Source organism: Taudactylus pleione, unplaced genomic scaffold (assembly GCF_031769625.1).
Source record: "Taudactylus pleione unplaced genomic scaffold, aTauple2 ptg001575l, whole genome shotgun sequence".
NCBI lineage: Eukaryota > Metazoa > Chordata > Amphibia > Anura > Myobatrachidae > Taudactylus > Taudactylus pleione.
The window spans coordinates 638,383-782,561 of NW_028285972.1; the positions used below are offsets into that span (position 1 = coordinate 638,383).

The 144,179-nt window shown below is 43.5% G+C and overlaps 1 protein-coding gene across 1 annotated transcript; it reads right to left on the minus strand.

Annotated features, from left to right (window-relative positions):
- Positions 1-1,134: 1,134 nt before the first annotated feature.
- LOC148442277 (claudin-16-like) lies at positions 1,135-78,553 on the minus strand. The gene is made up of 5 exons (XM_088464093.1): positions 78,461-78,553; positions 58,849-58,984; positions 58,597-58,761; positions 58,307-58,371; positions 1,135-1,329 (listed from the first exon to the last, which is right to left on the minus strand). The coding sequence occupies exons 1-5, from the start codon at positions 78,551-78,553 to the stop codon at positions 1,135-1,137; spliced, it is 654 nt and encodes a 217-aa protein (XP_088320219.1).
- Positions 78,554-144,179: the final 65,626 nt, after the last annotated feature.

Below are 144,179 nucleotides of genomic sequence, written 5' to 3' on the forward strand. Positions count from 1 at the left end.
GTATGAGTCCCTATTGGCTCCGGGGATATGGTTGCTAGGCCATAACCACACCCTATTTAGCTTTCCAAAGGATCATGGGGGCTGTTTCTCACAGTTCAGCGTTATTGCTGGAACCAGAATATGGCAGCTTAGAGATTTTGTTCATAAGAGTGGTGAGTTATTCTACCTAAAATCTAAACTGTGAATGTTAGATTTGTTCAACTTAATAGATCTATCCTCTATTGAGCTTGTTAAAAAGAGCATGTGGTTTAGACAAGATTACTATTATACATATTTAGAATATTTGGGCATATATACCTTTTTTATATAATTGTACTGTATTTAAATTTTTTGTCTTTTTACATTGACACTCATCTTGAAAAAGATGCGGCAGTGCTTCGAAACGCGTAGAAAGAAAGGAGTGTCTCACATTGGTTTTATGGAAGCCTGAACACATGATTTACTGAATATACCCGGGTTTCATCTTCAGTATTTCATCCACATGGTACGACTACTGATAACCTTTGTTTTTACTTATTAATACATTTTATTTTAGAATTGATATTACAATTTGGTGCATTTTTTTCTATTATTCCATACTATCAGAGGTGTTTGGAATCACCCACCCCCACTTCCCATTGGCTGATTATTGGGAATCAAAGAAACCTTTATGTGCCTTGCACCAACTTGTTTGAAGTAAGCTTTCATGTAAGAACCCACAACACCTTTTGTTCTTCACAAATTCGGTGTCTGGATTTGGATCTTGGAAGTATGATCTCTTGGACTGTTTTCACCACTTTCCTTTAAACAACCACAGTGGGAATTTTTAAAGTGTTAACAAAAAAATACCACAATAGTGTAATATTGTTGTTTCTTATTTACATATATGAATGGTCCCGTTGTTGAAGAAAACAGATGTTATCCTCAACCGTTGTTGAACAATTTGGAGCGCAAGTGAGTTTGTTAACCTTCTTTGTATTTTTTATATTTATACAGGTTTGGTGACTTATTTTTGTAGCATCTTTGCTGCTCTGGAGTGTAGCGCCATTGGTTTAGATACAGATTTGTATACTTCTATCTTGCTTGTGCCATCCAATCTGATGCTAGCCACCATGTTGGATCCCACGCATAACCTGACAGCAGAGAGATGCAGAGTCACAGGTAAGTCTTCGCATTGTTGAAGGTTCTACATTGAGAAACTTGGCTGGGTTTTGTCTTCACAATGACTCCTCTTCTGCAGTTTAAACGCATGAGTAGTAAAGCTGAGACACAGGTACATCCAGCTGAGGCTGCAGCAAACCAGTACGAGTATCCAAGCTCATATGTAATTCCTGGGACTGCCAGAACCACCTGTTAACCAAAAAGAAATATTATAATATATAAATACATATATATATATATATATAACAGCACAAAAACAGGCACTCCACCAGATAAGTGTTTAAATATAACTTGCCTTGGTGCCCTCCCCAGAGATGCAGACTCACCAAACCATATAAACAAGCAAACGGTGGCACTCAAAGGACTCAAATGAAAGATACAGACTAGGTTATTGACTCCAATGTTTCAATCTCCTTTAAACTCCCCATCGCCAGATAAATGTCTTCCCACTCCCAGTGTAATGTAAAACCAATAGACCATAACTAACAATACTGAAATAACGATACTGAGACTTGCTTAAGGGGAAAGGAAGGTCAGCTTTATTTATTTAACCAAGTTAAACTATTATTAAGTAACTAATTAAACTAGAAGAGTATTAAACACTAAATATTCTAAGAAGAAGGAAAAGACAGATTAAGAATGGTGACACCGAAAGAACGGCCCCACAATGCAAGATCCACCAACTGTCACTCCATACTCCACCCCTTTCAAAATGGGAGGCGACCAGCCAGCCCATTACCACACCCAAGGTATCCACCTCCAACCCCAATGACACAACATGAAGCCCACCTGGAACGATGGTACCGCTGACCCCAGTAGGGAAGAATCAGCCTAAGCCATGAATTGGAGGGGAGAGCACCTCAAGTTCCATAGACAGATGGCGACTGCAACTGTTCTTTCCCGCCAAACACCAAAGCTGACACCAAGTTATTAAACAAAAAACAGGGAGGGAGGGCGAGGAACAAATCGAACAGAAAGATATCCCTAAAATGGCTGCTACAGAACTCTCACTGAAATGGCCCTAAAACCCCACCTCCTGCACTCCTCTTATAGGCTAACCCAATACACCCCATCCCATAACACCACCTCCTACCAAAGACATTAACCCTCTCTAATTCGTAGTCAGGTGTTTAATTTTACTCCCTGCATATGAAATGCACTTCGTCCTAATTATTGGAGATTTTCCTCAGGTACCGACATAATCCAAACAAACAACCAATATATAAAGAAAAAAACAGCAATATACAGATGGGCCCAGCTAGTTTGTTGCTCCATACTCCATGTAGCGCGCCATGCATCTTGCGCCACATAGTATGCCTTGAGTTGCGCCACACAGAATGTTTCATAATGGAACATAGCGTAGCACTGAAAAAAGCCATAATGTGTAACACAACTTTTTGTCCACCAGGTGTCACTTTTCCTAAACTACACAGCGCATGCATCAGATTTCCAATGCATTTTCTGTATTACCGCCCATTGATTGGATGGAGTCTCATACTGTAGTAATGCGCATGCCCAGTGGAGCCGGTCGGGAGTCACACACAGTGCATCCCAGACCTAGATACTATAGTGATTTCATGACTTAGAAACTAGTAATGGGGTCTGAGTGAAAGAGGGGTCTCTGGATTACAAACTGTGCGTTTTAAGCCACACACTTGCGGCACTGTCGGCACGTCGGCGCTGTGGTGGCTGCCAGCTCAGGGAGTTACACATGGGATCTCCGGTGCATGCCCAGTGGAGCCTCTCCTACTAGTCGCGCTATGCTGTGGTGTATGGAGTCTCATAGTACTCCGCATGCCCAGTGGAGCCAATCAGAACTTGACTCCCAGTTTCTCAAGAAAGTGGGCATGAAGAAACTGGGATTCAAGTCCCGGAGGAATGCGTTAAGGCTTTTGCTGCTACATCAGACAGATCTTCTTGGACGACTAATACTGTCCCTCTTGAAAGGATTTACACCCCCGCAACACTGTCTCACCTAGACTGCTACACGGGAGCTCTTCATTGCTATATACTTGGATACAGAAGCACAGTGGCTGCCGATCACTGAAACGCTGACACAGACGCGGGTGCCTGCTCTTACAGCCCGGGAGTCTGTAGCGAAGAGATTATCATCAAGGGCCGACCAAGGCTGAGGTGAGCCACAGGACCGGACTGGTAATATTCCACGGCACCCTCAATTTGTCTCTGACTCCAGCAATACTTGTTCCACTTCATTCTCCTGCAGCCTATCTTTGAGGTGTAACCATTCAAGCATCACTTCATATATTGGAATTGACATTCCCAAAAAACATAAGTTATTAGGTGAGAACATCTATTTGCAGGGATTTTGTTACTTTCAATTGTGTATATACACTACCTGGAAAGACCTACTTCAGAGGGATTTTTATGATTAAACAAGGAGACACCTTTGTTTTGATTAGATCTGCAGCCTGCACATTTCATTGTGCTTTTTACTACACTCTTATTATATTGAATTGATACATTGTGGGTTATATTTGTCCATTGCAATATACTATATGTGATACAATAAATTTTTATTTTTTGTCAACCTCCGGCATGCATCTGTGATCAGAGTGCCCCGTCCACAACGCTGCCTTGGATCACCATCGCAACCATCGAACACAATGGTTGCTGCCTTAGCTAAGCTGCGTAAGCCTGTTTCCAGGAACGCAGTAATCAGCCTGCAACTCAGGGGACACTGAGAGACCATGATCGTAGGGCCTGTACTGCACATGCACAGATCAGGTCCTGCGCATGTGAAGACACCAATCGTGTGGCGGCTCTAGAGGGGGGCTGCAGCACAGTCCAAAATTCAAATAGGGGAACTACACCAATTGCCAGTGAGTCACAGCTGGCGATGTTTGACAGTGTTTGGAAGGACAGTCAATGTGGCTCCCTGTATTTGAATTTTAGATTGTTCTGCAGCCCCATCTCTGAAGCCGCCACTGCACTCCACCATCGGACATCTATGTAGATCATCAGGTTCACGACCAGGCCCAGGCATAGAGTTAGAAGCAAAGTGTCATGATCCTGACAAATTTTTCCCATATTCTATTAGTTTCTCCTATGTTTTACCTCTGCTCTGTTTGTCCCAGATGACGCAGAGGTCCACCTGTACTACACATCGCAAGCAGCTGTCTCCAAAACTCAGTATGGGTGCAGCAATGTTGGATTCTGTCACCTGACTCTCCTCCATTACTCAGAGTGCTGCTCCAAGACCAGCTGATCGCAGCAACCAATCCCTGGGGTACCACCCCTATAAAGTCAATTTCCTGACTGGCCCACATTATCAGTACAATGTCGCTTCTGCTGAAGTTACAGCTCTGTGCTGAGCTCCCAAGTACTCTGTATCTGAATGGTTCCAGTCCGAATCATTCCAGTTCCAAGTCTGGAGTACTAGATGGAATTGGAAACTTGATAACCAGTCTAGTTTTACCACAGAGACTTGTTCATATCTACCTCCATCGGTCCCAGCTGATATCTCCAATCATCGGTCCCAGCCGAGATCTCCAATCATCGGTCCCAAACCGATCCAGTTCTTCAATTCATCATCATCATCAGCCTCTAACTGATCCAGTACTTCAATTCATTAACATCAGTTTCAACCTGATTGTCTCCAAACATCAGTTCCATTCCAATTGTCTCCAAACGGTTCCAATCTGATCCTGCTTCATCAACTCCATATCATCGATTCTACAACATCGGTTCCAATCCAATCCTGCTTCATCAATTCCATATCATCAATTCTACTACATTGCTTCCTATCCGATTCTACCACTACATGTCCAATTCAATTTACCATCTAATAAAGTTGTTCCCTACTGTCCTCTCCTTTGGACTCCTCACCTTCAGCAGTTCAACTGCCTCCAATCTTTCCTATTTGCATGAGAAAGTCCTGGCACAAGTCACCTAGATTCAAACACACCTCCCTAGGTTCCACTTCAGCCTGCCATGCCTGTTCCAACCAACTCCAACCCTCAGGCGTGACACAAGGCAGCAAAACAAATAAAGACCATGTTGCAGCTTGGTAAAGACTATGGCCCTCATTCAGAGCCGCACGCAAGCGGGCGCACGTACGTTAGGCGTACGTACAAAAATATTTAAATTCAATGGCTCGCTCGTATTTTCGTTCGCATCTAAAATTCCTCCCTAAACTCTGACGACCCCTCCTCTAACTAACGAGCGTACGAAATAGCGAGCGTACATCCCCGAAATGGCTTGAAAGGAACGCACGCACAAGTATAAACAGGAAGTGGCCTTGTCAGATGTCGATTACCTGCTCCTTTATTCTGCCTACCTCCATCAATCGTATCATGCCAATCAATGTATCAATTAGCTTAATTGTTTGTTTTTTTTCAACACAATGCAAGAAACTTTACTCTTGTCTGTGTTTGTGTTTACCCGCAGAATACGTACGGATGAAACATTCGCTTTTATTGTTCAAAAAACATGTGAACCACAATTAAACAATTGTACTATTGCTGTGGATCCCCGCATATTTCCCTGGGTTCATTTCTTTATTTAAATTTGCTTACGCATGTCACTGCATCAAGCCTATCCTAACTCTCCAGAGATTTTTGGCCCTGTCGAACACATGTCTCATACACTAACCAATAAAATTGCTCCTGTTAATTTCCAAAATACATTAGCCAATCAGAAAATTTTTACACACTTTATCAAAAATGATTTTTAAGAAAAACACCATTGCCATCATGAGAGCCTCCGTATTCACCAGGCGTGAGCTGCTGGTGCTTACGGAGGTCATGGATCGCCGGATCACCAGCCAGCCAGAACCCATGACCAACCGGCAGAAGCGCTCCGCGTATGCGGAGGTACGGTCCCGCCTGCGGTCCTTCGGATCACGCCGCAACATCGGGCAGCTGGAGCGCAGGTGGTCCGACCTGCAACGGCGAACGCCCCGCTTGCTGGCATGCTTTCGCATGCAGATCCTGGCAAGTAAGTGTTATGTATTGTGGTTTTAATGTTTGTGTTTGTGGGGCAAACTGCGTGTGCATGTTTTCCTGTCTGTTCTATTTATTATTTGTACTCATATCTGCGTGTGCATGTTTTCCTGTCTGTTCTATTTATTATTTGTACTCATATCTGCGTGTGCATGTTTTCCTGTCTGTTCTATTTATTATTTGTACTCATATCTGCGTGTGCATGTTTTCCTGTCTGTTCTATTTATTATTTGTACTCATATCTGCGTCTGCATGTTTTCCTGTCTGTTCTATTTATTATTTGTACTCATATCTGCGTCTGCATGTTTTCCTGTCTGTTCTATTTATTATTTGTACTCATATCTGCGTCTGCATGTTTTCCTGTCTGTTCTATTTATTATTTGTACTCATATCTGCGTCTGCATGTTTTCCTGTCTGTTCTATTTATTATTTGTACTCATATCTGCGTCTGCATGTTTTCCCTCTTTTTCTGAATTTTTAATTCTACTGCTATTTTTTTTGGTTTTATTTATTCTTTCTTTTTTTTTTTTTGTTTGTTTGCCCGGATTTGTCCATAAACTAAACGCAATTTATTTGACATATTTTAGGGGGACAGCCAAGACTCCGCCGTCAACGTCGGCGTTCCCGCCCACTCTCCCCAACCCCCAGCCAACACTCCACCCCAAATCTTTCCCCTATTCCCCACTCCTCCCCATCCTTCCCAGACCCTCTCCCGGAAATGTCGGGCCTCCTTCCCCTCCGTCCCACTTCCCCCTCTCCTCCACCCACCCCTCTTCCAATTACCCCCTCCCCGGAGTCCAGCATAACTCCGCCCCATTCTTTGGGGAATGACGGATCCTCCGAGGAGGATCATGGAGGTTTTGCCGGAGCTCCCGATTTGTTTCCCGGTATGTTTTTTATTATTTTTTTTTAAAGCACAAACTGTTTGTATGTAATCATGTGTCGTGCCTTTCTTCGTGTTTTTGTGGCTTGACTTTTGTTGATTGTGAAGGTTTGCCTTTACCTCTTCCTGGTGATTTAAGCATACACATATCATACCTGTGGGAATTTGTACCTAGGCCTTGTATTTTTGCCAGCCCACCCTTTTTATTTATGTTTTTGGGTTTAGGAGTGATTTGTTTTTTTTTTAATGTTTTTCTGTGGAGTCCCTATTGTTGTATTAACCCACACACTTTTCTCACCCACAGAGGAACAGAGGCGTTGGCAAGAGGTGGCGGATGTTGTGGGTCAGATGCGCCACCATGTAATTGGCCTTCTGGTGGCCCTCGACCGGCTGTCTGGCCTCCTTCGGCATTAGTTTTTTTTTTTTTGTTCTATTTGCCCAAAAAAATTTTAAATACAAATATACGTTGTGGCTCATTTTTAAAAACCAAAACCAAGATAGTTTAGCCTGACATAAGTTCCTGCAAGGATTTCCCTTTTTTAAAAGTTAGATTGTGTTTTGTCTTTGTATGTCAAACAGACACCAGAAACACATAACAGTAACAATGTAATTTCCCTTTTTGGGTGTAGTGTCAATTTCAGATTTCTACATTTTCCAGGTTCCTACTTGGTGCGCAAGCTGCTTAGGCCAATCTTACAAATCCCAAGGTTGGGCCAGGCTTCCTTTTGGTGTGGATTGGAAAGCTGAAAACATATTTCAGTTTTGCTCAACTGGCGTCAGTACTGGTTTACCCCTTAGTCAAATGTAACTTGTGTTAACCTGGTTACACTTGCTGTTAACGTCCCAAAAAAGGAAGACCATTTCACTCTTCAAACATTTATTCACCACATAACAGAGAAAACAAAGTGGTCACTCCCAAAAAAAATACACAGTGATAAATTCAATTACAACACATACCAAGAAATAATTAAATAAAAACACAAAATCAAGAACTGGTTGACGAAGGACCATGCCAACATGATTCCACAAACATGGTGTTGCGATATGGGTTCCAGAATATATGCCCAAAAGGACCAGATCCAGGTTTGGTAAGGGTAGCAGGAAGCAGTGAGCGTTGGAGTGCCAAAGATTATGTGAACAAACAGAAGATGGTGAGAAAATTAAAAATAAATTAGATGTTCGCCAAAAAAAACAAACACATTAGGTATAAACACTGGAGTTTTGAACAAACTTACCTAAAAAATCTGGCCACCACATCATCGCGTATGGCCCCCCCACATACTGACCTTCGACCAACCTCGGGGGGGCCATCCTCAGGTAAGGCATCCTCTGGCTGCATTGGGACACCACTCCTTATGGCAATGTTGTGAAATATCCCACACAGGACCACAATTTTCGACACCATATCCGGCACATACATGAGCTCGCCACCAGAGCGGTGGAGGCATCTGAATCGGCCTTTTAAAAGGCCGATACAGCGCTCCACCACTTGCCTGGTGGCTGTAAGTGCGGAATTATACGCACTTTGTGGCCCTGGTGTGGGAGCCAAATAAGGAGTGAGCAGCCAGGACATGCAAGGGTATCCACTGTCTCCTGTGAACAAAAATAGACCACATCAGGAACACTGTGTATCAAGCTTAACATTGTTATGTACTAAAGGTCTCCACTTACCCAGAAGCCACGCATCACCAGCTTGTAGGTTGGTTAATTTCTGCCATATCCCTGATTGCCGGATGACGAAGGAGTCATGAGCACTTCCGGGTAATTTAGCATTCAGGGACAGGATCTGGAGGGAGGCATCACATACCACCATTACATTCAGGGAGTGATAGTGTTTCCTGTTTCTAAATATTGCCTCCAGCCGTGCTGGAGGCTGAAGTGGTATGTGAGTACCATCCACAACCCCTATGATGTGTGGGAAGCCAGCTATTTGGTAAAAATTGGCCTTGGCCACACTAAGGGCACCCATATCCAAAGGCATTTTAATAAAATGATGGAGGTGCTTGAAAAGTGCCTCCATCACTGCCCTCAGGATCCGGGAAAAGGAGGATTGGGAGATGCCCGCCACTATTCCCACCGTTGTTTGAAATGATCCTGAGGCACAGAAATGTAACACCGCCATAAATTGCGTCAGTGGTGGTATTGCTGTTGGACTGTCAATTTGCCGCTCAAGATCACTTTCTATTAATGAGAGAGTGTCTATGATGATTTTGGGAGGTAGACGGTAGCGTCTTAAAACCTCATCATCGGGCATTCCAAAAAGGGTGACACGTGTTCGAAATATCTGGGGCCTTGCATGCCTACGATGCCTACGCCTGGGACGAGTTTGAGGTTGGTCGTCTTCTGGGAGCAGGGCCAGAACAATTCGCCCCAGATCTACCTGAAATTCAAAGTTTACAATGTAAGGCTTTTGACCCACCCCAAAAGTAAGAAACAACAACTTAGCTTTCTGATACCATCCATAGCTGCTTACATGCCGGGGTATTGTCATGATACGTATAAACTGTAAAAAAGCCAACAATGAGACTTCAAAAATTTAGAGGGTGTTTTTTTTGTTTAAAAATTGTTGCAAGCCAACAAAGAAAATAGCGGGAAAACACATTTGGCCATCGATGAAAACTACATTGCACACCGTACGTCAAATAGGGATCAAATGGACCCAAAAAATGGAAAAGGGAAAAGCAAAACTGGATTATATGATGAATAAGCCGTCAAAAATGCGGTAAATAATTCGCAAATGCAAGTCACTACACCAACAGTCAAAAATGCGGTAAATTATTCGCAAATGCAAGTCACTACACCAACAGTCAAAAATGCGGTAATTCATTCGCAAATGCAAGGCGCTACACCAACAGTCAAAAATGCGGTCATTAATTCGCAAATGCAAGTCACTACACCAACAGTCAAAAATGCGGTAAATTATTTGCAAATGCAAGTCACTACACCAACAGTCAAAAATGCGGTAAATTATTCGCAAATGCAAGTCACTACACCAACAGTCAAAAATGCGGTAAATTATTCGCAAATGCAAGTCACTACACCAACAGTCAAAAATGCGGTAAATTATTCGCAAATGCAAGTCACTACACCAACAGTCAAAAATGCGGTAATTCATTCGCAAATTCAAGGCGCTACACCAACAGTCAAAAATACCGTAATTCATTCGCAAATGCAAGGCGCTACACCAACAGTCAAAAATGCCGTAATTCATTCGCAAATGCAAGACAAAAAATGGACTTACCCAACTCGAATATATAAGATTTCCTCAAAAAACTTCTTTGGGTCCAAAAACAAAAAAAAACTAAAAAAGATGAAATGAGTGTTAAACAAATTAACTAACCACAAAACAGAAGAATACACCAATTGGCCACAAATTTGAATGCACAAAACTTACCAAATCAGGAAAGGATGTTGAAAAAAATGCGAACGGAAAAACCAAAGAAATGTAGCAAAAACAAACAAAAAAACAACTCTCCAAAATCCTCCAAACGCAACCAACCAACCAAATCCAAACCACTTAACCGACAACACTCCAACAACCCCACCTCGAATCCACACACACCAAGCCATAAATAGTGTTTATTTTCCCGCACAAATTAAGGATGAATCATAGGGACGCACAATCAATGATGCGGCCGCAAACTAACGACGCATGTATAAATACGTCACGAAATCACATAGAATTTCTGGATGATTTCATGCTGGAAGCAGAGACATGGCTTCAAACCAGGGAAACAATGGTCAAAATTGCGGCGGTAAGGCCTTCATGCATTTTGTGTCAATGAGTATTTTAAAACATAATATTGTGCAAGTTGTGAAGTGGCTAAATCTGCATATTTACCCAAATAGGTGAGGAGGATGACATGGAAGAGACTGCTGGCCCCAGTCAACCCGCCAAAGCTGCAAAAAAAAAAGGCAGCCACATTTCACAAGCAAGGAGATGGAGGTTTTGATCTAGAAGTGCGTTGACATCCTGCCCCAGGCAGCCAGGAATATGAGCCAAAGCCAGAAGTGGAGAATGTGGGAGGAGGTCGCCGTTGCTGTCAATAGGGTGGGTGATTATGTCCGTCTAGCCCGGGATGTCAAACGGCGGTAAGTAAACACTTTCCCATCCTATAAACAAACCCCATTGTAAAAAAAAGGATAATGGTTCCAAATTCATTCCACAGATGGGCAGACTTCAAATATCGTCTCAAACAAAAACTTGCCGACAGGGCTAGGCATGCAAGGGGGACAGGTGGGGGTCCCACCCCTGTGTCATTGGAGTTGACAGACTTAGAAGAGATGGCACAGGGGTGTGTGCAGGCTGTGGAGGTGTTTGGCGTGTCCAACATGGATACGGACATGCCAGACTTTGCGGCTCCTCATGTTGGCCAAGGTAAGTCTTGTGATGTCACCAACTCAGAAATGCTATTGTGCCAATATGTAGATTCTAATGTGACTCTTTTCTCCAATTTCCTAACAGAGACAGAGGCGGATGAGTCTGCTCCAGAGGGGAGCCTTGGCCGCAGAATTTCTGCTGACTCTGCAGGGGAGGAACCAGTACATCCGGCTGAGGACCCTGCAGAAGCCAGTCCAGGGCGTGCCCCCTCGCAGGCAGTGGGCCTCCTCACAGAACTCAATTTTAAATCGGATTGCCATACGGAGATTCTGCAGAGGATGGACGCCAGTCTGATACGGGTGGCTGAGGCCCTGGAGCAAAATGCTGCGGCCAACGTGACCATTGCTCAGGCCCTGGCGGAAAATACCAGGGCCAACATCCGCATCGCCGATGCCCTGGAGCAGCTCGTTCGCCAGCACATGGTGGAGCCGACCTCCCTTCCTGCCGGAACATCCAGATCCTCCACCTCTGGCACAACATCAGGCAATCCTCCAAATGTGCCTAGCCCTGTGCCTAGTCCAGAGGCCACAACATCTGCCTCTGGACAGGCCAGCCCGATGGCATCCCGGACCCGGTCTGGCGCCCACCCTCACCCAGCCAAACGGGCGAGAAAACGGTGACAGCAATGGCGACTTTTCCCACTTTCCTTCTGTGCTTGGCTCATATTCCTTTCTGGTCAAAACTTCCCTCTCCTTTCTTGTGAAATGTTTTTAAATTTTGTATTTACACTTATGTTAGTAGTTATGTTTTTTTTTTTTTTGGATCAAATATCTTGGCCACAAAAAAAGGCAATACAATATTAGGCCAATTTGTTTGTGTGTAAACAATAAATTAAAAACAAAACACTGACATTGTATTGTGACATTATTGTACAAATGGGTTACATTTAATCCTGGCCTTAAACGCAAAAACTGACCCTCTTTTAAAAAAAAAAGGCCTCTTTAAGGAACGTTTAAAAAAACACATAGCGATGCAAATTCCACAGTAAACCAAAAAAAAGGGGAGCTAATTAAAAGATGATGACATTATTGTTACAATAGGCCATAACCACCAAATTGTGGCCAAAATAAAAGCCCAAAAATGTACGCTAATTGATTATGTAATCATGACATTAGCAGCTCTGATTTCCACCTGCGTACGCTTTTGTGCTATCCCAATAAACTGCTTTCCAAACACATACCAAGCCGGATTTCAATCCAACACTAATTACTTTACTGACCAGCCGCGATTAATCGCTGCACCATCGTGGAGTCCCGGGACGGAGGAGAAGGCCATCGCCAATGTGGTCGAGTAATCCTGACCCTAAGCTGTGCGAGCATTTTGAAGGGAAAGCGGATGTTTCAGTGACGTATGAGACGGTCCGAACACATTTGACGTTCGCATCTGCTAATGTATGTACGCCCCAAAAACGCCTCGCCACGCCTGCGTTTTTTCATCTCCACCCCCGTCAACACCCCAAAACGCCCTGTTCTGTCAATCACATTTGACATGTCACTTCCTGTACGCTATTTTAGGAACGAGAGAAAAAAAGCTCGCAATCTGCCGTACGCACATGCGCGGTGTAACACCGACGCATGCGCGGTTAGTCAACATCGGAACGCAACGAGCGTACTGTTGTTAATGTGCGGCTCTGAATGAGGGCCTATGTTGCACTGCAAGGAGGAAAAACGTAAAACAGACACACTGATTTAGAGTTGGGAAGTGGTGTGTCCTATGGCTGAAATTTTGTTATGTTGACAATTATTTACAAACTAATTTTGAGCATCTAAGTTCCTATTTCCATTATAAAATATAAATTTATAAACATACAAAAACATGACAAGTGAAAGATTGATATTGGTCTTGACCTGCAAATTGTTTTATACAAATAAACCTAATTTAAAAAGGGGTTGACAGTTTTTTTTAACACCTATGTAGGACTTAGGGGGACATAAAAATCAGCTTAATTTGAAAACCACTGAATTAATTCTCTGAATTGATTTTCTTTTTGGATACATAGGTTCTGACTCTGAGTTGCACGCAATGCAGATGTTTACGGAGTGGAGCTATTTTATGTTAATGCGCATGCGCAAAAATGCATTACACTCTGTGTACGCATAGAGGTGCAGTTGAAATTGAGATGTACGTTATCGTAAATGTATTGGAAATGTGCTGGACACTACTGGACAGTGACTGGGAGGTGAAAGGCAGGTGGCTAAGTGGACTCAAGGAGATGGTCCTTCCAGGGCCAGATTAACAATGGGGAAGGTGGAGCTGCAGCTCCAGCCACCCCTATGAAAACAGGCTCACAGGACTAGGTACCAGCAGTGTCACTGTGCCCACCTATCACCCGCTCTGTTGCCGACTCCTAACCCAACTTGCTGCCAGACTCCACAGTGTCACAATCCAGGGCTCTTTGTGTGTGCGTGTGCATGAAATACTCAAAATAAGGTTAATACAGCTGTCAGGTGTACTGAAATAATAATAATTTATTAAACAATATACTCAAGAATGCAGAAATTGTCACGTTAGAACAATGCAGATGGATATCACTGGGTTCGGAATGGAACTATTAACGGAGTTTATGAACACAGGTAAACTGGCAGGACTGGATGGAACCGGACTGGATATGCAAAAGTAAATACAGAAGTCCAAGGTAGCAATGCACTGCACAAATAGATCCTGACATGAAGCAAAATGTGGTAATTGCTGATAGCAACAAAGTCCAGAGTAACTTATATACAATTAACAAGTCCAGATAAGTTGGTGCAATGTAATGTAATACTGATAAAAAAAATAAAAAGTCCAGAGTAACTTATATACAGATAAACTAAGTCCAGGTAGGTTGGTGCAATGTAATGATAATGGGCCTGATTCAGACCCACTCGCGAGCGGCTGTCCGATGGTCTGCACTGCGCATGCGCACGACGAAAGGAGCTCCGTCGTGCGCATGCGCGAGACGCGACGAGCGAAGGACTTTTCTTTGCTCGCAGTGTCTGATCAAAGGGGGCGTGCTGTCGATGTTGATTGACAGCACGCCGCCTTTGGTGGGCGTGCCGGGGGCGTGCCTCCCGGACGGAGGCATTCCCAAGGGAACGTCTACCGTCAGAAGCTGGCCCCACTGACATCACTAGTGATGTCAGTGGGAGTGATTTTGGCTCTGATAGAGCCAAAATCACTCCGGGCCTTGCGGTTGAGAAACTCAACCGCAGGCTTCGGCTCGCAGTGGCGATGGTCGCGATGGTCAAGACCATCGCGACCATCATCCTGCACGCTCGTATATGCTGTGGGTGGTGACCCACAGCTATACGAGCGTCCAGGAGGACGCTCCATATTAATGGAGGTGGGCCCTGATTCAGAGCGAGCGCTCTGGTCAGAGCGTCCGGCTCTGAATCAGGGCCAATGTTGTCCAGGATAACTTACACAGGTGCAGAAGAAAACGTGGTTTGAAGTGAGCTAAGGTCCAAGCTAGAAACTAGCAAAGGATATCTGGGAACCTGGAGCACAGTCACAGAGGTAGACTAGATGACCTGGCACTGATTGCTTAGTTCTGAGGGCATATAAAACTAGTTCCCAGGTGCAACTCACAGCTGCTTGATTAGGCAATCAGGTCTGCAATCAAAGACTAGCCAGGGAGGAATGGGCTAGACAGGCCTAGGCAAAGAGCGACACCAGAGGTAGGGAGGGGGAACTACACAGGTCGTGACACAGGCAATTGGTGTGTGGAAGAGGGGGGGAAGAGTAGGGCCAGTGTGCACAAGCACAAACCCTAATAATGATTGGCATCTTGTCACGTAGGACCGTGCTGCTTCGCTGTTCTCGGCGCTCTGCTCGCTGCACTGTATGTAGGTGTCACACATACAGCAGACACAGCTGCGCCATCGTCCATTGTCTGAGAAGGACTCAGCTGCGGCTGCCATGAAATGCTGACTTGGAAGCTACTGTCTGAGGTTCTACAGGAAATAGTGACAGGCAGCTGAGAAGCTCAGAGACAGCTGCCACCCAGCCACTTCAATTTTTGTGTTTTGAACTTGGCATACAGTATGACAGGTGGCTGGGATGCAGTCAGAGGATGCTCCCCCGCAATTCTGTAATAAGTACAATCAGAGTGGCCGGGCAGCATCTTCTGCCTGTCTCCCAGGCACCTTGCACAGTCCCAGTGTCACCACATGGGCATTTAGGTACAGTAGTGTCATGGCTATTCTGCTAGCTTGCAGTGCCGCTGCTCGTTTCTGATTGGCGAATAGCTCTAGCCATCCACCAATCACAGGGGTGTGAAATCTCCACACTGAAGCTATACACAAATCACAGTGCAGGAAGCAGCAGCGCTTTGGTGAGAGACAATAGGATCAACTGGTGAGTAATCTAATTGTTGTCATTATTGTGCTTGACTCAAAAGTTTGAAGAAGAATGGCAGGTGAGGTGATTATTATGTTGCACAAGTTACCTTTAGACAATAAAATCCAATTTAGTAGATGGAAATCAGACTTTTGCAATGCACTATTGACTCTGTGGGATGAGATTCTTTCCTCAATTCCCAGTGTCTTTGATGGGGAGATTTGGGGGGTGGTTGTACAGCCTCAGCATATTAAGTTGATGCATTACCTGTCATGATAAAAACAGCAGAATACTGAGCCTTCTATAGCCTACATTATTATTCACCATTTCCCAGGCATTTTCACACGGAATGTAGCCACAGGCAGGTGTGTTTTCCCTGCCATGGTCACATCCCATGTGACTGCAGGGTCTGCTTCTCCCCCAGCCATCTCCTCAGACTCACTGAGTCAGAGGAAGTCATTTTCTCCCTTGGAGGAGCTGAGCTGTGATGTTACTGTTCAGTTTGATCACGGACATCCAGGGCCGGATTAATAATGGGGCTGATGGAGCTACAGCTCCAGGCCCCCAATCAAAATAGGCCCACCAACAGCTGTGCTCCTGCTATTGACAGGAAAACAATATTTCCTGCTACAGCAGCCTGCGCTACGGCCATCCGAGGCCCAGCCCCCAACAGATGCGACCAGCACCCCCTCCTGGCCGCGTCATCAGGTGGATGAAAGACTTTCACCGTCGGCATACATTAGAGACATGGCGGTGCAGTGGAAGGCTTCACTAGCCCTCCCTCCCTGCGCCACATATGCAATCACGTGGCGCCTCTACTGCACCATGTGACATCGTGATGTCACATGGTGCAGCCCTGCCATCACTGCCGCACAGCGCACCCTGAAGGAAGTGAGGCAGCAGCAGCCTGAGGCATCTCCGTGAAGGCGGCCCTGCATGGTGACTAATACTGACTCCTGAGGTGAGGAGTCAGTCCTGCTGGCTGCCAGCCTGACTGCTGTCTGCTGTGCGATAAGGTAAGTCATGAATAATGCACTGCAGATATATATAAAAATGAAAATCATAAATGGTCTCTGTGTGTGTATATATATATATATATATATATATATATATATATACACAGAGATATGTGTATATATATATATATATATATATATTAGGGATGTGCAGGCTCGGATAGGTTCGAGTTTGCACGTGGAGTTCGGATTTTTCCCTCCAAAAAAACGGAACTCAGAACGAGGCAAAACGTCATCTTACATGGACGAACATCATCATTCCTGGACAAAAGACCAGGAATGATGATGTTCGTCCATGTAAGATGACGTTTTGCCTCGTTCTGAGTTCCGTTTTTTTGGAGGGAAAAATCCGAACTCCACGTGCAAACTCGAACCTATCCGAGCCTGCACATCCCTAATATATATATATAATATATACTCATATAGCCATACTTTACATACAAATATAAATTCATAAATATATTCACATATATACACACATTATTATTGTAATTCCTACACCGTTCAACTGATTTGGATGTAATTAACCTCAAATTAAATATGAAAGTCTGCAGTTAAAGCACATCTTGTTTGTTTCATTTCAAAGCCATTGTGGTGGTGAATAGAGGCCACAATATGAAAATTCTGTCAATGTCCCAATATTTATGCACCTGACTGTGTATATATATATATATATATATATATATAATGCACACTCACCCCCTTCTTCCAGAGAAGATTCCAGGACTTGCACTCCACCACTCCACCACAAAAAAATGGGTTTTATCCAATATAAAGATTACATAATACAGGCAAATAGAGAGGCCTGTATTATGTAACCTTTATATTGGATAAAATAATTTTTTTTTGTGGTGGATTGCAAGTCCTGGAATCTTCTCTGGAAGAAGGGGGTGAGTGTGCATTATTACTATACATATGGACCCTGCACCTGCCACTGCCACCTGAAGAGAGTGCATTCTCTCATTAAACTGGCATATCTATGTGGGCAAGGCAGAACGCCAGTTTAAGAAGAGAATGGTGCAGCATCGGGCTGCCATCAGAGCTGCACTCTCTTCAGGTGGCAGCGACCATTTGCCCTATTGAAACAGCATTGCCACTGTACGCTATAAGATCATTGATTATGTTCCAGATTCCATAAGAGGAGGAAATAGGTCCAAAAAGTTGTTGCAGCTTGAAACATCTTGGATTTTCCATTTGGACACTCTTGCTCCTTGTGGTCTAAATGAATCCCTAGGTCTGAGTTGTTATCTATAGTTTTATTTGTAGGTGTGTATCACTGTATGTTTGTCTTGATTTAACTGTAGTTTGCTAATAGTTTTTCATTGTCAGTAATTTACCAGCGTACATTAGTTGTGTAATATTTGTAGTGTATAGCACAGGTGATTTAAGCATATGTTCGCTGGATGACTACATTTATTAAGATAACCGTCTATGTGCCCTACCACATAGGGTTGAGTTCTTCGTTTTTTATCCCCCTCAATATGTGTATTTATAATTTTTTTTAGACTCTGGCACAAACCAGCATGTATGCGTATAACAACCGAGTGGTACATTGAGTCAGACATTGAAATCAATATTTATGCGGTTTGTTATCAAGCAATAAGATTTTGCTTCATTTTTTGATAATACATTTAGGGGTCTATTTACTAAGCAGTGTTAGGAGACAAAGTAAAAAGTGATAAGGTGCCAGCCAATCAGCTCCCAACTATCATTTTTCAAACACAGCCTGTGAGATGGCAGTTAGTGGCTGATTGGCTGGCACCTTATCACTTTTCACTTTGTCTCCTAACACTGTTTAATAAATAGACCCCATAGTACCTATTCAGGTACAGCTATGATCAGTTATGCTACTATTAGTTATGGTTTTTGTTTTATCCACATACCGATAGTCTCATTCTGTTATATTGAAACTGTTGGTCACATCCAGTAATTATGATGTGACTAAAGGGGCCTATCCATTAGTAGATAAATTTGAATGATGAACGATTTATCGTTCAGTCGTTCAATTTATCTGCTAATGGATAGGCTCTGACCGATCAAAATGCGCACTCCTACGGCCGACAAATTTGGTCTTTTGTCTCTCCAACATGTTGGTCAATTATCGCTTATCGCTGACAGATATTAGAAATATCTGTCAGTTTATAAGCGGTAAACGATGAACAATATTTTTAATGAACATGAATAGAAGCAGAAAAAAAATCCACTCCCAGAATGATGTCATGTAATATCATTCGTCGTTTGCAAAAATCTGTCATGTAGATGACAGATATCTGTCAGAGAAGCCCCAGGAGTTTTCAAGGGATATATCTTTTGTCTTTCATCTTACAGAAAGTACTGCTAATGGATAGGCCACCTTAAGTGTTAACTATTTGAGATAATGTTTATTGTTTATATAAGATTTGACATTTTATATTCAAATATTTATTTTGTATATATACATCTATTTTCAGTTTCTAGTATACGATAGCTATTGACACCATTTAGATTAGTTTTTTTTTCACTTACACTATTAGGCATATTGGATTTTTGTTACATGTATTGTTTGTGTTTTGGGAAGCCTGGCTATTGCAGGATATTTAAGCATTTTCTTGTTTCAGTAATTTACTATATTTTATTCATTTAGACTTGATACTCATAGGCTGGAGTTGCGGGTGCCCCAGTAGTGTATCCTTATACTAGCACTATATGTAGTATTCACTTTTTATATTTCAGATAGGGGTGTGCACCGGCCACTTTTCGTGTTTTGGTTTTGGATCTGGATCTTTCTTCGTGTTTTGGATCTGGATTGGTTTTGCCAAAACCACCCTTCCGTGTTTTGGGTTCTGGGTTTTGTGTTTTGGATCTGGATTTTTTTTAAAAAAAGCATAAAAAACAGCTAAAATCACAGAATTTGTAGGTTTTTCTGCTCCTATGCTATTATTAACCTCAATAACCTTAATTTCCACTCATTTCCAGTCTATTCTGAACACCTCACACCTCACAATAGTGTTTTTATGTCCAAAAGGTTGCACCGAGGTAGCTGGATGACTATGCTAAGCGACACGAGTGGGCGGCACAAACACGTGACCCATCTAGGAGTGACACTGCAGTGGCAGACAGGATGGCAGTTAGAAAAACTAGGCCCCAAACTGTACATAATGCAAAGAAAAAAAAGAGGTGCAAGATGGAATTGTCCTTGGGCCCTCCCACCCACCCTTATGTTGTATAAACAGGACATGCACACTTTAACAAATCAATCATTTCAGCGCCAGGGTCTGCCACACAACTGTGGCTGAAATGATTGGTTCGTTTGGGCCCCCACAAAACAAGCTGGCAATTAATGTGTCCCTGCACAAACTGGCTCTATGGAGGCAAGATGTCATCCTCATCCTCCTCATCCACCGATTCCTCACCCTCTTCAGTGTGTACATCCTCATCCTCACAAAGTATTAACTCGTCCCCACTTGAATCCACCACCACAGGTCCCTCTGTACCTTCTGGAGGCTGGTCTCCCTGGAAGAGCTGATAATTCATTTTGATGAACATCATCTTCTCCACATTCTGTGGAAGCAACCTCCTACGCCTTTCGCTGACAAGGTTCCCGGCTGCACTAAACACTCTTTCGGAGTACACACTGGAGGGGGGGCAACTCAGGTAAAATAGAGCCAGTTTGTACAGGGGCCTCCAAATTGCCTCTTTTTCCTGCCAGTACAGGTATGGACTGTCTGACATGCCTACTTGGATGCTGTCACCGATGTAACCCTCCACCATTCTGTCAATGGTGACAGTATCATATGCAGTGACAGTAGACATGTCAGAAATTGTTGCCAGGTCCTTCAGTCCAGACCAGATGTCCAAACTTGGTCCTGCCTGCCCTGCATCACCGCCAGCGGGTTGCTTAGGATACCTAAGTTTTTTCCTGGCAGCCCCAGTTGCGGGAGAAAATGAAGAAGGAGCCGTTGACGTGTCACGTTCCGCTTCAGCTGACAGGGTGTTCACCAGCAAGTCTTTGCACCTCTGCAGGCTTGTGTCGGCCGGAAAGAGAGACACCACATAGGCTTTAAACCTAGGATCGAGCACGGTGGCCAAAATGTAGTGGTCTGATTTCAACAGATTGACCACCCTGGAATCCTGGCAAAGCGAATGAAGGGCTTCATCCACAAGTCCCACATACCGAGCGGAATCGCTCCGTCTTAGCTCCTCCTTCACTTTCTCCAGCTGCTTCTGCAAAAGCCTGATGAGCGGAATGACCTGACTCAAGCTGGCAGTGTCTGAACTGACTTCATGTGTGGCAAGTTCGAAGGGCTGGAGAACCTTGCACAACACGGAAATCATTCTCCACTGCGCTTGAGTCAGGTGCATACCCCCTCCTTTGCCTATGTCATAGGTGGATGTATAGGCTTGTATGGCCTTTTGCTGCTCCATCCTCTGAAGCATATAGAGGGTTGAGTTCCACCGCGTCACAACCTCTTGCTTCAGGTGATGGCGGGGCAGGTTCAAGAGTGTTTGCTGGCGCTTCAGTCTTCGGCACGCAGTCGCTGAATGGCGAAAGTGGCCAGAAATTTTTCGGGCCACCCAAAGCGTCTCCTGCACGCCCCTGTTGCTTTTCAGAAAATTCTGCACCACCAAGTTTATTGTGTGAGCAAAACATGGGACGTGCTGGAATTTGCCCAGATGTAATGCCCGCACAATATTGGTGGCGTTGTCAGATATCACAAATCCCAGGAGAGTCTAAGTGGGGTAAGCCACTGGGCGATGATTTCCCTCAGTTTCTCTAAGAGGTTGTCGGCGGTGTGCCTCTTACTGAAACCGGTGATACACAGCGTAGCCTGCCTTGTAACGAGCTGGCGTTTCTGAGATGCTGCTACTGGTGACGCTGCTGCTGTTGCTGCGTAAGGTGATACATCTACCCAGTGGGCTGTCACAGTCATATAGTCCTTAGTCTGCCCTGTTCCACTTGTCCACATGTCCGTGGTTAAGTGGACATTGTGTACAACGGCATTTTTCAGGACACTGAGGACACTTTTTCTGACGTTTCTGTACAGTCTCGGTATCACCTGCCTAGTGAAGTGGAATCTAGATGGGATTTGGAACCGGGGACACACTACCTCCATCAGTTGTCTAAATCCCACTGCACTAATGGCGGATACCGGACGCACGTCTAACACCAACATAGCAGTCAAGGCCTCAGTTATACGTTTTGCTTCAGGATGACTGCTGTCGTACTTCATCCTCCTCGCTAAGGACTGTTGGAGGGTCAATTGTTTAGTAAAAGTAGTGGTGTTCCTACTTCCTCTTTGGGATGATGAACGACTCCCAGTGGCAGCAGTAGGCGTAGCAATGCAGGATCCTCCGGAGGAATCCCGGATAGGAGAGTCAGTCATGCCAGTGACATGGCCTGCAGGACTACTTCCGATCCTGACTAAGGAGGAAATTGACGAGGAGGGAGTTGACGGTGTGGTTTGCAGGCGCTTGGATACAACAGGACAATGGGATTTAGGTGTCCCTGGACTGCTTACGGTCTTAGCCAAAGTTTCTGAACTTAACAGTAACTTTTTATGAACGCGCTGCAGGTGCCGTATAAGGGAGGATGTTCCTAGGTGGTTGACGTCCCTACCCCTACTTATTTCACCTTTACATATGGTACATATGGCAAGACAGTTGTTGTCCGGATTTGGATAGAAATATTGCCAGACCAAAGAGGTGGAATGTTTGGTCTTCTGCCCAGGCATGACCGTGATGGGCTTTTTCATCCCACGGACAACAACTGTCTGCCCCGGAGCTTGATTTAAACAAACCACATCACCATCAGAATCCTCCTCGCCAACTTCCTCCTCAGCGCCAGCTACACCAGTATCCTCATCCTGTTGTACTTCAACAGTGACATCTTCAATTTGCATATCAGCAAGTGGACTGTGGGTGCTCCTTTCAGCACTTGCAGGGGGCGTGCAAATGGTGGAAAGAGCCACCTCTTCCCGTCCAGTGCTGGGAAGGACAGGCATCGCAACCACCACCACACTTGGACTCTCCTTGGGGATTTGTGATATCTTCTTAGAAAGCACAGTTCTTCGCTGTGCTTTTGCCAGCTTAACTTTTGATTTTTTTAGTGGGAGGAGGGCTTCCATCGTCATGTGAAGCTGAACCACTAGTCATGAACATACTAGGGATCGACCTTAGCCGTTCCTTGCCACTCCGTGTCGTAAATGGCATATTGGCAAGTTTACGTTTCTCTTCAGCTGATTTAAATGTCTTTTTCAAGGTCATTTTCCTGAACTTTGCCATTTGGGATTGTATGTGCCCTCTACTATGACATTGGGCATCGGCCTTGGCAGACGACGTTAATGGCATGTTATCGTCTATGTCATGACTAGTGGCAGCAGCTTCAGCACTAGGAGGAAGTGGTTCTTGATCTTTCTCTATTTTATTTTTATCGGAGAAAGTTTGGTCCTCCATTTATGTTATATCGATTTGATATATACGTGCGGCTAAACACAGAAAATAATTTTTTTTTTTTTTTGGACTGGAGTGTACTTTGGGGGTTACAGCACCCTTTAACGGTCAAGCCAGCCGGCCCTTTACTTATGACACAGGCGCACGCTTGGCACTACTTTGTTGATGCACGTGCGGCTACTGCGCACACAATTCACAAACACAGAAAATAATTATTTTTTTTGTTTGGACTGAGAGTGTACTTTGGGGGTTACAGCACCCTTTAACGGTCAAGCCAGCTGGCCCTTTACTTATGACACAGGCGCACGCTTGGCACTACTTTGTTGATGCACGTGCGGCTACTGCGCACACAATTCACAAACACAGAAAATAATTTTTTTTTTGGTTTGGACTGGAGTGTACTTTCGGGGGTTACAGCACCCTTAACGGTCTAGCCAGCCGGCCCTTTACTTATGACACAGGCGCACGCTTGGCACTACTTTGTTGATGCACGTGCGGCTACTGCACACACAATTCACAAACACAGAAAATAATTTTTTTTTTGGTTTGGACTGGAGTGTACTTTGGGGGTTACAGCACCCTTTAACGGTCAAGCCAGCTGGCCCTTTACTTATGACACAGGCGCACGCTTGGCACTACTTTGTTGATGCACGTGCGGCTACTGCGCACACAATTCACAAACACAGAAAATAATTTTTTTTTTGGTTTGGACTGGAGTGTACTTTCGGGGGTTACAGCACCCTTTAACGGTCAAGCCAGCCGGCCCTTTACTTATGACACAGGCGCACGCTTGGCACTACTTTGTTGATGCACGTGCGGCTACTGCGCACACAATTCACAAACACAGAAAATATATTATTTTTTTAGCACTTGGGTGGAGCACCCCTGATGGACAGAGCACCCCCTGGACAACACTACAGCACCCCTTTAGGAATGGGACACTGCACAGGACTTTGGAGTGGACACAGCCCCTATGGAGAACTGACTGCACAACACAGTCCAGCCAGCCCCTATGGACTTTGAAGTAGTGGACACAGCCCCTATTAACAACAGCAGCACAGCACAACACAGCCAGCCCCTATGGACTTTGAAGTAGTGGACAACAGCAGCACTACACTACACTACACAGCCCTAACTCCCACCCTCCCTCTTCACTGTCCACAGCCGAGTGAGAAAATGGCGCCGACGCGGGTACCTTATATAGGATCCAAAACCCGCGAGACTCGGAAGGCGGGATGATGACGTTTTGCCTCGATTTCAGATCAGAGTCAGACGGGAAAAGTCGAGCCTGACTCGGATCGGGGGGGTTCGGATTTCAGAAATCCGAACCCGCTCACCCCTAATTTCAGATACATATGATTTATGTACACATAAAACTTTGCTGGTGTTTTTTGCACACAATGAGGTTTTTATCAGATATATGAGCTTGTTATGAGGTATTTCACTTTTTGTTTTGTTCTGTTTACTTATGTCTGTACTTTCACTATGGTTGTATAGCGTTGCCATGGCTTCAGTCCCAGCACTATGCATGTTTTGTCATCCTGTACGTCTGGCGGGGTCACGTGGCCGTCAGGCGCATGCTGAGATTACTCTCGAGTTCTGGGACCCGGTGTGGCGCAGAGGCTGGGAGAAAATTAACACGTCCGGTGGGGTGAGTTATATAAGTGTGTTTTTTGTTAATGTTATTTATCTATGACATCCTGATGAAGGGGCATGTGGCCCCGAAACGTTGATGAGATGAATGAATAAATAAAGCACAGCACTGCTTCACCTTTTCTGCAAGTTCTCTGAGTGCCGCCTCTTTCGTGTCTATATGGTGGGGACGCTGTTCCCTGTAAAAGGAGGGCACCTGAGCAAGCATTTCATCTGATACACAAGTGAGTGCCGGATCATTGTTGGAGATTATATATATATATATATATATATATATATTCAAATGCGTCCTACACTCTCATCAACTATGGGACAATGTTGGGGTGCTTCCAGTGGCTTAAAGGCCACATAAATATATGTACACACTTCTGTTAAGGGTTTACAGTGTCCTGGAGCAAAATTCGGGGCTACTTAGGTTGTATACAACATAATATTTACCATGCTAAATATCCACACTGAACCATTCAGGACGCCGCTTCACTGCAGGGTCCCATTCATATTATTTGTTTACAGTTCACTTGTGGTGCGGACGCTCTGTGACACAGACCTGCCTGATTTCAATGCGCTCTGCCCCTTTTGGTGGCAACCCACTAAAACAGCCTGCTGGGTGCCATCCTCACCAGTGGGCAACAGTGTCATGCCAGTGGGAAAAATAGCGGTGTTACGGTCAACACCGGTGAATGGATGCTGGGCGCCCCATATGGTCTTAATCCGTCACTGTGTCCATTTCCCATAAACATTGTGCCAATGTGGGCCACTACAATTAAATAATCCTGGTGGTCCCCATATACCCCAGTCCGCCAATGTTCATAACCATAACAAAAAAGAATTAAAGCATTTTATAAATAAAAATTGTTGCATTTTGTTAATAATCCATAGTTTATGGGGTTTTTTGCACATATTCAGTGGTCAATAATATAACAGGTGGTGTTTGCTTCATATAAGCAAAGAGGGGAAAGATATTGAGGTGGTTGAAGATAGACGTCCATGGTGCTAAGCCATGGCACAGACCACACCCACTTTATAGACCACAGCACATAATAGGCCCTTCATAAAGGTCAGCTCCAGGCCCATGTGGACCTTAATCTGGTACTGCGGACATCATCTGTCCCTTGAGCGCCTCGGAATGTCTTGTCATCGGCATTCAGGAGCAGGGGGCACGAAAGTACCCCTCTGTGAGCATTATATCACAATCTGTGCACCCAGAGCGTTCTACAGAGCACGTTCTGATGCTTCCTGCTCAGAAGGGACGGATCTACCCCCTCTGTGCTGCATAGCCCATGCTGCGCTGCACCCTGCATACAATAAGCAGGGGGTGGGTGAGAGGTTGGTGGAGGCGGGGAGAGCATATAGAACTATCTATGATCACTGAGATGGGGTAACTGCCCACATAGGAGAACTTCTTTACAGTGCTGATCACACCCTGCGTCGGCATATAATAGGCCCTTCATAAATTTCAGCTCCAGGCCCACATGGACATTTATCTGCCACTGGGTCCTTTTTATGGGCATGTTATGGGAATGTCAAAGGGGTGGCTGCATGAGAGTGCAACCCAGAATCTGGCCTATAGTTTTACTTACAAATTTATGAGATTGCCAGGCTCCTGGTTTACTCCTAGCTTTTGGAAACTTTTATTTATATTGGCTATTTGGAATGTTAATATTTTTGAAATTGTACCTTTTGGAGTCAACCTGGTGCTCTGTGGCAGGCATATAGACAATTTAGTGTTGTTTGAATTGGAGATGCAGGGGTAAATTTACTAACGTGAGTGCTTAGAAGTGGAGATGTTGCCCATAGCAACCACTCATATTCTAGCTAATATCTTCTAGAAGGTGCTAGTTAAATGTTTAGTAGAATCTGATTGGTTGGGCAGCATCTCCATTTCTAAAAACTCTCACTTTAGTAAATATACCCCGCACAGTCCATTTCTCTTTTTTGTATTACAGCAATTCTAATCCTTATAATTTACAATTCAAAACACTTCCTGGACCTCACCCTCAATATCAGAGGATCAGAGTGGTCTCCTGCTACAAGATTAGAATTTATATGTTGGTATCGCAGGAAAACAAACTGTATCTTTAATATTAGGCATTTATATCCTGATGAGTTAAATAAGAAAATATAATAGGAAAATAGTTTTTGGTGGTAGGGATGGCATGGAAGTAAGTTATGTTAGGTTCCTTTCACAGGTACAGCTAAGGCGTAGATCTGATTAATGAATTTTGGTGATTCGTTTTCCAATTTATTTTATATTTTATAATGCAATAAGTTATTATTGGAGTGAAACTTTAAAATATATGGTATTTACTGACGATATTAGTTTTAAAACCGAAAAATTATAAAAAATACTTTAAAGAAAAATATTTATGTCTGCATATCTGTACACATATCTAGTTAAGAGATGGACAATTTTGGAGATACTATGGGGCCCAATAATCACAATGCGGATTGTGATAATGGAAATTTTGAAGATGGCGGGAAAGCTCTATCCCAGCAAATCACCTCTGCATGCTTATTCATTGCCGCATCCAGCTCTTGCAATTACCAGTCTGCGTATGTGCCCAAGTTGTACTGTGCATGCATCGTAGAACGAATTTAGACACAGAAGGGTAAATTTACAAAAGTGAGAGTTTTTAGAAGTGGAGATGTTGCCCATAGCAACCAATCAGATTCTAGCTATTATCTTCTAGAAAGTGCTAGTCAAATGTTAAGTAGAATCTGATTGGTTGCTATGGGCAACATCTCCAGAGAGTGGGCATTCCTGGGGCTAACAAGGGGGTGACTAGCCATAAGGGGGGGCGGCATGTCACACGTGTGTTGCTTTTGTTGCATATGCGTCTACATATGCTTCCAATGGGCTTTGTGCAATGTTCTATCTATATATATATATATATATTAAAAAAAATATTTGAATGCTGGACAGCCAGCACTCAGGCGACTGGAAAACACCTGATGCAATAGCACATACAAGGATATGTAGAAAGCATGGCATGTTTTTTCTACCTTCTATACAGTTTTAGGGCCTCATTTATTAACGAGTTTTATCACCAGAACAAGTGATAAATTTCACTGTGTATGATAAATGGTGCTCCAGCCAATCAGCTCCCAACTGTCAACTGTATGGGAGCAAATGGACGATTGTCATTTTGCGCCCATACATTGCCAGGTTTTCATTCCAACCAGCCAGATTGGACAGATATCTGACAGAAAATTATATAGTGGATGGCCAGCTTAATCCAAAATATTTTTTGGGCAGAAGCCCGTCGTCAGGGATTAACATACATATCACAAAGAGTACTTTTATGTAGCCAAGAACTCCCTCCCACATCCAATTAATTGTGTGCACTTGTGAAGGGTAATCAATGTCATTCACCTGCAAGCAATTAAATGCAAGCTTGTAACATCCACTGATAACCCAGACATTAAAATAAAAAGCTGTTATGTAAGTGAAATACTATTATAATATATATCTTAATTCACTGATACATAAAATATACCATAAATAGTGTTATATACATATACATGTAATTAAAAACAATTTGTAGCAACATGTTCAAACACTGTAAATATAAACTCCACACACAATTTTTGCTTCTTATATCCAAAATTGGGATATTTAACCTTTATCTTACCCTCTAAAACCTGAGTTGTTACATTCTATGTTTGTACTATCATATCAGGTATTTAAATAACCCTTTCACTATTATTTTTAGAGAAAACAATATACGCCTAAAGTTTCATTTAAGCAAGTATAAACTCCACACATAATTTTTGCCAATTTCAACCAAATTAGTTTTTTAACCCTTATCTTACCATCTAGGACCTAAATTATTTAATTCTATGTTTGCAATATCATATCTGGTATTTAGGGTACTTAGATAAGGCTAAAGCTGGCCACACATCTAAAGATTATCTGTCCAACCAGCCAACTAGTTGATTGGTTGGAATGAAAATCTGGTAAGGAATACAATCAGCAATTTGCTCCCAAACACTGGAAAATGGACCAAAACTGTTATTTAAACAAATAGTTTAGATCAAACATTTAACAAACTTGTCTGAACGTCCATTTTCATCTGTTTTTTGGCATTTAGGCGCAAATTGCTGATCATCATTTACTCCCATACGTTACCAGATTTTCATTCCAACCAATCAACAAGTTGGCTGGTTGGATGTAAGTTGGTCTACTATTATTTTTAAAGGAAACAATGCAGGCCTAAGGTTTCATTTGAGCCTTTTGGTGACAATGTATCCAGTCTGTGTATCTACCTGCTCTCTAATTGAAGCAGGCGCTTACCTCTATTGCCTCCTCTCCTAGATTGGGGTACTTGATCAATAATTTTTGACCGTATACTAGATACATTATGGCTTGCCTCCATACAGTGTTTAGCCACTGGTTGTTCTGCCACTCCTTTTTGGAAGGCTGCCCTAATCGCTGTGCGATGATATGCCATTCTTTCTTTAAATTGGCACTCTATCTTGCCCACATAGTATTTACCACATGGGCAAGACAGAGCATATACCACAAATTGCGATGTACATGTTAAAGGGTATTTTATTAAGAATTTTTTACCAGTGTAAGGGTGGCTAATAGTGTTCCCTGGAATAAGCAAGCGACAGGTCATAAAACCTGCACAGCGGTAACAACCAGGTTTTTTGGTCAAAAAGTGTTCACCAATTGTAGGTTTGTTCAGGTCAGTAATATCATATTTGACCATTAAATCTTTTAAATTTATTCCTCTCTTGTAGGCTGTCATTACTCATGTATTGTTTAATAATGGCAGATCTCTATTACTTTCGACTATAGGCCATAGTTGTTTAACCTTTTTATTGATGTTATTTTTACTTTAGACCTAAAGGTATCGCTGCGAGGCATCTGCATTACCTTTTGTTTAAGCTTTTTCAAGTGGGGTGTTTTATAACCCCACTCTTGAAATTTAGTAACCATTACATCAAGGGCCTCTTCCGCCTTTGATGGATCACTGGTTACTCGTTTAAAAATCAGCATTTGGGAATATGGTAGTCCATGGCGGCCGTAAAGCCAATGGATGAAAGCTGTCATTAGTTAATATTTTGTTTCTATCGGTGTCAATTGTGAATAAAGATGTCTTTAAATGGCCTTCTTTTAGTTGTATACGTATATCTAAAAATTAACTTTATTCGTACTGATATTATAAGTCAATTTTGCAACACTCTGTGATGCATTATGTATATCCAAGACTTCCCTTAATTTCTCTTTCTCTTCACTTCCTGTCCACAATATCAGCAGATCCATGGGCAGAAGTATGGGAGACCATGGAGGCACCTGCCATCGGGCTCCAGCACTGAAGGGGCATCTCCATCACCCACAATATATTCACCCCATTTAGGGCTGTAAATATGGGGGATAGGGGGGCACTAAATGATAACTTGCCTCCGGGCATCTGGGATGAACTTACGCCACTGAGCAGATCATCAATAAATCTTAAATATAGCAACACATCCTGTTTACTATCCACTTGGAACAATAAAGATTGCTCAACCTGTCACATGAAAGCGTTCGTATATGATGGGGCCACATTGGACCCCATCGCACAGCCGCGTCTCTGTCGGTAAAACCTGCCATCAAATTTAAAGTAATTTCTTGTAAGGACCAGTTTGAACAAATCCAAAAAGAAAGATGCTGGAGGGCCCTTGTATACTGCATCATCCAGTTGTTTGACCGCATCAATACCTTCTGTGCAGTATACAGGCTTACTATATCAGCGCTACACAAAATTGTGTGAGCCGGTATTACACCCAATCCTTCTAATCTTTTTAATAGGTCTGTTGTATCTCTTAGATCAGGGCTGGGGAACCTTTTTTCTGCCGAGGGCCATTTTCATATATATAACATTATTCGTGGACCTGGTGCAGGCCACGCCCCTCCGTGTACAGTCAGACGGGGGCTAGGCCATTATCGCCAGTGATTACAGCAATGCCCAGATCATCCTGAGGATGCTTCAGGGAGCTGTAAGGGCAGCGGTGTGACTAGCTGAAGCGTCCTAATAGTGCTCCAGGTTGCACTGCTGCATAGATTCTGTCTGCAGGGTGCCAATCTAGGCACTCTGCTAGCCAGATGAGGCTAGCAGAAAAAAGCTCAGAGGGCCAGACAAAATGGTTCCGGGGGCCTTATACGGCCCCTGGGCCTGAGGTTCCCCATCCCTATCTTAGATAATATGCTGTTTTCTGCATGGGTTAAGCACTGCAACTAAATACACTGATATAGGTTGGTATAGTGAACCCCTGGCAGAAATAATCGGTCTGCCAGGGGGATCACTGATACTTTTTTGTATTTTTGGGACCGTATAAAAGATTGAAATGATTGGGAACTTAACTGTTAAAGCATCTTTTCACTTCATAGAAATACACTGATTATCTACAGCACTGGACAGTAATAAATCCAATTAATTTTTAAACTTTACTATAGGATCACATGACAAAGGTTCATAAACAACTGCATCCTGCAACTGTCGATTGCATTAATTTACATAAGCATCTAATTGCTGAATAACCACCGCTCCCCCCTTATCAGCATTTGTGATGACAATGTCAGTCCATTTTTGCAGATCATTGAGTACTTGTTATTCATCTCTATTTAAATTATGCTGCTTATACTGAGCAAGTGAATTCTCAGCACCTGCTTCATACATTAGATGTGAAAATGTCCTTATAGACACATTGCTGGAACTCGGGTTGAAGCAGGATTTTTCCTGTAGCTTTTTTAATTGTTTAGGATCGGAATTGCCTCAGATGTCAAGGGCACAGTCTGTTCCAAATTCTTACCAAAAAACTCTGTTTCATTGAACGATTGAATTTAAATGTATCTATTTGCCACGGAAGTGGATCATGAACAGAGGTGGGTACAAATGAAAGTCCCTTTGATAACACTTATGCTGGCCATACACGCTACAATTATCGGGGCGATCCGCCTGATATCAGCGGATCGCCCCGATAATTGTAGCGTGTGTGAGGACGACCGAGGGTTAAATATTGCTCGGTCAGGCATGCCGGATTGTCCAGCATGCCCGTCCGATGCGATATTTCCCGTTAAACTGTCGGCTGCATCGGGCAGTGTATACCCAGCCGCGGCAGACAGACAGACATTTCCTGTGTTCCTTCCTACGGAAGGAACAGGGAAATGTCTCCTCCCCCAGGGGCGGAGCGCAGATGTCTACTGAATACACTGTGAGAGAAATCTCAAAGTGTATGCCGGCGACATCTGCGGCTGGCAGCCTGCCGGATAAAATGTCTGTCGGTCTGACAGGCATTTTATCTGGCCGTGTATGCCCAGCATTAGTTCTCATATTGTGTTAGTGGAGTATTGGACAAATTGAAAAAGAATTCTCATAACGGCGGGCTCAGCTCTTTTTTCCTCTGCCTCGTGTTTTGCTGCCCTCTCACTGTGCACCTATTGGAGATTTTTTTGTTGGTCGCCCTTGTTGCAACCCCTAAAGGGTAACTTTGTGATGGAGTAGTGGAGAGTTGTGTATCAGTTTCACTCATTGATGTGCTGGAGTCATTGCGATCAGAAAAGCGGGATCTAAATCTGCGGCTCCTGTATAAAGGTTGTAGTTGCTTTGTGGCTTTGATGTACTTAGCCAAGGATATACATTATTTTGGTCATAATCCAATTGAACTTTACATTTTTTTCTCTTTTGAATTTCATTAATTTCTTTTTATAATGTTCTATCTCTGTAGACAGTTTTTCCATCCAATTGGTGTTGGTATCCTGTGTTAATTTATTTTTATGTAGTTGTTCAAATTCCTCCAGCTTGGCTTTGGTCTAATGTAGTTCTTTAGTTGATTCTTCAATAACTAATAGAAGCAGGTCCATTGAACATTTATATTTACATTCAATGTTGTTTGAACATGTTGCTACAAATTGTTTCAAATTGTTTTTAATTAAATGTATGTATGTATGGAACACTATGGTATTTCTTATGTATCGGTGAATTAAGATATATATTATTTAGGGATGAGCGGGTTCGGATATCTGAAATCCGAACCCCCCCGAGCCCCCCCGATCCGAGTCGGGAACCGAGTCCGGCTCGGGTTTTCCCGCCTGACTCGGAACTGAAATCGGGTCAAAACATCATCATCCCGCCTTCTGGATCTCGCGGGTTTTGGATTCTATAAAAGGTCCCCGCGTCGGCGCCATTTCTCACTCCGGCTGTGGACAGTGAAAAGAGAGGGTGGGAGCTAGGGCTGGCTGGGCTGTGTTGTGCTGCTGTTGTCCATAGTGGCTGTGTCCACTCAGTCCATAGGGCCCAACTGGGCTGTGTTGTGCTGCTGTTGTCCATAGGGGCTGGCTGGGCTGTGTTGTGCAGTCAGTTGTCCATAGGGGCTGTGTCCACTCCAAAGTCTATAGGGGCTGGCTGGACTGTGTTGTGCAGTGTCCCATAAGGCTGTAGTCCTAAAGTGGTGCTGTAGTGTTGTCCAGGGGGTGATCTGTCTATCAGGGGTGCTCCCCCAAAGTGCACTCCAAAAAAAATAATAATAATTTCTGTGTTTGTGAATTGTGTGCGCAGTAGCCGCACGTGCATCAACAAAGTAGTGCCAAGCGTGTGCCTGTGTCATAAATCAAGGGCCGGTTGGCTTGTCCGTTAAAGGGTGCTGTATCCCCCAAAGTGCACTCCAAAAACAATATAGATTTTTTTTTGTGAATTGTGTGCGCAGTAGCCGCACGTGCATCAACAAAGTAGCGCCAAGCGTGCGCCTGTGTCATAAGTAAAGGGCCGGCTGGCTTGTCTGTTAAAGGGTGCTGTAACCCCCAAAGTGCACTCCAAAAAAAATAAAAAATTATTTTCTGTGTTTGTGAATTGTGTGCACTGTGGCTGCACGTGCATCAACAAAGGAGCAGCGCCAAGCATGCGCCTGTGTCCCATAAGTAAAGGGCTGGCTGGCTCATCTCTTAAAGGGTGGTGTAACCCCCAAAGTGCACTCCAACAAAAATAAAAAATAATTTTCTGTGTTTGTGAATTGTGTGCGCTGTAGCCGCATGTGCATCAACAAAGTAGCGCCAAGCATACGCCTGTGTCATAAATCAAGGGCCGGCTGGCTCATCTGTTAAAGGGTGCTGTAACCCCCAAAGTGCACTCCAAAAAAAATTTTAAATTCTTCTTTTCTGTGTTTCTGTGCGCCTTAGCCGCACGTATATATCAATCTATATAACATAAATGGAGGACCAAACTTTGTCCCCTAAAAATAAAATAGGGAAAGATCAAGAACCACTTCCTCCTAGTGCTGAAGCTGCTGCCACTAGTCATGACATAGCCCAATGTCATAGTAGAGGGCATAGAAAATCCCAAATGACAATGTTCAGGAAAATTACCTTAAAAAAACATTTAAATCATCTGAGGAGAAACGTAAACTTGCCAATATGCCATTTACAACACGGAGTGGCAAGGAACGGCTAAGGTCTTTCCCTATGTTCATGACTAGTGGTTCAGCTTCACATGACGATGGAAGCCCTCCTCTGGGTAACAAAAATCAAACGAGTTAAGCTGGCAAAAGCACAGCGAAGAACTGTGCGTTCTAAGAAGATATCACAAATCCGCAAGGAGAGTCCAAGTGTGGTGGCGGTTGCGATGCCTGACCTTCCCAGCACTGGACGGGAAGAGGTGGCTCTTTCCACCATTTGCACGCCCTCTGCAAGTGAAATATTTACTGATATACAAATTGAAGATGTCACTGTTGAAGTACAACAGGATGAGGATACTGGTGTAGCTGGCGCCGAGGAGGAAGTTGACCAGGAGGATTCTGATGGTGATGTGGTTTGTTTAAATCAGGCTCCGGGGGAGACAGTTGTTGAAAAAGCCCATCATGGTCATGCCTGGGCAGAAGACCAAACATTCCACCTCTTTGGTCTGGCAATATTTATATCCAAATCCGGACAACAACTGTCTTGTCATATGTACCATATATAAAGGTGAAATAAGTAGGGGTAGGGACGTTAACCACCTAGGAACATCCTCCCTTATACGTCACCTGCAGCGCGTTCATAAAAAGTTACTGTTAAGTTCAGAAACTTTAGCTAAGACCGTAAGCAGTCCAGGGACACCTAAATCCCTTTGTCCTGTTGTATCCAAGCACCTGCAAACCACACCGTCAACTCCCTCCTCGTATATTTCCTCCTTAGTCAGGATTGGAAGTAGTCCTGCAGGCCATGTCACTGGCATGACTGACTCTCCAATCCGGGATTCCTCCGGAGGATCCTGCATTGCTACACCTACTGCTGCTGCTGTTGTTGCTGGGAGTCGTTCATCATCCCAGAGAGGAAGTAGGAACACCACTACTTTTACTAAACAATTGACCCTCCAACAGTCCTTAGCGAGGAGAATGAAGTACGACAGCAGTCATCCTGAAGCAAAATGTATATCTGAGGCCTTGACTGCTATGTTGATGTTAGATGTGCGTCCGGTATCCCCCATTAGTGCAGTGGGATTTAGACAATTGATGGAGGTAGTGTGTCCCCGGTTCCAAATCCCATCTAGATTCCACTTCACTAGGCAGGCAATACCGAGACTGTACAGAAACGTCAGAAAGTGTCCTCAGTGTCCTGAAAAATGCGGTTGTACCCAATGTCCACTTAACCACGGACATGTGGACCAAGTGGAGCAGGGCAGACTAAGGACTATATGACTGTGACAGCCCACTGGGTAGATGTATCACCTTATGCAGCAACAACAGCAGTGTCACCAGTAGCAGCATCTCAGAAACGCCAGCTCGTTCCAAGGCAGGCTACGCTGTGTATCATCAGTTTCAGTAAGAGGCACACGGCCGACAACCTCTTAGAGAAACTGAGGGAAATCATCGCCCAGTGGCTTACTCCACTTAGACTCTCCTGGGGATTTGTGATATCTGAAAAATGCCACCAATATTGTGCGGGCATTACATCTGGGCAAATTGTAGCACGTCCCATGTTTTGCTCACACAATAAATTTGGTGGTGCAGAATTTTCTGAAAAGCGACAGGGGCGTGCAGGAGACGCTTTGGGTGGCCCGAAAAATTTCTGCCCATTTTCTCCATTCAGCGACTGCGTGCCGAAGACTGGAACGCCAGCAAACACTGTTGAACCTGCCCCGCCATCACCTGAAGCAAGAGGTTGTGACGCGGTGGAACTCAACCCTCTATATGCTTCAGAGTATGGAGGAGCAGCAAAAAGGCCATTCAAGCCTATACATCCACCTATGACATAGGCAAAGGAGGGGGTATGCACCTGATTCAAGTGCAGTGGAGAATGATTTCCGTGTTGTGCAAGGTTCTCCAGCCCTTCGAACTTGCCACACGTGAAGTCAGTTCAGACACTGCCAGCTTAAGTCAGGTCATTCCCCTCATCAGGCTTTTGCAGAAGCAGCTGGAGAAAGTGAAGGAGGAGCTAAGATGGAGCGATTCCGCTCGGTATGTGGGACTTGTGGATGAAGCCCTTCATTCGCTTTGCCAGGATTCCAGGGTGGTCAATCTGTTGAAATAAGACCACTACATTTTGGCCACCGTGCTCGATCCTAGGTTTAAAGCCTATGTGGTGTCTCTCTTTCCGGCCGACACAACCCTGCAGAGGTGCAAAGACCTGCTAGTGAAAACACTGTCAGCTGAAGCGGAACGTGACACGTCAAAAGCTCCTTCTTCATTTTCTCCCGCAACTGGGGCTGCCAGGAAACAACTTAGGTATCCTAAGCAACCCGCTGGCGGTGATGCAGGGCAGGCAGCACCAAGTTTGGACATATGGTCCTGGCAACAATTTCTGACATGTCTACTGTCACTGCATTTGATACTGTCACCATTGACAGAAGGGTGGAGGATTACATCGGTGACAGCATCCAAGTAGGCATGACAATTTGTCAGCAATTTGGAGGCCCCTGTACAAACTGGCTCTATTTTACATGAGTTGCCCCCCTTCCAGTGTGTACTCCGAAAGAGTGTTCAGTGCAGCCGGGAACCTTGTCAGCGAAAGGCGTAGGAGTTTGCTTCCACAAAATGTGGAGAAGATAATGTTCATAAATATGTATTATCAACTCTTCCAGGGAGACCAGCCTCCAGAACGTACAGAGGGACCTGTGGTGGTGGATTCCAGCGGGGAAGAATTAATACTCTGTGAGGATGAGAATGTACACAACACTGAAGAGGGTGAGGAATCGGTGGATGAGAACGACATCTTGCCTCCATAGAGCCAGTTTGTGCAGGGACAGATTAATTGCCAGCTTGTTTTGTGGTGGCCCAAACGAACCAATCATTTCAGCCACAGTCGTGTGGCAGACCCTGGCGCTGAAATGATTGGTTTGTTAAAGTTGCATGTCCTGTTTATACAACATAAGGGTGGGTGAGAGGGTCCAAGGACAATTCCATCTTGCACCTCTTTTTTTTCTTTGCATTATGTACTGTTTGCGGCCTAGTTTTTCCTGTTTGTGCCGCCCACTCGTGTCGCTAGGCATAGTCATCCAGCTACCTCGGTGCAACCTTTTGGACATAAAAACACTATTGTGAGGTGTGAGGTGTCTAGAATACACTGGAAATGAGTGGAAATTAATGTTATTGAGGTTAATAATAGCATAGGAGCAGAAAAACCCTCAAATTCAGTGATTTCAGTTGTTTTTATGCTTTTTTTCAAAAAAATACAGATCCAAAACCCAGAACCCAAAACACGGAAGGGTGGTTTTGGCAAAACCAATCCAGATCCAAAACACAAAGAAAGATCCAGATCCAAAACACGAAAAGTGGCCTATGCACACCCCTAATATTATTATGGTATTTCAGTTATATAACAGCTTTTTATTTTAATGTCTGGGTTATCAGTGGATGTTACAAGCTTGCATTTAATTGCTTGCAGGTGAATGACATTGATTACCGTTCACAAGTGCACACAATTAATTGTATGTTGGAGGGAGTTCTTTGCTCAGTGGTTTCCAAACTGTGCGCTGTGGCACCCGGGGGTGCCTCAGGACACTTGCAGGGGTGCCTTAGGTTGGTGGCCCAGCACTAAATCAAATTATTTATGGTCAATATAATATAAATATGTGGACAAACAGAAGCTCAAACCTGTCCACCACCACATAGCTGAACATAAGGATGACAGGTAAGCACAATTTATTTAACTTTACTACTTTACTGCATTTTTTTCTGAATTTCTCAATAACAAACGTTTGGCTTAGAGGTGCCGTGAAAACAATGCAAATACTCTAGGGTGCCGTGATTCAAAAAAGTTTGGGAACCTCTGTCTTGGCTACATAAAAGTACTCTTTGTGAGAGTGTGTTAATCCCTGATGATGGGCTTCTGCCTGAAACATATGTTGGATTACAAATAAATACTGGTGACTTCATTCCTGGAGCTGCTGATATCTGCCAGGGACTTGGGTGACCGTTGAAATTTCATGCTTGCTGTTTTAAACATTAAATGTATGTGGATATTTACACAAATAAAGAGTGTGTTTTACCTTATTACTGAGTACACTCTCCTGTATCCATGTATTTCAGAATATATATATATATTTATATATATCTCTCATATAGTCCGGCAATCCTTAAAAATGGATTAATTAGCTGGTTGCCTGCACATGATCAATCACACATATTCCTCATAGATGTGGCACTCTAGGCAAATGAACACATTGCAGTCGTGGCTGTAATATCAACGTTTCAATGCCTATATTTCTGGCATTTTCATCAGGACTTACAAACATAGTACAAGTGTCTTACTTTACATATGATCACCAAGTGAACAGACTGCCTCGCCGGAGCGGGATCACACACCCGCTCGACGTCGCATAATACTGATGTCATCACGTCACGTCTCAAACGTTACTGTGTACCATCACCATGGGAACATGAGTTGCTAACATTAGCATAAAAAAAGACACATTGAAGTGGGATCAAAACATAAAAGAGCAAGGCTAAAGGTGGGCGAGGGCTGAATAGGCCTGAGACTAGATAAGAGTCCTGATATGTGTGTGATTGGCTAAGATTAGGAATCTGTTACTAGGGAGTTTTTGTAATTTAAGTATTTATTGCTATTGGTTGTTGTTGGTCCTATAGCAGAGTTAGGGGGAGGAGTTAATTGGTGTATATATTGCGTTTTTTCCATTAGACTCCATCTTTTTTGCTGACTGGAAGGCTGAGTAGACTGTATTGTTTTAAGTTCACCTCAGAAGCATTTTCACCTTCTCTTGCTTTAACCTGTTATTTTTCTTCTATCTGTTATTTTGTTTCTATCCCCCTTTTTTCCTTTCATACTCATACCCTCCCCCTCTTTTTTTCCTGTTTTCAACCCCTACCCCCACATCCTCTCACCACATCATCCCCCCACCTTCCACTGTCCATTTATACTCCAAGTGCTCATTGCACTATGCCCCATCCCAAGATGTTCGCTCCCCCCCCGGCATTTAGCGGAGGCTTCTTGCCCCCTTACATCACCTACCTTGTGTAGGCAACGGAGAGCAGTGGCCGTGGTCACGGTCTCTCAGTCACACCACGAACGTGGTTCTGTCTGAATCTCAGATGAATTATATGATTCAAAAATGTATCAGCAGAGGCTATGATCCCAAACATCTAGCTAATGTTAAGCAACAGGTACTGAATTTGGATAGGAATACTTTGTTGACACAGAAGAACCTACCTAAGAAAAGTACAGCGATGATACCTTGGGTTAACAATTATAATCAGTACAGTAGCCACATTAATAAAGTATCCAAAAAACTATGACCTATCATTCAAACTGATCCTGAACTTAAATTGCAAGATATACGAGTTATGTCTTGCTACAAAAGAGGACGTAGTATTCATGACATATTCGTAAAGACCGACAGATCTAGTCTTGATCCCAGGGCGGATAGAGTTGGCATTGGCAAGTTAGGCTGCATTAGATGTACTTGCACCACCTGTAGATATCTCATCTTAGGGGATATCTTTCATCACCCTCTCAGGACGTAAATATTTGATTTGCCATAAACTCACATGTAATTCTTCAGATAAGATGCCCCTGTGGCCTATCGTATATAGGCAAAATTGAAAGGTTATTCAGAGAAAAGATGGCAGCTCACAGAAGTGCCATAAGATCAGCCATAAGCAGGCCCGGACTGCGACTAAAAATAGGCCCTGGCATTTAGAGAACATACAGGACCACATCGGCGTCAGTGTCCGACGCCTGGCATAGACTCCTCCCCTTTGCATTCCTGACTCCTCCCACTTATGCTGCCCATCCACTAGAAGACAGGCAAAGGACTGCACGATTATGACATTGTAATCGTGCAGTCGTTTGTCAGTCTGTGCTGTGCTTACACTGAACGTTCAGTCAGTGTAGGCACATCAATCATCTGCAAACATGCTCAACCTGACATTATCGTCAGGTTGTCCAGCATTTTTGCCCGATGATAGATGTCTAAAATGACCAGCGGGAGCGTGAGCATCGCTGGTCGCTTTAGACATTTTAGTGAACGATTTGCAAATGATTAATGAACGATAATGATATAGTTATCGTTCAATCGCTCAATTTAATCGCCTAGTGGATGGGCAGCATTAGTCTATGCTCTTACGCATATAATTAATATTAGAACAACATACAAGTATACATCATGCTCTGTATTGAAATACACAAAACAGAGCTCATCCTGCAGAGGATTCAAACATGTGCCATAGTCAGACAGTTGGTATTTGTTGGTTCTGTTAGGTAAAGCTGGCACTTCATTGGTGTAGGTCACACACAAATAATGGAAGGCATTTTCCCAAATGACCAAGCCCTAGCTTAGCAGTTGTAGAGGATTAGATAGCGTTCGCTGTAGGAATTTTTTAGGGCAGGGGTGCTGAACAGAATGGACACATCTGTGCACACCAAAGCAGAGCCATAACTACACATTTTGGTGCTATGTGTACATAAAGAGCATTGGTGCCCCCCTCCACACCTTCAGGAGGGGAAGAGCTTGCCATAGGCACACTTTGAAAATAAACAGGGTGTTGTCTTGCTGGGAAAGAGCATGACCACACAATAGTACCCCCAATTCAAATTATGCCACACAGTAATGCTCCTTAGTCAAATATACCACACAGTAGTGCCCCCTACACATTATGCCACACACCGTAATGACCCTTACACATTATGCCATACACCATAATGGCCATTACACACATAGGCAAATCTAGACATTTGGTAATGGGCGGTTCCAGCAGGGCTCCCAAGACACTGGGCAGGCCCAGGTATGGTGGGAGTGCATGACTACATGGGAGGGCATGGCAACTCCCTCTCATTTCATGATTATAGTGTTAGCTGCTGTGAAGCAGAGATGTGAGTTAAGTTGTGTGTGGTTGCTGCATATTGTAGACATTGGTTACACCTGTACTCCCATGCGCCTAATGAGACTTGGATACTTTGTACCAATCCTCCTGGGTCCCAGTTCCAACCCATCATCAGAACTTTTGTTACCTTGACCAGAGCCATAAATAAATATGTATATACACACACACATACTCTGATCACTGTTAGGGGGCCCCACAAGTTTGTTGCCCAGGGGCCCCCACAGACCTTAATCCGGCCCTGGGCACAGGGCACCAAAAAGTCTAGTTACGGCTCTGGTCAATATATAATATAGATCATGCTCTCCCAATGAAATGTTATAGCAGCTTTCTTTTTTTGGTCAGGAAACTGGCCAATACAAGATAAATAAATATAGTAAAGAAGCGCTTGAGATGCAAATAAAGTAAATTAATTAATTAACAATGTATTAAATGGCACTGTAATGTTACTGCTTTAATATCAGCAACAGATTATGAACAAAGTAAATGTAAACAAAATTCTGGTGTGTTAAATAGTACTGTAATGGGATGTTTTAATACCAGCAATGATGAAACACTGACAGACAAACACTCAATACATAAATCATATACAGATGTTTGTAGCGCTTTCTGTGAATATTAGTAAGTCCTGAAAAGGGCTTCCCCGTCACTGCCATGGCAATGGACAAGGTAAAATGGTCTGACCCTACCTTTCCCTGTAAAGAATCCTGCTCCCTGTGGGGCCGGCTAGATACAGGCTGCTGCTGCTAGATCCGCTGTCTCCGTCTGCCGCTTGTAGTTAATGCTCGCGGAGATGCGTCCTTCTGCACTGCCTGATTGCTGATTGCCGCCCTCGGTAGGAGAGTGTGATCTTCGCGCTCACTAGATAGTGACGTCAGTGGGGGGTCCGTAACACCAACGCGTTTCATCCCATAGGACTTTTTCAAGGTGTCTCCATGTAGCACTCCTTGTCCTTTTATCCCTACAAAGTCTTGTTGATTGGCTAATTGATTGTGTCAATCAAAACTTTTACCCGCATAATCTTCTACAGGGTTTGGGATAGAGGGCTGAGTGATTGACTTTGGTGTAAAATTAAACTGCGAAATCATAAAATATTTTATTTAAATCGAATGATAAAAAATTATTAGATGAAGTATGAAAAATAATGAAATATAAAATTGAATAAATTTATGAATAAAATATAATTAAAAATATGAATATAAATATATATATGTATAAATATATATATAAAAACAATATGAATGTACTCAAAGTCACAAATTGCTAACAATCAAACATCTATAATAGGTTATCAGCAGAATGTGTCAAAGTGTTTCATTTTTTGCTGGGTTACATTACAATGTTTCCAGATTGTAACATATATTAAGATGCTGCATGCTCTATATTTATGGTTTGGTTATGTTCTAGCTAATAATAGTATGTAGAAGAAATAAAGGTGATCTATATATAGTTATGTATGTCATAATTTAAGAAAAGCTCCTAAATCGAAATCTATGTTAAGTCCTTTGGGGTGTAAGGTCCCAATTTGATAAATCCACTCCGTTTCTGATCTTGAGATTTTTTTCCACGTATTGACCTCCTCTCCAATCTCTTTCAACCTTTCTGATTGCCATAAATTTCATTCCCTGTGGATTCTTATGATGGTTGGTCAAAAAGTGGTTGGAAACACTATGTGTGGTTAGGCCTTAGAAGGTTGACTGCAACAATTATCTTCTGTCCTCGAGCAATCACCATCCAAAATGGATCAGCAACATCCCAGGAGGACAGTTCCAAAGAATCAAAAGAAATTGTACAGATGACGAAGTTTTAAAAAAACAGAGTACACTCTTTAAAAGAAGATTCCTCGAAAGGGATTATCCAGAGAAAATGATTGACAATGGCCTTAAGAAAGTGGAAAATTTGAGAAGGGAGGATCTTCTAACCTACAAGAACAGAAAAGAACAGAGCCCGCCCAAGACCCTCTTCATTACCCAATACAACAGCCACACCAAGAGTTTGGAAACAAGCTTCAGAAAGCATTGGCACGTATTAGATTTAGACCCTGAGTTGAAAAACATAGTGACCACCAAACCTAGAATTGTTTACAAGAAAGCTATAACCTTACAAAACCTACTGACTGCAAGCTGTATACCTCCAGTCGGATCTAAACTTCCAAAGAAACAAAAGGGTTTCAATCATTGTTTGAATTGTAAGGCGTGTAAAGAAACAGGCAAGAATTCCACAAAACCTATTCTTGACTTTTGTTCAAATACAAACAATAAAAAATTCTACATCAAACAGAACTCAAGCTGCCACACAGAGGGTGTGGTTTACTTACTGGAGTGTCCATGTGGCCTACAATAGGTAGGCCGCATGATAAGAAAACTGTAAACAAGGATTGGGGAACATGTATACAATATACAAAAAGGCCTTAACCACACATAGTGTTTCCAACCACTTTTTGACCAACCATCATAAGAATCCACAGGGAATTAAATTTATGGCAATCAGAAAGGTTGAAAGAGACTGGAGAGGAGGTCAATACGTGGAAAAAATCTCAAGATCAGAAAAGGAGTGGATTTATCAAATTGGGTCCTTACACCCCAAAGGACTTAACATAGATTTCGATTTAGGAGCTTTTCTTAAATTATGACATACATAACTATATATAGATCACCTTTATTTCTTCTACACACTATTATTTGCTAGAACATACCAAACCATAAATATAGAGCATGCATCATCTTAATATATGTTACAATCTAGAAACATTGTAATGTAACCCAGCAATAAATGAAACACTTTGACACATTCTGCTGATAACCTATTATAGATGTTTGATTGTCAGCAATTTGTGACTTTGAGTACATTCATATTATTTATATATATATATATATATATATATATATATATATATATTTTCTATTCATATTTTTAATTATATTTTATTCATAAATTTATTCAATTTTATATTCCATTATTTTTCATACTTCATCTAATTATTTTTTATCATTCGATTTAAATAAAATATTTTATGATCTCGCAGTTTAATTTTACACCAAAGTCAATCACTCAGCCCTCTATCCCAAACCCGGGAGAAGATTATGCGGGTAAAAATAAGTTTTGATTGACACAATCAATCAGCCAATCAACTAGACTTTGTAGGGATAAAAGGACAAGGAGTGCTACATGGAGACACCTTGAAAAAGTCCTACGGGCAAGGCCGATGCAAGGCGTCACGGCGCCCTAGGCAAACTTCTTAGCCTACTGCCCCTCACCCCGAGTTTTGAAAAAAAATTCTTACTGCTTCTGGCTGGCATGGCTGCAGTCCAGATACACGGATGTCTGATGCCAAACGCTGTCCTTAATCCACTGCTGCAGTAAGATTTCTAGGTGGAGGTGTGGGGAGACTACATGTTAGGACAAAGTGGAAGACAGCAGTAAGAAGACACTTAACCCATCACTTGGTCACTCAGCTGAATTGTACTGGAAGCCCCATGTGGAACTTCCCGGTGCAGATTCAATGAAAATTAAAAGTACTTTTAAAAAAAAAGGAAAACATGCTTTATTTTACTAATAACGCATTGTTTTCCTACCTCACTGATCTGCTTAATGTTACTTAATAGGTATCCATCTATCTACATATGTGCTATAATATATATATATATATATATATATATATACACGTAACAAGTGCGGTGCTCAGGGATTGACAAAATAAATGTAGAATAAAGCAGATATATATCAGGGAACACCCACAGATTATGGGCACTGAAACATTGTATATGCCGAATTCTACTTTATTTTGTCAAGCCGTCAGTGCTGTACTTGTGGTGTCTATACATGGTTTTGGTCTGTGAGGGCACTGGGCGCAGAATACTGTGTGAAGTGGTTGTGCTGGACGTTTTAGTCCGACAGGTCTGGCACGCACAGTAAAAATACAATACAGTACTTTGCCCAGTACCCTCACATGAAGATAATATATTCCAATAGGAGGTGCGGCACTCGTGGCTTGATAATATTGCGAATATTAATAAAGCACTAAAACATACATCTGCGTTGTGGATCATTTACCGCAGACCACGAGTACCGCACCTCTTGCTGGAATATATTATATATAAAACAAAGTCCAAAATCCCAACTGAACATTGATATATTCCCTTCTACAAAACAACCCCACACACCATTACACTATCCCCAAATAAATTAAACATACCCCAATAGAAAATTAGTACACAACCCCATAATGGTAACACACCCCACACTCCACACAATATTATTATACAACCCACCCCCTTAAGTTAACATTAATAGACCCCCAAATAATAATAATTTACTGTATACCCATCCCCCATATACTGTAACACTAAAAAGCTCCCATCCCCCAGATACTTACCTGTCATTGCAGGAGGTTCTGGTCTCTTCATTAATAGATATTGATGGCTGGAGAGGATTCATCAAAGGTCGATGAATGGGTGGACCCTCGGAAGGGGGCGGAGCCTCTGGAGGGCTGGGAGAAGTTACTGCTTGAAAGCAGCACATTGGTGGCTGTTCCTGGTGGCTGGTGCAGAGGAGGGAACAGCCACCATGCACTGCAGTGCAGACTGGGAAGGGGGCGGGGCTGGGGCCGGTCAGGCACTACTGCTGCTGCTGGCTCAGGGTGCTCTGCAGTGCATAGACATGTCAGACGTCTGACATGTCTGCACTGCAGTCACTCACAGCCAGACACCTGCCGGTAAGTGTGGTCACTCAGGTGCCGGCGCTCTAGGCAGCTGTCTAAAGCTGCCTAGTGGTAGCGCTGGCCCTGCCTACAGGATGAAACACGTTGGTGTTACGGACCCCCCACTGACGTCACTGTCTAGTGAGCGCGAAGATCACACTCTCCTATTGAGGGCAGCAATCAGCAATCAGGCAGTGCAGAATGACGCGTCTCCGCGAGCATTCACTACAAGCGGCAAACGGAGACAGTGGATCTAGCAGCAGCAGCCTGTATCTACCCGGCCCCACAGGGAGCAGGATTCTTCACAGGGAAAGGTAGGGTCAGACCATTTTACCTTGCTCATTGTCACGGCAGTGACGGGGAAGCCCTTTTCAGGACTTACTAAAATTCACAGAAAGCGCTACAAACTCGGCATGCCAGATCAACTAGTATGCCCGTCCGATGCGATATTCTGTAAGTTAAATGTTGGCCAAATTGGACAGTGTATGCCCAACCACGGCCAATTGACAGACATTTCCCCTTTTCCTTCACTGTGAAGGAACAGGGAAATGTATCCTCCTCAGTGGCGGAGCGCAGATATCTCGCAGTCACTGTAGAGATGTACTAAGCTCTGGGAAGTAATAAATTGGAAAGTGATAAACTACCAGCCAATCAGCTCCTAACTGTCACGTTACGGGCTATGTTTGAAAAATGACAGTTAGGAGCTGATTGGTTGGTGGGTTATCACTCTCCACTTTATCCCTATTTAGAGCTTAGTACATCTGCCCCACAGTGTATGCCCACAATATCTGTTGGGTGTCAGGCTGCCAGATAAAATGTCTGTCGGTCTGTCAGGCATTTTATCTGGCAGTGTATGCCCAGCATTAGGAATGAAGTGACTGCATCAGCGATATCTTCACTCCTATTTCGGGACTCCTGCGCACTCCTGGTCTGCTGACTACTCAGCGGCCATTGCTGGGGAGGATTCCGGGCTAACGCTATCTTCAGATGATGTAAGCTGCAGGAGCCAAACCGTTGAATGCTTCATATTGCGGAGCTTGGTAAATCTAATAACTTTGCAGCCCCCAACATAAATGGACCAAACACACTATATGGGGGTACATAGAGAATAATCAGAGACTTTACATCGACGTTTCAGTCTGGTACATGAAAGTTTGTCAAGGTAACCACATAAGTGGACCAAACACACTATGTGATATAATACAATAAATGAATACTGCATGAAGACTGGTGAGTGTACCTCTGGGTATTACACATATATATATATATATATATATATACATATATATATATACACACACACACACTGGTGGCCAAAATTGCTGACACATTTAGAAATATGAATGTTTATCAACTTCGAATGCTTATAAAAACTGTTTCACTTCACGCAGTGCAATGGTTCATATATCAAATGAAAGGAAATGTAATGCTGAATTCAACACAATAAACAGAGGTCAAATATTTGCATTACAAGGGAAGTTATGCCGTGAAAACAACACTTAGGGTGAAAATCCCTGTGTACTTATGATGTTACTGTCCTATCAGTATTTCGTTGGGTATCCTTTATTTTTCAAGACCACAGCACAGCGACGTGATCCAGGATTGTGGTGTTAAGTGAAAATGGTCTTTCGTATGCAGCAATAGCGAGACAAATTGGTGGGAATGTGACAACATCAGGAGTACGAAAGTTTTGTTTACACTATCACGAAACACAATCTATACAAAACAGAAGGAAAAGGTGCACAACAGCTGTTTATGATAGGAGAATAAAATTAATTTGCATCAGGGACAGATGGATGTAATCTGTGGCCATTAGCAGTAAACTGAGTGCAACTGGTGTTTTTGTCAGTGCAAGAACAGAACGGAGAAGACTAACGGAGGTTGGCCTAAAAGGTAGGATTCCCCGAAAAAAGCCATTGCTGAATAAAAAGCAGAAGCAGAAACGAATACAGTGGGCAAAAGAATACATTGCATGGACAGAAGGTCAGTGGAAACAAGTGATATGGAGTGACGAAACTAAGATATCGATATTTGGTAGTGATGGGAGAAAATGTGTGAGACGTCGCATCGGGGAAGAGGTACATCCAGATTTTATTCAAGCGACAACAAAGAATCCTACAAGTGTTATGATCTTGGCATGTATGACAGCAGATCCTGTAGGCTGCCTTTATATCATAGATGGCACATTGAACAGCAGAAAGTACATTGACACCATGCTGCAACCAAAACTTCTACCTTCTATCGGGGATCTTTTTCCAGATAACGCCCCATTTTTTTTCCAGCAGGATTCAGCTCCCTGCCACACTGCACGGACATGCAAAAAGGGGTTCACGGAGAATGACATACAGGTGCTGGGATGGCCAGGAAACAGCCCAGACCTGAACACCATAGGACATTTGTGGTTCTGTTTGAAAAAACTGGTACATCTGAGGCGTCCATCCAATAAAAGACAATTAATTGAGGCTATAATTGTCTCATGGCACCACATAATAAAGAAGGAAGAGCTCCAAACACTGGTTGGCTCAATGACACATCGATGTGCTGCGGTCTTGAAAAATAAAGGATACCCAACGAAATACTGATAGAACAGTAACATCATAAGTACACAGGGATTTTCACCCTAAGTGTTGATTTCACTGCATAACATCCCTTGTAATGCAAACATTTGACCTCCTGTATATTGTGTTGAATTCAGCATTAAATTTCCTTTCATTTGATATATGAATCATTGCACTGCGTGAAGTGTAACAGTTTTTATAAACATTCGAAGTTGAAAAACATTCAAATTTCAAAAAGTGTCCGCAATTTTGGCCACCACTGTATATATGTATTTATGTATGTATGGGTTCAGTACAGCCTCTGGTTCATATCCTGACTCCGGAAGGCCGACTATTGAAAATCCAGGCGCCATGGTATCCTAACAACTTCTTTCCCCAGTACCTAACCCGCCCCCTAGTGCAGTGATTTTCAACCTTTTTCAACTCGAGGCATACTACACAAGATTTTAAAACACCATCCAGCGATACAGCGTGCGTGACCAATGAAAAAATACACACACACTGGTCTCCTCAAGAATAAAACTCACTACATTGGCCTCCTCAGGAATAAAACTCACTACATTGGCCTCCTCAAGAATAAAACTCACTACATTGGCCTCCTCAGGAATAAAACACATTACAGTACAAGTGCGCTGAGCTGACCGCCGCGGCACACTTGACAACCGTTCACAGCACACTAGTGTGCCACGGCACAGTGGTTAAAAAACACTGCCCTAGTGCCTAACCCTAGTCCCTAACAACCTATCTTCGGGATTCCGGCGGTGCATACTGAACTTATCCATACTAATAAAATTATATATAATGTATGGATAAGTGAGGTTTACACAGCTTTAAATATTGGTCCGTATAGATTAATGTGTGTTATTTAAGAGAACAACCAAATCAAACTTTCCCACAGGACGAAGGCAGATGGTCCATCATTTGATTTTACACTAAAGGCGCACATCCACTAGGCGATATTAATGAGCGATTGCACGATTACGACATCGTAATCATGCAATCGCTCATTAATCGTGCACAAATCGTGCACTATAATGTCGGAAACGACCAGCGATGCGCGCTCCAGCTGCTCGTTTCCGACATCAATCATCACCCGAACATGCAGGTCAATCTGCCGATAATGACAGATTGACCATGTTCGGGGATGAGGGAGGGTGCCTACACTGAATGATCTATCGTTCAGTGTAGGCTCTGCAGGGATGGGGAATGATGGTACGATTACGATGTTGTAATCGTACTGTCCTTCCCTAGTCGCCTAGTGGATGAGTGGCTTTACAGCAAAGCATTTCTAATAGGGTGGGTGTAATTAAAAAAAAGTCCATTATTGTTCAGCTTTCAGTGGACCATAACCTAATTTGTGATTACATCGTCTATAGCTGAGGGCCTTAAAATCTGAAAGTAAAGTCACGTACTCACTGGACGATATGAACAATAATAATGTTATCGTTCATCGCCTTCATTACCGTCCAGTGTGTATGCAAGATATCATTAACAATGCGCACTACTACAGATAATTAACAATGTCTGTCATTGCCTGAACATGCAGGGCAACTTGACGATATCGTCAGGTTGTGCATGTTCTGGGATGGGAAGGGTAGCCTCACTGAACGATATCGTTAACGATATCATTCAGTGTGTGTCCTCAATTTCGTTAATGACACCTGCGGGGGGAAGGGGGGGCACCCGTGGGGGGGAGGGGCTGTTGTGATGGTGGGGCACCGCGGTGGGTTCTCTTGTGATCGCAGGGGAGGGGAGTTGGTGCTCTTGTGATCGCGGGAGGGGGCACCTGTGATCATGTGCAGAGCGCAGAGGAGCAGTAGCTCCGCCTCCAGTCGACCATTCTTTAAAACCACTAGAGCCCAACTCTGCCTCTTGCCATTTTTTTACATTTGCACTACGTGGTGGCGGCCATTTTGGGGGGGATTTTTCTATGTGGTGTGGAGAGAGACATACTCGCCGGGCATCTCAGCAGCTGGACCGGCCCATCTTGGCATCAGCCCTTCTGGCATTTGCCAGAACTGCCAGATGGCCAGTCCGGCCCTGGCCATAAGCACTGATAGTAGTGAACAGCCAGTGGCGAGACACTTTGCCAATGCCCGCCACCCTCTATCAGCCCTTAAATACAGTGCATCCGGAAAGTATTCACAGCGCTTAATTTCCACATTTTTTATGTAACAGCCTTATTCCAAAATGCGGTAACAATGTGGGTAATACGTGTGCTCCTATGTAGGATGGGATGGGGTGGTGGGCTGTAGGTGGGGGATGGAGGGGGGATAAAGATGTGGTGGTGTGTAGGTGGGTGGTTGCAAAAAAGAAAGAAATATTGACAAGTGTTGTGGGATCCAAACCTATTTATTGGGTAGACATTGTGGGTGAGGGTATTTGTCACCGTATATCCCGCGGTGGGTTGACCCTTTTAGGGGGCTCCTTTGGCATGCAGTCCTTTCTCCTGCACATTCCCCTGCTGGACCTTTGGTCAAACAGACTTGTGGCAACCTGGGTGTGGCAATGTTATTGTAGCCAGGAGTTCTTGTAGTTGGTGGCATCCCACACTGTTTTGGGGATATCTTCACCTACCGGTAGGTGAAGATTCCCAATACCAGACCCAGGCTCACCCTATAGTACTGATACTGACACAACACATCTTTTAGCATACACAAGCGAAGAAGACCCAGACGACTCACACTACAAGAATCTAGCCTGGCTTTCACTTGAACAAGGCTGGATCAACACTACAAGAGGGAATCACACTACAGGTAATACACTTATAACCATCAACCCCGGACCCACCCTCCTGGCAGCCACGACAACACAACCAAGCACATCCTCCAACCACAACTCTGAACAATGGGTTGCCCATTTTTTAGACCTAGAGGCAGGCAACCGGACCTGCCAACCACCACCAGAACACTCCACACAAACACCAACAAGGCACAAAAGGAAACTAAACCAAAGATACGAGGATGCAGAGGGGGTGACAAACTGAAACAACACAAAACCACAAAAAAAAGTCAGTACAACACCGTCCTCCACAGGCATATTTAACCTCAGTGACCAGAGACTATCCAACAATGATGTACACAGTTTCATCAGACGACTCACACTGAAAAAATACGTAACATCACAACCAGCAACAAAATCTCCGATGGCAGGAGAAGTAGACAAATATAAACACTCCACAATCAAACCTCCCTCAGAATTCTACCAGAGCCATCTAAAAGGCCACCTAGTCCACACATTTGAGACACTAGATATGGGATGATATCAACAAAATACCCACACACAAAAAGAACAACATACAAAACCTGAATCAGAAAGAACAGGCAGCCCTGCAAAAACTACAAAAAACAGCAATATCATCATCAAGCCAGCTGATAAAGGAGGAGGACTAGTCATTTTGAACAAAACAGACTACATTATAGAAACACAACGACTACTCTCAGACACACACATGTATGAAACACTCAAACGGGATCCAACACATACCTTCAACCATGAACTACACAACATTCTCAAAACAGGACTAACCACGGGCATTCTGACCACAAAGGAATTCGAATTCATACACAACCCACACCCAGTGATCCCGGTTTTTGACTACCTCCCCAAAATAAATAACACCAGCAATCCTCCAGCGAGAACCATAATATCCAGTATTAACTCCATGACAGCGAACCTTTACCAGTACATAGATCATTTCTTACAACCCTATATAAAACAACAATCTTACATACAAGACACAACTCATATAGTAAACATCCTTGAAGGGATCACGTGTGGTGATGACTACTGGCTAGTGACAAGTGACGTAACATCATTATACACACTGATTGACCACACACAAGGAGTAGATAGTATCAAACATTTCTTAGAGACCCGACATCAGACCCAACACAAGCCCAATTCATCCTTAAAGGAATAGACTACATTCTGATGCATGACTGTTTTAACAATGACTTTTACAGACAAAAAACAGGGACCACAATGGGGACCAGATTTGCCCCCAGTTATGCCAACCTGTTTATGAGTAGATGGGAGGAGGAACATATCTGGTCAGGGCACAACTGGGGGAAGAATCTGGTCCTGTGGGCAAGGTACATTGACTACATCATCTGCATTTGGAAAGGACCTCACAACACCCTCATGGACTTTTTGACTTACATTAACGACAATGACAGGCATCTCCAATTCACCACACATCACAGCAAGACAGACGTTAACTTTCTTGACTTACAGAATTTCATCGACAAGCAACAAATACATACAAAGACATTCCATAGGCAAGTTGACGTTAACAGTTTCATACTCTCCAACAGTGGTCATCACCTCAATTGGTTGCACAAAATACTGACAGGACAGTTTAAACGGATCCATCGCAACTACACTAAGCTCACCGACTATTACAAACAGGGAGAAAGAATGAAACAACAATTCATAGAAAAAAAATGGCAGTACAACACTACAGACTACACTTAACAAGGCACAGAAGAAAGAGCTCCATTACTTCAATACTAGGAGAGAAAACGAGAACCACATATACAGCATACCATTCATCACACAGTTTAACACTAGTGCCACCAGGATTAAACAAATAGTAAGAAAACATTGGAACCTGCTCCTCAAGGACAAGACATTAGCTACTATACTGCCATTACAACCCAAGGTGATCTACAGGAAGGTGCCTAAAATCAAAACCAATTTAGTTCTAAACCACATACCTCCAACCACAGCAAGACAAACCACCATAGACAAACAGCCCCTTAAAAAAGGATTCTACCACTGTGGCATGTGCAGTAACTGCCGCGCCCTAGGACACAGAAGCACCAGACCAACCACCACATTCTCCACACACACAGGCAACAACTACAACATCCAAGAGCACATATCATGCAACACCAGCCATGTGATATATTTAATAGAATGCCCTTGCAAACAACAGCATATAGGACGCACTTAAAACATGAATAGCTACACACATCAGGGGAATCAGAAATAAGGCAGACACCCACAATGTCTCTATACATTTCCAAGATAAACATAACAGCTGCACCATGGGCATGACATTCACAGGCATAAAATCAGTATCAAAAACTGTATCAAAGAGACTCAACAAGGAAGAACTCAAATGGATCTTCACAATGCAAACATTCACACCACATGGTCTCAATACTGAAAATAAAATAAAATCGGTCATTTCAAAATAGTATTACTCTTCAATGCTAATCCAGGACATCCTAACATATGTCACCTGTAATAACACACATATCAAACACTGGGATTTTACCACCGAATGAATAGAACTACTAACACTCCAACACACCCTGGTAATCAGTCCAACAACATACACACAGCTTACACACAACACACACCATACACCCACCTCTTACGTACAACCACTCCCCATGACACCCACACTGAATAGACAACCACAAACCCACTTTCCTATTAAACTCACACCCCTCACTACCCACCCCTCCCTTTAGACCATGACCCCCCAGTTTCCACCCCCTTTTTTTCAGCGAATGACATGCCCCGCACCTCAAGCCCTAAATATAAGCACACATTTCACATCCCATCACACACAACATCACCCATCAGACCACCTCCCAAACCCCCCATTTTGTTCCTGACAAGATACCAACATATGACTTGGAAGCATCCAATAGCCCCTATCCAAAACATTTTACTGTGCACACCCATTCATCATGACCCCGAGCACCACACACAGATATTTACTGGAACACCGCACACATATGGCAAGCGCATGCATACACACTTACCAATCTACATACACAGTCAACGACAACAGATGCATCAGACACCAACACAGTATTTTCCTTCCCTTTGGGACAAGAGATAGAAGCTGACACTAGGATATTCACTACAACACACTAAACAAACAATGCTACAATGCAATACACACCACATCTGGACGTACCCCTGAGCTTACACATGCAACCATGGCAACACCCACCAACGCCCACTCCCCACATCATTGGACACCCCCACCATGTAACCGACTAGGACACACACCCCCTAAGACCCGGACGCACATGCCTCCATAGCAACACGGCACCACGTCACAGTCCACACACGCCCTCAAACATACAAGCCATCATGGCAACACTCACCTACGAATTAGTCCCATCCCATTGGACACACCCACCATGTGACCTACTAGGACACACACCCCATGAGCTCCAGATATACGTGTCACCATAGCAATGCATTATCATGTCACAGCCCACACACACCCCGTATTTATCATCATCACTTAGACATTAGAGTACTTTACGCATCCATCCTGGCCTCACCCAATCCGATGCGTGATCCCACAGACATGCAACACACACAAACAAAGGCAGAGCTACAGCTGTAAACATTCTATGGTCAATCCCATGTGACAAGAAAAGTCATGGGACTCTTCGCAGGCCACACCCACGTTTGTCACGTCAGGATCCAGTTACCATTCCCACACAGACACAGGATTGGCTAATCGGTCACATGTGATCGCACACACACCTGGAAGTCCCCTATAAGACACAGCAATCCCAACACTGCAGTAACTCCTTGATAAAGGCCCGACGGCCGAAACGCGTTGGTGACCACCACAACCAGCACCCAAGCTTATCTACAACTTGGAATACTGCTTCCAAGTCCAGAAGCAGATCACTTACAACCCATCACATCAACTACTGCTCCCCACCGCAGACCAATCTTCACCTACCGGTAGGTAAGCATATCCCAAAAACAGTGCGGGACGCCGCCAATTGCAAGAACTCCTGGCTACAATAACATTGCACAAGTCTGTTTGACCAAAGGTCCAGCAAGGGAACGTGTAGGAGTAAGGACTGCATGCCAAAGGAGCCCCCTAAAAGAGTCAACCCACCCCCCAACCGCAGGATATATGGAGACAAATACCCCCACCCACAATATTTGAACCCACCAACGGAACGACCTAGGGAAGCACCGTGTCTACCCAATAAATAGGTTTGGATCCCACACCACTTGTCAGTATTTCTTTCTTTTTTGCAACCACCCACCTACACACCACCACATCTTCCTCCCGCACCCCCCCTTTCCACACTCTCCATCGCCCACCACCCCATCCCATCCTACATAGGAGCGCACGTATTACCCACATGGTTACTGTATCAATCCAGCATGTTTCGGTACTCCTGCCATACGTTGCAGCACCCCACCCCAGACACCTCCCTACCACCCCCTTTCCCCGACACATAGGACCCTGGCCCATCACCACAACTAGAAGCGCGGCCCACCCCTATAAAGTTATTCCAAAATGGAATAAATTAATTTTTGTCCTCAAAATTCTACACACAATACCCCATAATAACAACGTGTAAAGTTTTTTTGGAGATTTTTGCAAATTTAATTAAAAAAAAAAACTAAGAAATCACATGTACATAAGTATTCACAGCCTTTGTTCAATACTTTGTTGCACCTTAGGCAGCAATTACAGCCTCAAGTCTTTTTGAATATGATGCCACAAGCTTGGCACACCTTTCTTTGGGCAGTTTTGCAAATTCCTCTTTGCAGGCACCTCTCAATCCAGGATGTCTCTGTACATTGCTGCATTCACCTTTCACTCTATCCTGACTAGTCTCCCAGTTCCTGCCGCTGAAAAACAGCATGATGCTGGCACCACCATGCTTGGTTTTCTCCAAACATAATGCCTGACATTGACGCCAAAGAGTTCCAATCTTTGTCTCATCAGACCAGAGCATTTTGTTTCTCATGGTCTGGGAGTCCTTCAGGTGCATTTTGGCAAACTCCAGTCAGACTGCCATGTGCTTTTTACTAAGGAGTGGCTTCCGTCTGGCCACTCTACCATACAGGCCCGATTGGTGGATTGCTGCAGAGGTGGTTGTCCTTCTGGAAGGTTCTCCTCTATCCACAGAGGAATTCTGTAGCTCTGACAGAGTGACCATTGGGTTCTTGGACACCTCCCTGACTAGGGCCCTTCTGCCACGATCGCTCAATTTAGATGGACGGCCAACTCTAGGAAGAGTCCTGGTGGCTCCGAACTTCTTCCATTTAGCACAGTGCTCATTGGGACCTTCAAAGCAGCAGATATTTTTCTGTACCCTTACCCAGATTTGTGCCTCGAGACAATCCTGTCTCGGAGGTCTACAGACTATCCCTTGGACTTCATGCTTGGTTTGTGCTCTGACATGCACTGTCAAGTGTGGGACCTTATATAGACAGGTCTATGCCTTTCAAAATCATGTCCAATCAACTGAATTTACCACAGGTGGACTCCAATTAAACTGAAGGGACATCTCAAGGATGATCAGTGGAAACAGCATGCACCTGAGCTCAATTTTGAGCTTCATGGCAAAAGCTGTGAATAGGGAAGATAAAAACGAGCGCTCATGCTAAATAAGGGATCTAAATATGTTAAAAAGAAAAACAGAATAAAAGAAAGAAAAAGGGGACAAAAAGAAGACAACATAAACATAGACACCACTGAAACCATATATAATGTTTAGGCTCTTTTAAAAGATATGTAAGGCAGGTCCAGGCAAACATGCAGTGGTATGGTAGTCCAAAGCAAGCGAACTTAACTGTTCCTACCTGAGTCTTCGGCTTCCAGTGCGGCCAGCATGTCCTCGCTCTGCCTATGCTGCATGGGAAGCCACACAATATGTTTGTGGGGTAGCGGCAGCCAGGAATGACATCAGAGGGTCTGTGACGATCGTGACGGCTTGGTCCGCTGATGCTACGCTTTCCTTCCACCACTTTGTTTGTAAATCCAACGTGTTTCGTACCTGCCTAGGTACTCTTTCAAGGATAGTCTCTTACTCATAGAATCCTTCCTTATATAGGGCAAACTTGTTGTAGCGTACTGGGAGGATGAGTCTCCTCCCTCCTCCACTTGTCTTGGATGCGCCTGGCTGTGAATACTTATGTACATGTGATTTCTTAGTTGTTGTTTTTTTTTTTTTTTTTTTATTAAATTTGCAAAAATCTCAAACAAACTTTTACACATTGTCATTATTGGGGCATTGTGTATAGAATTTTGAGGACAAAAATTAATTTATTCCATTTTTGAATAAGGTTCTAGCATAACAAAATGTGGAAAAAGTGAAGCACTGTGAATACTTTCCGGATGCACTGTATAGAATGATTGACTGCATCACTCCTTCTATTAGGGGGGTGATAGGTCCTGTAAGTTGATGCAGTGTGAGGCCCGCTGGATTCAGCAATTGGGCACCATGGCACCAAGAGGATTCAATGAACAGCTGGGCCTGGGAGCGTTTATGTGATTCTGTATGGTATTTCCATATATGAACTTCTGACATCCTTGATTGTTCTATATAATTAGTACTCACCGCTTGACCTATCCCGTTTTTGAGTAGTTATAAATATGTTTAGTCTTAAAATGTGGAATCTGTTTAGTGGTCTGACATTGTTAGGTGTCACATTTTTTGTATCCATTATGTGTATATATCATTACCCTTGCTCTTTTATGTTTTGATCCCATTTCAATGTATCTTTTTTTGGGCTAGTGTTAGCAACTCATGTTCCCATGGTGATGGTACAACGTTTGAGGCATGACGCAATGACGTAACTATTATGCGCCGTCGGGCGGGCGGGTGTGTGGTTCCACTCTGGCAAGGCAGTCTGTTCACATGGTGATCATATGTAAGGTAATACTATGTTTGTACAGCCTGATGAAAATGCCAGAAATATAGGCATTGAAAACGTTGATATTATAGCCACGACCGCAATGTGTTTAATTACGTGGAGTGCCGCATCTATGAGGAATATATATATATATATATATATATTCCCTTTCTGCAGTCGTTTTTCACATTAAGGATAGATAATGTGCTTCCTGTATTGTTTACAATATTGCAAACACCTTTCAAGTTTCAGAATTAGTGCTTTGGCTGCTTACTAATAATGTGGATACATGTATAAGTAGAGGCTGATAAAACTGATTACCTACCTCTGTCCTGTATTTTAGAGCAGTATCTATAGCATACCACAAGACTGCAACAGCACCAGAGACACCTGCCGAGAGAGGTAAAGTATTTGTATATAAAAATAAGAGTATATTTTAGACCAGTATTATGGGATGGATTTGGAATTAAGGCTAACACACTAAGCAATATTACTGTACATGGATCTTGCATTTGTGTCCTTAGTAACTAGGGGTGCTTCTTTCCATTATGTGCTTGCACATAAGAAGTAGAGAATAGGTACACCATCATTTTTATTGTTTACTAGAGAACATACCTCCAAAAAGCAGCATTACGCCAGCAGCTCTGGAGAACCTCAGCTTGTGGTGATCAACGCTGCTGACAATTGTTATGCATTTCATTCCCATAATCAGAACTGGTACTGCAGCAATGCTGAGAACTCCATTCACAATGACCAAGGCACGGGTAACCACTAAGGTCACTGTCATAAAGGTAGAAAGAGATGACCAAAACTAAAAGTGAACTTTAGATCACAAAATGTTCTTACTATGATCCACTGTGTACTCACCTGGATGTTCACCAAGATAGGAGACAGGGATATCACAGGTCCAAATATTGGCCATATTATCATATACGCACTCACTCCACAAGCCACGGCATCGAGAACTCAACCCTACGGATGAGTAAGGATCCTTTGCATCTTGCTAGTTATCAAAAGGAAAGCTTTGTTTTGTCAATGTGGTACATTTTTGCAAATATGGTTCCCTTTCATAGATTTTAAAGAACCACAAGTTCTAAGGTACATTTTGTTGTTCAATATCCTGTGAAATATAACCTGTATATTATATAAATATAATCTGTATCTCATCTCTACCCATTGCACAGGGCTTTAATTAGAAGCTCTGCTAGGTTATTCTATAGTATGGGGCCCCTAACCCACTAGCACTGAGTTAAATCCCAGTGACACCAGGTGAAATAGTTTGAAATGCGATGGTTAATGTGAGATTTGTGGGCCATAGAGCTAAGGGCCACAGAGGAAGGATTGCTGGGCTACCTTTTTCCACCACAGCTGCAGTCTTTTAAGTACATTCGGTTAGCAAGCATAATGATGCATATAGTAATTTTCCCTGCTTTGAAAATGATGAAACAATCCTGTTTTAGCAAAGGGCAGTGACTAACAAATGGATGTCACGTCAATGGCCAGAAAAATGAGGTTGCTGTCCAAGGAGGCACATAGCAACTCAACAGCTCTGTCAGGAAAAGGCAGCCAGGAATCGCTGAATGCTTATGCAGCAGTGGGTAAGTACAGTTCTGATCTAAGGGCCTGATTTAGCAGCGATCGCAAATGCAACTACACACGCAGATTGAGCGATGTTTGCGATTGCACATGCGTAAAAGCCGCACTGTGCATGCGCTGCGATCATGCACAGAGGAATCCATAGCGGAGTGAGCGACAAGCCATGAGCATTTGGGGGTAGTGACGTGACAGTGGTCGGAGAAACGCAGATGTGTCTGTCCGTTTGAACACCGCTGCATGGACGTGCAAAAATTTGCCACTGCAATTTCATACGCAGCTTGTGTACTAGTGCGTGCAACGAGACCTGCAGTTTCTGTGTCTGGTCAGACCTGCTGTAAATGTGCGTGACGGGCCGATGCACTTTGATGGAACAAATGTTTACGCATGAGTGCGAGGTTGGACGGATGTGAGAAGCAGTGGGCGTCTCTATGCCGGCTGAGCTGTGACAGGTATTAGCATATTTTTGCAGCTGCATTCGCATTTGCAGCTGCGATCCATACTGAATCACACCCTAAGTCCCCTAAACATTACAATTTTATAAAAATGATTGAAAAGTGGAGTAGCCCATTAATTTATGTTATTACACAATGCATTTCATATATGTACTTTGATGGCAATTTACCTTTAAAATTGTTCTTTTCTGACTGAGCCAAACTGTGTTCAAAAAGGAGATTATATCTCAGTTGGACGTCTGACATTTACACTGCATTAACCAACATAATCATTCCCGGTACTGAATTAATATTATACTGACTGCTACAACTGAGATCCAAGCTAGATTTACCAGTTACCGTAATGCGCACAATATCAGCACTGCTATCACATATGAGTATCTAATACATCTCAAATATACAGTGGTGTGACAGTTCATTGGGACAAAGCTTGCTTTTTATGTTTTTATTATTGTTTATATTCTTTGTTACTGCTCTTCTAGCAGTTCTTCCAATTTATAAAAGTTTGCACTCAGGGGCGAATTGGCTATATGGTTACCAGGAATGTTCTCTCTGGTCCGTGACCTGCTGGGGCTTCCTGGAGGCTATTTTTTTTTAGTCACTGTCTTTAATGAAAGTTCATGCAAATCTGGAGCTACCTTGGCTGTCTGGACTTACTGGAAATTATAAATTTTCCCCCTGGGTTGAGTCACCAAATTGGTCAGACATAAGGGACATGTAAATTGATCTAGAAAAACTGCATTCAATATTTCACACAGTGATTTGTAAAGTTGTAAGGAAAATGGTAAATGGCTAAGCATTACAACAATAGGGGTTAAAAATATGCCAGTCTTCCTGCAGGGGTTAATCAAGTAATGGCTCCCATTATAATGAGAAATAAATATCAAACCTGCAATAAAACTCACACTGAGGCAACATTAACACCATATTTTGTACTGTAATGGGCTATTAGTTCTATGTTAGACTAAACTATTTCTAATTTTAACTTTATTTGGGACGCTTTCTGTATTGTGTGTCGGTCAATAGGTTGCTCTATATTGCATAGCATCACTAGGATGCTCTTAAGCTGGGTACACACGTAAAGATTTTCTGTCCAACCATCCAACTAGTTGATTGGTTGGAATGAAAATCTGGTAATGTATAGGAGTAACTGATGATCAGCAATTTGCTCCTAAATGCCAGAGAACAGATGAAAATGGTTGTCAGACAAGTTTTAACAAATTGTTTAGATCAAACATTTAACAAACAACAGTTTTTGTCCATTTTCTGGCGTTTGGGAGCAAATTGCTGATTGTCATTTCACTTTCATACCTTACCAGATTTTCATTCCAACCAATCAGCAATTTGCTCCCAAACGCCAGAAAATGGAGAAAAACTGTTGTTTGTTAAATGTTTGATCTAAACAATTTGTTCAAACTTGTCTGGCTCTGTATAGAGTTGATTTGGTTCTGCCAAAAAGTACTCACTTTCATAATTTGTGCTAAGGCCACTTTACGTTACCATTCAGTGCTACACTGCTGAGTACACCACCAGCTGCTAAACCTATTTGTAAGTTCTGGAATGCTTTATCTAGACAAGCAAAACTGCTGGAGATATCCCTGATGAACACCATTGCTCTGGGCCAGTGCCCTCTACCAGAAATATTATTAGATGATTATTATTACATTAAAGGAGCAGATTTTTTATTATTATTATTATTATTATTATTATTATCCTTTATTTATATGGTGCCACAAGGTTCCGCAGATCCTTGCAAAGTACATAAATGAGCAAACAAGAAAATAGAAACTCATGCTGGGTACATACTAGACCAGTATTTCCCCAACTGGGAGCCGTGGCACCCTGGGGTGCAGCAAGACACTTGCAGGGGTGCCACGGGTCAGTGGTTCACTACCAAATAAAACTATTTATAGTCAATGTGATAGGCAAAACCAGCACTGTGGCTGCAAATCATAAAATACGTAGACAAGCAAATGCAAAATCCTGTCCACCACCACAGAACGGAATTTATAGATGACAGATAAGCACAATTTACTTAAATTAGTAATTTTGCTGAATTTCTCAATAAGAAACTTTTGGCCTAAGGGGGCTTGAAAACAATGCTGATACTCTAGGGTGCTGCGACTCAAAGTTTGGGAACCACTGCACTAGACGATATGTCATCCAATCCGGTGGATCGGACTGACATATCCCCACTATGTCGCTGACAATGCGCGCTTACGCGGGTCTTCAGCAACATCCTCCATTGGCCCTACATGCAGGGCCGACAGGGAATGTCGTTAGCAAGTGTGAATGAACTTTGCGATACCGGCTCCCCCGCTGGGTCCCATAGCTGCCGATGTCGGGCTGGGTACACATCGTCTAGTATGGACCCAGTCTTACAGTACAAAAAAATGCAGGACAAGGACATGGTTTGTACACATTGCTGCATTAGCAATCAAAACACTCAAAATAAGCAGCAGGGGTGTATCTAGGGGTCAGAGTGCCCCTGTAAAAATAAGGGACAAGCCCCCCCACAATTATATTACATTATTACTACACAATTTAATGTATAAAGTGTCATATAGCCCACTAGGGAAAATAGTGCCTTTAATATTGCAATTAATAAAAAACACACATCCTAGAGACAGCCAAGGTTACAGAGAGTTTTCTGGCCTGGGGATACTGGAAGTTATACGTTGCGCTGCAGTGCAGGCGCATTGTCAGAACTTTGGACAGTCAGCTCGGAGACCCGGCAGTGCGTCCAATCATGGTGTGCAGCACTCGCTATTCAGTCATTTCACGTCTTCCATTCTGGGATCAACATAATCATTGTTGATCCCATGTACACATCCCGATAAGTAAGTAAACATTCCATCCCATAAAGCCCATAATTAGCAATAATATTTAATAAGTAACCCTTCTCCCCACCTTAAATCAATAGACATTGCTACTATACCTCATCATTAAATGAATAGTTCCCACCTACTGTTAAATGATTTACCTCACCACATCAATAAATTATTAACCCTCATCACACTAATACATAACCAAGTCCTCCATCCACTTACATTCATTTACTAAACCACAAAATAATAATAAAATGAATAGCTCAGTCCCCTCCCTTATTACATTAAATGGTTCACCCCCACTACACTAATAAATTAATAGACCAGCGCCATTACTTTAAAAGGTTTCCTCTCCTCATCCCCTCCACACTTAAGCTGGCCACACACTAGACCAACTTACATCCAACCATCTAACTAGTTGACTGGTTGGAATGAAAACCTGGTAAGGTATGAAAGCAAGTGACAATCAGCAATTTCCTCCCAAACAACGGAAAATGGACAAAAACTGTTGTTTGAACAAATTGTTTAGATCAAACATTTAACAAACTTATCTGACCGACCATTTACATCTGTTTTCTGGCATTTAGGAGCAAATTGCTGATCATCAGTTACTCCCATACATTACCAGATTTTCATTCCAACCAGTCAACTAGTTGGTTGGTTGGATGAAAGTTGGTCTAGTGTGTGGCCAGCTTTACCTTCTTTAATCCTGTTCAAGTCTTAAGGGGCACATCCACTAGACGATCTATTCCCTGTCCAATCTCTAAACGATTTTCCCTTGATATTTTCTCTTGAAATTTTATCTTTCAGTCTGAACGATTTGCAAACGATTTGCAAACTATCTTTAATAGATCAAGTGAAATTGACCTGCATGTTCAGTCGACTGACGAGACGATCAAACGACCAGCGGGAGCGCGCGTCGTTGATCGTTAACGACCAAACACTGCATGATTTATAAACGATTTTTAAATGATTGAACAATAACGATGTCATTATCGTTCAATCTCCTGCTAAAATCGTGTAGTGGATGCCCCCCTTTACACAGTGACATCATGATGTCAGCAGGGAGCCTGGATGTTCCTGGCTCTAGCCTCCATAGAAGACAGACAGCTAAGGACGGCTGGCTGGCTGCTGCAGTGGATGACTGACCTTTGATGTGGGACGGCCGGCGCTACTGTCATTAAACTCCGCAGCCGCCATTGTTAAGAAATCAGCATCGAGTCTAAAGCTGGCCACACATCTAAAGATTATCTGTCCAACCAGCCAACTACAGTAGTTGATTGATTGGAATGAAAATCTGGTAACGTATGGGAGTAAATGATGATCAGCAATTTGCTTCTAAATCCCAGACCCCCTCCTTACAGTCAGACTGTCACTGATGGAAGCCCTGCACCTTGGCTGACATAATGCTGCGATTCACGGGAGTGTATGGGTAGGGGGCGGGGCCAGGGTATAGTTTGTAATAATCTAGTTCTATATGGAATAGAAATAGATGTATGGTTTTCGTTTTCTGAAGATTTCCAATAAGGCCAGATGTAGCCTTATGGCATTATGGGTGGCAAACAGGTAAAGCTGAGAATTTTTAAATTTTACTTCATGTAAATGAGCCAAGAGTTGAGGATAAATAATGTAGGGTCTGGCACTACATTCAGCTCTGTAACACATAGCTACAGAAGATGTGAGTAGTGGATAAAGGTGCCCCAGTTATGCCCCAGGGTCAGGATAATAATGTGACAATACACAAGATGAATCTTTAGATCAAAAGACCAGTTTTATATTAATAAAACATGTCATGAACACTCATAACAATATGGAAATATGCAAATTTTGTTTAAAGTTACATAAATTAAGATCGAAATAGCCCCTGTCATATGCAAGAAATGCATTAAAAGACATCTAAAAACAGAAGGTATTCTCATAACTACTGTAGTGGATATCAACCAGCATTAGAACACAGAACAAAACAATCCTAGCAATTATGAAGAACTGTTGTATCCCTAGCCAGGCACCAGAGGTATCACAAACTTTCCAAATTTATTATGATTACATTTTTCAGTGAAAAATATAGAGTAAACACTGTGGGCCTGATTCAGAGCCGGACGCTATTTGCGCTCGCTCGTTCAGAAAAAGGGGGTGGCTATTTAAATTAACCATTCGCTCTTTGCGGTCTGTTGACGCCTCTATGTCTGAACGAGCGAACGAAACATGCGCTCACTATTTTGGAAAAAACACCCCCTGGCCGCTCGCATCCTACGTCATCTCCGCTATTTATTTGATTAATCGAGTACATCGAAAGGGGTATGAACTGCTCGCAGTGCTTGTGGTTGGATTTTCCTACCGCAATCATGCGAGCAGTTCAGGCTAAAAGACAACCAAGTGACGTGGTCGATGACGCTGCTTTGTTAATTATGCACACCCCTAAAATGCCCGTTTAGACCGTTTGGCACGCCTGCATTTGGATCTCCACTCCCCGTTTTCAAGCACCTTCCCCTGTTACCACCCACAAACGCCTCATCCTGTCACTCAAATTAGCAGGCATTCGCTATTTTGCGAGCACACGATTTCTGACCGCACTGACTGGTTCGCACATGCGTACGAAAACCCATACGCATGCGCAGATGTGCGAACATCGCTCGGAGCGAACGAGCGGCCGCTTACGAGCGGCTCTGAATCAGGCCCTGTGGCACCTATAAAGTAAAATGCAATACTTCAAATAAAAATATTGAATGACTTTAACCTCTGTGAGCAGGCAGATTGCTCTAGATAGATATAGCTATAGCTGTAGATATAAATGTGGATATAGCTGTATATATAGCTAAAGGCTACTGTATATCTACAGATATAGCTTTATCTACAGCAGCTGTACAGCTATATCTATGGGATGTCTATGTTGCATAAACATATTTAAGCCTGTAGGCATTATGGGGTTAATCATAAATATATGTAGATAGCAGAGAACATCTATCAGCGCTTATTAAAGTGATGGAAACTCTTCTATGGCCACAATTAACAGAGCCAAAAAGGACTCGTCATGGCAGCCGAGTGTTGCTCACAGGTGCAGTAAGGGTGGCTGAGCTTGCCACTTTGCCATACCATTGTGAAGTAGGGATGAGCGGTTCGGATTCCACAGAATCCGAACCGCTCCAACCATAGGGGATCCAAGTCCAGCGTTCAGGTGTTCCCCACCTGACTTGGATCCCCCTTCGAGGCTGAGTCGCAGCCCCCTGACGTCGGATCCTCGCGAGAGAATCCGACATCAGGGCTACACAAGTGTAGGGCAGAACGCAGTTAGAGTGGTCTGCCCTACACTGTAACAAATACACTGCCATGCTGGCGGCAGTGTGTTTGTTATAGCAACCAATGTGAGTCAGACACTCTTATTGGCTGCTGCGTAAAAGGAGGCCGCGTGCGCACTGGCCGGCCATTGACCCGCTTGCGAGCGCATAGGGCTTGCGAGCGGGTCTGAATCTGGCCCCATGTCCGCTATGCTGCCGAGAGTCAGTTTCCAGCAGTGTTGTGTACATGATGTAGTATGCTGTGACCTTGCCGGTCAGTGGAGAGTCCAGAGGCAAGGTAAGGAGTATAGTAGTCACTGCGTGAGGCCGTAGAAATTTAATATATGGGGCTCCCACAACTTAGTTGCTCCGGGGTCCCCACAAGTCTTAATCCAGCCCTGGAGAGGACTAACTGACTGCAGCAGCAGCCTCTCTCCCTAGTCCAGCACACAGCGTGACAACAGCAGTCAGTCCTCTCTCTCTCTGCCCAAACTTAACAGTTGCGACTGAGGCTGCCAGACGGAGCGCCTCCAACAGGCCCAAGTAAATAGACCCACTCCCCCTCCCTCCCCCATTGGCACCCCCGGCTCCAGGAAAATGGCCTTAGGAACAGACGCCGGAGCTATATTCTCTGATGAGCTGAGATGCCAGTGTCCATCTTCTCCAATGATTAGTACTCTCTATCATTCCACTTACCAAGCCCCTCTAATAATCCTCCCCCCACGCTTCTTCCCTCCACACTGTTGTACTCCCTGCACTATCTGTTCATGCTCCTCCATACACCTCAAATCTCCCCATCTACCTTGCACCTTCCTGTTCATTTTCTGTGCACTCTGCAAAAAGAGATGTGTTTGCAACAAACTTGCATTTCACTTGAAAATACAATGTCAGTAGGTGATTTCAACATTCCCATTTTCAAGCAGTGCCTGATCAACCATTAGACTGCAATCTAGGGCGCCAGGATTTGAAGAGAGGGGGCACCATGTAGTTGGCAGACAGGAAATAAAATGTAGACCTAATTTATTCCATGGTGATGATGGCATACAGCTTAATTAAAGAAGCTTGCCTAGTCAGTGTCACAAACCATGCTAGAGACCCCCGGTTGAGACCCCTACATCTCCCCATGCGCTTATGTCATCGCGGCTTGCTGAGCTGCCAGCCACTCCTGTCAGTGAAATCCAGAGTGGGGCCTATGCCTGAAGGTGCTTTCCTGCATCCCCGCTGTTGCCTTGGTGTCCCAGCCACACTTCCATGCACTTCCTGCACTTCAGTGTGTCAGACCTCCGGATCATGGGCGCAGCCATCTTGGATCAAGTCAGGTGGTCTAGATCCATCCAGTCAGCAGCACTCTCCAGTTGCTCCAGCCAATCAGCATCCAACCAGGGGTATAAAAGCCCTTCCCTGACTCTGTCTCATTGCCAGTACAATAGTGCTTTTTGCTACAGCAAGACCTATGTTCCTGAGCTCCGCTGGTTTTCTTTTCAGTTTGCCTGCCTCAAGTTCCTGTATACTCCAGTCAGGAGTACTCCTTCTTCCAGTCCAGCACACTCTATCCCAGAGTCCTATTCAAAGTGTTCACCCAATCCAGCATACTCCATCCCGGAGTCCTATTCAAAGTGCTTACTCCAATCCAGCATACTCCATCCCGGAGTCAGACCCAAGTTCTCACTCCATTCCTGCATGCTCCATCCTGGAGTCACCTTCAACTATTCAACTCCTCTACAGTAAACTTCAGCTCGGATTCTATTATAAGTTTTAACATTATTCTTCAAAGTCTACAGTTCTTCTCCGCAGTACCTTCAGTACCTTCAGTTGTGCATCTCTGCACCAAGGACTTTATTTACCATATTACATTTAGTCCTCATTCAGTTGTATGAACCAGAATTATATTAAACCATCTAAATTCCAACTACCGACTGGTCCAGGTATCTCTGTTCATCAACCCAGTTAGGGTTCACCAATCCCAATTACCTGAGCCGTGGCAGTCGGCCCTCATGAAATGGTTACCAAACATTGGGATTCAAGTCCCCTTTATATGGTCCAACGGCGTCACTTCAAGGCAATCCATGCCCCTCCTGCTAACAGAAGGTGTCTCTGAGGATTATGCTTGCCAACTAGCATGCGTGGTTGGCGTTCTCTCCAGATCATTACCCACACTTCTGTAATATGGGCACCATCATCTTGGATGCAATCACATAACTGGCTGCTCCAACCAGGTGCCGGCAAATATAAGTCACATGCATCATTAGCTCTACGTTTACTCAGACCTTGGGTCAGACCTTTGCCAGTACAACATCTTTACAGAGATTAGTACCGTCTCTCTGGTGTCTTTGCATCTCTGCATTGTTCCATTCCTTCCACTGCTTCTTGCTCAAGCCTTCAGCATTGCTTCAAAATTCTGCACTTGTTTCTGTTGTAAGTTTCCATCACTACTATACAGCACTCTGGGCCTGATTCAGAGATGGACACGGGAGGGATCTGTGCTGCTTCTTCGGCCGCAGTGGATCTGAGAAGTTATGTTAGTGCAGCAGGAGACATTTGCCGGCTTCTTAGTGTCGCTTGTGTCAAAGATGCAGCATCGGGTCACTATTGCTACCATTGGCCGGACCATCAGACACCTGTACATACCCTAAGGTTGCGCTGAATGTCCAACTGTCGAGGCCACTGAAGCTGCATCAAACAACGCAGTCGCTGGCTTTGGCCCACCCCTAAAATACCGGTGACACACCTGCATTTTAGATGCTCCTCATTGCCGCCGCCAAACTGATTGACAGTTTGCGGCTTCCCCCACACTGAGACTGGAGCCGCAGTAGCATTGCGGCACATGAGCACTATGGTTCCAGTTAGGGCCGGTGCTAGGCTTTGCTGCGCCCAGTGCCATCCTGTGTTGCCGCCCCTTCCCTCCTCCGCTCCCTCCCCCTGAGCCTACAAAATCAGACTAGCGCTGGGAGGGAAGGTGGGTGTTTCCTGCTCCCGCCGGATACTCCGGTCGACGGACCAGCTTGCAAGTGCCTGGAGTCAAAACCTTTTCCGATGCATGCGTAGTCCTGTAAACATTGGTCATTAGCGACCGAATCAGGACTGCGTACGGGGCTGAATCAGTCCCTCTGTATTTAGGCCCCCATACATCAGCAATCTGAAAACCACAATTGAACAATTTGAAGATTTATTGCCCGATTTTAGGATTTCCCAATCTAGCAATCTGCGCCCTGACATTACAGATCTTTTTCAGTGATTTGCGGATCGATTGCAGGAAACACAGATATGCCAATCTTGAAAGGCTAGTAACGGTCTGCAAATCTGCTGATCATGGCCATACACTAGCAATTTACAACCCCAATCCATCTGTAAAATCCAACATGTTGGACAATCTGATTTAACAATTCCAATCACTTTTTGGTTGCTATCTGCTGGTTGCTATCTGCTATCTGTGAAGCCCATACATTGCAGATTTTTATACACAATCGATTGCAAATTGCAGAATTGCCACAATCGATTGCTGATGTATAGGGACCTTTACCAAGTGTATTCAACTCCTGTTAAGGCCCCGTACATCAGCAATCGATTGTGGCAATTCTGCAATTTGCAATTGTGTATAAAAATCTGCAATGTATGGGCTTCACAGATTGCAGATTGCAACCAAAAAGTGATTGGAATTGTTAAATCAGATTGTCCAACATGTTGGATTTCACAGATGGATTTGGGCTGTAAATTGCTAGTGTATGGACATGATTAGCAGATTTGCAGACCGTTACCAGTAAAATGATGGGCCTTTCAAGATTGGCAGATTTGTGTTTGCTACAATCGATCTGCAAATCACTGAAAAAGATCTTGACCATCGCGACCATCATTTTGGCCGCTCGCTATAGCTGTGGGTGGTCACCCACAGCTATGCGAGCGGCCAGGAGGCCGCTCCAAAAAGGAGGAGGGACGGCCCTGATTCAGAGCGAGCGCTCTGTCAGAGCGTCCGGCTCTGAATCAGGGCCAGAGTTCTGTATTCACTAGTGCACTGCTGATACAGTTTCCACTATTCAGTATTCAATAATGTGCTGCATCTGACCCAGCCTCCAGCTACCTACATTTATCAGAGCTTATTTTATTTATTCCAGTTGGTATCATACTACATGTCATACTTACCTACCCTCCCGATTAGGCCGGGGAGCCTCCCGAAAATCTCGTGCCGCTCCCGGCTCCCCGAAAAGGCAGGCAAGTCTCCCGGCCCCACCGACCCACCTGCATAAACTCCGGCAGCGGGGGGGCGGTGACCCGATTCACCCTGAATCGCGTCATCGTAGCCCTGCCCCCTGCATCTCAATGCCCTTAATCTTGGCATTGTGAAGAGGGGGCGGGGCCACGATGATGTGATCGCAATCACACCGTATGCCCCACCCCCAATGGTGTGTCATCCTCTGAGCCATGCCCCCTTTTCTGACATTACACGCCCCCTTTTGGCTGCGAGACTTTCCCCGTGTGGTTGCCCGACAGCTCACTCCCGGAAAGAGGGAGCTTAATGTCGGCAACCCTGCTACACGCAGCTGCACCTGTTTCAACCTCTTGTTAACAGTGATACTTAGTACTCCAAGTGGCAACACCTCCTGCAGGCTGCCTCAATTACTACAAGCACTTCACTATTACATCATCTGTTACCTGCCTCTGCTGTAGTATTATTATTATTATTTATTTATATGGCGCCACAAGTGTTCCGCAGCACCTTACATAGTACATAAAACTAATAAGTGAACAAGAAACAAGTAACTTACAGTACAATTACAGTGCAGGACAAGGACACGATTTATATACATTGCTGCAAAAGCAATTAAAGCACTCACAATAAGCAGCCGGAAGTTGGCAGTCACGTGTTAGGTGCCCTTATGGGGAGAAAGGAGTAGAAGAAAATGTAAAGAGAAGCACATGAGGGAAGAGGTCCCTGCTCGTGAGAGCTTACATTCTAAAGGGGAGGAGCAGACAGATAGGTGTGACATAGAAGGGGAAGATACGGAGGAAAGAGCATGAAGTGCATTAGGATGAGAGCTGGAAGGCCTTGATGAAGTAGTGGGTCTTGAGAGCCCATTTGAAGATTTGTGGAGAGACTGAGAGGGAGAGCGTTCCAAAGGTAGGGAGCAGCACGGGCAAAATCCTGGATGCGGGAGTGGGAGGAAGTAATCAGTTGGCAAGAGGCGGCATGCATTTGTTGAGCGAAGTGAGCGGGCGAGAGTGTGAAGGGAGAGAAGGTCAGAAATGTATGTGGGAGAGGATTTGGTGAGGGCTTTGTAGGCGAGCGTAAGAACCTGTATTATTGTCCTGTGACCAGTGTCATGTATAAATTGTAGTATTGTGCTTCTGGCACTCCATTCAGTACATTTACAGACCATACTCATGCTCAGTCTCTTCTCAGGGTATCTAGATATCCATACGTGGTGTCTAGGTCCATGAGTAGAAGCATTATCAAGACTCACGCTTCATGCCGTCTCCTACTAATAACATTAACCCCGAGGGTCTCTATCTGATTCTGCAAAACCCCAGTGACGTGACAGCGATATTAAGAGGAATGTTCTAAGGGGCATATGTATCAAAGCTTGATGTGAGATATACTGTACAGTATATCACCAACCAATCAGCTCCAAACTATCATTTCTTAAACACAGCCTGCAAAATTTAAGTTAGAAGCTGATTGGTTGGTGATATATATCTCACAATTTATCTCACATCAAGCTTTGATACATATGCCTCTAAAAGAGACCACAAGATGACTGTGGTGAAGTGCTCATGTAACTTACTGCTAAAACCTTTATATGTAGCCATCTGGGTAGTGTGAAGAGCTGCATGCATGTATCTTTAGAATATACTTTACACTCCAGACATTAGTAGATCATTAGATGCCTAGGTCAAGCATGACAGTTGAATAGCCTTTGTTAGCTGCAAATGTGTAGTGTGAATGGCACAATGTGCTCTGTGTTAGCAGCATTTCAGGGATGGCTTCAAGTGTATTAGCCTTTGGCATCTGGAACACTTAATATGGCCCTGATACAACCCCACTGTCTTTACCGCAAAATAAATTCTTTTGCTTATCTCTCCCTTTGGTCTCTCCCAGTCAGGGCCGGATTGGTCATCTGGCACTTCTGGCATTGGTCCGATGGTCTCAGGGCCAGTTTGAGGAGAGTGTAAGTACCCCCACCCTCAACCCCACGCTGCTGGATACATGATTTTAGCTCTAGGGGAGGAAAGGGGTGGCGGTAGTGGGCCTGGAAGAGAGGGGGGTGTGCCGCGAGGCCAGGCCGTGACTCGTGGCATGCCCCCCTTGAAACTAAACCACACCTCCTTCACGCTCGCCAGGGCAGACTGCCAGGGCTGATGCAAAGCCCCAGTCCTTCCCTGATCCCAGTGAACAGTGAACTTCATTCTCTCACCCACTGTCATACCTTCACTGGCCTGTATGTAGTCAATGTCTACATTTAGAATGTTAATACCATAATGTCAGGCTGTCGATATAATGTCAGCATATCGACATATAGAGTCAAAATGAATTGGGTGCGCAATTTTTGCAACCATTTTTTCACTACCGCGGGTATGCGTGCTCCCAGTATCCACAACACCCAATTGAAAAAAAATGAGTGCAATAATATTTACCGCAAAACCCACAAGGGGAAAACATTTTGGGTAAAATTAGCCTGTACCCTCAAAAAGGTGTATGACATGCTGTGCATGAGGGATACCCTCTCATTACCGTCCCCGTCCTGCCTGCTGTCAAACTGTCAGAGGGGACCCGCATAGCTCCTCCTCCTTTTGACTCTCACCCCGCCACCATAGCAGCAAAGCAAGTAATGCTGTCACCCATCAGACCCAGCTCTCACACACTCCTCTTGTCCTCGACGCCAGAGACCACATTCAGCTTGTTCCGATCATACAGAAGAGACACTACAGGGATCGCAGTCCATCAATATAGCAGCTGCAGGAGAAGGAGGAGGTCTCCACATGCCCAGGTCCCTCCAATATGCAGGGAACGCGGGCTGACGGCAGCGCGGGAATCTGGGGGTATAGACACTTATTGAATTATTGACTAATTAAGCTAATTGGAAACTTCCAATTAACTAATTAGCCATGGGGGGGGGTGTCCCAGGGGTTCTGAAGAAATTCCCTACATTTTTAACATAAAACGGATTTTCCCCGACTATAAACCTGTTGGGGAGCAGCGAGAAATAAGCTGCGGTAATTCCTATAGAAATTACTGCGACTGATTTTCTCCCCAGCAATTGAATAGAAAAACGGGAAAAACCCTGCGCCACTGGATTTTTCAAATCACGCCCGCAATTGAATATGTGGAATCCTGCAACTTGAAAGTATCAATTTGTTGATTTGCCATTGCTGCTCAGGCTGCTGCAGTGAAATAAACTACTGCCCAACAATTAACCAGGCAGACCTAGTGAGATGAGCACATGCACAGCCTGAAGTGACAGGCGATTTATTAACGATATGGACGATTACGACATTTGTGAACGATATGTCGTTCAAATCGTTCAGTGTGTACGCACTATTTGGTCAAGGATGCACGCCTCCACGGGTCGTTGATGAGGTCTTCTGTCCAAGGGCGTTTCTAGAGAGGAACTGGCCCGTGTGCAGTCTCCTACATGGGCCCCCTCCGGCCGGCAGCGCACTGAGCTGTGTGAGGCCAGCACCAGAGTTATAGACTCTGGGCACTAGAGTGCGCCCAGAGTCTATAGAGTATGCGCAGGTCACCGGGAAAGTGGACGCTGCTGCCATTTTGCCAGTACTGCGCATGCACAAACAGCCATTTTCCAGTCGTTTTTACAGTGCCGGACCCCCACGCAGACGTGGGACTGCGGGGAGGTAAGTAATACTGTGGGTGCAGGGTGTGCAGTGCGGGGCCCCCCTGAACCCAGGGCACCGTGTGCCCTGCACACCCAGCACCCATTATAGATATGCTTCTGTCGTCTGTACCTACAGCTCAATTTTGACTGTCGTTGACTATAAGGTGCATAACGTTTAGTGTGTACAAAATGAACGACGAACAATAAATGTCATCACAGCCACTCCCCGGACACTCCCAATCCTCCATTTTCAGCTGCATGTGCAAAACTGCAGAAGGTGAAAAGGCCCTGATTCAGAGTCGCTCACAAAAAGCGAGCGCTCGCTCTGAATCAGGCCCAGTGCTTCCATCCATGTATCCCACACCACTGCCCACCAATGTGTACAGCTCGCATGTCACACATGTACTGTATATAATCACCAATACACGCATTGTGCATGTATATAGTCACCAATGTCCACCAATGTGTACAGGCCATATGTCACCAATGTATACAGGCCGCATGTCACACATGTATATAGTCACCAATACCCACCAATGTGTACACGGCTCATGTCACACATGTACTGTATTTAGTCACCAATGCCCACCAATGTGTACAGGCCGCATGTCACCAATGTACATTACACCACTGCTCACCAATGTGTATAGGCCGCATGTCACCAATGTATATTACACCACTGCTCACCAATGTGTACAGGCCGCATTTCACGCATGTATATAGTCATCAATGCCCATGTCGCGCATGTGTATAGTCACCAATGCCCACCAATGGGTACAGACCGCATGTCCCCAATGTATATTACACCACTGCTCACCAATGTGTACAGGACGCATTTCACCAATGTATATTACACCACTGCTCACCAATGTGTACAGGACGCATGTCACCAATGTATATTACACCAATGTGTACAGGCCGCATGTCACGCATGTGTATAGTCACCAATGCCCACCAATGGGTACAGGCCGCACGTCCCCAATGTATATTACACCACTGCTCACCAATGAGTACAGGCCGCATGTCACGCATGTATATAGTCACCAATGTCCACCAATGTGTACAGGCCGCATGTCACCAATGTATATTATACCACTGCTCACCAATGTGTACAGGCCGCATGTCACGCATGTATATAGTCACCAATGTCCACCAATGTGTACAGGCCGCATGTTACCAATGTATATTACACCATTGCTCACCAATGTGTACAGGCCGCATGTCACGCATGTATATAGTCACCAATGGCCACCAATATACCAATGCATGTCGAAATACTGCACTTGTTGGCATCCTGAATGTAGACAGTCAGTCAACATACTATACCACACCTCTTCTGGACCATAACTAATCTCACCAACTTGGCCTTCCTGCTCTCTTGCCACAGCCCCCTTTCCTTCAGTATCACATTACCTCATGCTTGACTCCGCAAATAACAACACCTAAATTCTCTGGGTCCAATCCAATTGTCACCTTCACTAACACTCCTCCTCCTTGTTTGTAAATGCCCTACCCTCCCCTGATATTACCTGATATACCTGCCTCTTTCCACAACAACTGAGTGACTTCAGTGTAAGACAAAGGGGCTCATTTATTAACGAGTTTTAGCATTCACAACGAGTGATAAAACTCATTGCGTATGATAAATGCTGCTCCAGCCAATCAGCTCCCAACTGTCATCTGTTTGAAAAATGACAGTTGGGAGCTGATTGGCTGGAGCACCATTTAGCACTGCCAATGACATTTTACTCCAACACGGCTTCTTTCACTATCAATATAGCCTTTCATTTTATGAAGCTTCTATTACAATGTTACCTCCGTTAAGCAAACCTACTTCACTTGTCTAATATCCAATACAACCTCTATGTGGATGACACCAAAATCTGCTGTTTCTTCACTTTCATTTCCCTTGCTGTCTCCCTGCTATTTCCATATACTGTAGGTGCGCAATTACCTAAAGCTCACATCCAGTCTCTCACAGTCGGGATTGGTATGAAATACTGGTTGTTTAGCTGCCAGTTCAAATCCTGACAGGAGAAGCCCGACAGAAGGAGATCCCGATGCTGGCTAGTAAGTACCCTGACCCTCCCCCCCTAACCCTAACCCTCCCTTAGGGATGCCTAGCCCTAAATCTCCCGGGGTGGTGCCTAACCCTAAGTCCCCCCAGGGTTGCCTAAACCTATCCCCCCCTTCCCGCACCCTAAACCTAACCCTTCCAGGGGGTGCCTAGCCTTAACCCACCACCCGGGGGTGCCTAACCCTAACCTCCCCCCAAAACCTAACCCTAGCCCCGCTACACTCCCTAAACCTAACTCCCCTCCTATGGTTAACACTAAGGATGCCCCAGACTTACCTCATTCGGGCTGTCGTCCTTCAGCATCGGGATTAAGATTGGCATAAAATTACCAACGCCTATCTTAACTCCCCCATCGTGCTTCTCCTGTCGGGATATAGACCGGCGGCATTTAGTCCGCCGGTCTATAAACTGCATGCCACAGAAATGACAGATAGAAGCTGGGATAGATGCGTGAGGGGAACACCAGATAGGAGGAGGTTGCAGTGTTCAAGACAATAATCATAGAGGGAAGTTAATGGAAGTTTTGGCTACATTTTGAGTAAGAGAAGGGCATATTAGAGCAATATTTTGAAGATATTTTGAAGATGGAGATGCAGTTTATAGACCACCGGACTATATGCCGCTGGTATATATGCCGACAGGAGAAGCTCGCCTATTTTAGGGCCTCATTCAGAGGCGGTCGGAGGATGCAAGCGGTCGCTCAGAAACTGGGCGACCACTTGCATCCTGACCGCCCGCCTCTGTTGCGGTCGTTAGGCTGTGGGTTAACACCCACAGCTCTAACGACCGCTCGGGTGATGGTCGCGATGGTCATAGACCATCGGGGATTACGACGAGACCCTAGGGTAGGGTCTCCCTTGTCGTAAGCCCCGGAAGCTGAGCCGGAAGCTCTCCACTGACATCACTAGTGATGTCAGTGGGGCCTCCCCCAAACAGTAGGCGTTCCCATGGGAACGCCTCCGTTTGGGCTGCCACCCCCCCGGCCCGCTTTCCAAACGGGACGAGCTGTCAATCAACATCGACAGCTCGCCCCCTTTGGATCGAGAACCCGCTACGACCGGCGCTGCCGGTCATAGCGGGTCGCACGCATGCACACGACGGCGCCGGCGCCGTCATGCGCATGCTCTGTGGGGGGCCATCGACCCGGTCCGAGCGCATCGGCGCTAACGACCGGGTCTGAATGACCCCCTTAATCCTGGCGCCAGAACGCCGAAGGACGACAGCCCGAATAAGGGGTTTGGAGGGGTTAAGGTTAGGCACCCCTAGGTGGAGGGTTAGGGTTAGGCACCCACAGGGAGACAGGGTTAGGCACCACCCCAGGAGTTTTAGGGTTAAGCACCCCTAAGGGAGGGTTAGGGGGGGAGACAGGAGGGTTAGGGTATTTACCAGCTGGCGTTGGGATCTCCTCCTGTCGGGCTTCTCCTGTCGGTATTTCATACCGATCCCCTTTCTGTAGCAGGACTGTTTCCTCTCTCATCTCGTCACATCCTCTGCATCACGCTGCAATATTCTCCTCAAACTCTCCTAGAGTTACTGTACATCTGAGCTGTGAATCTTCTCTCTGGCAATGACCCCTCACTCCCACCTACGCATGTGCCCACTTATGGAATTCCTTACTAAAGCCGATCAGACACTCTACAAGCCCTTTATCTATACATATCTATAAATGCTTTCTTCATTAGTGCCTTCTCTACTATACTAATCAAATAAGTACACCCCCAAAACCGTTTCACTGTCCAAATTCCCTGTCTTTTCTCATCCATCCCATTCCCCACTAGATTGTAAACTTTCATGAGCCTTCGCTACCCTTTAATTACATGTCTTTATTTTGTCCACCTCATAGGTCTCTTCTTTATGTATGCTCTGTTTTTCCAACATCCATAGCTGCGGAGCACTGTGGCACCTTACAAGTCAGCAATAATAATAATAAATAAAGGCTATCAGAGGCTTTAGTGACAGGCCCTCTGCAATACTGTAGGTTACCTTGTTAAGTACAATACTGTAATCAGTAGATTCAGCAAAATGAGACAACAAGTATTACACAGTTTTTCCCCATGAATAAACAACAAACATAATATTCTACCTAATGATTTTTAAGGTGGAGGAGCAACAGGAGTCATGTCATTTCTTTTTAACACATCTCACATGATTGCCAACATAATTCAAATATTTGTTTGCTTTCATTTGTAAATTAGTGCACATACTAATAAAATACTAATAAATAATAATAATAATAATAATAATAATAAAATTACTGCACATACTGATAGTGGGAAGTAACAGTCTTAATTGCTCCCTTGCCTTGAAGTGGGTTCAGCCTGTAATGAAATCTATTAACATTTATAGAAAATAAAAATGTTCTTAGGCAGCAGTGCCACTTAGCAGAACCCCATTCTTCCATAGAAAAACTACAGAGACTTCTTACCCTCCAGCAGTCTGTAGTGCTGCACACAATGAAAGATACAAATGAGAGGATCCCTAAGACAAGACTCAGGACCTCCACCGATGAGCTGCCCATTCCACATCAGGCAGCAACCGTGTCCGTCTTGGGAAAAATATCTGAGGAATATTAGAGTGAAAATCTGGAAAATACGGCTCAGTGGCACTAAATGCTGTGTCTGGCTGTTCTGCGTTCATTAGAGCTTTCCAGAGAATGATGTACGGCTTTACCTTTTATGTCTGGAAAGTGATTAGTTGTATGCTGATGTATTAAACAGCTCAGTGATGTGATATTTTAAGCAGTAATCAGTACAACCAATGGTCAAATGCAGGTTTATAAAAGGGAAATCAAACCAAAATGTTTTTTTTTGCTTGTTAAATTGATCTTTATTATGAATTGTTCTGTGCACCCTGTACTATATGTACGGCGCTTTGGGACCACTTGTGGTGCCCTATAAATACAATTTAATAATAATAATAACTAGCTATGAAATCATGTATCTGCATTGTATACTAGTCACTAGAATGGGCTTATTTGCTATTCACTAGAATCCGATTTCTGCATTGTATGTTATTAGCTAACAAGCTGCTAATCAGTTACCTTACAAGCTATGGTATAGAGATGTACGATATTCTGACGTTCACATAGCTGAATAATTATTGAATGTCTGCGCATGGGTCTGAGTCGCACTGTGCATGCATCAAGGTACATTACTCGCAGCAACTTTTCATTTGCAGCGGCCATTTGAGGGAGATAACGGGGAATGGCGGCTAAAAATGCAGGAGTGTCCCGTTCGTTTTCAGGGCATGTTGTAGCCTGTCTGCGATCCCATCCACAGAAAAAGTAGTTCCGATGTCTCAATTCAGGAGGCCATTCTGCATGGCCATAGGGTTACTTATATGGCTAAAAATATTAAATATACTCCCTGCGCTAAAGTACAGGTGCAACTAAATCACACAGGATATCACAATTTCCACAAGGAACATAAAAAGGTAGGCGAGTCAGCGCTCCCACTATTGGGGTGAAAAGTCTAAAAGACTCTACACAAATCCTTTTATCTTGTTTCATGATAGTCTTCAATCCTCCCAGGAAACCGCTCTGATTTCTCTGATTTAAGGTTCCAGTGTTGTTTAAACCTCAAAGAAAATTAAAAAGAGATGCTTCCCATAGTGTAAAACTATTTATAGCACATATAAAACATTTAAAAACTTATAAGCTCCACCAATAAAAATGACTATGTACCAGAAAGGGCCTTAAGTAAAGGCATATGAAAAGCGTGAAGGGTGAAATACCGGGTACAGCACCTCCAGCCACCAGATGGAAAAACAGCCTTCCAGGGTCCCCTTAAGGTAGCAGTTGTCCTGTCCCACCAACACCTTTCAGCTGTGTTTGTCAAGGTGTGAGGATACATGGTGGATAAACCTATTTATATTTTATACTCCCTCTAGCCAATCATGGACTAGCTGGGGGCGGAGTTTGAAATTCCTATACAATCAATTCTTTCAACATAATAAATCAACCTACTCCCACAGAGATCAGAATTTATTATATATTTATCAATGGTATATCAAAGTAGAAATCCTAATCCAACTAAAATGAAGATTAATATAAATATAAAAAATAAATAAATCACTTCCGCTTCCTGGTGGTATTCATTCAAACGTTCCCCCACTAAAAGGATGACCTGGAGAAATGAGTCCCTTCTTCCTCTTAACTGACAGTGGAGCATATTTACTGCTCCAGCTTATCGAGGGGAATAACAATCCCGTATACCGCGATCGTGAAACCAGAAGTTGAAGTCCGTCACTTCAGGTTTCTATACACCTTACTGTGGAACGCAAACATGCGGTCTCCACTGAATCTCCAGATCTTACACACAGAAGTGTGCATGTGCCACTTCCATTTGTGGCTCACATGCATTCCAATCCTTAATTAAAGTGACAGGTGCAATAAATAAACTATGACCCCTTTGGTTCACAAATCAGATAATGGCAATAACAACATACTAAAAGGAAAATAGCTATAATAAAAGACTAAACTTTAAGATAGAAGATAAAAAGAACCCTATACAATTTATAATAGTTTAAAAAGATAAAAAATTACACATATTTACAATAATCAATAAAAAAACGCTAAAATGGCTAATAATTTCATAAAATACCATACGGTTCACCTATTGGGACCGACAATCTGAACATCATAGATAAATTGCCATAATGGTGTCGTTGTAAACATGGGTAATATGCATATAAGAATCATAACATCATAAAAAACATTTCAATTCAAATTCATTATTAAGCCCCTTTGGTTCCAGTGTTTGCATCTTATAAATTAACTTAATTTCAGCTTTTGCTAAAAATGATTCAGTACCCTTTGTTTGCCAGTGTCCCTCAACTTTTTTGAGGCCCACCATCTGTTTAATATGTTTAGTATTACACTCATGGTGTTCCAAATAATGTTTTGAGACTGAATGTTTATCAAAACCCTTTCTTATATTTCATAATTGTTCTGCCCAGCAAATTTTTAGAGGTCTTGATGTTCGACCAATATATTCTAAGCAACAATCACACTGTATCAAATATATGCAGTTATGGCTATTTCAGGTTATGAAATCTTTGATTTCATAATTCTTCTCCTGCGCCTTAAATTTAACACCATTAGTCTTAGATGTTTGATTAGTGTGGGTTTTGCATATATTGCATATGTCACAACTCTCGGATGGATTATGGATGCGGCCCATATTTAGGGAGTTGGCTAGACCTATACCTGAGGCGCGGAGTCTAATGTGCCTGCGGTATTCACCAGGAAACCTCGCAAGAAGGTATGGACTTGGCTGCATCTGACACACAGGTTGCGACCCTCAGGATAGGTTCCCTTATACAGGTGCTGGTAAATTCTGGACACAGTGGAGGAGACGTATAGCGTAGTCGACAGTCTGGGTCAGAAAAAAATGGACTAGATTGTACCAGAGAGCAGGCGAAAGCAGGTCACAGGAAATAGCCGAAGTCAAAACCAGATAACAGATGCAGTACCAGGGGTCAGGCAAAATCAGGGTCACAAATGAAGCCAAGGTCAGAATCGGGTAACGGAGTATCACAGGAACGCTGGAGTATGGTGAATGAGCCTATACTCTGGCACCTGTCTGGTACCAGAGACTCCCTCTTATAGGGAGAAGTCCAATTTTCGCACCAAACGTGACTACACATTTGGCGCACCTGTCCCTTTAAATTATTTTTAGGTCAGCGCGCGCGCTCCTAGGAGAGCCGTGGCTGTCTGCACTGGAGAGGGAGACCTGGAGCTGATGACACGGCAGCGGGTGCCGGGGACTCTCCGCCCGCTGCCCACCAGTGTTGCCGGACACGGTAAATACAAGCCGGCATATACCACATCTGAAAAAGTCTGTGGTTTTAATTTGACCAGATTTTTTCTCTGGAATAGCGCTTTTAACTAATTTATTTTTTATATTCATCGCTTTTTGATATGTGAAGCGTGGTTTATCTGGGATAATGGAGTTTAATATTGGGTCCTGTTTAATAGGAACCAATGTTTATGAACAATGTTTTCTATTTTTATTGGGAATTGTAAGTAGAAATAAATGTATTGGATATTTGTTATCTTCCTTATTTTTATATTCAAGAAAATCCTCTTGTTTTTGTTTCTCCATTTTGGTAATAATCCCATTTATCTGGATGTCATCATAACCTTTTTCCACAAATCTGTTTTTCAACTCATTAGCTTGTTGTCTAAATATGTTATCCATGCAGTTCCTGCGTATTCTTTGAATCTGACATTTAGGTACATTTGATAACCACTTGGAGTGATGATGGCTTTTTACATTAATGTATGAATTGGTACCAGTGGGTTTAAAATAATTTTTAGTAGATAAATGTTCCCCGTCCTCATATATCCTAAGATCTAAAAAATGTACTTCCTGTGTACTCATATTAAAAGTTAATTGGATATTTAAATCATTCTTGTTCAGTATATCACAGAAAGTTAAAAAGTCCTTTTCTTCTCCCTTCCAAACAAATAAAATATCATCAATAAAACGTAGCCATATTAAAATATTCTCCTTATATTTATTGTTGTTCCATACTACTTTTTCTTCCCACCATCCCCTAAATAATTTAGCGTACGAGGGTGCGAAGCGGGTTCCCATGGCGGTACCTTGTTTTTTAATATAAAATTTCCCATTAAACCAAAAATTATTATTATTTAATATAAAACTGATGCCATCTTTAATAAATTCAATTTTTCATGATTGGGTTCACTTATATTAAAAAAAGACTCTACTGCTTCAATCCCTGAATTGTGTTTAATAATAGTGTATAGTGAGCCCACATCGGCCGTTACAAAGAAGCTATTTTCATCTATTACTAATGATTTTAGTTTATTAATCACTTCAATGGTATCCTTGAAATATGATTTAACATTTTTGTTACTTCAGGTTGGAGAAAATGGTCTGAAAAGTGAGATAAATGTTCCGTAACTGAATCCGTGCCCGCTATAATAGGTTGACATGGGTTTTTTTCACAGTTTTCATGAATCTTTGGCAAAATATACATCACTGGTAGGACTGGTTGATCCTTTATGATATATTTTGCCTCCTGTCCTGATAGAACACCTTTATCTTTATATTTAGTGTCCAAATCTTTTAATTTGTTCTAGATTTTATCATTCGGGTTACTTTTTAGAATACTATAGGTTTCTTTATCATCTAATTGACGCAATACTTCTTTATTGTAATCCTCTGTGTTCATAATGACCACCCCGCCACCCTTATCGGTGGGTTTGACCGTGATGCCACTATTCTTCTGTAATTTCTCCAATGCTACTTTCTCCTTTTGAGAAAAGTTAGGGTTCTTATCATGTTTAAATGGTAATTTTAAAATTTCCGCACATACAACTTTATTAAAACTCTCTATAAAACAACCATTATAAAAAGTCGGATTAAAAGTGGATTTTGGCTTAAAAACATTGTATTCTTTCATATAAATTTTTTTTGTCCTATATTTTTTCAAGGAGAGGTTTAGGATATATTTCTGTAAATCTATGTAGGAGTCAAATTTATTTAGATGATTGTTGGAGGCAAATTTTAGACCCTTTTTCAATACCTTTGTTTCATCATCATACAATTAGTATTTACTGAGTTTGAAAATGTTGGTAACAAAATTATTTTCAGTCATGGTAGATTCGGTTATTTGACTAGATTTTACTCTTTTCTTATTCAAACCTTTCCCCCTTTTTCCTCTTTGCTTTCTTTTTTGTTTGTCAGCTATAAATATGTCTTTCTCCATTTCCTGTCTAAAAAATTATCTTGACCTAGAACATCAAATTATTTTTAATCAGAATCTCACTCCTATTTTTTCAATTAATTAATGGTGTTCTATGATATTTCTAGGCATTCCAATGTATCCCTGATGGCGTATAGTTGTCATTTTGTCCTCCATTTGGTCTCAAATTATTAAATCTCCCTTCATAAGGTTTAGTGTGCTCTCTATGTCTCCTATGTCTATCATTCTGCCAGTATCTGGTTTCCCTGTTATTCTGAAACACTCCCATTCCATAAGATTTAAAGTTCCTATATGTATTTTTACTTTGTTGTTGTGTAGGAGGAGGTGTTACATAAGGTTTAGAATACTTATATATATTTTTCCTTCGTTGTTGTCTAGGGAATTTCTCTGATTTAAGGTTCCAGTGTTGTTTAAACCGCAAAGAAAATCAAAAAGAGATGCTTCCCATAGTGTAAAACTATTATTTATTTATAGCACATATAAAACATTTAAAAACGTATAAGTTCCACCAATAAAAATGATTGCGTAGCAGAGAAGGCCTTAAGTAAAGGCATATGAAAAGCGTGAACGATGAAATACCGGGTGCAGTACCTCCAGGCTCCAGATGGAAAATCAGCCTTCCAGGGTCCCCTTAAGGTAGCAGTTGTAATGTCCCACCAACACGTTTCAACTGTGTTAGTCTTTGTCAAGGTGTGAGGATACATGGTGGATAAACCTATTTATACCCCCTCTAGCCATCATGGACTAGCTGGGGGTGGAGTCTGAAATTCCTATACAATCAATTCTCTCAACATAATAAATCAACCTACTCCCACAGAGATCAGAATTTATTATATATTGTAATACTAAACATATTAAACAGATGGTGGGTCTCAAAAAAGTTGAGGGACACTGGCGAACAACGGGTACTGAATCATTTTTAGCAAAAGCTGAAATGAAGTTAATTTATGAGATGCAAACACTGGAACCAAAGGGGCATAATAATGAATTCGAATTCAAATGGTTTTTATGATTCTTATATGCATATTACCAATGTTTACTACTACACCATTATGGCAATTTATCTATGATATTCAGATTGTCGGTCCAGGTAGGTGAACCGTATGGTATTTTATGAAATTATTAGCCATTTTAGCATTTTTAGATGAATGAAATTAATAAGAAGTGAATAAGAAGCTGTAGCTTGAATAAGGAGTGAATAAGAAGCTGGCCTAATAAGAAGCCAACTTCAGCCTTGTGGTAGCCTGCACTGTAAGCTAGCATCACTGAGCAGATCCCAGTGTCAGCTGTGACACAGCAACAGTGGCACTGTTTCTTTAAACTTTTTCTCCTCCTTGTCCTCAGCTCGTTGCCTGCCTGGCTCAGCTGTTTGTTTTTGCCTGGCTCCAAGCCCCGCCCCAAGCCCCGCCCCTTGAGTACTCATGAATAGTTTTTACCATCGAATTCTTTTGATGTGATGGTTAGTTACCATCACATCAAAAGATTCAATGATGGAAGCACTGCCATCATTTGATGGTGGGCTTCCGATGTCCATCCATATAGGCGGGTGCCTGCAAGCAGTGAGCAGTGGCGAGCAAGGTAGAGTGGCAGATCTCCCCCTGACTGGTTATACTATCAGTGCCTTTGGCTGGCTCAGCCACTAGCTGCTGAAAAGTTTACATGGGCCACGTGCTGTTGCCAAAGTGCGGCAATGTTAGCCATTTAGTTTGCACACACGTTTCCCCTGGCTGGTCATATTATCAGTTCCTTTGGTTGGCCCAGTCACTGGCTGCTGAAAGGTTTGCAGCATGGGCCGTTCTCTGTTCCCAAAAGTGCGGCAGCGCTAGCCATTTAGTATATGCTTTCTATAGGCCAGCCCTTCTGCCCCTCTGTCTATTGACCCTCCTCCTGGTTTCTCTCTCTCTCTCTCTCTATATATATACATATATATATATATATATATATATATATATATATATATATAGGCCCTCTTCTTCTGCTCCCTCTATTGGCCCTCCTTCCTGGCTTCTTCTATTGGCCCTCCTCTCTGGCTCACTCACTCTATTGGCCCTTCTTCCTGGCTCCCTCTATATTGACCTCCCTTCCTGGTTCCCTCTGTCTATTGGCCCTCCTCCCCATCTCCCTATATTAGCTTTCCTCATTGGCTTCCTCTCTCTATTGGCCCTTATCATGACACCGTGCCCAGCTTACGCTCAGATACGCCAACCTGACGTAGCTAAGCTGCCACCACGAAGAGTATTAAAATATCGCTCTTACGTTCGCCAGACACTTAAATCTCACTTAAACTCACAGTTATTACAAATATATAGCATGGGCCTCTCCAGGCACGTGAATTCATTAGAGCACAGAGGTAACGCTGATAAAGTTTTAGGATTTATTGAGAAATATCTCCAGGGTTAAATTACAGGAAAAATAGCTAAATAAACAAGACATACAAATATAAGTAAATGCACAAAATGATTACAGGCAAAAGAAAAGTATAGAGTTTCAGAATCCTAAGGTATCTTACGCTGAGATCTTAGAGAATCTGTGTGGAGGGAGACCACCCTAGACCGACATGGGGGAGCTCTCCATAGCTCTCAGCTACTCCCTAGAAGTGAACACGTAGCAGTGTGGACTGCTGAGCATTATAGTTCCATGACTTGCTCATCCCCCAGCAGCCCCCACCCTTTTCAGGCTCAAAAATACTGGTCTTTGTTCTCCCGGATCTGTGTAGATGCAAATTAGCACAACTACAAGACCTGACACTAATATACCTCTCTGGACCTTTAGGGTATTTTATGGTAGGAAGACTGCTAGCATAAGGTGTTACAAATGACCCTTCTAACAGCCAGTGTGACTGCGTACATGGTCCCCTAGTGTGGGAGCAAACGTTACATTCAGGAAACATTGGACCACATTCAGGACCTCATTCAGAGTCGGTCGTTGTGGTCATATGGGAAAAGGGGCCGGATATGCAAATGATTCCCTCGCAAGTTGCGTCCTTAAGATCGGATCGGTAGCTGGCCGACCAAGGGGAGGAAGCGGCTGGAAGACAAAAAAATATGCCCCCTTCTCGTATGCATTACACGTCATCTCCGGGCATATAAGGATTAATCGAGACCATCGGAACTGGTCGTAGAGCTTTAAGGTTGACCATACACTCTCTTAAGCTCTACGATCATGTCAGTGTAAAAACCTCCCATGTCACGTGTGCTATGACACTACTTTGTTAATTATGCACTCCCATAAAACGCCGAACGCATAATTAGGCACGCCTGCGTTCGGATCTCCACTCCCCCGTTTTCAAGCACCTTCCCCTGTTACCACCCACAAACGCCTCATTCTGTCACTCAAACTATCGACCTGGCTGTGTTCAAGGAGAGAGAAATTTCTGATCGTAGCAGCTAGTTTGCGCACGCGCATTGCGAACTTTATGCATGCGCAGTTCAGCGAACATCGGTGGCGTATGACCGTGCGGCTGCTACGACCGACTCTGAATGAGGTCCTCAGAGTCTCTCGCAAGATGCGATCGCTCGCTGGCAAAAAAGGGGCGAATATTGTAATGAAGTGCTCACACTGTGTCTCGTAAGGACGCCCACTATGTTTTAGCGAGCTACGGCAAAGCGCGCTCGCAAGTGTCTAAAGACGCCCCCTTGCCACTCGCAACAGACGTCATCTCCGGGAAATGAAGGATTAATCGGGACCATCGAGAGCCATTGGAGCAGCCCTTGGGGTTGCCTTAGCCTGCCGCAAGCACTGCGATCAGTGCTGGCTGAAATACATTCAGGTGACGTGTACCATGACGCTACTTTGTAAACTATGCACGCCCTTTAAACGGCGTTTTGGTCACCTGACACGCCTGCGCTCGCAGCACCACTCCCCCGTTCACAAGCACCTTCCCCTATTACCACCCACAAACGGCCTTTCCTGTCAATCAACTATCGGGAGTCACTTCCAGCTCGCAAGCCATACAACCGAGGGATTTTGTGATCGCAAGGCCTCGTACGCACATGCGCACAATGAAGAGCACGCATGCATGGTCTGTTAACATCGGCCACGTACGAGCGTGCGGCCGCTTGCGAGAGAATCTGAATGAGGTCCATTGTCTTCAAAGGCCAGGTGTCACTTGACCATCTGCCATGATCAGTTTATGCAATCCAGTTTACGCAAACAGCCGTTTCTGAAATATATAATACACACACTTTATACAGAGCACACAAAATACGTAGTGTCATGACATGGGCTTTTGATGAATCGCCGTAATCCATGGCAATGGTCACAGCCCTCCTCCCAGCCTCCCTCTCTCTTTTGACCCTACTTCCCAACTCCCCCTATTGGCCCTCCGCCCTATGTCCCTCTCTTTATTGGACCTCCTTTTTTCTATTGGCCTTGCCACAACTCCCCTAGGAGCAAGGGGTGGATTAAACTATATAAAGGATATGTTCTATCATGTATATGTGCCTTGATATAGACTTCATACTCCAAAATGTTTTTTATATAGCTTTGTCTGCTGCATTTTTTGCTTATATTTCGGAGTGCCGTCCATATTGGTGAAGTTTTGAATTTACAGGAAAAGCACCTGAACAAGTTGTAGATAATTGTAGTTGTTACGGCAATATTGAATAATATATGTGTGTGTGTATGTATGTATGTATGTACGTACGTACGTACGTATGTATGTATGTATGTATGTTATATATGCCACTCGGCTGCACTGGAAGACTTTCAGTAAAGTTATTATATTTGTTCCAAACCAACATTTCAGGGCCTGCTAGCCTTTTTATCAAATTTACTACAAGTCTTTGAGTGCCTCCTTTTTCTTCTACATTTTTGGAGGGCACCAGAGCAGTATTTGCCTGAGAGCGTAGTGTTGGGCCTTTTCCACTGATATATATATACTGTTCAGAGGGCCCCGGAGCCAAGTGCACTTTCAGTGGAGTGTATATATAAGGGGGAGGGCGCCAGAAGAAATTCTTGCTCTGAGCTCCACCTGGTCTAGAACCGGCCCTATGAACAGACTAAAGATTGCTGCACATATACTATAATATAAAACTTACATAAACATGTTTTATACACTTTACAGAACACTAGATAAAGGACAAGTTATATTAGGAAGTGAATAAAAAAATTTTTTCAAACAGACAAATGGCTATTTAGAAAAATGTAAAGAGTGTCCATCATATGTCAAAATACATGAAAGGAAAACCTTTATACCATCGTGTCTTGGCTATCCTAACAGGGATGTAGTGGCATCCTGGCGTGTGGGATGCCAATAGTCTAAATGCCGGCGCCGAAATCCCGACAGGTCGGGATCCCGGCACCAGTATCCCAAACATCTGCATCCTGAAGGTTAGTATCGGGGTGTTAGGGGGAAGTTAGTGTTAGGTAGCGGGGTTAGGGTTAGGCATTAGGGGGAGGGTTAGGCACTGGAGAGGTGGAGGTTAGATTTAGGCACTAGGGGGGAGGTTAGGTTTAGACACCAGGGAGGGGGTGTTAGGTTTAGGGTGTGGGGAGGGGGAGACTAGGCTTAGGCACTAGGGGGGGGGGTTAGGGTTAGGCACCAGGGAGGGAGAGTTAGGGTAGGGGTTTGGGTAGGGGATGGGAAAATACTTACCATGCGTTCCTATGGGTGTCGGGATTATGGTTGTCAGGATGCCGCTTTCGGTATTCTAACCAACGGCATCCCGACAGCCAGGATTTCATACCCAACCCTCCTCACAACATATAATTCAACCTCATGATTTAGCAGCTGTGCATGTTATAGTATGTATTGGGTACTGCTGCAAAAAGCAAGAGATTTTTGCGCTGGATTTTCAGCAAGAATCGCTAGTCTGCTAATACGCACGCAACGCAGTTGCTAATATCAACCGGTGATATGCAAATGATAGCATTCACATTGCAATTGTAGCCTAACATAAGGACGCCCACTTCCCATTACTCACATCCGTATACTTTATCAATATAGCAAAATAATCAGTAACATCGGACCCATACGTACACTTGCACAAGCCCAGACCTTACTCAGAAATTCCTAACTTCCACAAACGCTATGAGACCTCAGACTACGTATGGCATTGCAGTGGCTAATTTTTGCATGCCTGCAACGGCAAGAAAACGCAATGGCACACCTGCGTTTCCTCGACCACTCCCCCGTTGCCACCCACAAATGGCACTTCCTGTCATTCACTCTACGATAGGTCTGAGTAGTCGCTGCAATCGCAGTCCCCATTGCAGCTGCCGGTTGCTGCACACACACTGCGATGCATATGCATGCGCAGTGCAAAACAATCGTCAGATTGCGTGCGTATTGAGTACGGTAGTGAATCAGGTCCTAAATTAATATAGTAGCCCACTAAAGGTCAGCTATGTATTTGTGGATTAGGGACACAATGCAGAGGACACAATGGTAGTCCATTTAACCACATGGCCTTCAATGGATGTTCTGTTTTGCTTGTGTTCAGGCCTCGGGAGTAATAGAAGACCTATTTAGCAGCATCAGATGTCTCAAAGTGAACATTTTCTTTAAGGATTCAAACGTGAAAAGGTGTATAGCATTTAATTACTATTTGTTATATAAACTGGAGCGAATGAATAGTGTATAGTGAGCCCACATCGGCCGTTACAAAGAAGCTATTTTCATCTATTACTAATGATTTTAGTTTATTAATCACTTCAATGGTATCCTTGAAATATGATTTAACATTTTTGTTACTTCAGGTTGGAGAAAATGGTCTGAAAAGTGAGATAAATGTTCCGTAACTGAATCCGTGCCCGCTATAATAGGTTGACATGGGTTTTTTTCACAGTTTTCATGAATCTTTGGCAAAATATACATCACTGGTAGGACTGGTTGATCCTTTATGATATATTTTGCCTCCTGTCCTGATAGAACACCTTTATCTTTATATTTAGTGTCCAAATCTTTTAATTTGTTCTAGATTTTATCATTCGGGTTACTTTTTAGAATACTATAGGTTTCTTTATCATCTAATTGACGCAATACTTCTTTATTGTAATCCTCTGTGTTCATAATGACCACCCCGCCACCCTTATCGGTGGGTTTGACCGTGATGCCACTATTCTTCTGTAATTTCTCCAATGCTACTTTCTCCTTTTGAGAAAAGTTAGGGTTCTTATCATGTTTAAATGGTAATTTTAAAATTTCCGCACATACAACTTTATTAAAACTCTCTATAAAACAACCATTATAAAAAGTCGGATTAAAAGTGGATTTTGGCTTAAAAACATTGTATTCTTTCATATAAATTTTTTTTGTCCTATATTTTTTCAAGGAGAGGTTTAGGATATATTTCTGTAAATCTATGTAGGAGTCAAATTTATTTAGATGATTGTTGGAGGCAAATTTTAGACCCTTTTTCAATACCTTTGTTTCATCATCATACAATTAGTATTTACTGAGTTTGAAAATGTTGGTAACAAAATTATTTTCAGTCATGGTAGATTCGGTTATTTGACTAGATTTTACTCTTTTCTTATTCAAACCTTTCCCCCTTTTTCCTCTTTGCTTTCTTTTTTGTTTGTCAGCTATAAATTAGGGATGTGCAGGCTCGGATAGGTTCGAGTTTGCACGTGGAGTTCGGATTTTTCCCTCCAAAAAAACGGAACTCACAACGAGGCAAAACGTCATCTTACATGGACGAACATCATCATTCCTGGTCTTTTGTCCAGGAATGATGATGTTCGTCCATGTAAGATGACGTTTTGCCTCGTTCTGAGTTCCGTTTTTTTGGAGGGAAAAATCCGAACTCCACGTGCAAACTCGAACCTATCCGAGCCTGCACATCCCTACTATAAATATGTCTTTCTCCATTTCCTGTCTAAAAAATTATCTTGACCTAGAACATCAAATTATTTTTAATCAGAATCTCACTCCTATTTTTTCAATTAATTAATGGTGTTCTATGATATTTCTAGGCATTCCAATGTATCCCTGATGGCGTATAGTTGTCATTTTGTCCTCCATTTGGTCTCAAATTATTAAATCTCCCTTCATAAGGTTTAGTGTGCTCTCTATGTCTCCTATGTCTATCATTCTGCCAGTATCTGGTTTCCCTGTTATTCTGAAACACTCCCATTCCATAAGATTTAAAGTTCCTATATGTATTTTTACTTTGTTGTTGTGTAGGAGGAGGTGTTACATAAGGTTTAGAATACTTATATATATTTTTCCTTCGTTGTTGTCTAGGGAATTTCTCTGATTTAAGGTTCCAGTGTTGTTTAAACCGCAAAGAAAATCAAAAAGAGATGCTTCCCATAGTGTAAAACTATTATTTATTTATAGCACATATAAAACATTTAAAAACGTATAAGTTCCACCAATAAAAATGATTGCGTAGCAGAGAAGGCCTTAAGTAAAGGCATATGAAAAGCGTGAACGATGAAATACCGGGTGCAGTACCTCCAGGCTCCAGATGGAAAAACAGCCTTCCAGGGTCCCCTTAAGGTAGCAGTTGTAATGTCCCACCAACACGTTTCAACTGTGTTAGTCTTTGTCAAGGTGTGAGGATACATGGTGGATAAACCTATTTATACCCCCTCTAGCCAATCATGGACTAGCTGGGGGTGGAGTCTGAAATTCCTATACAATCAATTCTCTCAACATAATAAATCAACCTACTCCCACAGAGATCAGAATTTATTATATATTGTAATACTAAACATATTAAACAGATGGTGGGTCTCAAAAAAGTTGAGGGACACTGGCGAACAACGGGTACTGAATCATTTTTAGCAACAGCTGAAATGAAGTTAATTTATGAGATGCAAACACTGGAACCAAAGGGGCATAATAATGAATTCGAATTCAAATGGTTTTTATGATTCTTATATGCATATTACCAATGTTTACTACTACACCATTATGGCAATTTATCTATGATATTCAGATTGTCGGTCCAGGTAGGTGAACCGTATGGTATTTTATGAAATTATTAGCCATTTTAGCATTTTTAGATGAATGAAATTAATAAGAAGTGAATAAGAAGCTGTAGCTTGAATAAGGAGTGAATAAGAAGCTGGCCTAATAAGAAGCCAACTTCAGCCTTGTGGTAGCCTGCACTGTAAGCTAGCATCACTGAGCAGATCCCAGTGTCAGCTGTGACACAGCAACAGTGGCACTGTTTCTTTAAACTTTTTCTCCTCCTTGTCCTCAGCTCGTTGCCTGCCTGGCTCAGCTGTTTCTTTTTGCCTGGCTCCAAGCCCCGCCCCAAGCCCCGCCCCTTGAGTACTCATGAATAGTTTTTACCATCGAATTCTTTTGATGTGATGGTTAGTTACCATCACATCAAAAGATTCAATGATGGAAGCACTGCCATCATTTGATGGTGGGCTTCCGATGTCCATCCATATAGGCGGGTGCCTGCAAGCAGTGAGCAGTGGCGAGCAAGGTAGAGTGGCAGATCTCCCCCTGACTGGTTATACTATCAGTGCCTTTGGCTGGCTCAGCCACTAGCTGCTGAAAAGTTTACATGGGCCACGTGCTGTTGCCAAAGTGCGGCAATGTTAGCCATTTAGTTTGCACACACGTTTCCCCTGGCTGGTCATATTATCAGTTCCTTTGGTTGGCCCAGTCACTGGCTGCTGAAAGGTTTGCAGCATGGGCCGTTCTCTGTTCCCAAAAGTGCGGCAGCGCTAGCCATTTAGTATATGCTTTCTATAGGCCAGCCCTTCTGCCCCTCTGTCTATTGACCCTCCTCCTGGTTTCTCTCTCTCTCTCTCTCTATATATATACATATATATATATATATATATATATATATATAGGCCCTCTTCTTCTGCTCCCTCTATTGGCCCTCCTTCCTGGCTTCTTCTATTGGCCCTCCTCTCTGGCTCACTCACTCTATTGGCCCTTCTTCCTGGCTCCCTCTATATTGACCTTCCTTCCTGGTTCCCTCTGTCTATTGGCCCTCCTCCCCATCTCCCTATATTAGCTTTCCTCATTGGCTTCCTCTCTCTATTGGCCCTTATCATGACACCGTGCCCAGCTTACGCTCAGATACGCCAACCTGACGTAGCTAAGCTGCCACCACGAAGAGTATTAAAATATCGCTCTTACGTTCGCCAGACACTTAAATCTCACTTAAACTCACAGTTATTACAAATATATAGCATGGGCCTCTCCAGGCACGTGAATTCATTAGAGCACAGAGGTAACGCTGATAAAGTTTTAGGATTTATTGAGAAATATCTCCAGGGTTAAATTACAGGAAAAATAGCTAAATAAACAAGACATACAAATATAAGTAAATGCACAAAATGATTACAGGCAAAAGAAAAGTATAGAGTTTCAGAATCCTAAGGTATCTTACGCTGAGATCTTAGAGAATCTGTGTGGAGGGAGACCACCCTAGACCGACATGGGGGAGCTCTCCATAGCTCTCAGCTACTCCCTAGAAGTGAACACGTAGCAGTGTGGACTGCTGAGCATTATAGTTCCATGACTTGCTCATCCCCCAGCAGCCCCCACCCTTTTCAGGCTCAAAAATACTGGTCTTTGTTCTCCCGGATCTGTGTAGATGCAAATTAGCACAACTACAAGACCTGACACTAATATACCTCTCTGGACCTTTAGGGTATTTTATGGTAGGAAGACTGCTAGCATAAGGTGTTACAAATGACCCTTCTAACAGCCAGTGTGACTGCGTACATGGTCCCCTAGTGTGGGAGCAAACGTTACATTCAGGAAACATTGGACCACATTCAGGACCTCATTCAGAGTCAGTCGTTGTGGTCATATGGGAAAAGGGGCCGGATATGCAAATGATTCCCTCGCAAGTTGCGTCCTTAAGATCGGATCGGTAGCTGGCCGACCAAGGGGAGGAAGCGGCTGGAAGACAAAAAAATATGCCCCCTTCTCGTATGCATTACACGTCATCTCCGGGCATATAAGGATTAATCGAGACCATCGGAACTGGTCGTAGAGCTTTAAGGTTGACCATACACTCTCTTAAGCTCTACGATCATGTCAGTGTAAAAACCTCCCATGTCACGTGTGCTATGACACTACTTTGTTAATTATGCACTCCCATAAAACGCCGAACGCATAATTAGGCACGCCTGCGTTCGGATCTCCACTCCCCCGTTTTCAAGCACCTTCCCCTGTTACCACCCACAAACGCCTCATTCTGTCACTCAAACTATCGACCTGGCTGTGTTCAAGGAGAGAGAAATTTCTGATCGTAGCAGCTAGTTTGCGCACGCGCATTGCGAACTTTATGCATGCGCAGTTTAGCGAACATCGGTGGCGTATGACCGTGCGGCTGCTACGACCGACTCTGAATGAGGTCCTCAGAGTCTCTCGCAAGATGCGATCGCTCGCTGGCAAAAAAGGGGCGAATATTGTAATGAAGTGCTCACACTGTGTCTCGTAAGGACGCCCACTATGTTTTAGCGAGCTACGGCAAAGCGCGCTCGCAAGTGTCTAAAGACGCCCCCTTGCCACTCGCAACAGACGTCATCTCCGGGAAATGAAGGATTAATCGGGACCATCGAGAGCCATTGGAGCAGCCCTTGGGGTTGCCTTAGCCTGCCGCAAGCACTGCGATCAGTGCTGGCTGAAATACATTCAGGTGACGTGTACCATGACGCTACTTTGTAAACTATGCACGCCCTTTAAACGGCATTTTGGTCACCTGACACGCCTGCGCTCGCAGCACCACTCCCCCGTTCACAAGCACCTTCCCCTATTACCACCCACAAACGGCCTTTCCTGTCAATCAACTATCGGGAGTCACTTCCAGCTCGCAAGCCATACAACCGAGGGATTTTGTGATCGCAAGGCCTCGTACGCACATGCGCACAATGAAGAGCACGCATGCATGGTCTGTTAACATCGGCCACGTACAAGCGTGCGGCCGCTTGCGAGAGAATCTGAATGAGGTCCATTGTCTTCAAAGGCCAGGTGTCACTTGACCATCTGCCATGATCAGTTTATGCAATCCAGTTTACGCAAACAGCCGTTTCTGAAATATATAATACACACACTTTATACAGAGCACACAAAATACGTAGTGTCATGACATGGGCTTTTGATGAATCGCCGTAATCCATGGCAATGGTCACAGCCCTCCTCCAGCCTCCCTCTCTCTTTTGACCCTACTTCCCAACTCCCCCTATTGGCCCTCCGCCCTATGTCCCTCTCTTTATTGGACCTCCTTTTTTCTATTGGCCTTGCCACAACTCCCCTAGGAGCAAGGGGTGGATTAAACTATATAAAGGATATGTTCTATCATGTATATGTGCCTTGATATAGACTTCATACTCCAAAATGTTTTTTATATAGCTTTGTCTGCTGCATTTTTTGCTTATATTTCGGAGTGCCGTCCATATTGGTGAAGTTTTGAATTTACAGGAAAAGCACCTGAACAAGTTGTAGATAATTGTAGTTGTTACGGCAATATTGGATAATATATGTGTGTGTGTATGTATGTATGTATGTATGTACGTACGTACGTACGTATGTATGTATGTATGTTATATATGCCACTCGGCTGCACTGGAAGACTTTCAGTAAAGTTATTATATTTGTTCCAAACCAACATTTCAGGGCCTGCTAGCCTTTTTATCAAATTTACTACAAGTCTTTGAGTGCCTCCTTTTTCTTCTACATTTTTGGAGGGCACCAGAGCAGTATTTGCCTGAGAGCGTAGTGTTGGGGATTTTCCACTGATATATATATACTGTTCAGAGGGCCCCGGAGCCAAGTGCACTTTCAGTGGAGTGTATATATAAGGGGGAGGGCGCCAGAAGAAATTCTTGCTCTGAGCTCCACCTGGTCTAGAACCGGCCCTATGAACAGACTAAAGATTGCTGCACATATACTATAATATAAAACTTACATAAACATGTTTTATACACTTTACAGAACACTAGATAAAGGACAAGTTATATTAGGAAGTGAATAAAAAAAATTTTTCAAACAGACAAATGGCTATTTAGAAAAATGTAAAGAGTGTCCATCATATGTCAAAACACATGAAAGGAAAACCTTTATACCATCGTGTCTTGGCTATCCTAACAGGGATTTAGTGGCATCCTGGCGTGTGGGATGCCAATAGTCTAAATGCCGGCGCCGAAATCCTGACAGGTCGGGATCCCGGCACCAGTATCCCAAACGTCTGCATCCTGAAGGTTAGTATCGGGGTGTTAGGGGGAAGTTAGTGTTAGGTAGCGGGGTTAGGGTTAGGCATTAGGGGGAGGGTTAGGCACTGGAGAGGTGGAGGTTAGATTTAGGCACTAGGGGGGAGGTTAGGTTTAGACACCAGGGAGGGGGTGTTAGGTTTAGGGTGCGGGGAGGGGGAGACTAGGCTTAGGCACTAGGGGGGGGGGTTAGGGTTAGGCACCAGGGAGGGAGAGTTAGGGTAGGGGTTTGGGTAGGGGATGGGAAAATACTTACCATGCGTTCCTATGGGTGTCGGGATTATGGTTGTCAGGATGCCGCTTTCGGTATTCTAACCAACGGCATCCCGACAGCCAGGATTTCATACCCAACCCTCCTCACAACATATAATTCAACCTCATGATTTAGCAGCTGTGCATGTTATAGTATGTATTGGGTACTGCTGCAAAAAGCAAGAGATTTTTGCGCTGGATTTTCAGCAAGAATCGCTAGTCTGCTAATACGCACGCAACGCAGTTGCTAATATCAACCGGTGATATGCAAATGATAGCATTCACATTGCAATTGTAGCCTGACATAAGGACGCCCACTTCCCATTACTCACATCCGTATACTTTATCAATATAGCAAAATAATCAGTAACATCGGACCCATACGTACACTTGCACAAGCCCAGACCTTACTCAGAAATTCCTAACTTCCACAAACGCTATGAGACCTCAGACTACGTATGGCATCGCAGTGGCTAATTTTTGCATGCCTGCAACGGCAAGAAAACGCAATGGCACACCTGCGTTTCCTCGACCACTCCCCCGTTGCCACCCACAAATGGCACTTCCTGTCATTCACTCTACGATAGGTCTGAGTAGTCGCTGCAATCGCAGTCCCCATTGCAGCTGCCGGTTGCTGCACGCACACTGCGATGCATATGCATGCGCAGTGCAAAACAATCGTCAGATTGCGTGCGTATTGAGTACGGTAGTGAATCAGGTCCTAAATTAATATAGTAGCCCACTAAAGGTCAGCTATGTATTTGTGGATTAGGGACACAATGCAGAGGACACAATGGTAGTCCATTTAACCACATGGCCTTCAATGGATGTTCTGTTTTGCTTGTGTTCAGGCCTCGGGAGTAATAGAAGACCTATTTAGCAGCATCAGATGTCTCAAAGTGAATATTTTCTTTAAGGATTCAAACGTGAAAAGGTGTATAGCATATAATTACTATATGTTATATAAACTGGAGCGAATGAAGGGGTAGGTGCATAAAGAATCTTAATACCTAAAATGGAACAAGAAATTCTGATGTTATGGATATTAGAAATGACTCATGGAACTCCCAACCCAACAGAATCTACATCCAATCACAATATACACACCCCTCCAAGACAGTCATACTCTACTATATATCAGTTACTAAAAACAACACTCTTCCAATCTCTCTGCCCCTATATCAACTGTCCTGTCTTGCAGCTCCTGGCTTCTCCTCTGTCTTCTCCCACATGTAGGACCTCATTCAGAGTCGGTCATAGCGGCCGCACGGTCGTACGGCCAACGACCGCAAAATTCGATCGTATGGCAGGTCGATCGTAAACAAAGTGACGCCCATTCGTTAGCACTGCACCTCTAGCTACCGACTGATCTGATCGTACGAACGAAACAATCGTAGTCAGTCGTTGTATGCTAATTATGTTCTGATGTTTGCGGCCGTATGTGTTGTTTTGATGGTCACATGTCATGTTTTCATGGACTATCGATCAGCTTGTTATTAGCTTGTTGTCAATTATCTAATTAAGAGTGTTTAACTCTTGCTGTTCTTTAAACAAGTTTTTTAGCATGTGTCAATAAACTTTATTGTTCATTTCGTGGGTGTTTTCTCCGTTCTCTTTTTTTTTCACACAATTTAAAAAACAAAGTAAGATTTATTATCTGTGAATGTACTGTTGATAAGTGTGTTAACTTTAAAAATGAATGTGCATTTTGCGTTAGGATCATTTGCACTCCTATGTTTGCAATTGCACACTGCGTGTTGTAGCCAATCAAATGTGACCTTATTTTTCGGGCCACATGATTAAAGGATTGGCCAATAGTGTTTTTTTGGGGAAATTGAGTAAATATTTTAGCCAATCATCTTTTTTTATCCCATGTATATTTCATGTTTTCTGAAAAATCGGCCATTGCCATCATGAGAGCCGCGGCCTTTACCCGTCGGGAATTGCTGATCCTGGTGCAGATAATGGACAGGCTGATTACATCCGCACAGCCGCCCATTTCCAACCGCATAAAGCGGGCGGCCTATGCGGAGGTGAGGCGAGCCCTTAGAAGTGCGGGATACAGGTGCAATATAGCGCAATTAGAGAGGCGCTGGTCAGATCTGCGCCGCCGGTCGCCTGTCCTTTTGCGGAATTTGCGGGCGCGACTACGCAGACGTAAGTATGAGTTTGTATAAATGTAATAATTAGTGGACTGTTAAAAATATATGTTCCTTTTCCAATTCTTTTAGTCAATGTTAAAAAACCCTCCTGTATGTTATCCCTATTGTCCTGAATGTGTAAAGTGTACTTGTATTGTGTAGCCGAAATTGAAAACTAAACTTTTTTTTTTTTTTTATCTTTAAATTTTAGAAACACAGCGGAGACAGAGAAGGGCACGCAGAATTGGAGGAAATGCAGGTGCCAACCTGCAGCCCTCACCCTCACATTCCCCATCTGCTCAACCCAGCCCTCCCTCCCCACCACCATACTCCCCCAGTAACCCTCCCTCCCTCTTCCAATACTCCCCGAGTATTCCTCCCTCCCCTTCCCACTCATCCCAAATATCCCCTCCCTTTGATATTTGCCACTCTATTTCCCCTCCCGCCATTTCCCCAACTCCAAATTACTCCCCATCTCCGGCAACATCTACATCGGGGGTTTTGCTACACCACTCTGATGGCATGTGTTTTGTAATCTTTTTTTTTTTTTTTTTGGTGTTGTTCTTATCCATGTTTTTTTTGAACACTTTTGGGTGTTGGTTTTTTTTTGGTAATTTCAGTATGGGTGTCAAAATCATTGCGCAGTAATGCTGTTATTCAAAATTTCGAGCTTATGTTTTGTGCCTGGGCCTTTTTATTTATTGGGGACCACAAAAATGTATGCCTTTTGGGCTTTTAAAAATGTTTTTTATTTTAATTAAAAAATGATTACATTTGGATTAGTATTTTAGATTTGAAAAAAACATGTCACAGAACTTGGCAAGGTGCTAGGAACCAGACTACCCTTGTTATTGTTGTGTACACTGTGTTTAAAATGTACTAAGATGTAACTTCATTAGGAAAAGTGATGTTTGCCATAGCAAACAAACACATTGTATTTTTGGATTATCAAGAACATTCTAGAAGTGAATACGTGCATTGTGTTTTAAGGATATGGCCATCATGACTTAAGAATACACCTCCCATTATTTTTAACATCATTATAGGGGTTTTTGGCTTATTGCACATAGTTAGGGTTTCCAATTGTTTTTACACCATAAAAGTATAAACATATTAATAATGTTGTGTGGATGAAATTTACAAGCACACCCTAACATCATTGTGTTTATCCACTTGGTACATTGAATAATGTGTAATGTTCAAATGTTGGTAATTTTTAATAAGTTTTTAAACTAAAAAAAATGTTTCTGTCCACAGATCTAACCCACATCCTGGGGCAAATTAGGGAGGAGCTGAGAACCACAAGTGGACATTTATTGCAGGCCTACTGCTGCCTCCAACGCATTGTGGGGAGTTTGGAGCAATTTTAGTGTTTGTTTTTCAAATTTGGACATTTTTCAAATTATTGTATTACATTAAAGTTTTTGTTGGTCAAACATTTGTCCTTTTTTTTTTAACAAATTAAAGGGTGTAATTCTGCATTTCAAATACTTTGTGAAGCTGGGTGCCTTTTCCATAGTGTAAGAAATGCAAAAATTTATTTGTAAACCTTAAGAACATTTGCAGTAATGTTGTTTCATTTTTTTTTTAGGGGTTGGCATAAATTATCCACCTCAAAATGGGTTTCATAAAAAAAAAAAAACATTTGTATTTAATGGAAAAAATTTATTAAATAACAAACATGTTGCCAACAGGCTTTTACTCGTAAAAAGAATTTCATCACAGAATCACACATAACAAATGTCCTCAGGGTTTTGGCAAAGAAAATATCTGGCTTAGTCAGACATAAACAACAATAGTAAAAAAAACAAACTGATTTTTGAATGGAAAACATACAAATTAATAAAAGAAATGGCAAATTAACTAAACATGTTGGGGTATATCCGGGCTAAATTTGTTAGTTGTCCAAAAACATACAGGTTATTGCCAATGGGTTCCATTAGTTTTGCAGCTTTGGAAAGTGTTGTGATTTTGTTGGTAGGAAAGAAAAAAAATTAGGTACACATTAAAATACATTTGCACTAAGTGTTAAAAAAAAACCAGGTAAATATTCTTACCTAAAAAAACGTGAAACATCGCGTCTGGCCCCCCCGACAGCATCACAACACCTTCCTCCGGGGGGCCATCCTCTGGCAAGGCATCCTCTGGCTGCATGGGTACTCGACTCCTTATTGCAATGTTGTGTAAAATCCCACACAGGACCACAATGCGAGAAACCATATCCGGCGAGTACATGAGTGCACCACCAGAGTGATGGAGACACAGGAACTGGCCCTTTTAAAGGCCGATACAACTCCCCACCACTTGCCTGGTGGCAGTAAACGTGGCATTATATTGAGTTTGTGGCCCTGGTATGGGAGTCAAATAAGTAGTCAGCAGCCAGGGCGTGCAAAGATATCCATTGTCACCTGATGGAAATGGGACACCAAAAGATAAATCAACTGACCATGAAAACATGTTTACACTATTACTATAGCTACATACTGGATTTTTACTTACCAAGAAGCAACGTGTCACCAAGTTGCAGTGTGCTTAATTTTGTCCAAATCCCTGAATGCTGGATCACATACGCATCATGGCTGCAGCCTGGGAATTTAGCATTCAGGGAGAGGATCTGGAGGGAGGCATCACATAGCACCATTACATTTAGGGAATGGAAATGTTTATGGTTCCTATATATTTGTTCCCTGCATGCAGGGGGCTGAAGTGCTATGTGAGTGCCATCCACTACCCCTATGACGTGTGGAAAGCCTGCAATTTCAAAAAACTTCAGCTTTACCACATCCAGGGCTTCCGTATCCAAAGGCATACTAATAAAATGTGCTATATGATTGAAGAATGCATCTAGCACACGCCTCAGGATCCGTGAAAATGAAGGCTGGGAGAGGCCACCCACCAGCCCCACAGTGGTTTGGAAGGACCCTGAGGTGCAGAAATGTAACACTGCCAACAACTGTGTAAGTGGTGAGATTGCTGTTGGAATGTTAATCTGACTTTCTAGATTATTCTTTATTATTGAAAGAGTGTCTAGGATAATATTTGGAGGCAGGCGATAAGTGGTTACAACCACATTATCAGGCATTCCAAAAAGGGTGACACGTGTTCTATATATCTTGGCCCTTGCACGCCTCCTATGCCTACGCCCAGGAGGAGGCTGAGGAAGGTTGGTGGGGGGCAACATGGCCACTATTAGCTGTCCCACATTGCTCTGTAAAGTTAAATTATTTTAAAAAAAGGGTTTTAGAGAATGGATTTTGATTATTTGTTCAAAAATACTTAGCTTTATAATAATGGTGCATATTCTTACAGGGTCGGGCAGTGCCATCTTCGGAAATCCCTACAGGTGTATTTGGTGTACGGTTGTTTTTTTAAGGGAAGAAAAAAATTATTTTGTTTTTTATTAAAAACCACTATTACTACTATTATTGTTAAAACAAACCTTAACTTTTAAATTGGTCAATATTAATTGTTGTTACATTTATTTTTTTCTTTTCCAAAATAAAAAAAAATGCATTATTCAATGTTAAAAAAATGGCACAAAAAACTACATCATTAAAAAAACAACAACTTAGGTTTGTATAAATAGACACTTACCTGATTCAAGTACAAACTGGACTGTTAAACACCTTAAAAAAATAAAAAAAATCCAGATAAAATTTTAAATAATAATGTACTTTTTTTAGGTTTATAGAACAAAATTAAAATAATCAAAAAATGCAGTAGGCTGGCACACTTACTTGAGTCTTCTAATAACATTGTTTTTTAAGCCTACAAAAGCACGGCCACCCAAACACAACAAGTAACCGGGTTTCGTAAATGTATGCACCAAAAAAATTTGTAAATAAAACACAGCCACCCAAAATAAAAATAAAAATACAACCACCACCAGAAAAAAATACTAAATAAAACCACCACCAAAAAAAAAAAAAAAACACTCAAACACACACAAGCACCTCTCAAACAACACACACAAGCACCACTCAAACACACACAAGCACTGCTCAAACAACACACACAAGCACCTCTCAAACAACACACACAAGCACCACTCAAACAACACACACAAGCACCACTCAAACAACACACACAAGCACCACTCAAACAACACACGCAAGCACCACTCAAACAACACACGCAAGCACCACTCAAACAACACACGCAAGCACCACTCAAACAACACACGCAAGCACCACTCAAACAACACACACAAGCACCTCTCAAACAACACACACAAGCAACACTCCAAAAACACACACAAGCAACACTCAAACAACTCCAAACAGTGTAACCACTAACAATCCCTTCCTGCATCACAAATCACTCCAACTACAACCCACAAGTAACGGAAAATTTGGCTTTGCCTTAAATAAAGAAAAAAAACACAATTATTGAATCATGCAGGAAAGGTGTGCATTGTACTTAGGCAAATAAGGATGCACGGGTAACCAATCCAGGGATGCGCTCACATCTAGCCCAACCCACGCAGTGATTACGGAATGCAGGAAAGGTGTGCATTTGTACTTAGGCAAATAAGGATGCACGGGTAACCAATCCAGGGATGCGCTCACATCTAGCCCAACCCATGCAGTGATTACGGAATGCAGGAAAGGTGTGCATTTGTACTTAGGCAAATAAGGATGCACGGGTAACCAATCCAGGGATGCGCTCACATCTAGCCCAACCCACACAGTGATTACGGAATGCAGGCAAGGTGTGCATTGTACTTAGGCAAATAAGGATGCACGGGTAACCAATCCAGGGATGGGCTCACATCTATAAAAAAGTCTGCACAAGCAGTATTCTTCATGCTCTCTCACAGGTTTGAAAAATGTCAAGCGAGGAGCATGGTGAGCAGAGGCCAACTGAGGCAGGTAAGTGCGAATCACATTTTTTAAACACAAGAACAGTTCATATTTCCAAAAATATACTTTTTTTATTTTATCTAATTTTACAAATGTTGTAGGTGCTGGGTATCCAATTCCACCACTAGAGGAGGAGGAGGCGGGCCCAAGCAGGCCAAGGCCAAGAAACCCTCCGTTTTCACAGATCGAGCTTGAGACATTGGTGACCATGACAATGGATAACCTTGTCCATGCCCCAAGAAATATGGGGGCTGGAGCCAAAGATAGGATTTGGGAGGAGATATCCAGGGCTGTTAATGCTGTGGGGACAACCCACAGAACCATGAAAGTCGTTAAAAAAAGGTAAGAAAATTATATTGTGAGTGTACTGAAGTCAAAAGCGAGATCTTATTTTCAAAAACTAACCCTTAAAAAATGCAAAATCACATTGACAGCTGGACTGATTTTAAGTACCAACTGAAGAGGAAGCTACGGAGTAGGGTGGACCATGCTGCGGGGACAGGTGGTGGTCCCATCCCAGAGGAGCTGGCCTTGACGAGGTTGGAGACATTGGCTCAGGGATGTGTGACAGAAGAGGAGATAGTCGGCGTGTCCACTATGGACATGGCCGATTTCAACGCTCCACATGTGCAAGAATGTAAATATTTTTAAGACTCCAAAAAGTATAAAGCTAAAACGTGTATGGGTTTTTTTTTAAATAAAAATGTTTATTTTTCTTTTTTTTCCAGACTCAGAGGAGGTAGTGCCTGCTCCTGAGGTCAGGTCTGGGTCCAGCACAGATGGAGACTCTGCAGGGGAGGATCCAAGTACTCCATCTGGGGACCCTGTGGAGTCTACTCCAGGGCAACCATCAGACCAAGCAGTGCCTCTCCTCATCAGGTTGGTCTCCCAAACTCAGGAGAACACATCTGTTCTTCTGTGGATGGAGACCACTCTGGTGAGGGTGGCGGTGGCCCTGGAGACCATTGCTGGGCCCTTTGATCATTGGGCCAATACCCAGGAGCAGGCCAACCCACCTGCCATGATGGAGCGAGACTCCCTTCCTCCCAGGACCACCACCTCTGGCAGCCCAACAGCCACCCCTGCAAGTATGGAGAGCCCTATGCCTAGGCCAGAGGAAATCCCATCTACCTCTGTCCAGGCCAGTCAGTGTGTTATACGCCAGTCGGCTGTCCGTAGCTTTCCTCTTCCACCGAGCCAGCCCAGACGACGAAAGTAGCCCTGGATATCTCCTCCCTCACCTGTTGTCCAGTCCCCATATTTCTTGTCACCAATGTCGTATAGGTTTCTGGGCTGCACAACCTGACTATATATATAATGGGAGGTGCTACCTGATGAGACTAATTGCAGGCACAGAAACAGACAAAATCTCAGGTGAACAACTCCAAATTATTGATAATATATATAAATGCAATAAAATGTTGCAATCAATAGAAGTTTTTAGCATAATCATGGCCAAGGTTATGGGCCTACCCACCATATCCAGGTAACCTCTTTTGGGTAGGTCCCTAAAATACTAAGGTTCAAATCCAGCGCGCAGGACCCCCCAAAACCGGGCCAGCTAAGCCGCCCCAGGGCACCACCATAGTAAGAAAAGTGCAGTGTAAAGAGATAGTTAGGAGCAGCTGCATATAAAGAATGAAAATAAAAAAGTGAAGTACATATATATTAGACACACAGTGAAGGGTTAAAATGTGTTATAAAGGAAAATGTGTTATAATGCAGTGCCCTGAGACAGACCAACCAACGCAATCCAGGGGGACCCACGCCCCAAAAATGAACCAAAATTGCACTACAGTATATAACTTGTAGGACTTACCTAGAATTGTGCCTAATACTGTGTGCATATACATTACCATACTCCATGCTTTTAAACCAATAAGGAAGGGTGCTAGTCCAGAATGAGGGTGTCTCCTTTCCCTCAGATGTGCAATAAAGCACATTAAATGGAGTATATGGAAAAGGTTTCTGGGCTGCACAACCTGACTATATATATAATGGGAGGTGCTACCTGATGAGACGCCCTCATTCTGGACTAGCACCCTTCCTTATTGGTTTAAAAGCATGGAGTATGGTAATGTATATGCACACTGTATTAGGCACAATTCTGGGTAAGTCCTACAAGTTATATACTGTAGTGCAATTTTGGTTCATTTTTGGGGCGTGGGTCCCCGTGGATTGCATTGGTTGGTCTGTCTCAGGGCACTGCATTATAACACATTTTCCTTTATAACACATTTTAACCCTTCACTGTGTGTCTAATATATATGTACTTCACTTTTTTATTTTCATTCTTTATATGCAGCTGCTCCTAACTATCTCTTTACACTGCACTTTTCTTACTATGGTGGTGCCCTGGGGCAGCTTAGCTGGGCCGGTTTTGGGGGGTCCTGCGCTCTGGATTTGAACCTTAGAATGTTAGGGACCTACCCGAAAGGTTACCTGGATATGGTGGGTAGGCCCATAACCTTGGCCATGATTATGCTAAAAACCTCTATTGATTGCAAAATTTTATTGCATTTATATATATTATTAATAATTTTTAGTTGTGCACCTGAGATTTTGTCTGTTTTTGTCACCAATGTCTCAAGCTCTTTTTTTTTTTAACAATTATTTTTTCTGTTTTTTTAATTTGTTTTTTATTATTTTAATTATATGCAAATGTTGCCGTAACAATTGCTATTTAAATTGTGCTGAAAGGCGAATTTCAAAAAAATAAAAAATTTTATTAGAAAAAATGTCTATCTTTAACTATATCAATGTATACAAGGTTTAAAAAGTATGGTATCTGAAAAGGCTGCTACGCAAAACACAATGCTAGATGTTTTAAAAACTGTTTTACAAAAAAAATGTTTAAAAAGCACAAATAAACATTTGGTTTACGAATTCCCTAATGCATACGCAAGTGAAATCAGTTACAAGGTAATTAGTTACAATAGTTACAATGCAGCAATCTTAGCTGCTTGGTTTGTGTGGTTCCAATTAGAAACATCGCAGGTAACATCGGATTAACGATTGTACTGTTGTGGCTTATGGACGCTTCTTGCCTACCTTAGCCTGGACGATCATCCTGTTCGTAGAGTGACGTTGTCATGCATCTGCAATTCTTGGTTGTACGAAGCAGATAATTTATGCACTCCCCTAAAATGCCTGGAAACGCTGAAGAACGCCTCTGTTTGCAGACCACCACCCCCGTATACTCCCTCAAATGGTCTTTCCTGTCAATCAACTTTAGCAATCCACTTCCGTGTCGGAAGCCCTACGACCGACAGTATTTTTCATCGGTAGAGCTCGTACGCACATGCGCACAGCTAGCCGTGCGCAGGCGCAGAAAGAAAAACATTGGATGCGTACGACCGTGCGGCCACTATGACCGACTCTGAATGAGGTCCGTAGTCTCTGCTCTCTTCTCCCCCATATACACTATGGAATAAGATTTTGTCTATGTAACATGCCTAGTATAAGGTCTGTGTGATAGAGCTACCCATAAGACCCATTTTGTTTCTATTCAATGCAGCAGGCAGAAAGGTCTGAGGATGGCATTACAACCATGAGAAAATAAGCATTGCATGTACTCCTGAGGGTTCTATCAGCAAATGCCACAATATACACAACAGCCTCTGCCTATGAACAAAAGAAACTCCCTTATGTTAGAAAACTGTTTAGAGCAGGGAGTGTAATGGAGGCTGGAGTCCCAGCCATAGTATACTGTACATTGCAGAAGTATGAAGGATAGATTGAGGGATGCCTACAATCTTGGAATATCCTGGAGACTCACAAATTTAATGGGGCTCTCCCAGACTTCATAGAGTAGCCATCCTCCCAGACTCCACCTACTTCCCATCCCCAGTGAAGGGGGGAGTCCAGATGCTTATGTGATTCACATGGATACATAAGGCAAGCTGCACCACTAAATGAATAGTCCTTAGTAGTGAAGCGCATGGTAAAAGGAATGAGTAAAGCAGATCTTGTGTACACAAAAGCCAGCACATCGGTCCAAACAGTACAGAACAGGCAACAACAGTTGTTTTGATCCAGATGTTAAGACTCTTGATAAAGATGCATCGGGAAAACAAACAATTTCTAGAGCGAGGTTTCCAAATGCTTGATTTTAGAGTGAGTGTGGCTTTCCAATTAGAAAGGCATATTCAGTACTTAACAAGCTGATTAGGGTTCTTTGAAGACCAAGGCCCTCATTCAGAGCCGCTCGTTAACAGCAGTACGCTCGTTACGTTCCGATGTTGACTAACCGCGCATGCGTCGGTGTTACACTGCGCATGTGCGTACGGCAGATTGCGAGCTTCTTTTGACTCATTCCTAAAATAGCGTACAGGAAGTGACATGTCAAATGTGATTGACAGAACAGGGCGTTTTAGGGTGTTGACGGGGGTGGAGATGGAAAAATGCAGGCGTGGCGAGGCGTTTTTGGGGCGTACATACATTAGCAGATGTGAGCGTAAAATGTGTTCGGACCGACTCATACGTCACTGGATGATCCTCTTTCACTTCAAAATGCTCGCACAGCTTAGGGTCTGGATTACTCGACCACATTGGCGATGGCCTTCTCCTCCGTCCCGGGACTCCACGATGTTGTTGTGATTAATCGCGGGAGAGCAGAAAAGCAATTAGTGTTGGATTGAGAACCGGCTTGGTATGTGTTTTGAAATCAGTTTTTTGGGATAGCACAAAACCGTACGCAGGTGGAACTCAGAGCTGCTAATGTCAGGATGACACAATCAATTTGCGTACATTTGTGGGGGTTTATTTTGCCCTCAATTTGGTGGTTAGGGCCTATTGTAACAATAATGTCATGTTTTAATTTTCGCACCATTTTATTTGTGCCTCTTGAATTTGCCTCGTTATATGAAATTATAAACGTTCCTTAAAGAGCCCATTTTTTTATTTATTTTTTTGGGGGCCAGTTTTTGCCTTTTGGTCCAGGATTAAATGTAACCCATTTGTACAATAATTTCACAATCCAATGTCAGATTTTTTGTTTCAATTTATTGCTCAAACAAAAAAAATAAAAAATAAAATATTGGGGACATCTTTTTTGGCCAAAGATATGTTCCAAAATCAAACAAATTGGCCCAACATAACTGTTGACATAAACATACAACAAAAAAATAAAAACATTTCACAAAAAAGGAGAGGGAAGTTTTGACCAGAAAGGAATATGAGCCAAGCACAGAAGGATTGTGGGAAAAGTCACCATTGCTGTCACCGTTTTTTCACCCGTTTGGATGGGGGAGGGAGGGCGCCAGACCGGGTCCGGGATGTCATCGGGCTGGCCTGTCCAGAGGCAGATGTTGTGGCCTCTGGACTAGGCACAGGGCTAGGCACATTTGGAGGATTGGCTGATGTTGTGCCAGAGGTGGAGGATCCTGATGTTCCGGCAGGAAGGGAGGTCGGCTCCACCATGTGCTGGCGAACGAGCTGCTCCAGGGCATTGGCGTTGCGGATGTTGGCCTGGTATTTTCCACCAGGGCCTGACCAATGGTCACGTTGGCCGCAGCATTTTGCTCCAGGGCCTCAGCCACCCGTAGCAGACTGGCGTCCATCCTCTGCAGAATCTCCGTATGGAAATCCGATTTGAAATTGAGTTCTGTGAGGAGGGACACTGCCTGCGAGGGGGATTGCCCTGGACTGGCTTCTGCAGGGTCCTCAGCCAGATGTACTGGTTCCTCCCCTGCCGAGCCAGCAGAAATTCAGTGGCCAAGGCTCCCCTCTGGAGCAGACTCATCCGCCTGTGTCTCTGTTAGGAAAAAAGAGAAAAGCCTCACATTAGAATCTACATATTGGCACAATAACATTTCTGAGTTGATGACATCAAAAGATTTACCTGGGACAACATGATGAGCCGCAAAGTCTGGCATGTCCGTATCCATGTTGGACACGCCAAACACCTCCACAGGCTGCACACACCCCTGTGCCAGCTCTTCTAAATCCGTCAACTCCAATGACACAGGGGTGGGACCCCCACCTGTCCCCCTTGCATGCCTAGCCCTGTCCGCGAGTTTTTGCTTTAGGCGATATTTGAAGTCGCCCCATCTGTGGGAAAAAATGGAAGCCATTATCCTTTGGTTTAAAATGGTGTTTGTTTTTAGGGGGGGCAAGTGTTTACTTACCGCCGTTTGACATCCCGGGCTAGACGGACATAATCACCCACCCTATTGACAGCAACGGCTACCTCTTCCCACATTCTCCCCTTCTGGCTTAGACTCATATTCCTGTCTGCCTGTGGCAGGATGTCCACACACTTCTGTATCAAAACCTCCATCTCCTTTCTTGTGAAATGTGGCTGCCTTTTTTTTTTGGCAGCTTTGGCCGGAATACTGGGCCCAGCAGCCTCTTCCATGTCATCCTCCTCACCTATTTGTGTAAATATTCAGATTTCACAAAATCACAACTTGCCCAATCTTATGTTTCAAATTAATCATTGATACAAAATGCATGAAAGACTTACCGCCTGACTCTTGGGCATTGTTTCCCTGGTCTGTCGCCATGTCTGAGGTCCAAACAAGAAATACACCACAATTTTAATGTGTTTTCGTGACGTATTTATACATGCGTCCTTATTTTGCGGCCGCATCATTGATTGTGCGTTCCTATGATCCCTCCTTAATTTGTGCGGGAAACGAAACACTATTTATGGCTTGGTGTGTCTTGAGTCGAGGTGGCGTTTTTGGATTGTTGGAGGTTACCTTGGCTGGAGTTTATTGATTGCGTATAAAGGAGTTGGCGGTTGGAGATTATTTTGTTTGGTAGATTTGCGTTTTTATTTTCCGTTCTCTTTGTTGGTTTATATTTTTTTGACCTCGTTTCTTGATTTGGTAAGTTTTGCGAAGTCTAACTTTTGATCAATTGTTGTTTCATTGTGTTTCTTCTTTTTTTTAATTTTGGATCCATAATTTCATCTATTTTAGTTTTTGATTAATTTCGGACCAAAAGACCTTTTGATTTGGACTCTTATATATTTGCTCTTGGTAAGTCCATTTTTTATCTTGTATTTGCGAACTAATTAGCGCATTTTTACTACTTACTATTGTGACTTGTATTTGCGAACTAATTAGCGCATTTTTACTACTTACTATTGTGACTTGTATTTGTGAACTAATTAGCGCATTTTTACTACTTACTATTGTGACTTGTATTTGCGAACTAATTAGCGCATTTTTACTACTTACTATTGTGACTTGTATTTGCGAAGTAATTAGCGCATTTTTACTACTTACTATTGTGACTTGTAGTTGTGAACTAATTAGCGCATTTTAAAATGCTTATTAATCATTTTAACTTTTTTGAGGTTGCCCTTTCGCTTTTTGTGCAAACATTTCAACCCATTTTGATGTACTGTGTGCAATGTCGTTTTGCTGTTTTGCCAAATGTGTGTTTCGCATATTTTAAGTTTGGTCTAGCACAAAATTTAGAAACAAAAATGCACAGAGTGAAATTTGTCAAATAATTTTTGTGATTAATTTCAGTTTGGACGTATCATGACAATACCCCGGCATGTAAGCAGCAATGGATGGTATCATCAAGCTAAGTTGTTTAAATTTACTTTTGGGGTGGGTCAAAAGCCTTACATTGAAATCTTTGAATTTCAGGTAGATCTGGGGCGGATTGTTCTGGCCATGCTCCCGGAAGCCGACCAACCTCAATCTCATCCCAGGCGTAGGCATCGTAGGCATGCAAGGCCCCAGATATTTCGAACACGTGTCACCCTTTTTGGAATGCCCGATGATGAGGTTTTAAGACGCTACCGTCTACCTCCCAAAATCATCATAGACACTCTCTCATTAATAGAAAGTGATCTTGAGCGGCAAATTGACAGTCCAACAGCAATACCACCACTTACGCAATTTATGGCGGTGTTACATTTCTGTGCCTCAGGATCGTTTCAAACAACGGTGGGAATAGTGGCGGGCATCTCCCAATCCTCCTTTTCCCGAATCCTGAGGGCAGTGATGGAGGCACTTTTCAAGCACCTCCATCATTTTATTCAAATGCCTTTGGATATGGGTGCCCTTAGTGTGGCCAAGGCCAATTTTTACCAAATAGCTGGCTTCCCACACATCATAGGGGTTGTGGATGGTACTCACATACCACTTCAGCCTCTAGCACGGCTGGAGGCCATATTTCGAAACAGGAAACACTATCACTCCCTGAATGTAATGGTGGTATGTGATGCCTCCCTCCAGATCCTGTCCCTGAATGCTAAATTACCAGGAAGTGCACATGACTCCTTCGTCATCCGGCAATCAGGGATATGGCACAAATGAAACAATCTACAAGCTGGTGATGCGTGGCTTCTGGGTAAGTGGAGACCTTTAGTACATAACAATGTTAAGCTTGATACACAGTGTTCCTGATGTTGTCTATTCTTTTTCACAGGAGACAGTGGATAGCCTTGCATGTCCTGGCTGCTCACTCCTTATTTGGCTCCCACACCAGGCCCACAAAGTGCGTATAATTCTGCACTTACAGCCACCAGGCAAGTGGTGGAGCGCTGTATCGGCCTTTTAAAAGGCTGATTCCGATGCCTCCACCGCTCTGGTGGCGAGCTCATGTATTTGCCGGATATGGTGTCGAAAATTGTGGTCCTGTGTGGGATATTTCACAACATCGCCATAAGGAGTGGTGTCCCAATGCAGCCAGAGGATGCCTTACCTGAGGATGGCCCCCCCCGAGGTTGGTCGGAGGTCAGTATGTGGGGGGGCCATACGCGATGATGTGGTGGCCAGATTTTTTAGGTAAGTTTTCACAAAACAACAGTGTTTATACCTAATGTGTTTGGGTTTGTTTGCGAACATCTAATTTTTTGTTGTTTTTTGCACCATCTTCTGTTTGTTCACATAATCTTTGGCACTCCAACGCTCACTACTTCCTGCTACCCTTACCAAGCCTGGATCTGGACATTTTGGGAATATATTCTGGAACCCATATCGCAACGCCATGTTTGTGGAATCATGTTGGCATGGTCCTTCGTCAACCAGTTCTTGATTTGTTGTTTTTGGTTTGTTTTTGTTTGGTATGTGTTGTATTTGAGATTATCACTGTGTGTTTTTTTTGTGAGTGACCACTTTGATTTATCAGTTATGTTGTGAATAAATGTTTGTAGAGTGAAATGTTCTTCCTTTTTTTGGACGTTACCAGCAAGTGTAACCAGGTTCACACACGTTACATTTGACTAAGGGGAAACCAGTACTGACGCCAGTTGAGCTAAAATGAAATGTTTTCAGGTTCCAAACCCACACCAAAAGGAAGCCTGTACAATCATTTGGCTTTGTAAGATTGGCCTAAGCAGCTTGCACACCAACTAGGAACCTGTAAAATGTAGAAATATCTAATTGACACTACACCTAAAAAGGGAAATGACATTGTGACTGTTATGTGTTTCTTGTGGCTGTTTTACATACAAATACAAAACACAATCTTACTTTAAAAAAATGGAAATCCTTGCAGGAACAGTCTACTTATGTCAGGGTAAACAATCTTTGGTTTTGAAAAAACTAATGAGCCAGAAAGTATGTTCGAAAAAAACAATTTATTTTGAAAAAGAAAAACCAAAAATAAAACTACTGACGAAGGATGCCAGACAGACGGTCAAGGGCCACGAGCACCCCAATTATATGTTGGCGCATCTGGCCCACACAGTCTTGGACTTCTTGCCGACGCCTCTGTTCCTCTGTGGGTGAGAAAAGTGTGTGGATTAATACAACAATAGGGAAACCACATTAAAATTTCAAAAACAACGAAATCACTCAAAAAAAAAAAAAAAAAAACACTGAAATGGGGGCTGCAAAAAATACAAGGCCTATGTACAAATTCCCACAGGTGTGATTTGTGTATGTTGAAATCAGCAGGAACAGGTAAAGGCAATCTGCTAAATCACCAAAAGTCTACCCAAAAACCCTGAATAAAGGAACGACACATGATTACATACAAACAGTTTGTGGTTAAAAAAAAGGCTAAAGAAAAACATACCGGTAGACAAAACGGCAGCTCCGGAAGTCCCACCATCGTCCTCCTCAGAGGAGCCTCCATTCCCCAAAGATCGGGGCGGGGTTATTACGGACTCCGGGGAGGGGGTAATTGGAAGAGGGGTGGTTGGAGGAGAGGGGGAAGTGGGACGGAGGGGAAGGAGGCCCGACATTTCCGGGAGAGGGTCTTGGAAGGCTGGGGAGGAGTGGGGAATAGGGGAATTATTGGGGGTGGAGTGTTGGCTGGGGGTCGGGGAGAGTGGGCGTGACCGCCGTCTGGCCGGACGGTGACGGCGTAGTCTTGGCTGTCCCCCTAAAAGATGTAAAACAAATTGTGGTTAGTTTCAGCACAAATCCTGGCCAAAAAACAAATTAAAATCACCCCCCACCAACAAAAAACATGCAAATATGAGGAGAATGAATAAATATGAAATAGAGGGAAAACATAGCCATGCAAATATGAGTAGAATGAATAATTATGAAATAGAGGGAAAACATGGCTATGCAGATATGAGTAGAATGAATAAATAAATAGGACAGACATGAAAACATGCACACGCAGTTTGGGCCACAAAGACAAACATGAAAACCACAATACATAAAACTTACTTTCTGAGATCTGCATGCGAAAGCATGCCAGCAAGCGGGGCGTTCGCCGTTGCAGGTCCGACCACCTGCGCTCCAGCTGGCCGATGTTGCGGCGTGAGCCGAAGGAGCGCAGGCGGGCCCGTGCCTCCGCATATGCGGAACGCTTCTGCCGGTTGGTGATGGGTGGAGGCTGGTTGGTGATACACCTATCCATCACCTCCGCTAGCACCAGCAGCTCGCGCCTGGTGAATGCGGAGGCTCTCATGATGGCAATGGTGTTTTTCTTAAAAATCATTTTTGATAAAGTGGGCAAAAAATTTCTGATTGGCTAATGTATTTGGGAAATTAACAGGAGCAATTCTATTGGTTAGTGTATGAGTCATGTGTTCGACAGGGCCAGAAATCTCTGGAGAGTTATGATAGGCTTGATGCAGTGACATGCGTAAGCAAATTTAAATAAAGAAATGAACCCCGGGAAATATGCGGGGATCCAAAGCAATAGAACAATTGTTTAATTGTGGGTAACATGTTTTTTGAGCAATAAAAGTGAATGTTTAAGCCGTACGTATTCTGCGGGAAAACACAAACACGGACAAGAGTAAAGTTTCTTGCATTGTGTTGAAAAAAAAAAAAACAATTAAGCTAATTGATACATTGATTGGCATGATACGATTGATGGAGGTAGGCAGAATAAAGGAGCAGGTAATCGACATCTGGCAAGGCCACTTCCGGTTTATACTTGTGCGTGCGTTCCCTTCAAGCCATTTCGGGGATGTACGCTCGCTATTTCGCACGCTCGTTAGTTAGAGGAGGGGTCGTCTGAGTTTGGGGAGGATTTTTAGATGCGTTCGAAAATACGAGCGAGCCCTTGAATTTAAATATTTTTGTACGTACGCCTAACGTACGTTCGCCCGCTTGCGAGTGGGTCTGAATCAGGCCCAAGTTTGGGAAACACTGATCTATAGTGTAGGCTGTAGGGGAGAGAGTCTACCAAACATAGGACAAACATCCAATAATATATATACATAATATAACCAGTAGGAGACAGAACTGAGCTTTCCAGGCACACATTTTCCCATCTCATATGTTAATGTGCCTGTCTCTTCATTCTGGCAGCTGCTCTCTGGTCTGGTGCGCTGATTGAGTACTAAGATCCACATCAAAAAGACTAAGGCCCGTATTCACTTTGAGGCGAGCCACGATAATTTAACGTGGCCCGGACTGAACGCTGACTTCGCCTGTTTTGTAGTTGTGAATGTATCGCGCGCGTGCCCGCGTATCCCCGTATTCAATTTGAAAGTAGGCAAAAACAGGACCCGGCGATACTTGGATCGGCGTAAAACAAAAAGGGAATTTTGGGGAAATAATAGGAACCCCCTAATGATGTCCAGACATGGGAGATCACTATGGGTACCCCCGTTTTTGGCTGCAAAAGAAAGTTGGGTTTTTAGATAGCCGTGGTTGGTGTTTTTTTTCCCGACTTTGAAGAAGTGATGCAGAAGAGCACTTAGCTTATTTTTTTCGTTTTTAAAAATGGTCCCATCAAATTTGGGGTACATGAAAATGGGTACTAGCATATTTTTAAGTACCAAAACACATTTTTTTAAAATTCTGCTAAAATGCACCTGCCACGGCTATTTGAAACCCAACTTCCTTCAGGAGTTAAAAATGGGGGTACCTATAGTGATCCCCCATGTCTACACATGTTTAGGGGGTTCCCTGGAATATTTGCCGAAAATTCCCATTGTGTTGTACCTGTAAAAAAAAAAGACGTAAAAATAAAAAAAAAAATGACTAATGGCCCCCCCCCAAAAAAATGCCAAACCAGCCCCAGGCTTGCCAGCCAGTGGTGGTTTCTAAAAATATGGGGAACAAAATGTGTAGGGTTCCACCATATTTTAGAAACCAACCCAACTGTCTGGGGTGTAATGCCACAGGCCGGAGACCCAATCACTGGGGGCTCCAGGTCCAAAACATTAGCACCCCAAATCGGTCAGCGCAAGCCGGTGATCTCGGGGGAGTCAGGGACCCACCAAAGAAGGGTCCCCCCTCCCGAGCACCACAGGCTTATGCTGAAGCGGTGCTCTTCCCCATACCCCTGGTTCAGAGGGTAATGGGGGGGCCAAATAATGTAAAACTATTGTGTTTTACAGTGGAACTACAAGTGCCAGCATGCCTGCCATTTTACACTTGTGGAACAACAAGTGCCAGCAGACATGCGGCACCTGTAACTTCACTGTAAAATAAATAGTTTAAAAAAAGACAAAACACACAAACCGTGACAGTATAACTTTATTACACACACCTACCCATTCACACATACTTACCTATACCAGATGTGTCTGTCCCCTTGTCCAGTAGAATATCCTTAATGATTGGCTCTGCAAATAAAAAATCATACTCATCTATATCCTGGTGCTGGTCTCCGCAGTAATCCAGGAACTTGGCAAAACAAAAAAATTATTTTACACGATTCATGCAACAGCTATCAGTATGTGTGTTGCCACACATACTGATAGCTCCCGAATGCCAGCTGACAGGACATGCACGGAGCTGGCACGTCCCGTGAGCCAATCAGCGGCCGCTGACTGTAGAGCGGCCGCTGATTGGCTCCGGCAACACGCATACTGATAGCTGTTGCGTGGATCATGTAAAATCGTTTTCTGTTTTGAGAAAGTTCCTGGATTTCTGCGGAGACCAGCGCCAGGATATAGGGGAGTATGATTTTTTATTTGCAGAGCCATTCATTAAGGATATTCTACTGGACAAGGGGACAGACACATCTGGTATAGGTAAGTGTGTGTGAATGGGTAGGTGTGTGTAATAAAATTATACTGTTATTGATTGTGTGTATGTTTTGTCTTTTATTAACTATTTATTTTACAGTGAAGTTACAGGTGCCGCATGTCTGCTGGCACTTGTTCCACAAGTGCAAAATGGCAGGCATGCTGGCACTTGTAGTTCCACTGTAAAACACAATAGTTTTACATTATTTGGCCCCCCCATTACCCCCATACCCACCGAACCAGGGGTATGGAGAAGAACCCCGGGCTTCAGCGTAAGTCTGTGGTGCTTGGGAGGGGGGGAACCCTTCTTTGGTGGGGGGCCCGAGATCACCGGCTTGCGCTGACCGATTTGGGGTGCTAATGCTTTGGACTTGGAGCCCCGGTTATTGGGTCTCCGGGCTGTGGCATTACACCCCAGTCGGTTGGGTCTGGTGCTGGTCTTAAATATAGGGGGATCCCCACATTTTTTTTTTCCACCTATATTTAAAACCAGAACTGGTCCCTGCAGCCTTGGGTTGGTTTCTAAAATACGGTGGAACCCTACACATTTTGTTCCCCATATTTTTAGAAACCACCACTGGCTGGCAAGCCTGGGGCTGGTTTGGCTTTTGGGGGGGGAACCTTATGTAATTTTTTTTGTAAATTTTTACCCCGTTTTTTACAGGTTAAACAAAACGGGAATTTTCGGGAAATATTCAAGGGAACCCCTAAACATGTGTAGACATGGGGGATCATTATGGGTACCCCCATTTTTAACTCCTGAAGGAAGTCGGGGTTTCTAATAGCCATGGCAGGTGCATAAATGCGGCTTTGAATAAGGTGATGCAGAAGAACATTTAGAAGATTTTTAGGGCAAAACAACTATGCCCAGCAAATTTGGGGTACTTGAAAATGGGGTTCACTATATTTTGTTGCTAAAGTGACTTAAAAAATTGTGAAAAACCTACCTGCCGCAAGCACCTGCAATGAAAAAAACACCTGGGGCATACTTGGGGACTCCCCCAGAGTCAAGTTCGCTAGTTTTTAACTTTGTCCCCCGAAATTATTGTTGTTTTACCCCTAAAATAAAATGTTAATTTTTGGGGTGCCCTTAAGTGTTTTTAAAAAAAATGTATGACACAGTTTACCTTTGGGGGACTGTCTGAAGGCTGCACGGGGGTTCCCACAACGTTGCACCCCAAAACCCCAATTCTGAACTTTTTAACACTTCCCATTCATAGGCGATACTTTACCGCCTATTACATTGCATTGACTTTCCGCCTAGGTGGAAGGTCTTTCAAATTGAATACGGGGTACGACTTAAACAGGCGATAATGATGTCATTGGTAAATTACCGCGGATCCGGACTTAACGCCTCAAACTGAATACGACCCTTGATAGGAGAAGCAGCTGCCACTGGTCATGTAGAGAAGCTATGTTCTGTCCCTTATACTGCATGTTGTGGCCGCAGCTCTAGTAAAGTTTTATTATTTACTACTGCTATTGTGGTCATGATTCAAGCTGTTGCCTGGGACAGAGGGGGGGTTTTCCAGGCAACTGGAACCCCACATCCACCACACCCCACCCCCACCCCATGCGGTCAAGTCACTGTGTTGATGCCCATTATTAATACATGTACAGTGTACACAAACCCACACACATACAGATGATGCTTAAACACGTTGCCAAACAAAACCATGTTTCTTCTACTATACACATGACTTTTCATACATTAAAAATCCTGAATAATGATGTAATTGTTCACATTCCTAAAACATTTGCTGAAGACAATGGAAGCACACTGTATGTTTTATGGCACATATGCTTGAGTACTTAAGACACATAGTGATTACAGATTGAAAGGAGGTAAAAATATGGATCAGTGATCCCTATGTGAATTAGATCAGTAACTGATATAGCCCAATATGCTACGTGAGCTCAGGAACACTTGTTATTTTTCCTTTCTTCTACATGACCATGGAAGAACCAGCTTGTCCTATTATAACAGGCTATATAAAATAAGAGTGCTTTGCAAGCTGCTTCACTGTACTGTATGTGTTTAAAAGGTTTCCCCTGATTACCCAATTGGTGTGATCAGTCTAAAGCTGGCCACACACTAGACCAACTTACATCCAACCAGCCAACTTGTTGATTGGTTGGAATGAAAATCTGGTAACGTATGGGAGTAAATAATGATCAGCAATTTGCTCCTAAATGCCAGAAAACAGATGAAAATGGTAATTCAACAAGTTTGTTAAATGTTTGATCTAAACTATTTGTTCAAACAATAGTTTTGGTCCATTTTCCAGCGTTTGGGAGCAAATTGCTGATTCCATTCCTTACCAGATTTTCATTCCAACCAATCAACAAGTTGGCTGGTTGGATGTAAGTTGGTCTAGTGTGTGGCCAGCTTAAGTCCTGGGCATCTTACTAGTACTGATATACATCTCATTTCCATGCTCCAGTCAAATGCAAAGATGATAGATGACTGCATTACCTGTGCACTGGCATAAAGTCTTCAAGGGCTATACGGGACTTAAAGTGGTCCAAGAGGTGGTGGAACTCATCTCCCCTGCCATCTACTCCCCACCCCTCCCCCGCCACATTGCCTAGTCTGACTGGCTAAAACAAGTGTGAAAACTGCTCTTTACACACACACTATTATGTATAGGAAACAGTAAAGTGAATGGCGGGGAGCCTCGGGGCCGCCTAGGCCCCAGAAGATTTTGGGGCTATGACAGTGTGAAATACATTTTAGATGCTTTTTTAAGCACTCCTGCCATCAGCTGAGACTACAATGTTAAATAAGTTAAAAAGAAAAAAAAAAAGTTCTTTATCATCAGTGTTATTTTTCTGCCATGCCACAGTTTTTATTAGAGGGTCCCCACAAACTAATTCTATGTCACTTGGATGCCTAATGGTTTTTTGCAACCCCTATGTATTACCTTCGCTTGATTCTTTCCTTACCTATATGCTGGTTTCTCTGAAATGAGCAACCTCTGAAGAAATTGAGACCCCCTAGGCAAAAAATTTACCGAAATGTAATACTGAAAATTAGTATACAGATTATAATACAGGTATAAGGGTGCTAGGCCCACCAAGAGAAATATAAGTCTGTGTCCACTCACCATGCCACCAGTGGCAGCATGGCCTTAACATTGAATGATATTCTGTGCTCCAACTTACTCTCCATGCGTTTAGCACAGAAATTCTGCTTGTCCCAGTATGTGGTGTGCATGGTTTCCTCTTTACGTGCAGGGCTGTCGACAGCGAGGACAGGCCTAGGTAATGGGGGTGGGGGCACATCTGGGTAGCCATGCCCCTCCTACAAAAAACCCTACAATAAAAATAATAGGTGCAGCATCGCGAGCACTACAAGAGGGCACTGCGAGAGCGGCATGGTGGCACTGCAAGCACTGCAGGGGGTGCCTAGTGCTGCAAAGGAGAGGTGTGTGGTGCAGACCTAAGTACCTGAATGGTGACTCCCAGCGCATCCTTTTTTTTCTGAGTCTCTTACTCACATCTCACATGTTACCCTCAGCAGCTGACCGGGGCCCCTCCAACAAGCATAGGCAAGGGTAAATAGTATCACCCCCCCTCAGTGCCCGTAGACAGTACTTGTTTTCTGTAATCTTACCACCACAAAATTAATAATCTCTCCAAAGATAATTTTTGCTGTCCTATGCTGCACCTAAAATAAGTGTCTCAGATCGGAGTTCAGAGAACACAAGCAAATATGTAAGTTTGCTTACAAGCAAGTGTTGCTTGTAAGTCAAAAACAGCATAACAGACACTGAGGGGTAAATTTACTAAGAATCGTGTTGGTCCCGATTTGCATTCTCGGGTGAAAATATAACTTTTTTGCAAATCGGGAATTTACTTTAATTAAAGTCGGGTGATTTCTTCATCTTTTGGGATTGAAATCAGGTGGCTTAATGCCGCAAATTCGGCTGTTTTGAACAATAAGAAATGATATCAACTTTGGCTCAATTCGGAAGTACTTTTCACTTATTCCGCCTAAATCGGGAATTTACCATTATTATTCATTTTGCTAAAGTCGGCCGTTTTATACTCAAATCAGGAACTCAATAGAAGTTTTAAATGCACAACCTCCAGAGCTGCGAGTTGCCATCCAATATACACAAATCAGTGTGATTTGTGTATGTTTTCTAATGAAACATGCGTTTTTAGGGTAATTTTTTTTTTAAATTACGTAGGGTTCCCTACCAAAAGGCTAACCAGCCCAGTACTTGTCAGCCAGTCCTAGTTCCTAAAATTACGGGGAACAAAATGAGTAGGGTTCCACCGTAATTTAAAAACCAGCACCAGGCTGCAAGGCCAGTCCTGGTTTTAAATATAGGGGGAAAATAATTGCATTGGGATCCCCCTAAATCTAAAACCAGGACTGGATCCAAAATGACTGGGGTTTAATGCCACAGCCAGGAGACCCTATTACCTGGTCTCCATGGCCAAAGCATTATCACCCCAAGCCGCTCAGGCCAAGCCGGGGATCTCAGGGGAGGTGGGAACCCAATAAAAAAGTGGTCCCCCCTCTCCCGAACCCCAGGCTTGGTCTGAAGCCTGGGGCTCATCCCCGTACCCCTGGAGCGGTGGGTATGGGGGTAATAAAGTGAAGAATAGTAGAAAACTATTGTATTTTACAGTGGGACTACAGGTGCCAACATGCCTGCCCTTTGGCACTTGTGGAACTACAAGTGCCAGCAGACATCCGGAACCTGTACCCCCACTGTAAAATAAATAGTTAAATAAAGACAGAACACACACACCATGACTAGTAAAGATTTATTATTGGGGGGTCACCAACTCCTCAGGGACCCCTGGCCTGGGCTGACTAACGCTCAGGGCTGATGCTGCGGCTGGGAGGCCCAGTGGAAGGGCACCCCTGGCTGTGGCATCAGCCCCCCATTAGAAAGGGTCCAGGGCTGGTTTTAAATATGTACGGTGGAACTCACGTAATTTTTTTTTTCGCCGTATATTTAAAACCAGCTCTGTTCCTGCAGCCATCTGCTGGTTCTTACATTACAGGGGATCCCTACACATTTTTTTCCCTGTAATGTTAAGAACCTGGTCAGGCTGGCAAGCCCGGGGTTGGTTAGTGTTTTGGGGGGGGGCCTCACGTCATTTTTTTTTTAGACATTTTTCTAATTTTAACAAGGGTTATCACACAAGCAACTAACACATATCTCACTGATATGTGCTGGCTGCTAGCTCAGGAGAGATTTGCAGAGAGAAAACACTGCAATCTCGGGTGATTAATCTCCTGTAAAACGAGTTACTCGGGAGAGATATCTCGTTCTGCTTCACCATTGGCAAACTTGTTTAGCAACAAAACGCCTGTTGGTAAATTTGGTAAAAGAAAAGGGATTAAATCACCCGAATTTGGGCGAATTCCAGCGAGTTAAATCACTTTGAAAATCGGGACCATCTCAAATCTTAGTAAATTTAACCCCTTGTCTTGCTGCAGAATAAATTTGGAGCCAATCAGATGCCTCCCTGATGGTATTGCATGATGGATAAGTACTTGACTGTATTACTCAGCATTGAGGACACCATTAATCCTGACCAAATTGCCAACTTTATTTGCTGAAATGCAGCCCCAAACTTGCAAGGAACCTTCACCATGCTTCACTATTGCCTGCAGAAAGTCATTATTGTACCGCTCTCCAGCCCTTGGGTGAACAAACTGCCTTTTGTTACAGCCAAATATTTCACATTTTGACTCAGGACAGAGCATCTGCTGCCAATTTTCTGCACTACAGTTCCTATGTTTTCGTGCATAGTTGAGTCGCTTGGCCTTGTTTCCACATCAAAGGTATGGCTTTCTGGCCTCACAGGCATATCCTAGCTGTGGAATGAGGTGAGTCACATGATGTCTGATAGGTGTTGTTCTGATAGATGTACAGGTTGAGTCTCCCATATCCAAAATGCTTGGGACCAGGGGTATTTTGGATAACGGAATATTCCATATTTTGGAATAATTGCATATCATAATGAAATATCTTGGGAATGGGACCCCAATATACACACAGAATGAATTTATGTGTTATATACACCATATACACACAGCCTGCAGGTAATTTTATACAATATTTTCAATATTATTGTGGCTCAAGCAAAGTTTGTGTACATACATGAAATTCATTTATGTTTCATATACACCTTATACATACAGCCCGAAGGTAATTTTATACAATATTTTTAATTATTTGTGCATCAGACAAAGTTTGTGTACATTGAACCAGCAAAAATCAAAGGTTTCATTATCTCAGTCATGCCAAAATTATTCCGTATTTCGGAATATTTGGATATGGGAGACTCAACCTGTATTAAATCAACAAATGTCCTGTGCTTAGCCACCATTTTTGAATGGCCAACCAATCAGACTGCACCATAGTTTATATAAAGTTTGCACACTAATATTTGTCATTGCCATCATGAGATCCTCCAGCTTTTGCAGGCGGGAGCTCTGCATCCAGACTAAGGTCATGGACCGACGGCTGGGACCCGTAGGCCCGCATGTGCCAAATCGCATCAAGATGCGGGCTTACGCGGAGGTTCGAGGGAGGCTGCACTGCCTTGGATTCCGCCGGACGGTGGTCCAATTAGAACGGCGGTGGTCCGATCTCCGGAGGCAGACCCCGGTCCTCCTGGAGCAACTGCATGTGGGCAACCGCCAAAGTAATGCGTATATGCATTTTGTCGTGTATGCTATGTGTTGTGTATGCCTTTCTGCGTGTGTGTGTATATGTGTGTTTATGCTATATTTTCTGCTTTTGAAGGCCTGGTTTTTTGCCTCATTTTAAGGTCTGCAGCCTTGTTTAAAGACACAAAATGGCTGCCAACAAGTTGTAACCCATAATTTCAATACTGTGTTTAAAAAATAAGCACAACTGTTGTAGTCATTAGGTGTGTATGTGAGTTTGTGTGTGTGAGTGTGTTTAATTGAAAAACCACATGGTTTCTGACATGTGTTTAAATGCAGAAGATGGCTGGCAATTTGAGTGTCAGGCTACATTTTATGCAGTGTCTCTGGATTCTTGTCACATGGGTGACACAGGTGCATTTATGTATTATTATTTTTATTTATTTTTAATAAAAAACTTGCTCATGCCTTTGCTCTGCTAAACCAGAGAGATCAGGATATGATGTTTTTTGGACATTGCCATGTTATTTAAAAAAATTCTAAATTCATAGGATTATGTCAAAGAAGAGAAAGGAGGAGGCAAGCTAAAGCCCCACCAACCCCAGAAGATGGCTCCTCAACACACTCCTCCCCACCAACCCCAGAAGATGGCTCCCCCACCCATTCCTCCCCACAAACACCAGAAGATGACTCAACCACCCACTCCTCCCCACCAACCCCATATATATTTTGGCCCCAAAAAATAAAAAAAATAAATATATATGTGCAGATATTATAAAGATACACATCTAGACATATGTATATACATATATGTTTATTTACAAATTAAGATATATTTGTCTGAAAATATATCTAGATCTCTCTATATATATTTATATATATATAAATCTATATCGATATATATTGAGAGCAACAATATTTAATTTGTCTAACAAAGTTGGGGGAAGTACAAATTGCTACCTCCAGCCTATATAAATTAGATGATACCAAAAAAAAGATGCGAATTAACGCTGATTGCATTCGCATCAGAACCAATTAAAGGGTCCATCGAAAGCGCAGAGGTGTGCTTTTATTGTGGTGGGTGTTTACCCGCTTGCGCTGTGCATTGCGAGCGAGCGCTCGCTTTGCATTTTCTCGATCACTGCAGATGCGAGCGATCACGCCCTAGCGAGCGGCTCTGAATCAGGTCCTTAGCCCACAGTTTACAAGCCAAGATCTCTCATGGTTCTACACCTAAAACACCAAAGAAAAATAAAAGTATTGTCCTGTTTGGTTTATTGTTATATGCAGATTTGGACACCATTCTTCTTGGGCCATCTGCAAGGTCAATAATAAAATATTAAAATGTTATTTTTGTTTCATTTCATAATTTGATTTTATAACATGTATTTTGCTACATACTAAAGGTGCATACACACACAACGATTTTTTGATTGATTATCGTTAAACGATATCGTTTAATGATAATCGTTTGAAAAAAACGTTCACTTTCTGAGTCAAACGATGAACGATTATTGTTCATGCGCGTTCACGTTTGTAGTTTGTAGTTCAGTCAGACTTGTCAAATCAACGATTTTCATTAAGTTAATATGCAAAAATCGTTTGTAGTTCATAAAAATCGTTCATTACATTTAGTAAATGAACAACTTTAGTAAACGATTTTAGTTAATTTTTTCAAGGGAAAAAATCGTTTACTAAAATCGTTCATTAAAAAAATCGTTGTGTGTGTATGCAGCTTAAGGAATTATGGAATTTTATTCTGTCGCATATAATCTAAGTCTCTGAACATCATTTAATATGGCTCTGGCGTGGAGTTTACAGTACCTTTTAAATGCTCTATGAATTTATTAGGGATGAGCGGGTTCGGTTCTCAGAGAACCGAACCCACCCGAATTTCGGGGATCCTGTGCGATCCGAGCCAAGCTCGGATCTCCCTGCCTGCCCCGGATCCCCCACCTGAGGCAAAACCTTGTGATGCCGCTGTTGGGTCGCGAGTTTTTGTATTGAGCGGGCTTAACGCTGATTGGCTGAGAGAGCCATCTGTCACGGCTCTCAGCCAATCGGCGTTAAGCCCATTTACTATGCACACAGGTAGCAAAAGAAGATGGCACCCACCATCCCTCGCTGCCTGACACCGCTGGCATCCACTGCTGTCGACATCGCTGGCACCTCCACTGGCAGCATCCCCCACTGCCGACACCCCTGCAATGCTGCCCCACGTACTGAGGACACAGTTAGCGACCCCCACACTGCTGACACTGCCGGCACTACCACACTGAGGACACCACCAGCACCCCTGCACTGCCGACACTGTCAGCACACATGCACTGAGGACACTGCCGGCACCCTGCATTGAGAACACCCTTGCACTACCGACACAGTCAGCAGACCTGCACTGAGGACACCGCTTGCACCCCCGCACTGCCAACATCACTGGTACCCTTCACTGAGGACACTGCCAGCACCGCAGCACTGCCATTCCATGCACTGAGGACACCGCCAGCAACCCCCGCACTGCCGACACAGCCAGCAAACCTGCACTGAAGACACCGCTGGCACCGCTGCACTGCCGACATTGCCAGTACCCTGCACTGAGGACACTGCCAGCACCGCAGCACTGCCATTCCATTTACTGAGGGCACCGTCAGCAAACCTGCTCTGCCGACACTGCTGTCAGAGTATCCAACCCACGCTGTATAACACACTGTACTGGAAATTGGAAGCTGAACTGCCACATGTTAGTGCCACCCACTGTGTTGCTTAGCTTAGTCAGCCAGTTTTTTCTATTGCAGAATTTGTCAGGCCTGCACTATCAAGAAGAAAAGAAGCACTGTTCCCATAAAATCTGTACAGTCCACAGTAAATAAAACTATATTCAAGATACAAGATAACCTAACATGCAACAGTAAAGATGTGATTTATATATTACAATGCCCCTGTCAAAAACAGTACATAGGAAGAACTATCCACCCATTCAAAGTAAGGATAAATGAACACATATGCAACATCAAGAAACAATGTGAGGAACATCATATTTCAATACATTTTAAAGCATACCACAATTCAGACCCCACAGCCCTTGAATTCACCGCCCTAAAATCAGTAAAACCAAACTGGAGAGGAGGTGATTACATAAAGCAAATCAAGAAAGAAGAACTACATATTATGATTAACATGGGGACCTTTGTCAGCCCCTGAAGGGTAAAACCGATTGGCTGAATCTTATACACCGTGTAGATCCTGAATGCCGGAAACAGCTGCACAAGGAACTGGAAGTAGTTGCTGTGCATTTCATAGTGCGATCCAGCAACCAGGAAGTATGCAGTCATCCTGGTATCAGAGCAACAGAAGCTCTTGGCCATGTATACACTGTACATCCGACAAATTTTGAATGCTTCTATCTCCGAAGTTTGCTTTACACCATTACAGGCCCTACTTCCTTTGAAGACCTTAGTACTGTGGATGGGGAACTTTTCGTGAGCCCTGCTAAAGGAGAGGTTTGTTGGAGGATGATGTGTAAACAAACATTCTTAAAATCCCAGGCAACGCCGGGTACTCCAGCTAGGCTGCGTCAGATGACCTGGCCTCCACAATCACCAAACCTAAACCCAATTGTGCTGGTTTGGGATGAGTTGGACCGCAGAATGAAGGAAAAGCAGCCAACAAGTGCTCAGCACCTCTGGGAACTCCTTCAAGACTGTTGGAAAACCATTCCAGGAGACACCTCATGAAGCTGACTGAGAGAATGCCAAGTGTGCAAAGCGGTCATCAAAGCAAAAGGGGGCTACTTTGAGGAATCTAAAATATAAAACATATATTTTGATTTGTTCAACACTGTTTTGTTTACAACATAATTCCATATGTGTTCTTTCATAGTTTGGATGTCTTCAGTATTAATCTACTATGTTGAAAATAATTAAAATAAACAAAAACCATTGAATGAGAAAGTGTGTCCAAACTTTTGACTGGTACTGTATATATAGAGAGAAAAATAGGCAACCATATAGTTAAGAGTTATCTAATGATACACTCAAATCAGTTTTCCAAAAAAGTGTATACAGATATACATTCATTTATGCAAACATATTAGCACATCATAACAATAAACAAGATGCAGACGTATGGATACTAATATCATAAAATAGCAAACATCAAATGATAAAAATCCTAATAATTAAAAGGTGATCCCAAATTGCAGGGTACATATTGATACAGTGTTAATTCAAAAGAATGTTACTATTGTTCACTGTCCTGCGCTATATTGTATCAATTTGTCCACTGTGAAACTTGTGTGTTAAAGTCAAATATTTTAACGAATTACCTGCAGACTCCCGTTGTGCAGTCCAGCAAGGGGAGAATTCAGCTGATAATATTTTAGAAAGCATTCTTACTTTGCAGTATTTTTCCACACCTGCCTAAAACTTTTGCACAGTATTGTATTCTAACAAAATCACTGGGGCAGTTGTCAAGGGCAGATATATATGCCCCAGGTTCCTAGCTTTTGTCTGGTAGACAATTAGCTAATTAGCAACCTTGATTGCCAGACCATCTGTAGAGGCTGATAAAAGGTGGGTTAGTTTCTCTAATCTGGCTCTCAGTGCTTGGGGAACATGTTGAGGCCTGCAGAGAAAGAGAGATAATTGCTTGTGATGGTAAGTGCTGTGCTAAATTTTATTTTTGGTGAGTTGGACACTAGGTCCGTTCACCTTGAGCGGGGATTGTATGTTAGTCATAGATGCCAACATTCTGGTTGCCCCTTCCAGGAGGGGGTAGCCAGATCTGAAAAATTGGGGGCGTGACCGGCGTTTGTGGGCGGAGCGGGAGCATGGCCACGCGATCGCATAATTTTTGCCCCACCCCCACTATACAATGCCGATATTTCCACCATTGTGCAGCAGGTGGCGGGGCTAAAATGACACGATTCAGTGTGAATAATGTCACCGGCCCCCTGCTGTGGGGGATTCTCATACAAGCACGGGGGGGGGGGACAGGAGGGGTCGGCGGCTGCCAGGAAGCTTGCCTGCCATTCCGGGGGCCGGGAGCGGCATCCAATTTTCCGGAGGTTCGTGGCCAAGTCGGGAGGGTAGATAAGTATGTTGTTAGTTAGAGCTGGACAGACTAGGATTTATTTTTCTGTTTTCTTTATTTTGTGCTGTCAAATATAACTAGCTGCGGATAATTGTACAAGGCGTTCTACTAATTGGCTGCTACATGCAATTACCCTCGGCGATGGCATCCTTAACCTAATTTTACGACAAAATATATATATATATACTGTATATATGGTCTGACTCAGAGTTGTACACTTTTGCACAGCCGCTGCGACTTTATACGCAGTGGCTATGCAATAATATGCTAATGATGCAGCAGGAGTCTTGTGTAAATAGATGCTCCAGTCCTGCCTGCTTATGTGATCTGCTGCTGCGCCTGAAGATGCAGCATCGGATCACTCTGAGTGAACATCGGCCATCTGAGTAACCTGATAACCCCTGCTTATGCATGAGATACCTGCTCTGTTCCCTCAGTTTCCAAGCGCAAATGCAGCATTCTGGAGCTTGGCCCCTTGTTTGGATGGCTTGAGCCATTGTAGCCTACGGGTTACAGTACCACAAAATTTTCAGGACAGGGAGCCGAACGATATGGTAATGCCCACTTTCACAGTCGTGGTCGGATATCAGCATATGTTCCAGGTCGAAACCCAGAAGTAGACATTACAGGGACTGGCTCTCTTTACATGAGTTTCTAATACACTGCCAAGCTAATTAATTTCTTATTGGCGCGATATGTGGCAATACATTTCAGAATAAAAATAAACATGTCCCTATATACTCTTTCTTCAGCTGTCATATGGCTCATTGATTGTATTTTTAGACTCTCCAAAGATTTCGTGGTGTTCTGTTAACCCCTTCGCTCTGTAAGAATAAGGTGCACATGTATTAATATTTGCAAAATATGCCCAGGGACTACAATATGATATAGCTGCTATTCACAGTGATAATAGATGATGTACCAGAGTCATTCTTCAAAATCTTCCTGATCATTTTCTGATACATGGCTGGCTTGTTAAGCCCGATTTGTCTAATGCGCATGTGTAACCATGGGACCACGCATGCACACAGTATAGGCTGTTGGGAAGGGAACCAAAGATCCCTCTCCAGCAATACTGTAGCCCAGTGGTTCCCAAACTTTTTTGAATCACGGCGCCCTGGAGTATCAGCATTGTTTTCACGGCACCCCTAAGTTTGTTATTGAGAAATTCATAAAAATATAAAGTAAATTGTGCTGAACTGTCATCCTTAGGGTCAGTTATGTGGTGGTGGACAGGTTTGCACTTCTGTTTGCCCACATATTTACTTTACATTGACCATGAAAAATTTGATTTGGTGCTGGACCACCAACCTGAGGCACCCCTGCAAGTGTCCCAAGGCACCCCAGGGTGCCACAGTGCACAGTTTGGGAAACACTGCTGTAGCCTACAGTCAGCAGCAGCTAATGCCATCTGAAATGACATTAGTTATCAGGGCCAAGCTCCAAATAGCGAGGCTTTTCTGCACTTGATAAATGACTGCAATTTACCGTCCTCGTAGAATAAAATATGTGGACAGCAGAATTAAGTTATACTAAAGCCGGAGATATCTGCAATATCTCTTCATTTAGCCTATTGTTATATAGTCCTTATACTATTATTTGCTTAATCATGTGGAAACAGCGGTTTCCACTTGATTGAAAACAAATAATTACTTTATAAATAGGCACCTTGTACTAGTGAGTGCAACTACCATAGTGCAGCCTGTTGATTACATATTATCTGTTTACAGTTTTGTGGCTGGGACAACAATGCCACCTTGAGGATCCCGAGGGAGCGACAAATGCTTCTATTCTGTCATTGTCACCTTACACTAAAAAAATGTAATTCTATTTTTATTTCTTTTAGATCAATAAAAGGAAAAATCATAGAATATATTTCTGAATATACTAAATTAATTATGACATTTTATACTGATGGTGTTTTTGTTTGGGTGCATTTCACATCCATCTGATGCTTTTATTTGTAATCATTTTTCTGCTTTAGGATGTTCCACTTTGGATTTGTCAACTTACAGTATATGACAAGCCAGTGCTGCTCAATGTTCTGTAAAGAAGAAATCTGTCTGAGTACAAGCATCAGTTCCTGAGCCAGACTAAAATAAAGCTCTAGGCAATATACCGGTTTGGGGCCCACCACTGTATATACTGACATACACGCACATTATATTTGTATTTCTTTTTTGATGGCTGAGACAGAGAGGCGAGGGACAGTAAAACATTCAGAGCAGTGCACAGTAAGCAAAGCACCAGCAGATCTGGTCCCTATTATAGCCAGGGACAACCCAGATAATCTTCACAATGTGAATCATTCACTATCCACCCTAGGCTGCCCGCTGTTGTCTGGCGGCAGGACTCCCAGGCTCCAAGCAGGATGATCTGGCACTGATTAGCACAAATTTAACTTGCTTAACAGAATAACAGGAGTTGAAGACTGTAGAAGTATAGGTATATCAGGATACATTATGAGTTATGTTTTCATGTTGATGTTAGTTTACCTGTTGGGTTGTACGTCTGCCCCACACAGATAAATAAGAAGTTTTAATTACCTGATATGATCCTGTGTAGTTTAATTAAAATGTGCATTCAATTATGGTACCCTGTCAGCAGAAAAATAACATTACCTGGAAAGGATTGGTAGACAAAGACATTTTCAGCTAGGTCTGCATACAAATGAGTGAGGTAATGATGCTGGCCTGACTCCTAGTGCAGGAGGGATGGGGGTAAACACGCAGCCATCTGCTACCAAGGTATTCAGACGTAGGCAGAGCTCAAAACCACATATTTTATCTGGTTTTGATGTCAAATTGATATTTCTTTAATAGCTAGGAGTTCCTAAAATGCTAGAAATATATCTGAAGTCTATATGCTGGTTGGGTGTGATTTGGGAATCACCAGGATGTATGGTTTCAGAGTATGTAATCATGGGATTGGTTACATACAGGGCCAGTGCAAGGTTTCTAAGTGCTCTAGGCAAAACTTCACCCTACTGCCCCTGTTCCCCCTAAAGAGGTTAAACGCATACAGCAGGATCTACTAACCTTGCGGAGTACATCCCGCCATGCATCGCATACCTACTTATTGCATATGCACTAATATATTTGAGATCAGTAGCGCAAAGGACAGCTCTTCCGACAAGAGCTGTTTTTTGCGATCTGCGCTGTGCATTGGACTTCTGAGTTTATGACCCAGGAGTCCATCTGCACATGCGCAGATGGATGTGGGGGCCGCGGGGCATGCTGGGAGGGATCCAATCGAATCCCTCATACCAGCACAATGCGTTAGAAGCCCATAGACTTCTATAGGGTAATGCCAGCAAAAGCCAGCATTACCCTCCACATCGGAGCCCTGGCGGCTAGCTGTTGATATAGATATATATATATATATATATATATATATATATATATGAAATTGTGTTAAAACCCCAAAAATTAGGCTTTTACTGCATTTTCCATTCGGTACATCCCAGCCATAAGCAGGTTACAAGTGTCCCATGCAGATGGACACAGACATAATCTCACTTGGAGGTGGGAATGTCCAGGGTCTCCCATGGAGATAGGATGATGTGCAGTGTCGCTGGGGAGTAAGGTGGGTTGGGACAAAGATGAGTGAGTTGGGGAGACAAGGTACATGCAGGCAGTAGAGATGAACTGCGAGAGAACAGGGTGGGTTGCTGACACCGGGGAGGCCAGGGTTAAATGTAGGACTTTCTAAAAATATATATATATAACTACACACTAACATCTACATGTGTATATATGGAATCGGTATGAATTACGCGGCTGGCGGTTCGATTCCCGGCAGTGCCTGGCCGACAGATGCAGAGTTCCCGGCAGCGGAAGCCCGACAGTGCTGGAAATCCCCATCGTCCTAAGGTAAGTATCTACTAACATAACCCCCTAACCCAACTTAGGGGTGCCTAAGCCTAACCTCCCCCCAAGTGCCTAACCCTAATCCCCCCCTCTAAGTGCCTAACTCTAACCCCCCCTTCCCTGCTGCCTAAGTCCCCTGGGGGCGGTGCCTAACCCTTAGTCCCCCCCGGTGGTGCCTAACCCTCCCGGGGGTTGCCTAGCCCTAAGTCCCCCCCGGGTGCCCTAAACCTAACCCTCGCCCCACGGCTGTCCGCTCGTGGTGCCCGTCATCCCCTTGATTGGGATGCCGGCGCCTGTCTCCCGGCGTCAGGTAAATGTCAGGCGTCTACATCTAGACGCCCGGCATTTCATCCCTCGCCGGGATGTGACATTCGGGAAGCCGGCTGCCGGTATTAAGGCAGCCAGCTTCCCGATTGTATACCGTATATATATATATATATATATATATATATATACAGATAGATACACATAGTACACTAACTCATACTGTATACACACAATTACACATACAGTACATACACATATTTACACTGTACACATACAGTACGTACTTAACTATTGATGCAGCAGGTTGCTAATGGGGGTGCCTTCATCATTCACCCCCTTGCAATGTAAATTAAATGCTATGCCGTGTTTTGCGGTTGATATGGGGGCAGGGCTTGTCATATTGGCTCCGCCCCTTTGTTGATATCAATGGGAATTGGAAACATTCCATCAGGGGGGTTTCTATGGATTCAGAAATCCCCCCCCCCCTGCATGTGCTGGAGAGGAGGCTGACAATCGTGGGAATGCACTGGAAATAACCGGAGCTGCATCCCCTCACTTGTCTCCCTCAGATTTGGCCCTGACAGAGGCCGGGGGCACGCACTAGTTCTGCTACATGAGCGCTGACAGCCCAGGTGCCGGTGGCTGCAACAGAGACCTGGCAGTGACCAGTGAGGTCTTGTGTAGGGTTGTGTAGCATGGACAGCGGCAGCTCCTGCTGCAGATTAGACTGGCAGCCACCATCAGCTCCTTGTAAAATAAGATGTTTCTTTCAGAGACATACTTCTTTTATTTTGTTTGATGCACTCTGCGGCGCCCTCTAGGGGCCGGCGCTCTAGGCAGCTGCCTAATGGTAGCGCCGGCCCTGGTTACATACCTCAGTCTCCACTCTCCAACACCATACATCCTGGTGATTCCACATCACAGTCATGCTTGCACTCATATTATATCTTAAATAATGTGAACATACCATATTTTATGTAGTACAGGAGACATTCTGCACAGTTGTTTGCACTTAAAAAGTACTTGGTAAGCCAGGCACCAAACCTTGCTCATGATATTATCTATAGGGTGTGTTAACAGGTGATACAAGGTATGGGAGTCTTCTATTCTGTGTCAGACTGGGGGATCAATTCTAAGTTGAAGCACGTACCTGCATTTCCTGCCGTTCTTCCCAGCCAGAATAAAATGTGTGTTATATATATTCTGTATGTTTTTTTTCTTATTTAAAATTGCAGCACATTTGTCTATATAACCTATAACCCTTCTTAGTTATATAATTTCTGTAACAAAGCATTGTACTTCTTTTGTAAAGACTTTATTAGTCTATTTCATACATACTCCACCACCCAATCTTTGAGAAAGCTATTAGATTGCAATGGATATACTACAGTTGTGTTCTCGCTTGTCTTTGCTGCAGTCACGCCAAATAGCCCCTCTTGGTGCGCCTGGGCATCTTTTTTGCGTCTTTTTGCCGAAAATGCATCTAAGTCACGATGCGACTAGGACAAACCAGGAGACTGTGCTGATTAATTTGATATGGGACACATATATGTATATCTGTGTGCAAGTGAGTATCTCAATCAGCATACGAAGTGCTATGATGCAATGGCAACAGCTTTTTTCCACGCCAAGTATTGTACCATTTTCAGTCTCAGTTGCACAGATATACAAGTGTAACATATCAAATGAATCAGCAGAGTCTTCTAAGGCATCATAGTGGCATTGGGCATCTTTTTTTTGTTGTTGTTGAAAATGCATCTAATGCTAGCAGAGATGCACAGGACCTGGCGACTCACTCATGTCAGGCATAGCCCGCTGCATGGCGTAGTGAGGCTAGATGACAAATGACACTTCTGTATAACTGGTCTCCCATTGCCTCAAGCAAACAAAAACAAACTGCATGGTAGTTTGTGTCGCCGAGTCTGTGAAATTGTGATAGAGTGTTAGGCGACCTGTGGCCTCTTTAATTTCCTCAGGTGGTAGCAATAAATAAGTGTATAGTATAACAAGCAGAGTGACAGAATATTCATTGTACTATATTTGGCTCTGCCTTCATTGCATCAGGACTTGAGGATCTGTGTGACCTCAGTCATGGCACTAGTGTGATACAGTCATGGTGAATTAAGATACTGACTCTGACCTAGTCAGAATGCAAACTCAGGGATACCTACTGGGGTCCCTGACAGAGAGTTAGACTAAACAATATTTACACAAAGTATTCAGTTTGATTATCAACTAATAAAAGCTATTCTATAGCTCAAGGTGATAATGCCAGTACCTTGGCTCGCATTACACATGTATTATTCAATATCACAGACTTGGATATCACTAATGTTCAGGATTATGGTAGAGCATGTAAGCATCCTCCAACTCTAGGGGCGTGTGTGGTATACGAGTTAGACAATTAGAATGTCAACATGGTCTGAATGTCAGCATTAAGCATTAAAGGCCTGGGATGAAGCCGCATCTCTGCACTTCATTTGGGAAGGAGTAATCAGTCTGGTTAGACTGATTACTCCTTAATTCGAGGGTTCGGTTTTTTTGTGTTTTTTTTTAGCCCATTGACGCCTACTGGAGAAGGGGACCACTGGAGGTAAGATAGGTGAATATTGTGTGAGTGTGTGTATGTATGTATTAAAGTTATACTTTGTAAGGTGTGTGTGTGTTTCTTGGGACATTTTTTTACAGGTGAACTACAAGTCCCAGTGGGCCCTTAATGCCCCGCATGCTGGTACTTGTGCTTCTCCAAGTACCAACATGTGGGGGAGGCTTGCTAGGACCTGCAGTTCTACTGGAAAGACAATGTTTTTTCACTTCTAATTTTACACCACACTGTCACAATCAACCCACCACCCAGGGGTGGCGGGGATAGCCCCGGCTATCAGCCCAGGCTAGGGGTGCCCTGGAGAGGGAGACCCCTTTTTTTGAAGGGGTCTCCAACTCTCCAAGGATCCCTGGCCTGGGCTGACTAACGGTCAGGGCTGATGCTGCGGCTGGGGGCCCCGGTGATAGGGCTCCCCTGGCTGTAGCATCAGTCCCCCATTAGAAAGGGTCCAGGGCTGGTTCTGGATCTTACAGGGGAACCCTACGCAAATTTTTCCCTGTAAATCCAGAATCAGCTCTGCTTCCTGTAGCCCAGTGCTGGTTGTACTAAGTACAGGGAGACCCTACATAATTTTTTCCCTGTACTTAGTCAACCAGAACTGGCTTGGCAAAGTCCTGGGTTGGTTGTGTTTTGGGGGGTGACCTCACGTCAATTTTTTTTCTTAATTTAACTCTTTAATTGCTTTTTACAGTAAGACACATGCAGGCATCTCACTGATGTCTGCATGTATCTGTTTGAATCCAACTTGCTCATGCTCAAATCGAAAGTATGAAGCAGGTCTATTGTATTGGGGATTTGAAGAGTGATTTGAAGTCCGATTTTGAGGACGATTTAAAATAGAATGATAGTAAATAAGGGTTTTGGGCTATGTAAAAGTACCAATGTTTTTCCGATGGTCGATTTGAGGGCGTTTTGAGTCCAAAGTTGATTTGAAGTCCGATTTTACATGCAATTTGGCCTTTAGTAAATACTCAAAATCCGAATCGAATGAAAATCGCACCTCAAATCACTCAAAATGCCAAATCGACCTTTAGTAAATTTATCCCCAGAGGTTCAAATGAGGGAACTTGCAGCCCCTTGAGAAGCAAGGACAAATTTCACGGTGCCACCGGTGGGACAAAGGGTGGCTGAACTCAGAGACCACCCTATAAAAAAGTTCTAACATCTGGCAAAGAAGCAATCCTTTGCTGGAACCAAACTGACAATGCAGAAACCTGTACTCTCAGGGTGGCCAGGCAGAGACCGAGGTCTAACCCAGCCTGGAGTAAAGCAAGTACCTGGGAAACCCTAAAAACCTTAAGGTCATACATTCTGTGGGAACACCATTGACCAAAAGAATGCCAAACCCTGTAATAGATGCGGGCAGAGGAAGGTTTTCGTGTCCTAAGCATCATTTGAATCGCATAGCTGGAGAAACCTTTGGCTCTTAAGATGGAAGACTCAAGAGCCACACCGTCAAAGTCAGACGGGGTACGTCCTTATGCCAGCAGGGACCCTGCACTAACAGATCCGGCCAATGAGGAAGAGGAAACAGAGTGTTTCTGGATAGATTCCGTATGTCGGTAAACCAATGGCGGCTGGGCCAAGCAGGAGCTACTAGTATCACTGTTCCGCCTTCCTGCTTGAATTTCCTGAGGACCCTTGGGAGGAGGGAAATCGGAGGAAACAGATACGGCAGCTTAAAGTCCCATCTCACTGCCAGTGCATCCACAAATGCGACTGAGGGGTCTCTGGACCTGGTCCCGTACCTGGGGACATTGTGATTGTGACGTGAGGCCATGAGATCTACATCTGGTAGGCCCCATTTGTTCACCAGGAGTTAAAAAAAAAACCCTGGTGGAGAGCCCACACTCTGGCATGTATGTCATGATAGGAAGTCCGCTTCCCAGTTGAGAACTCCCGAGATGAATATTGACAAGATACCCAGAATATGACGTTCTGCCCAGATCAGAATTTTTGTCACTTTCCTCATGGCTGCGTGACTTCGTGTGCCTCCTTGATGATTGAGATAGGCTACTGTGGTCATGTTGTCGAACTGCATCTAGACCGGCCTGCCCTGGAACAGATCCTGTGCCATGATAAGTGCTTTGTATACTGCTCAAAGCTCCAGAATGTTAATAGGCAGATGACTTTACTGATTTGTCCATCTTCCCTGAAAGGTGTGATGACCTGTCACCCCCCCCTATCTGTGAATACTGGCGTCTGTGGTGAGGAACACCCAATTTGGAATAGAGAATGGGTGACCTTTGTCCAGATGATCCTTTTGTAGCCACCACAAGAGAGAGAGCCAAACCTCTGGAGTGAGAAGGATCCTCTGGGACCATATTAGATGATACTGTCCATTCCAATGGGAGAGAATCAATTGCTGCAGAGGCCTGGAGTGGAACTGAACATATTCTACCATGTCAAAGGTGGATACCATTGCCCCCAAGACCTGCATCGCTGATAGAATGGATACCCTTCGATTGCGTAGCAATTCGCGTACTCGCATTCATAGGACCGCAATCTTGTCCTCTGGCAGAAACACCCTTTGTGCTTGAGAAACCAGAAGTGCCCCCAGATGTACTATCCGCTGTATTGGAGACAAAGAAGATTTCTTCCAATTGATTATCCAGCCGTGAGTCTGTAGGCAGGAAATGGTCAGTTGGAGATGGTGTTGTAGAATAGCTGGAGATTGTGCCAATATCAGAAGGTCATCCAGGTATGGCAGAATTCTGATTCCCTGATGCATGAGGTAGGCCTCATCACCACCATTATTTTGATGAAGACCCGAGGGGCCGTTGATAGACCAAAGGGCATTGCCTGAAAATTGTAATGTTGTGCAGGACAGCAAACCGTAGAAATTGTTGGTGAGATGGCATAATAGGCACATGCAGGTACACATCCTGAATGTCCAGGGAAGCCATAAAATCCCCTGGTTCCATTGCCAAAATAATTGATCGGAGAGTCTACATATGGAACTTGGGTACACGGATAAACTTGTTGAGGGTTTTCAGATTTAGAATACCCATTTTGTTTCTAAACCAAAAATAGATTGGAATAATAACCCTTTCCTTGTTGAACCACAGGAACCGGGATTATCACCCCTGCCTGCAACAGGGAGTAAATGGCCTCCTGTAGGGCTAAGGTCTTGATAGGCTTCGATGGGGGAGTTGTGCAAAAAACTTCTGGGGAGGATGCCTCCAGAAAGTGAGAGCATACCCCTAAGAGACCACTTCTCGGACCCAGGCATCTGTTGTTGTTTGATGCCAGTAGTCCGCAAATTGAAGAAGTTGGCCTCCCACCCTGGGATCCCCCAGGAGTAGGCCCACCCCATCAGGCTGAGGGTTTGTCATCCGGCTTAGGAGCTGGACGTCTGGCCGGCCAGGACCTCTTAGTTTGCTGCTTGTTGATCCTGCGAGAACTAGACGGCCTGGAGGAAGACTGCCCTTTTATTCGTCCCTGAGGACGAAAGGACCAAAATGTAGATGGCCTAGACTTTAATGTAGCTGTTGATGGCAGACCTGCAGATTTTTCAGCTGCCAGAGTAGCGACTATCTTGTCTAAGTAGGGGTTATTTTATCAGTGCACGTAGGGGGTGATTCAGACCAGGACGCTAAGCAGCTCACTTTCGCTGCCATCAGGGGCAGGGTATGCAAATTCCGTGATCAGAGAGCGATGGCAGAGCGAACGCATGCCGGTCTAAAGATGCCCACTTTTCTTTCTTAACACACATCATCTCCAGGAAGTGTATGACTAATCAGAATCCTCAAAAGCTATCGGAGCTGCTCGCAGCCCTTGAGGTCGACCCTACCCCACCGCAAGCACTGCGATCACTGCAGGCTGAAATACAACCAAGTGACGTGTACAATGACGCTTCCATGCTAATTATGCACACCCATAAAATGCCATTTTGACACCCAGACACGCCTACGTTCGCAGCACCACTCCCCCATTCACAAGCACCTGTCCCTGTTACCACCCACAAACGGCTCTATCTGTCACTCAAAGTAGTGTTCAGTGTGTGTACTAGGAGCATACAATTCCCGAGCACAGTTAGCGTCTCACGCATGCGCATATTGACGCATACGCATGCGCAGACGGGTGACTATCGGCCATAGCATGTGTTCATGGCTTAGCGTCTGAGTCTGAATCAGGCCCTTACCCCTCTTTAACATACAGTGCTTATTTCTTTTATAATTTATACTTCCACATCCTTCAAAAAGAATTTAACATATTTAAAACATAACTTTTATTACTGTATATTTATTTAAAATGTGATGTGGCAGTGAAGTATAAAAACAATAGTGGTGATAAAAGACAGAAATATGCGAGTTAAAATATAATCAGATGTCCACCTGTATATTATACCTTTGTTGTCTCCAATAAATAAAGTTTGTTAATTCTTGTGTTGTGATATTTCTTTGAAAAGTTCTCAGTTGTTACTTATGTTTTAGATTGTAATATTCCTCTTTCAACTGAGATAATAATTCACTGGTTTCCTTTAATAACTTCTCTAACTTGCAACTAAATATATACCCATAATTGTTACAATTCTTGGAAACTTTGTAACCGTTGCTAGCTGCTGAATTGAGGTGATAATTCTTAGTGAGGAAAGTTCCTATAACATATTGGACCTCATTCAGAGCCGCTCGCAAAAAGCGAGCGCTCGCTCTGAATGAGGCCGGCCGCTTTTTTTTTTAAAAGACGGCCTCCTGGCCGCTTGCTAAGCTGTGGGTGACCACGCACAGCTTTTGCGAGCGGCCAGGTGCTGGTCACAACCATCGGGCTTGCGACGAGACCCTTGTGGTAGGGTCTTGTCTGCCACAAGCCCCAGTGAGCTTCCGGCTATAATAGAGCCAGAAGCTCACCACTGACATCACTGGTGATGTCAGTAGGGCCGCCCACAAATGGCAGGCATTCCTTCAAGAACGCCTCCGTTTGTCCAGCCAACCCCCCCACCCCGCTTACAAAACGGGGCGAGCTGTCGATCAACATCGACAGCCGCCCTGTTTGTAGCGAGCCACAGAGCAAGTGAATTTCTCACTCACTACGGGGCTTGCGCATGCCGCGTGTGCGCAATGCACAACCATCAACCCGCTTGCGAGCACATAGCGCTTGCGAGCGGGTCTGAATGAGACTCTTGTGTTGTTGTTTTATTATTTCCTTCAACTATGCAGTGTTATATTGAACGTGATTAGATCTTTATTATTTATAATTACTTTTTTCAAGTATTCTACTCTGTGTTGGAATATCTATGTTCCTTTTAGTAGCATGTGTTCAGTCACCTTGTAGTAGTATCAGCAATATTTACTGTTTCTGCACATATTCAGGGTCCCGCTGTTTACATATGCATCTTCCAGGTATAGTATACTTGTGGATTTACAAGTTGGCAAATTGTATCTCACCATCGGATCCAAGATGTATTAGTATTCCTGTTATCAGGTGTTCAATATACATGTATGTGTATGTGTGTATATATATATATATATATATATATATATATATATGCTCTAAAGTGTCATACATGCATAGATAGATACACTCCAATAAATCAACTGTCTGTTCTATTTAGTGGGCGGTCATCGATCCATTGGTTGCAATATATGTTGCAGACTCATCTGTCAATGTAAATATTGTGAAATGCTAATTATTATATCACCCACAGTGTGCAGTCACAGTCCGACAGCCTCAGACTGTATGCTCCGGAAGGTACTGCAGGATCACGGCTCTATCAGTATACCATTAATTATATATAGGTTTGCAATATGAATCACATGTATGTATTATCCCCACGTGCTATGCACTATGTATACACAGGCACCTTCCGGTGCTTCACTGTCACCGGCTTATTAGTTATAAATGGATTTAGGCCCTGATTCAGAGGCTTGCGAGCGCTCGCTCTGAATCAAGGCAGATTTTTTTTTTTTTAAATCTGCCTACAGGCGGTGTACCCTGTAAGATTCCTGAACTCCCAACAGTTGAAAAGTTACTAAACGGCCACTAAGTATATTCAGTAGCTGGGAAAGGATACAAAGATGCTAATCTTTTCGTAACATGGAACCATTTATCAGGGCTACTCCATGCCTCTTCCATAAGTTCAGTGAGCTGCTCAGATTTAGGAAACTCAGCTTTTACCATCATTCGGTATTTAAACACTGTAGCCTTCTTTCTAGGAGCCTGCTCATCATCCTGTATATTTAGGATTGATTTTATCGCCCTCACCAAAGAAGGGACATCTACCGTAGAAGGAGGGCCCTCCTCTCCCGAGGTAGACCCTGGAGAAGAACCCAGTGCATCATCTTATTCCTTCGATGATGCGTCTAGATCTACATGCTGAGCAGACTGATAAATATATAACGTCCGCTTAGGCTGACAACAGCCGACTGAGCCATATTCTGACTTGAATGGGCATAAACAACTATCCAGAAAGGATGTATAGGGGGGGCAAACATATCATGCTGAAACTGCTGTGGATATCTCATAAAGAGTGGCTGAGTGGGAATAGCCAAATGATCCACTAGCTGCTTCATCACCTGAGACAAGGAGGACACCCAAGATGGCTCCTGTACAGGGGCTGGTAGACTGGACTGGTGAGGTGGTTCTTTATAACAGACAGAACACAAACCATCCTGTATAAAGTCCTGAGGGGACAAACCCGCCAAACAGGATTTACATGAAACTAGCACAGGGGCCTCCAACTCCTGTTTCCCGTTACCTTTTGACATATCAATTATAAAGGTAACAATGCAATGTAATGTGACAGCCTTTACAAATAACTATTAAATGTGAAGTATAAAGGAAAACCCCTACAAACCTGTAACAGAGAGATGAGGAGAAAGAAACAGTGATAGTTATAACTGATAGTCAGAAATAAAAGGCAGTATCAACACAGCAGCTAGCAAAAAAGTCACATACAATGCATATGTAATTCAGTTGCAATGTACCCTGAATCAACTACTCAAATCTTGGTAGGATATAGAGCACTATATACCTGACCCAGGGGAGAGGTATACAGGAAGACTGACCCAAAACCTCCTGAGACCAAACCGCTTCAGCAGAGCACAGATAGTGGGCTGTGAGCATCTCATATGCACAAGGTGGGTAGGAGGAGCAACCCTGATGTGGGAAAACCTTTGCATCTGCATCTGGGTCGGGGGATGAGCTGCCAGGGGAGAGCCTACCTCCCCTAAGCTGAGTACGTTGGCCTCATGGCAGCAAAAGCATTGACTGCCGATCCCCAGAACCAGACAATAAGGCCCCGGTGGTCTAGTGAGGGAGTGGACGGCCCTGGGCCCTCACTGTAGTGGCTTCAGGTGCATCTCCAGCACCAGAAGCAAGGACTGCCACGTGAGATTCCCCGTAAGCAAGGTATCGCCTTACCTGACATCTCCATGCATCCAGTTGCAATCAAGGCCCTGGCGTCGCCACTAGCAAGCCCTGCCATGACCCACCGAAATCACTAGAGACGTTACTGGTGTTGTGGCCCAGCGGAGGTAGACGGAGTTGCAGTGCAGGCATCTTATTACGCTCAGCACTGCTAACTCTATGAAATAAAATGAAACATAAAATTAAAGCTTGGAACTGCCTGAGCAGTCTCCCTGTTAAAAAGGTCCGTCTGAGTCCTGCTGCAAAGAAAAACTGAATGCCTGTGGTCAGGGGTGGGGTATATGTGGAGGAAGACCTGTGGCATTCTGTGAGCTGAAAGCTTAACTGTTTGGTGCCTGGACCACTGCAACCACAATATCCTCATGGTATCCCTGTGGATCCCTATGGACCCTGAAGAAGAAATTTACATTGTCATATTCTTGAATATTCCAGTTCATGAAATTATTGATATTGCACTAGAAAATAAATTTCAACTACAAATAATTATTTTATTTAAGCCAATAAACTATGAATTTCACTTGTGAAATTATGTCATTAGTGCACTACAGGAAGACATTTTCTTCTCATTCTTTGGTGTTTTTGAAAGTCCATACCACAGTTAACAGATCTTGAACCTGTCCACCGGCAGATGGGTATTTAGAGTGTCAAGTTCCAGATGGGTCAAAATGTCATGTCTGTATTTCACACAATAAAAAGGTTTTAGCAATAGCCTCATGATCGTTCTAGATTGGGACAATCATTTTTGAAGAAAAACAACCTTCTGATCCTATTCATTCTAAACGCGGTGGAGCAAAAACACAATGGTACAGGACCCAAAA

What these genes read in the sequence shown, in the direction of transcription:
- LOC148442277 (XM_088464093.1), bottom strand. Translation starts at nt 78,553, where the DNA reads ATGGGCAGCTCATCGGTGGAGGTCCTGAGTCTTGTCTTAGGGATCCTC. An exon ending in CTATCTTGGTGAACATCCAG is followed by an intron (nt 58,762 to 58,848) that starts GTGAGTACACAG and finishes CCTTTATGACAG; the next exon opens with TGACCTTAGTGGTTACCCGT. An exon ending in CTCTAAAATACAGGACAGAG is followed by an intron (nt 1,330 to 58,306) that starts GTAGGTAATCAG and finishes TTTGGTTAACAG; the next exon opens with GTGGTTCTGGCAGTCCCAGG.